This window comes from Schistocerca gregaria, chromosome 7 (genome assembly GCF_023897955.1).
Source record: "Schistocerca gregaria isolate iqSchGreg1 chromosome 7, iqSchGreg1.2, whole genome shotgun sequence".
In the NCBI taxonomy this organism is placed as follows: Eukaryota; Metazoa; Arthropoda; class Insecta; order Orthoptera; family Acrididae; genus Schistocerca; species Schistocerca gregaria.
In genome coordinates, this window is record NC_064926.1 from 440,929,094 (window position 1) to 441,073,272 (window position 144,179).

The window sequence follows — 144,179 nt, forward strand, 5'->3', positions numbered from 1 at the left end:
CATCATGGTGTGGGGAGCGATCTCCTACACTGGCCGTACACCTCTGGTGATCGTCGAGGGGATACTGAATAGTGTACGGTACATCCAAACCGTCATCGAACCCATCGTTCTACCATTCCTAGACCGGCAAGGAAACTTGCTGTTCCAACAGGACAATGCACGTCCGCATGTATCCCGTGCCACCCTACGTACTCTAGTAGGTGTAAGTCAACTACCCTGGCCAGCAAGATCTGTCCGGATCTGTCCCCCATTGAGCATGTTTGGGACTGGATGAAGCGTCGTCTCACGCGGTCTGCACATCCAGCACGAACGCTGGTCCAACTGAGGCGCCAGGTGGAAATGGCATGGCAAGCCGTTCCACAGGACTACATCCAGCATCTCTACGATCGTCTCCATGGGAGAATTGCAGCCTGAATTGCTGCGAAAGGTGGATATACACTGTACTAGTGCCGACATTGTGCATGTTCTGTTGCCTGTGTCTATGTGCCTGTGGTTCTGTCAGTGTCAATAAAGTTTCCCCTTCCTGGGACAATGAATTCACGGTGTTCTTATTTCAATTTCCAGGAGTGTAGAAATCTAGCAGACGGATAGAAAAGTCGGAGACAGCAGAAATCCAGACAGCCGCGTCGTAAGAGCTGGTCAGACCATCACGACTGGCAGCTTTACAATAAATGATGATGATCAGATCTACTTTTATTCCTAGATCTCACATTCCAGTGACTGTAACTCAACAACGACTATTCCAGTTGAAATGTGTGAATCATGAAAATTGTAGAGCATCAGATTTTGCTTGTAAAATGATCCCGAATTTTAAAATTCGCCCACCTCTCCAAAAATATCCTGCTAAGACTTTTTTGTTAAATCAAATTACTTTTGAACCCCAAATAATCCACATTCGTCCAAATATTCAAATTTAAGTGCATTTTATTTATTTACTTACCTACCTACGAAGTGATCTCTATGTTTTAATTTTAATTAACTACCATGCTACTCTAAAATAATAATTAACAGGTATAAAAATGAAAATAATATAAAATTTATGATCATTTTTACAAACATTCCTTAAGCAATTGTTGCTCTGCCTTCACATTTATTAACAGTTTATTATTTGGTGTTTTCGGCATTTCCGGAAAGATGGCCCCTGGGAAGAAGCGTAGTTGTCTATTTCTCCGTCTTCTCCTTGCACTGGGAACTACATCGAATTCTTCTCGACGATGTCAATTTCATCGTCGATCTGCGTCGTGTCAAAGAAGACATAGAGAACTGTTAACTTTGGAGCTCGTCAGCAATCGTGAATAATTCAATAATTATAAAGAATCCGCCTCGATTGCAAACAGAGACCGGATGTTGACCTAGGTTTCGGTGTGGATAACCATGCCTTCTTCGGAACACTCTAAAACTACAAACTTCCTAAAGAGGCATGGTCCAACATTGGGCGCTCTGTATTAATGTTGGACCGTGCCTCTTTAGGAAGTTTGTAGTTTTAGAGTGTTCCGAAGAAGGCGTGGTTATCCACACCGAAACCTAGATCAACATCCGGTCTCTGTTTGCAATCGAGGCGGATTATGAAATGAAGGCTCCCTGCAATCGCTGCATATGGTCGATCACTTTATGGACGCTTTCTAGGTCCCCACTTTTACTCTTTTGAAGTGGAACTTTTGTAACCTGACAACACTGGTGTGAGTATGACCTCAAATGACCAAGTGATTTTATTTGTAGTTAAAGTGCCGTTCTCTCTTTTACTTATTTTAGAAATTGTAACTGCTTAATTCCATTTCCGACGTTTTTTATTTTGTTTTGTGGTCCCCTCCCGTTCTTTTGTAACACAACATTTTCATTCTCGTTCCGAAACCGGTCGTGTATGCAATAAAAAGATTTTTGAATCAGCAACTGCTATGCGGTTTCTTCAGTTTGCAAAATGGCAAGGGAGTGTATTTGCCATACGTGTCATCTGCTAATTAAGTGGCTTTATTTTTTCTCGCTTTAAGCTTCTCGCAGTACTGAGAACACAACGCCATGTTACAGGACCAGATCAGTTAATCATCGAGGCCGTTGCCCTTGCAAGTACTGAAGACGCTGCTGACACTTTTCAGTAGCCACAGTTTAATGCAGTCCCTCCAGAGATATCGCTCCGACGTGCTTGCCCTAGGGTAAGGCTATCTTATCGTTGAGCAACGCAAACAACCCCACGACGGCGTGGACCGTGGTTTATGGAGAGAAAATAACGGTGTGCTTTGTAAAACACGTTAATGTAGTAATTATGAGTAGAACTAATTCCATAAATCAGTTTAGGCGAATTTGTCGATGGTTCCTTCGAAAATGAGACAATCGATTTCCTTTGTCATCCTTATTCGTGTTCCGTAGAATGACATCTTCGTTGGTGGGGTGTCAAACTCCCATTACCCTTTCTGTCTTAAGTAGTGGACTGTTACAATCCCTTTTCTATTCACAGGCACAGCGAACTGAAGATCTGTTCGAGGTGGGAGCAAAGTCATGTTTATTATCGAGAAACACGGAGGTGGGTAGTAGCTGCGTACAATCCAATAGTCTTCGAATGTATACTTTATGTGCTGCACAGCACATTTACACTGATCTGCATTTCAGAGTAAACTCCTCGCACACTTTGACAGCACTTATTCTCGTTGTGATGTGTATGAATCCACGTTTCATTTGAATGAACCACTGATCGTTTTAATTTTGACGTTTCATTTTTATTATTTACTCTGCAAAATTTTGAAACCAAATCCTACAAATAAAACTTCTTCGCGTTTCCTTTCTATCATCGAAGTTCATGTCTGTCCAGCCAAGGCCGTGAAGTTTTCTTTGTGTCGTTCATAGTTACGGAGAAACTATTGCTGAGTACCAAAGACCCGTGGTCCAGCGGTAGCGTCTGTGACTACAAATCGAAACGTCTTGAGTCTTGCGCCTGCATCCAGACAGAGCTTAAATTTTGGATAAAAATCATCGACAATGGCGGCCGAAGGTGTCATCATCGTCCTGCCAGCGGCCTCGTCAAAGAGGGCGGACGGAGTTTCAGGACACGCTCTTGCCCTTAGCGTAGGGAACTACCCCTAACATGTCGATGAATGAGCAATAATGAGGGTGCAGAAGGCAATGTAAACTACTGCATTTACCCTCGCAACATCAAAGATGGCGGGGGGGGGGGGGGGGGATATTTTACGCCCACCTTTTGAAAATATCGTCCTTTATATTTAAAGTGAAGTACTTTAATATTAAAAAATATTTATTGTTTTTAATGATTTAGTATACTAGATTCCATAAGTGTTTTAAATTCTTCAGTAAAAATTTAAGAGTTAGTAGTGATTGTTGATTGTGTCTTTTCACAACAATTATATTCGGATTTCAGGTTCAGGAGCCTTCTAACACACACACTCAGCCACAAACACCCTGCCACACACACACACATACACACCCCCACACACCCCCACGCACCCAGTCACATACACACACACACACACACACACACACACACACACACACACTGTAAAGGAACTGAAAATATTGTGATTTAATCGCAGAGGTGCTGAAAAATTGTTCCAGTGACACACCAGAGAAATATCTGGTAAACTTTTTATCTTTGAGAGACATAGGAACAATTTCGCCCTTCGTTTTTTATTTCTTGTATGAACGACTACTTTTTGTTCTGATGGGCTGGTGGGATGTCGTACTGTCTAATTACTAGTGTGTGTGTGTGTGTGTGTGTGGTAAATGAATGAGTTAAAAGACGCAAGATGTGTTTTATATTATTTTCATCGCACAACAAGCCTTATTCCCATGCCTATGGAGTATTTATGTTAAGCAGAGAAGGCGAGTTTTAGATGGAACCGAAGATCTTCAAAACGGCGCTGCTCAACAATAGAGGTACGTGATTGTGCTCTCTACTTTCCTTTCGTGGCCGCTAAAATTACTTCCGATTCGTTTTGCCGAGACATTCAGAACCTGCAATCTTCTTTTTCTTATAAAAATACTAGTCCGATGCAAAAGAAATACTCTTAGATTTAAATAATTGCCATTCTTTTACCCAGGCCACGGGGAATGATAGAACGTACGTGCCTCTACTCTGAATGTACGTTCGCAATCTCCGAGTGTGTTACGACGAAATTATTTCACAATGAAAATTTCTCATCAGACCGCAACCACTCGCACGCGAATGTACGTACCCTCTGAATGTATCTAGTCAGTCACGCGCGTTGTTCAAAAGCTTTACTTTTAATATTCAGTGGATTACATTTCCGAAATTAATTTTTGTTTATGCTGCAAATCGTACTTCACGCGAAGTATTTATTACGTAAGTTTCAGGCTCAATTTAATAAAAAAAAAAAGATTCCGAATAATAGAAATAAAGAATAACAATCAAACAAATCAAACCTAAATAAACAGAAAGAGGGAACGTTACAACACACACACACACACACACACACACACACACACACGTTTATAAATAATGTTTTGAATAAAAGTCTACGACAGCTAACGAAATTTGTATTTTTAAAATTTTTGTTGTTGTGGTAATAAAGTACCCTCGCCTTGGTGTACACATTACGGAAAATTTGTTGGTACTGCTAAGATTGCGCTGAAAGATATTTTCAGAATCTAGGCCCGACTTATATATCAGTTCTTTTTTTAAAAGCACGTTTCTAATGAAATTCCCCCCCCCCCCATGAACCATGGACCTTGCAGTTGGGGGGGGGGGGGGGGGGAGGCTTGCGTGCCTCAGCGATACAGGTAGCCGTACCGTAGGTGCAACCACAACGGAGGGGTGTCTGTTGAGAGGCCAGACAAACGATTGGTTCCTGAAGAGGGGCAGCAGCCTTTTCAGTAGTTGTAAGGGCAACAGTCTGGGTGATTGACTGATCTGGCCTTGTAACAATAACCAAAACGGCCTGGCTGTGCTGGTACTGCGAACGACTGAAAGCAAGGGGAAACTACGGCCGTAATTTTTCACGAAGGCATGCAGCTTTACTGTATGATTAAATGATGATGGCGTCCTCTTGGGTGAAATATTCCGGAGGTAAAATAGTCCCCCATTCAAATCTCCGGGCGGGGACTACTCAAGAGGATGTCGTTATCAGGAGAAAGAAAACTGGCGTTCTACGGATCGGAGCATGGAATGTCAGTTCCCTTAATCGGGCAGGTAGGTTAGAAAATTTAAAAAGGGAAATGGATAGGTTAAAGTTAGATATAGTGGGAATTAGTGAAGTTATGTGGCAGGAGGAACAAGACTTCTGGTAGGTGACTACAGGGTTATAAACACAACATTACATAGGGGTAATGCAGGAGTAGGTTTAATAATGAATAGGAAAATAGGAATGCGGGTAAGCTACTGCAAACAGCATAGTGAACGCATTATTGTGGCCAAGATAGATAAGAGAACCACTTGTATGAACATCAAGAGTTCAGATGGGAACCCAGTTCTAAGCAAAGAAGGGAGGGCAGAAAGGTGAAAGGAGTATATAGAGGGTCTATATAAGGGCGATGTACTCGAGGACAATATTATGGAAAAGGAAGAGGATGTAGATGTAGATGAAATGGGATATACAATACTGCGTGAAGAGTTTGACAGAGCACTGAAAGACCTGAGCCGAAATAAGGTCTCCGGAGTAGACAACATTCCATTGGAACTACTGACGGCCTTGGGAGAGCCAGTCCTGAGCAAGATTTATAAAACAGGCGAAATACCCTCAGACTTCAAGAAGAATATAATAATTCCAATCCCAAAGAAAGCAGGTGTTGACAGATGTGAAAATTACCGATCAGTTTAATAAGTCACAGCTGCAAAATAGTAACGCGAATTCTTTACAGACGAATGGAAAAACTAGTAGAAGCCCACCTCGGGGAAGATCAGTTTGGATTCCGTAGAAATATTGGAACACGTGAGGCAATACTGACCCTACGACTTATCTTAGAAGCTAGATTAAGGAAGGGCAAACCTACGTTTCTAGCATTTGTAGACTTAGAGAAAGCTTTTGATAATTTCAAATTATGAAGATGGCGGGGGTAAAATGCAGGGAGCGAAAGGCTATTTACAATTTGTACAGAAACCAGATGGCAGTTATAAGAGTCGACATGAAAGGGAAGCAGTGGTTGGGAAGCGAGTGAGACAGGATTGTAGCCTCCCCCCGATGTTATTCAATCTGTATATTGAGCAATCAGTAAAGGAAACAAAAGAAAAATTTGGAGTAGTTATTAAAATCCAGGGAGAAGAAATAAAAACTTTGAGGTTCGCCGATGACATTGTAATTCTGTCAGAGACAGCAAAGGACTTGGAAGAGCAGTTGAACGGAATGGATGGGGTCTTGAAAGGAGGATATAAGATGAACATCAACAAAAGCAAAATGATGATAATGGGATGTAGTCGAATTAAGTCGGGTGATGCTGAGGGAATTAGATTAGGAAATGAGACACTTAAAGTAGTGAAGGAGTTTTGCTATTTGGGGAGTAAAATAACTGATGATGGTCGAAGTAGAGAGGATATAAAATGTAGACTGGCAATGGCAAGGAAAGCGTTTCTGAAGAAGAGAAATTTGTTAACATCGAGTATAGATTTAAGTGTCAGGAAGTAATTTCTGAAAGTGTTTGTAGTGTTTGTATGGAGTGTAGCCATGTATGGAAGTGAAACATGGACGATAAATGGTTTGGACAAGAAGAGAATAGAAGCTTTCGAAATGTGGTGCTACAGAAGAATGCTGAAGATTAGATGGGTAGATCACATAACTAATGAGGAAGTATTGAATAGGATTAGGGAGAAGAGAAGTTTGTGGCACAACTTGACCAGAAGAAGGACATGTTCCGAGGCATCAAGGGATCACCAATTTAGTACTGGAGGGCAGCGTGGAGGGTAAAAATCGTAGAGGGAGACCAAGAGATGAATACACTAAACAGATTCAGAAGGATGTAGGTTGCAGTAGATACTGGGAGATGAAGAAGCTTGCACAGGATAGAGTAGCATGGAGAGCTGCATCAAACCAGTCTCAGGACTGAAGAGCACAACAACAACAACAATGAAATTTAACAACGATTAACAATATATTTTTAAAATTTCTTTGTAGTGGGTGGAAAAGTACCCACTCTCTCCTCCCATTCCCATGGTAATACACGATATGAAAAATGCATTGATGATGCTATTGTTAAAAACATGTGAGGCCTGTGTCCTGCAAATGGAAAGCTTCATGTCGGGCAACATAGAACCAGCCTACCCTGATCTTTAATAGGATATGTAATACGGGCACCTTCCTTCATCAGGCGGACACTTGATTCTCACTCTGCTCTGCATCGTGCCCCTTTTGCCTTAATTTGTACACCATCGACTTACTTACCTCCATCATCAGTAGAGTCATTCTTCTCTCCTTCACGTCGTTAATGAACTTAATGCCCTCAACAGAGAGCCGTTGCGGTATTTTCCGTTGCTCCTTTCCATGCACGCACTGCGAGATAACAACGCGCAGCGCCTCGAACTGGAACGAGGCTGTACCTAGTCAGGTGACCACGTGAGCTCCCGCTAAGGCCGGGTCAACAATTCGCCTTGTCGAGTGATTCGTTCTACAGCTGTTGTCTCCCCAAGCGATCAAACAACTTGCCGAACTTTACTCTCTCACATTTTTGAGAGAAAGTTTGGCCGTCGGAAAATTTGACAAGGTAGCGGACGTTGTTAGTATTGATCTTCCGCCGCATACGTTTGGTGAAAATGAGGTTTCCGACAAATTATCTCAAGGATAAATACAAAAGAGCACTGGGAATTACGAAAAGGTCGCGTCTTTTCCAATCTTGTACTGTATTACATAGGAAGATGTTAAGAAGACAATCAAATGTTCAAGCCACTAGATAGAAGCGGGACAGCAATAAAGTGAAAAGAAAAAAACGAAGCTTTCTGGTTCCTTCACGGACGATGTAGGCTATATGTCCCCACGTTGTGGTATTTTAATGAACCGTCATTAGAGATCCGAGTAGAAGAGAATACATTTTCGCGTACTTGTCTCTTCTTTTTCATTGTAAGGGTGAAGTAGCACTAAAGTTATTTAACGTTTCACTGCACATTCGGAGAAAGCTGATGTAATAATCAGGTTCCGAGTGTAACGTTGCCTTTAACAGGTTTTCATGTGTATATTTCTTTCTCGTTTTAAACCATTCTCTCGACCAGCCTCTTGTTCTCTTCTTCTTCTTCTTCTTCTTCTTTAAACACAGTTAATGTCACAAATGTATTGTCTGCACTTATAGCCATTCCCACTGGTGTCAAAACACAACATACTGGAACAATGTATGCTTCTAACGCAAGGTGACAAACTTATCGGACAGTGCGTGGTCTTGTTTGACGAATCCGTGGATAGATAACAACGAATTGACAAACAAGTTTGCTCCTGTACAGGAGCCTGAAGTGTTGTGATACGGCCGGTACTGCGCTAACAGATTTTTCGACACAGGAGCTTCATGAAATTTCATCATATTTCTTTGACAAAGGGCCGGCCACGGTGGCCGAGCGGTTCTTGGCGCTTCAGTCCGGAACCACGAGACTGCTATGGTCGCAGGTTCGAATCCTGCCTCGGGCATGGATGTGTGTGATGTCTTTAGGTTAGTTAGGTTTAAGTAGTTCTAATTTCTAGGGGACTGGTGACCTCAGATGTTAAGTCCCACAGTGCTCAGAGCCATTTGAACCATTGTTTTGACAAAGATATCTGACGTGGCACAAAAAGGGATATTACACTGTCATCAAATATTTCCTTCAGAGTGTCTTGCATGTATTAACAGAAGAACCGCATGTTATCATCTGAGGAATTGCTATTCTTAATACTGTTAGTTCCATGGTTCTCAGTCACTAAACGAGGCGATGAGCTTTCCAAAACGAAGTCGAACTGTAATTAGACTAATATCCTTTTGGCCTTGTCCTTGCTTCTATGTCACGCGTGTACTTACCAAGTTTCTCTTTCTCGGGTGCAACATTTAATCCTCTAGAATGTCCGCCTGCGATGCTTTTTACTTTTTCTTTGCATCTTAAGCTAGCACATGTTCCATTACATTTAGCACAAATTTCAATTCCTATTCACTTTCAGCTACCACTGCTGCATCAATCAATCGTATTGTGCTAATTTTTTGTCCGTGACAAACAACAGTTCTTTAATTCCGTTTTCAATGAACAAATAAAATCAGTGGTACAATGAACACGCCTTACTTCTTTCCTTGTTTTGACTTCTTGTACAAACCTGTCAGTGCAGGCTCTTCTAATCCGCTTTGAATAAGGAGAGTGGATTTCCATCTCCGTACGTAAAAAAGTAAAAACATCTGTATGCCCTGTCACTGTTCATTTGTACTTGTTATACGTATCTGTTCGTTATGTTGACATGGTTCTTATAATCTGAGAAATACCATTTTGACTTTCTGGGTGATTTGAAAAGGGTTCTGACCGAAACTAGTCATCAAACGAATAAAGCGAAATTTGCGACTTTGGATGTTTTTCCGTTGTATTAGAACTTTTTATTTAATCCTAGATTATTAAACGCCTTTCCGTGTTTATAGGGCCACAATAAGCGCCGATCCTTTGCATTTTGAACACACGATAGTTTCTCAGTGTGTTTATACAGGCCGGCCGCTTGTAGTAAACAGATCATCGCTTTCTTCGATCAAATCTGAGGCGACACGCTAGATTTGAGCAAATAAATTTGATGAAACGCAACACGTAACAAGGAGGTTTCGTAAGACACTTCATCAAATATATCTGACAAAACAATTTTGTTAGTTGCAGGTTGCGTATCTAACAACTTCCAGGGGCAACAAAAACTTGATTTTCAATACTTCGCGTAACTACTGACCGAATTTAAAATGCTGTCATAATCTACTCATTTAGACGTAGAATTTTATGTTCAACAAAACAATAAACTAAGTTTTCTACTTAGGAACTGTGTATTTGTCTTGAGACAGCATAATTGATAGCTCGTAAATACGGGGACTTTTTCACTCAATATTGGAGAATGAGATCACTTAGCGACCTCCAACTCATTTTACACCTAATTTCAAACCATTATGAAACTCTTTCTCGTTGACACTCTCCCAAAAAGATGAAAGGAAAAACATTGATCGCTTACTACATTTTCGCTATTGATACCGTAAAACTTCAGCATTAGAGATGATGACATTTTAATTTATTACTTCTTTACTACTGACACTACTCCCAACACAGTTTGCAGACTCTATCTATATATATCACTGAATGTACCTGCAAAATTATATCATTTCATGAGTCATAGTTCAACAGCGGACCCTCCCGCTGGAGGTTCGTGTCCTCCCTCGAGCAGGGGTGTGTGTGTTGTTCTTAGCATAAGTTAGTTAAAATTAATTTAAGTCTAGGGACCGATGACGCAGCAGTTTGGTCCCTTAGGAGTTCACACAAATTTTGACGTTTTCAGCAGATATATATCTTAATAAACATTGAAATGCGTGAAGAACTTGCTCTTCCTTACAATGGAATGCCAATTATGCAGACTAAATTCATTCAGCGTTCCATTACCAGCGATATTAGCAGCACCCAACAAAGTGTAAGCATAATTTCAAACCTTTTCCAAACTGTTTCTCACTTATGTACTTAATGTCAAATATTTGACACACTATCTAATTTGTAATGTCATCAGACTTTTGAAGCTGTTTTAGACATCGAATTCGATCTTTTCAAGCAATGATCGTCAAAGTTTTTCCCTTAAGCACCACTACTGTCATTGCAGGGAGGAGAGGAGGGAGGGGGGTTGGGGTGGTAAAGCGTCGCTCAAAGAGAAATTCAATTTTCATCAAACCCAAACCATGGTTATTAAGAGAAGTTTTTCACTTGCATATTTTTAATCTACACAACGTAAGGTGTGACACCAAATATTTTTAAGCGAAAAAGAAAATTATTTATTGTTACTACATGCATTTTTTATGAAGGCATACATACTGGCCACTTCTTCATACCTAAGCGGGTACTGTGGCTACTGCCATCGCAGCAAGGATCCCGTGTTTGTTTTTCTAGGCATCTTCACGTCCTAATATATGAGGAAATACCGAAAAGTTGCCGCATACCGTTTTCAATTGTACTTTTGTGTGAGGCCACATACAACTGAACAGAGATAGTTTTAAATAATGAAACACTGTTAATCCAAAATTGTCAGAAAGACATAGATGACAGATGTTAGTTTTATGTATAAAAGGATTTAGAAGCCACTTTCAACAGTTCTACTATGCGTGTTTCTTGGAAGTAACTAACTCCTATTGAGGTGAACACCTTGGCCACTTTTCCCGGCGAGTGGAGTGGTCACTTTTCCTGATTGGACACCGTGTCACCATTAGTGAACCACAGATGAAATTATCAAACAGAAATAAATAAAAAAGAACATAGATTTGTAGATCAAAAACGTTATTTCAACATGATAGTGTAAAAAATTATTACTCTCCATTCAACTGACTGACTTTTCTTAAATCAGCCGACTCAAAAACAAACAAAGGTTTTCACTAAAAATTAACAGAGAAAGCTTCTTCTGTCAACGTCACTGAGCAATGACCATTAATTGGTAAACTACATACATTATTATGATACATTAATTAATAACAGTAACTGCAATATGAGACACCATCAAAAATGTTTGCTAAATGTATTGAACGTCATTTTTCTTTTTCTCATTGCATTGTATTACAACAATAGTAATTTGAGTTCATACTACTTGCTATAAACAAGTATCTCGTTTGAAGACGACCGTCTCTGTTACGCGCACTCACGGATTCATGTTATTTCCTTCTGATATTTATACCATAATAGCTGATCGGCGGTAGTTGCGCACGTTCGTCATTCGTTAACAATAAAACATTCCTCCTCTCACTTCTATTAACCCTGCAATAGCTCAAAATGGGTCTGTTCTCTATGTGACTTAACATCTGAGGTCATCAGTCCCCTAGAACTTAGAACTATTTAAACCTAACTAACCTAAGCACATCACTCACATCCATGCCCGAGGGAGCATTCGAACCTGCGACCGTAGCGGTCGCGCAGTTCCGGACTGAAGCGCCTAGAATCGCTCGGCCGGCTCTGCAGTAGCCGCGCTAGATACCCACTGCCGCCGACGTTGCGGGAAATTCTTTTAGCTCGTGTCCAAATTCATCTACTTCAGTTAAAATTCAGCACATCTTTAAATATCACTATATCTCTATTTTTGTTTGTTAGTGAACAACAAGCGTAGGTTCTCAAGAACCTCTTAACTTTAGTTGGCTTTTTTAGGTTTTGCTGTAAGTTGCTAGAAGCGTATTATGTATTATAATACACGGGTGAGAAACGCAGGCCGCACGAATACTTGACTCTGCTTTAAATAATCTAGGGTTTGCTGGTTATAAGCTAACAGCAGTGCTGAGTCGCTAACAACAAAAAGTGGTGCGCACTGTTAGAGTAGACGGAACCGCCTAAAATACAAACAGCTAGTTACAGGTTTGTTCTACACGCGTTAGCTGTGCTCACGAGAAAATGCGGTCCACTGCGCTACGCCAGAAACACAGAAGCATTATCTCAAGCAAGTGCTGTTGTGAAGGCATCAGCGGGTATTTCATTAGCAGAGAGGTTCCGAGGTCAATGACTGAAGGCGCAGCGACCGAGAAAAGAGAACAGCTAAACATCAGGGGCGGTGTGGTGTGAAGGCAAACAAGAGCGCGGGAACCGGTCTGAAGTGTGCCAGCGTACAAAAACAGCAATGGAAGACTGGACGAGGCGGAGAGAGCGACGTGCAAGTGAGACAGAGGTATGTAAACGAAATGCTCAAACAGAACAGAGCGCGAAAGGAGCAGAATGATGAAGAGGAAAACGAAGCGCTGTTTTATGTATATGAACTACGTAGAAACGAAAATAAGGCCGCTGTAGAAAAGCAGAAGAAATATAACACTGAAGCATCAGGAAGCTCTTTCTCGGGAGAACTTGCCTTCGAGCTTCTGAGTGCCGAACCCAGGAACTGCTACACTGAAGTAAGAAATTCGCACAGCATGTAGGAATAGATGGCTCTGCGTTATCGACTAGACAACGTCTAGTAGACGATCTGAAAAAGGTGAGGTGCTGGAGGTTTAGAAAAATGGCGAGTCCTCTTGGGCCGCGGAGGAAAAGTGAAAACCAAAACTCATGATGGAAAGCATAAGATAGACGGTGAACGTAATGCCATAGAGAAAATAAAGTAAGTTAACTGACATTTAATGGAATATTTGATTTTAGTTTTTTGTAGGTGATATTCCCCTGTAATAATCAAATTCCGTGGGTAGTTTTACAGTGTTTTAGAATTTCTACGTCAGATCTGAGTTCTGATGTCATGTGATTTATATTAAGAGTATCCCTCTTGTCAACACGTGTTAGTGGTCGTTAAATCTATTGTTATATTTATCCAATATGCACTATACAATAATGTTGAAACTTAGCTACGCATTTTAGCAGTCATGTTTTCATCATCTGTATGTATGTGTTTAAATCGTCAATGGGATATACTGTTGTTGTTGTGGTCGTCAGTCCAGAGAGTGGTTTGATGCAGCTCTACATGTTACTCTATCCTGTGCAAGCTTCTTCATCTGCCAGTACCTACTGCAACCTACATCCTTCTGATCTGTTTAGGGTATTCATCTCTTGGTCTCCCTCTACGATTTTTGCCCTCCACGTTGCTTACTAGAACAAGCAAAGTAACAGTCATCAAATAAAGTCATTTGGACATAAAATACTCGTTTTTCTTTCAAATTTTCACCACAGTTGCTCGTTCACCTGACGTCCTTATTTCAGCAGTCTCCAACCGCTTCGCTTGTTGTCATACTCACAGATTTTTAATACAATGCTTTATCCACTGAACATTTAATTGCTTATTAACATTGTATGATCTCTGCTTTAATTCTTGATTTATACTCAGCAAATTCCGAATTCAACAGTGACATTAGAAGTGCTAAATAGCAGGTTTTGATGTATTTTCTGCGTAGGCTCGGCTGATGTCAATTTCTTTACCGCTAAGCCGTCAGTTCTGTTGCTATCTTGCTCACATATGGTGAAATTTCTACGTCTAACAGTACACGTTTCTTATGTGATTGTGTTTGTTGCTAATTTTCGGTCTAGCAACCTTTTAATTCAGAATTCGGAAATACAGAAATACAAGACACTTAGGAATGAAATAAATGGGAAGTGCAGGGAAGCTAAGGCGAAATGAAGAAATTGAAAAAGGAATGAAGCAGTGATTGTCGGAAAGACTGCCTCAGCATATAGAAAAGCCAAAACAACCTTCGGTGACCAGAATGAAACTTTCTCTCTGCAGCGAAGTGTGCGCTGATACAGAACTTCCTGGCTGATTAAAACTGTATGCTGGACTGAGACTCAGCTCCTCACCTATGCCTTTCAGAGGCAAGTGCTCCCGAGTTCGAGTCCCGGTATAGCACACGGTTTTAATAATTTACTAGAAAGTTTCAAACCTCGGTGAAACTGAAAGCAAGGGTGGTAACACAGAGAGTGAAATAGGAATTCCACTGTTAAATGCAGACGAGAGAGCGGATACGTGGAAAGAATACACTGAAGGCCTTTATGAGAAGATTTGTCTGATGTGAATAAAATCAAGAAGAAACAAGAGTATAGCAGAGATAGGTGGTCCAGTGCTAGAATTTAAAAGTGCTTTGAAATACTTAAGATCAAATAATACAGAAGTGATAGATAACATTCCATCAGAATTTCTCAAATTTCTGGGGTAAGTGGCAACAAAACCACCATTCACGTTCGAGTGTAGAATGTATGACTCTGGCGATATACCATCTGACTTTTGGAAAAATATCATCCACACAATTCTGAAGAATGCAAGAGCTGACAAGTGCGAGAATCCTCGAAGAATCAGTTTCACAGCTCATGCATCCAAGTTGCTGACAAGAATAATATAGAGAAGAATGGAAACGAAAACGAAGATTTGCTAGGTGACAATCAGTTTAGCTTTAGGAAAGGTAAAGGCACCAGACAGGCAATTATGAGGTTGCGGTTGATAAGTAAAACTAAAGAAAAATCAAGACACGTTCATAGGATCTGTCGATCTGTTTCGAAATTCTGTGGAAAATAGGGGTAAGCTGTAGGGAGAGACAGGTAATATACATGTACGAGAACTAAGAGGAAATAATAAGAGTGGAAGACAAAGAACGAAGTACTCGGATTAAAAAGGGTGTAAGAGAGAAATGTCGCCTTTCGCCCTACTGTTCAATCTATACATCTAAGAAGCAATGACGGAAGTAAAAGAAAGGTTGAAGAGTTGAATTAAAATTCAAGGCGAAAGGATGTCAGGGACAAAATTCACTGATGACATTGCTGTTCTCAATGAAAGTGAAGAAAAATTACAGGATCTGCTGAATGGAATGAACGGTCTAGTGAGTAAAGAAGATGGATTGAGAGTAAATCGAAGAAAGACGCAAGTAATTAGAAATAACAGAAATGAGAAATGCAAGACAATTAACATCAGGATTGATGGTCATGATGTAGTGAAGTTAAGGAATTCTGCTTCCTAGGCAGCAAAACAACCCATGGCAGACGGAGCAAGGTGAACATCGAAAGCAGGCTAGCGCTGACAAAACGGGCATTCCTGGTCAAAAGCAAGCTAGAATTGGAAAATAGGGCGTTTCTGGTTAAGAGCAGCCTCATAGTATCAAACATTGGCCTTAACTTGACGAAGAAATTTTTAAAAATATACGTTTGCAGCACAGAATTAAATGGCAGTAAAACATGCACTGTGGGAAAACCAGAACAGAAGAGAATCGAAGCATTTGAGATGTGGTGCTACAAAAGAATGTTGAAAATTACGTGGATTGATAAAGTAAGGAATGAAGAGGTACTGCGCAGAATCGAAGAGGAAAGGAATATAATCGTATGGAAAGCACTACTTGTTAGCAGTAGAGGGAGCTGTAGAGGGTGAAAACTATAGAGGATTGGACTGTATCTAGCAAATAATTGAGGAAGTAGGTTGCAAGTGCTACTCTGAGATGAAGAGGTTGACACAGGAGAGGAATTCGCGGCGGCCGCATCAAACCAGTCAGCAGACTGACGGTCTGAGTCTAAGTGAGTCTCCATTGTTATTATTTCCACTCACATAACATGGAGCGTAAAGTTATTGGCGCTGTTAGATGGTTGCGCAGCCGGCCGCGGTGGTCTCGCGGTTCTAGGTGCGCAATCCGGAACCGTGCGACTGCTACGGTTGCAGGTTCGAATCCTGCCTCGGGCATGGATGTGTGTGATGTCCTTAGGTTAGTTAGGTTTAAGTAGTTCTAAGTTCTAGGGGACTAAAGACCACAACAGTTGAGTCCCATAGTGCTCAGAGCCATTTGAACCATTTTTAGATGGTTGCGCACTTCCCGAGTGTTGGTACTGCTGTATATCTAGTCAATTGAAAACTCATGTTGGTTCTTTTCCCAGAGTATGATGATGGTAAGACGTTAAGTAGTGAGACTAAAACACCAAATTTTCTTTTACTGGTTAATATTTAATGATACGATTAGTACCACTGGTCTAGGACAAAGCGAGCTGCAATAGTTCGCAGCATAACGATTAGACCTCAAAATCCTTATAGCACCATCTACAGCTTGCCTTTTGTTACTCTGTGCCATGTAATCAAAATCTTTAACTGTCAGAGGCAGTTAGTTACGCAAATTAGTTACCAATTATTTAGCAAGCACTTCACATGAAACTCAAGGGCGTCCCTAGGAATACTGCCTCGTTTCTTAATTAGCAATACACAAGTTATTGTTCCCATCACATAAATTTTAGAATTGTCTGTGAAAGAATAATCGCTTAACATCCTACAGAGTATTTGGTGAACTAAAGTAATATACACTCCTGGAAATGGAAAAAAGAACACATTGACACCGGTGTGTCAGACCCACCATACTTGCTCCGGACAAGCAATGATCACACGCACGGCACAGCGGACACACCAGGAACCGCGGTGTTGGCCGTCGAATGGCACTAGCTGCACAGCATTTGTGCACCGCTGCCGTCAGTGTCAGCCAGTTTGCTGTGGCATACGGAGCTCCATCGCAGTCTTTGACACTGGTAGCATGCCACGACAGCGTGGACGTGAACTGTATGTGCAGTTGACGGACATTGAGCGAGGGCGTATAGTGGGCATGCGGGAGGCCGGGTGGACGTACCGCCGAATTGCTCAACACGTGGGGCGTGAGGTCTCCACAGTACATCGATGTTGTCGCCAGTGGTCGGCGGAAGGTGCACGTGCCCGTCGACCTGGGACCGGACCGCAGCGACGCACGGATGCACGCCAAGACCGTAGGATCCTACGCAGTACCGTAGGGGAAAGCACCGCCACTTCCCAGCAAATTAGGGAAACTGTTGCTCCTGGGGTATCGGCGAGGACCATTCGCAACCGTCTCCATGAAGCTGGGCTACGGTCCCGCACACCTTTAGGCCGTCTTCCGCTCACGCCCCAACATCGTGCAGCCCGCCTCCAGTGGTGTCGCGACAGGCGTGAATGGAGGGACGAATGGAGACGTGTCGTCTTCAGCGATGAGAGTCGCTTCTGCCTTGGTGCCAATGATGGTCGTATGCGTGTTTGGCGCCGTGCAGGTAAGCGCCACAATCAGGACTGCATACGACCGAGGCACACAGGGCCAACACCCGGCATCATGGTGTGGGGAGCGATCTCCTACACTGGCCGTACACCTCTGGTGATCGTCGAGGGGATACTGAATAGTGCACGGTACATCCAAACCGTCATCGAACCCATCGTTCTACCATTCCTAGACCGGCAAGGAAACTTGCTGTTCCAACAGGACAATGCACGTCCGCATGTATCCCGTGCCACCCAACGTGCTCTAGAAGGTGTAAGTCAACTACACTGGCCAGCAAGATCTGTCCGGATCTGTCCCCCATTGAGCATGTTTGGGACTGGATGAAGCGTCGTCTCACGCGGTCTGCACGTCCAGCACGAACGCTGGTCCAACTGAGGCGCCAGGTGGAAATGGCATGGCAAGCCGTTCCACAGGACTACATCCAGCATCTCTACGATCGTCTCCATGGGAGAATAGCAGCCTGCATTGCTGCGAAAGGTGGATATACACTGTACTAGTGCCGACATTGTGCATGCTCTGTTGCCTGTGTCTATGTGCCTGTGGTTCTGTCAGTGTGATCATGTGATGTATCTGACCCCAGGAATGTGTCAATAAAGTTTCCCCTTCCTGGGACAATGAATTCACGGTGTTCTTATTGAAATTTCCAGGAGTGTAGATTTACTTGCGAGAAAGTTGTCTAAAAGGCATGTAATTAATATTTAACACTGGTTAAAACTAGAATGCTAAAACCGTTGTAAAATAAACAAAACTTCGATTGTCTAGGATAAATAGAATGTAAAACATTAGACCCGTTTAAGCAGGGTTGGCTATAAAAGTGAAACTACCCTTATAAAGCAAAAAAAGCCACTAGGGGCTTGCCTTCTATGTTTTCTATTTTAATATTTTGTGACTGAAGCTTTAGAGCTTGGTATTTGTTTTATACGTGACATGCCAGTTTAAATGTTTTATTTCTGATGAAGGCACTCTTAGTAGTGGCCGAAACCTAGGTCAAAAAGACTTCATTTTTGCGACCGAGGTCTGTTATTGCTTTAATTTTATTTTGAAATGTATAACGTTTATATTTTGATTCTGTACTATACAGTAGGTTTAGTACGACCTCTCTTCCGATAGCTATACAAATGGTCGCTTGCCAAGAGCTATCAAAAACACTTGACCCCTTATCTCCGTGATCAACAGAACCCGATATATTATGATCCCCTGAAAAATAGTACTTCCGCGCGCGGTTTTTTGGAACAGGAAATCAGAAAATTCTCATTGAGCGCATTTTTTATTTTCTTTGTAAATCTATGATCTTATGTACACTGTGTGATCAAAAGTCTCCGGACACCCACAAAAGCATAAGTTTCCCATGTAAGTGCATTCTGCTGTCGCCTACAGCCAGGTACTCCATATCGGCGACCTCAGCAGTCATTAAACATCGTGAGAGAGCAGAATGGGGTGCTCCGCGGAACTCACGGACTTCGCGAATGTGATCAAGTGATTGGGTGTCACTTTCGTCATACGTCTGAACACGAGATTTCCATACTACTAAACATCCTTAGGTCCACTGTTCCCGATGCGATAGTGAAGTGGAAACGTGAAGCGACACGTACAGCTCAAAAGAGTACAGGTTGACCTCGTCTGCTGACTGACAGACACCGCCGACAGTTGATGAGGGTCCAGACCATCAGACAGGAATTCCAAACGGCATCAGGATCCTCTGAAAGTACTATGACAATTAGATGGGAGGTGATGGTCGAGCGGCTGCTCATAAGCCACACATCACGCCGGTAGATGCCAAACAATGCCTCGCTTGGTGTAAGGAGCGTCAACACAGGACGATTTAACAGTGGAATAAGTTGTGTGGAGTGACGAATCACGGTAAGCAATGTGGAGATACGATGGCAGGGTGTGGGTATGGCGAATGCCTGGTGAATGTCATCTGCCAGCGTGTGTAGTGCCAACAGTAATATGCGGAGGCGATGGTGTTATGGTGTGGTCGTGTTTCTCGTGGAAGAGGCTTGACCCCTTGTTGTTTTGCGTGGCACTATCACAACACACGCCTACATTGATGTTTTAAGCACCTTCTTGCTTCCCACTGTTGGAGAGCAATCCGGGGTTAGCGATTGCATCTTTCAACACGATAGAGCACCTATTCATAACGCACGGCGTGTGGTGGAGTGGTTACAGGACAATAACATCCCTGTAATGGACTGACCTGCACAGAGTTCTGACCTGAATCCCATAGAACACCTTTGGGATGTTTTGGGACGCCGACTTAGCGCCAGGCCTCACCGACCGACATCGATACCTCTCCTCAGTGCAGCACTCTGTGAAGAATGGGCTGCCATTCCCCAAGAAACCTTCCAACACCTGACTGGACGTATGCCTGCGTGATTGGAAGCTATCATCAAGGCTAAGGGTGGACCAACACTATATTGAATTCCAGCATTACCGATGGAGGGCGCCACGAACTTGTAAGTCATTTTGAGCCAGGTGTCCAGATACTTTTCATCACATAGCGTATACACATATAATATTCCAGTACACGTTTTTAGCGAACCTTTGTATATATATTAGTTCTTTCTTGACTCAGGTTTCAGGCTGACGTCAAAGGAATGGAAATGAAAATTGTTTTGGACCGATTCAGGCTTTAGAGTCGATGCATCAGTATATGTGTCTGTGAAAGAAATTATATCAAGTCATTCCATGAACAAAATGTGTAATCTTGTTTACAGCAATATGATTTAAAGCTAGTACTCTGACCTCAGTCATTACGTGATTTAATCAGATGTAAAATCAAAATAGCAATAGATCAAAAATAAGACGATTTGAAAGAACAGGGAGTCGTAGACTCTTATTTTTGAATGTGTGTCCCCAGCAGTTCATGACATGTGCATAATAAAAACCAAGAGCTAAAAGACGACTTTGTGGTTTACAGTTTAACTACAATGTACAGGTCGACCGTATGAAGAGTTTGTGATGAATAAAATGGAGCATGTACCTTGTGTGTATAATATTAATAACCATGTCACCTAAGACAGTATAAAGATGGTACTGGAGAACGTAATTTTACAAGAACCTCTTAACATTATGGAGAATATCAAAATTCTACTGTAAGTCATCTTTGTGAACAATTCATGTAGCCTACATAATTTCTGGTATTCTGTTTTGTAAGGTTCTAGTGTTAGAAAGTTCTCTTCCTATATCTTCGACCCTCATTGCAGGCAATGCAGGATATGCGTGCATGGGAAGAAAAGGAAAAAAAAGTGTCTGTCATATTGAAAACATTAGTCCTTAACGAAAGTCCTGTTTCGATAATATGTAAAAGCAAAATTTTAAAGCTGCATAATTAATAACATTTTGTGAATCACATTCTCAATCCTGATGGGTTTTCTCCGATTTGGAACGTGTGAAACGTGATTTTAAGGAAGATGTATCAATTACTGTATAAAATCTCGTCGCTTTTGAGATCTTTAAAATGCACTTGTCGGATGCTCGATATCGTAGCAAGAAAGACGCCGTGGCCTGTTCGAAAACAAACATGGCATTCGGTTGGAATGCCTTAAGATAAGTGAAGGTGGGGATTTTAACCGTTGCCTTCTGGAAATCGAGCCCAAACCATAAATGGATCACTTCCGCTCTATGTCATGTAGCTGTGTGCGCTCACCTAGGTAACAACAAAACCGATAGAGACTACTTCCATCGTTCAGTAGTGATCGTGTTGCTCCCATGTTGAGTTACTGTAATTATCTGTATACCGACAAGTGCTTATGCTGTAACCTACCGTCAGTCCCACTGTGATTACGGCATCAGCTGCCAGGGTGCGGTAGTATACAGTGCACTAGCCAACAGAATTCTGGTAATGGTGAAAAGATAATTCATCCCAGTAATCCAGATAACGTCCTGAGAAAATGTTAAAAAATTTAAAAATCTGCCCTCATAATTTTTTACTGTAGAATGTATCCAGATTAAATTTCTTACTTATCGCTAACATATGTTTCTAATTTGCTTGTCACCAAATATATTCATCTCACTGTTATAGGCATCTTCAATGGCATAAAACAGATATTGTATTATTGCTGTCATTATCTGCTCTTCACTTCACACAGATAAACCGCTCTTCACATGAAAGAAGCGTAAAGATGTGTTTATAATGATATTATATTATACACTCGGAGTTAATCAAATCAATTCCATGATAATAGAAAAATGCTACTAATTATGACTATGTACATGAAGAATCTGAATTGACGAACCAGGATACACGAGAGCGTTAATGCGCTGCTTCCTGGACTCGGAAGTCCCATAGTGCTCGGAGCCATTTGAACCTGGACTCCGGTAGGCGCGCTGCCCCAGATCGAATCCGCCCGGCGGATTAGCGACGAGGGCCGGTATGCTGGCCTGCCTGGATGTGGTTTTTAGGTGGTTTTCCACATCCTGCTAGGTGAGTCCTGAGCTGGTCCCCTTCCGTCTCAGTCACACAACTCACAGACATGTGCAAACATTCTCAATATTTCATGGGTTACACTAGATGCATACAGCTACACACTGCTTATGTCCATGGGGTTCAGAGTGGTGGTAGGAATGGCACCCTGCCACCCTCTGCCAGTAACACTGCCAAATCCGCTCTAACACTGCTGACCCCGCATTGAAGCGGGACAGGGACGGAAAGAAAGAAAAATACATGAAGGATCTGAGTTCTGATATTGTTGTAGCAATTTTTATATGTACACCACTGAAGACGGCTAAAATCATAGTTGAAGCAGCTGTAACAAAAAAATCTTTATCATATACATGTAGAACAATTACATTGACAAGGAAAAAAGTTATTTGGGAATCTCTCTCTTTCTCCCCCTTCTCTCTTTCTCTCTGTCCCCATCTGTTTTATTTGGTTTTCAGTTAAAAGTGGGGAAGGTCGCAATATTCAGGTACAGAATAATAAACAATAACTAGACCACCAAGACAACATACAGATACTATTTTATGAGAAGTTATAAAAATTGAAATTGGTCATTTATGTCTACCTGGCTTGTGTATTGCCAGCACACAGTGAAAAGTGAACATTATGTAGACATGTACAGTACATCGTTGTTTCAAAACGTTGTTTTATACTAACGAAAACATTATGATAGTTTTTATTATGTGTGTTCACAATAATACTCAGCACGGTCAGCCCACAATCACAAGGATCAGAGAAAGACAACAAGTGTCCCCATCAGTCTTAACTCGCAGTGTCCCTGCTGTAGAGTATGTTCTGAGGCACAGGTCTTCCCTGCTTTAATGGCACTGAAAAGGGAAACCTTTTGTAGGTGCAGGTACCAGGCGTCAGCGAGCTTCCTGGCTGGACAGGAAGTCCCTGATGAGCCTGTTGACTTCCTCTGGGTTTTCCTGCTGCACGAAGTGTCCCGCCTCCTTGACGATGGCGGTGGGGACTCCTATCTGGTCCCTGGCGTGAGACAGGAAGTCGAAGGAGAGCGCGAACTCCTTCTCGCCGAACAGGAAGAGTCCGGGGGGCAGCGGCTTGCCTCTCGGCGGTGACGGCTGGTGCCACGGCGCCTCCATAAGGGCCCGGTAGTAGTTGACGGGCGGCGTCAGCGCTCCTGAAAGTCACAGACAGTAACTGCACAGTACTGCACACAGGCGACGGCACGAGGATGGCCTGTGTGTTCGAAGATTAACTGGCGGAATCAAAAGCGATCCATGCGTTCAGTGAATCCGTTAAGTAGTGGAAGATCTCATTAAAGTTCCTGATTCAAAGGTCGTACTAATGCAAAAATGGCTGATATCCATGTGCTGGGGGACAGAGAGGGGAGAGGGATTTGAGAAGCCAAAAAAAGACACTCAGCACTGAGTAAGCGACTAATCTTAGGAGACAGACTGTAGAAAGGCAAACCTACTTTGTACGAAGTTCGCCCAGAAAGTAATGCACCACACTTTTTTCTTTAACAGTTCGTTATTGAACATAGTGAGAATTACACACACGAAAGAATGCTGTTTTATTTACACACCCTAATTTTAAATGTAATCTTCATGCCGGCCGCTGAGGCCGAGCGGTTCTAGGCACTTCAGTCCGGAACTGCGCTGCTGCTACGGTCGCAGGTTCGAATCCTGCCTCGGGCATGGATGTGTATAATTTCCTTAGGTTAGTTAGGTTTAAGTAGTTCTCAGTCTATGGTACTGATAACCTCAGATGTTAACTTCCACAATGCTTGAACCATTTTTGTGATATCCTTCCTTCAGCTCAAAACGAGGGCGTGTATGCCCTGTCGGTGCCAATCTTCGTTCTGGTGGCAGAGCCAGCGTTTCACTGTGTAAATCACCTCCTCATCGTCCTCAGAATGTCTTCCAGGGGTGGTATCCATTAATGGCCCAAGCAGTGGAAGTCCGAAGGGGCTAGGTGAGAGCTGTAGGGTGGACGAGGTAATAGTGTCCAACCCTGTTTCGCTACGTCTTCAGCAGTCCTCAGACTTGTGTAGGGACGAGCGTTATCGTGTTGCAGCAAAACATCTCCCGGGTTTCCAGAATGAGATTTTCACTCTGCAGCGGAGTGTGCGCTGATATGGAACTTCCTGGCAGATTAAAACTGTGTGCCGGACCGAGACTCGAACTCGGGACCTTTACCTTTCGCGGGCAAGTTCTCTACCAACTGAGCTACCCAAGCACGACTCACGCCCCGTCTTCACAGCTTTACTTCTGCTAGTACCTCGTCTCCTACCTTCCAAACTTTACAGAAGCTCTCCTGCGACACCTGCAGAACTAGCACTCCTGAAAGAAAGGATATTGCGGGGACATGGCTTAGCCACTTCTGGAAACATCCCCTAGGCTGTGGCTAAGCCATGTCTCCGCAATATCCTGTCGTTCAGGAGTGCTAATTCTGCAGGTTTCGCAGGAGAGCTTCTGTAAAGTTTGGAAGGTAGGAAACGGTACTGGCAGAAGTAAAGCTGTGAAGACGGGACGTGAGTCGTGCTTGGGTAGCTCAGTTGGTAGAGAACTTGCCCGCAAAAGTTAAAGGCCCCGAGTTCGAGTCTCGGTCCGGCACACAGTTTTAATCTGCCAGGAAGTTTCATCTCCAGGGTTACTGTGGCGCCGAAGTCGCCAGAATAGCGTATTGAGTTTTGTTAATGTGTTGGCATATGCTTCTGAATTAATGATGTCGCCTTTTGCCATCACATCAATGAGAATCACACCTTCACAGCCCCAGAACAAGGCGATCATGACGTTACCTGTGGAAGCAATTGCTTTGAATTGTTTCTTCTGTGGGGTCGACTGTTGTTTTGTTTCGGGCTCAAAACGGCAAACCCGCGTTTATCACCTGTCATAATCCCGGACAAGAAGGCCTTGCTCTCAGGTTCAAAACGTTGCAACAAATCAAGACAAATGTTTTCTCTGTGCGATTTGTGATCCAGCGTTAGGCACCGCAGGACCCATCTTGCACACAGTTTTGAATATCCAAGAGTGCGGATAATTGTATCCACATTTCCTTTGCTGACTGACAGATGCAGCGTCGTAATGCGTCTGTCCCCGTGAATGACATCAGCTCGCTGCAATATGGCAGCTGTGGTCTCCCCGAACGCTGCAAATCGTGGCACGCTGAACCGCCTTCTGATGAAGCACCCACTGTAGGAGCATGGTCATAATGCACTCAAAACTACACAGAACACCGTTATGACCACGTCGGAGACTTGCAACGCATCGAGGGCATTTCGCAGGTGCCCAGCGAGTGACTGTACTTCTGTCGACAGCAGATGGTCCATAGACTTTGCACAAGCGTTTGTGAACATTTCCCAAAGTTTATTTCTCTGGAGTGAGAAATTCAATGACGGCACGTTGCTTGTAACACACATCACCTACAGACGCCATTTTGGAATTGTCCTGAAGCTACGCTATCTGTCGGAAGCGACAGAAACTTGGCACACTCACTCAGGAGACTTCAGATAATACATACGTAGCGTTTCGCATTCGTAGCATTGTTTTCGGCTGGAAAAAAAATGCGGTGCATGTCTTTGAGGGCAACCTTCGTAGTACATTTAGATAGCTTTTGACAACGTTGACTGGAATACACTCTTTGAAATTATGAAGGTAGCATAGATAAAATACAAAGAGCGAAAAGTTATCTAAAACTCTTACAGACATTTATTTACAGGGTGATTCAAAAAGAATACCACAACTTTAGGAATTTAAAACTCTGCAACGACAAAAGGCAGAGCTAAGCACTATCTGTCGGCGAATTAAGGGAGCTATAAAGTTTCATTTAGTTGTACATTTGTTCGCTTGAGGCGCTGTTGACTAGGCGTCAGCGTCAGTTGATGCTAAGATGGCGACCGCTCAACAGAAAGCTTTTTGTGTTATTGAGTACGGCGCAAGAGAATCGACGACAGTTGTTCAGCGTGCATTTCGAACGAAGTATGGTGTTAAACCTCCTGATAGGTGGTGTATTAAACGTTGGTATAAACAGTTTACAGAGAATGGGTGTTTGTGCAATGGCCAAAGAACTGGACGGCCGAGAACGAGTGAAGAAAATGTATCACGCATCCAGCAAACATTTGTTCGCAGCCCAGGAAAATCGACTCGCAGAGCTAGCAGAGAGCTGCAAATTCCACAATCAACTATATGGAAAGTCCTACGAAAAAGGTTAGTTATGAAACCTTATCGTCTGAAATTGGTTCAAGCACTGTCTGCAGCTGATAAGATTAAAAGAATCGATTTCTGTGATTTTATCCTTGCTCAAATGGAAACAGATGAATCTTTCGTTTCAAAGATTGTGTTTAGTGATGAAGCAACTTTCCACACTAATGGGAAAGTCAATTTCACAATGTCTGTATATGGGGCACTGAGAATCCGCGGGAAACAACTCAGTATGAACGTGACTCGCCTAAGGTGAACGTTTTCTGTGCTATTTCAGCCAATAAAGTTTTTGGTCCCTTTTTCTTCGAAGGTGCTACTGTAACTGGACTACAGTATCTGGAGATATTAGAGAATTGGCTGTTCCCTCAGCTCGATCAAGAAGCACAACAATTCATATTTCAGCAGGATGGAGCGCCACCACATTGGCACTTATCTGTCCGTAACTACCTGAACGTCAATTACCCGAGGCGATGGATCGGCCGCCAGGCTGCCCGTGACAGAGCACTTCATCACTGGCCTCCAAGAAGCCCTGATCTTACCCCCTGCGATTTTTTCTTATGGGGGTATGTTAAGGATATGGTGTTTCGGCCATCTCTCCCAGCCACCATTGATGATTTCAAACGAGAAATAACAGCAGCTATCCAAACTGTTACGCCTGATATGCTACAGAGAGTGTGGAACAAGTTGGAGTATCGGGTTGATATTGCTCGAGTGTCTGGAAGGGGCCATATTGAACATCTCTGAACTTGTTTTTGAGTGAAAAAAAACCTTTTTAAATACTCTTTGTAATGATGTATAACAGAAGGTTATATTATGTTTCTTTCATTAAATACACATTTTTAAAGTTGTGGTATTTCTCAAGTCAAGATCTGCTGCCTGTTATTATATGACTGGTCGTAAATTGTACAGACACCAGGTTCCTATTACAGGGTTGAGTTCACAGTGGCAACGAAAAGGTCGTCAGACGCCATGAGCAGAAGTTGTCCGATAACATCGGCCGACAGCTTGGGCACAGTGTGCCCGATCTCCTCCGTCAGTTTTTGGCGGCATCAAGTAGGTTAAGTTAGGACAGAATCTGTTCTATGTATGAAGTAGGTTAGGTTTTAACCGCCAAGGATGGGAGGGGTACCAGGACGTCTCTGCGCTTAGGGAAGACTACTGCAATGCTGTTTGCTATTAAAAAGACGCTGTATACATTTGAATGAGCCATATCTGTCTCGAAATGAACATGGCGAGTGCTGTACACAGTCCTCGGTTCCTGGAATTAGCAGACAAGATTTACGAATGCACGAGAGGAAGGGAGAAAAGTTGTATAACACGCTCGATATAATTCGTGGTGACCTTGAAAAACAAGATTACAAACAGCATGGTTCAAATGGCTCTAAGCACTATGGGACTTAACATCTGAGGTCATCAGTCCCCTAGACTTAGAACTACTTAAACCTAACTAACCTAAGGAAATCACAAATGGTTCAAACGGCTCTGAGCACTAAGGGCACTTCTAAAGTCATCAGTCCCCTAGAACTTATAACTACTTAAACCTAACTAATCTAATGACATCACACACATCCATACCTGAGGCAGGATTCGAACCTGCTCCCGTAGCGGTCACGCGGTTCCAGACTGCAGCGCCTGGAACCGCTCGGCCAAGGAAATCAGACACATCCATGCCCGAGGCAGGGTTAGAACCAGTGATCGCAGCAGCAGCGCGGTTCCGGACTGAGGCGCCTAGAACCACTCGGCCACAGCTGCCGGATATCTTACAAGCACTTCATGTAACAGAATCACTACCCTACTGGTGCAGAAGTCCAGTAAGTAGTAATCATAGTTTGTAAACAATGCCCACGTACCATAACCCAAGAAGATTCACTACAGTAACTTTAAGCATAAGATATTCTAGCATTCTCATTTTAGCAAAATTATTTTTTGAGGCTATAATTTACGCCTAAAATTTCCGATAAAGGTTTTGCTTACTTTCGGCTTCCAATAAACCTACAATTTCAGTCCACAGATTCCGAACTGTATCGACGTGCTGATATTTTTGATTCTCAGGATGTCACAAACTCTCCTGTGACTAAGCTTCTCAGTTTTTCACAGAGCATATTTCGTATCGTGTCGGCCAATATGACCTAAGGAAACAAACTGGTGTGAATTTCACCGAATGTCGTCCGAAGTCTGCCCGTTCGGGTGATGAGATCGCCTAAATTGTGACCGCACACATACTGATTTGATATCACGTCTTCGCCCCTTATCGGTCGTCAGCAGAGTCCATAGATATCGGTGCCACTGTGACCATTGCTTAAGAGGCGAAGGACAAAAAACGGAACAGTAATCGAGATAGGAGGAAGATAAGATCGTAGCTACTCCCCAATTAAGCAAGCAGTAAAGGAAATCAAGGAGAAATTTGGAAAGGGAATTACATATTATGGAGAAGAACTACAAACTTTGAAATTTTCTCGAAGGCTCTGTAATTCTTTCAAAGACGGCGGGGCATTGGAAGAGCAGCTGGAAGGAATCGATAGCGTCTTGAAGAGATGAACATCAACAACGGCAACACTAGGATAACGGATTGTAGTTGAAGCAAATCACGTGATGATGAGGGAATTAGATTAGGAAATTAAACATGAAAAATAGTTGATGAGTTCTGCTATTTAGGCAGCAAAATAAATGACAGCGAAAAAATAGAAAGCGTGTAAAACGCAGACTGGCAATCGCAAGAAAAGCATTTCTCAAAAAGATAGCTACAGTCGCAGCTTCGAATCCTGCCTCGGGCATGGATGTGTGTGATGTCCTTAGGTTAGTTAGGTTTAAGTAGTTCTAAGTTCTAATAATTCTAAGTTCTAATAATTCCAATCCCAAAGAAAGCAGGTGTTGAGAGATGTGAAAATTACCGAACTATCAGTTTAATAAGTCATAGTTGCAAAATACTAACGAGAATTCTTTACAGACGAATGGAAAAACTAGTAGAAGTTGACCTCGGGCAAGATCAGTTTGGATTCCGTAGAAATATTGGAACACGTGAGGCAATACTAACCCTACGACTTACCTTCGAAGAAAGATTACGGAAAGGAAAACCTACGTTTCTAGCATTTGTAGGCTTAGAGAAAGCGTTTGACAATGTTGACTGGAATACTCTCTTTCAAATTCTGAAGGTAGCAGGGGTAAAACACAGGGAGCGAAAGGCTATTTACAATTTGTACAGAAACCAGATGGCAGTTATAAGAGTCGAGAGGCATAAAAGGGAAGTAGTGGTTGGGAAGGGAGTGAGACAGGGTTGTAGCGTCTCCCCAATGTTATTCAATCTGTATATTGAGCAAGCAGTAAAATAAACAAAAGAAAAATTCGGTGTAGGTATTAAAATCCATGGAGAAGAAATAAAAATGTTAAGGTTCGCCGATGACATTGTAATTCTGTCAGAGACAGCAAAGGACTTGGAAGAGCAGTTGAACGGAATGGACAGTGTCGTGAAAGGAGGATTTAAGATGAACATCAACAAAAGCAAATCGAGGATAATGGAATGTAATCGAATTAAGTTGGGTGATGCTGAGGGAATTAGATTACGAAATGAGAAACTTAAAGTAGCAAAGGAGTTTTGCTATTTGGGGAGCAAAATAACTGATGATGGTCGAAGTAGAGTGGATATAAAATGTTGACTGGCAATGACAAAGAAAGCGTTTCTGAAGAAGAGAAATTTGTTAACATCGAGTATAGATTTAAGTGTCAAGAAGTCGTTTCTGGAAGTATTTGTATGGAGTGTAGCCATGTATGGAAGTAAAACGTGGACAATAAATAGTTTAGACAAGAAGAGAATAGAAGCTTTCGAAATGTGGTGCTACAGAAGAATGCTGAAGGTTAGATGGGTAGGTCACATAACTAATGAGGAGGTATTGAATAGAATTGGGGAGAATAGGAGTTTGTGGCACAACTTGACAAGAAGAAGGGATCGCTTAGTAGCACATGTTCTGAGGCATCAGGGGATGACCAGTGTAGTATTCGAGGGCAGCGTGGAGCGTAAAAGTCGTAGAGTGAGACCATGAGATGAAAACACTATGCAGATTCAGTAGGATGTGGGTTGCAGTAGGTATTGGGAGATGAAGAAGCTTGCACAGGATAGAGTAGCATGGAGAGCTGCATCAAACCAGTCTCAGGACTGAAGACCACAACAACACCAAGTTCTAGGGGACTGAAGACCTCAGATGTTAAATCCCATAGTGCTCAGAGCCATTATAACCATTTTTTCCAAAAAGATAAATTTGTTGACACTGAATATAAATTTAAATACAAGAATATCTTTTCTGTAGGTGCTTGTATAGAGTCTAGCCTCGTACAGAAGTGAAACTAGGACGATAAGCAGTGCAGAAGAGAAGAGAGTAGAAATTTACCAAATGTGGTGCTACAGGAGAGTGCTGACGGTTAGATAGGTAGATCGAATATGACCGACAAGGGGGTACTGACTCAGAATGAATAAAAAAATAAATTTATGGCACTAACAACTCCATCCAAACAAACTCGGATGGCACAACGGTACCGACTGCAGTCCCATTCTCAGTCAGTAGGCTCCGTTGGATGTAGATATGGAGTGGCACATAGTCAGTACATGGCTCTTCCGCCCGTTGTCAGTTTTCGTGACCGGAGCCGCTACTTCTCAGTCAAGTAGATCCTCAATTGGCCTTGCAAGGGCTGAGTGCTTCCCGCTCGCCAACAGCGGTAGGCAGACCCAGACGGTCACCAGACCAAGTTCTAGCCTAGCCCGACAGCGCTTAGCTTCTGTAATCTGACAGCAACGGGCGTTACTGCTGCGGCAAGGCCGTTGAAAATTTATGGCGCTCCTTGAATGAAAGCAGAGATTGGTTGGTAGGATACGTCTTGATGTACCAAGGAATAATCAATCTGGTAATGATAGAAACGCGAGAGATAAAAACTGTAGACAGACATAAAGGCCTGAGTACAGAAAGGAGGCCCACATGGATGTAGGTTGTGACGGTTATGCAAAGAAGAAGACCCTCGTACAGAATAGACTCAAGGGGAGAGCTGCATCAATCCACTCTCCGAACTGAAGAAAACAACATAATGATGCACAATAGAAACGAAACGATACCTGTAGTGATATCCATATCGAATATGTGGAAGATATAGGGCCCTTTTCTAGTCAACAGTTTGTCGTAGGTCACAATGGAACATACATCAACATTTTCGTCTACATCTACACTCGGCAAACCACTGTGAAGTGCATGGAAGGGGATACTTCCTATTGCATAGGTTTGATATTCGTCCAGTTCATGCATGGAGCGCACGAAGGATGAATGCTTAAAGGCCAGTGTGCGCTCTGTAATTAGTAATAGCGTGACCTTCGTAGTCCCTAGTAGAAGAGTATAGTACATTATGAGATTCCTCACTGAACACTGGTTCTTGAAGGTTTCTAAGTAGGCTTAATCTGGGATCTACCGATTTACGTTTTCAAGCATTTCCGCCATGTCCTTCCGTAATTCAAACAACCTTTGATCATTTTTGATGCCATTCTGTATGTACGTTCAATATCTCCTGTTAGCTGTATCTGACACAGGTTCCATAAAATTGATCAATATTCAAAGACGGGTATCACAGACGTGTTGTATGCAACCTTTTTCGCAGATTGATTGCGTTTTTCCGTTTTTCTACTACTGAACTGAAGTCTCCAACCTGCTTTACTTACGACTGGTTCTTTGGCATTATTCCATTTAATAGTCCTACAACTCGTTATATCTGGTTGTTTCTACTGGTTTACTGATTCAAACAGTGACTCTCTGATGTTATATTCAAAGGATACTATTTTTTTTTGTAATTTTGTGGGGTGCAAAATAATACATTTGTTGAACAATTAAATCCAGTTGCCAGTCTTTGCACCAATTTGAAGTATTATCAGGATCTGACTATGTGTGTAATTTTTCAGGCTGTACTTCATTATCGATAACTACATAAGCTTCAAACCGTATGAGGTTACTACTTTAATTAACATACAATTTAAATAGCACTCGTTTTATCACACTTCGATAGTGCACGCCTGAAGTCATTTCTCCATCTGTTTATGAGTCTCCATCTCTTGATGAGTCTCCATAACATGCTGGCCCTCTCTACCAACAAATCTTCAAATAAGAAACAGGGCGTTCCAATCTTTAAGTAGGGCATTAAGGCGAAACTGCATCCCTATCTCACTGCCTAGCAAACCTCGAGTTCCTTGATGTACTCGGTTAATTCGAACATACGCCATTTCAGTATCGAATAAATCCAATAAATGATGCGCAAAACGAATATATATTTTAAATTAGAAAGCACCGTTAATGATTCCAAACTACCTATATATTTCATACGGATTTAATTAACGTTACTAGCGTTTTTTCGATGTTCGTTTGTTTGTAATTTGCAAATGGATGCATGTGATAACATAATGAAATGCTTGCATTCATCTATCAGGTTTTTGTTTTATTCAATCTCCTTCCCAGATTTTACTGACAAGGCGGGGCCACGCAGTTTGCATCACAGATTTACTTCCAACTTTGCACACCTTTAGTAGTCCATTAAAACAACATAATGTGCGCCGGCCGCGGTGGTCTCGCGGTTCTAGGCGCGCAGTCCGGAACCGCGAGACCGCTACGGTCGCAGGTTCGAATCCTGCCTCGGGCATGGATGTGTGTGATGTCTTTAGGTTAGTTAGGTTTAAGTAGTTCTAAGTTCTAGGGGACTGATGACCACAGCAGTTGAGTCCCATAGTGCTCAGAGCCATTTGAACCAACATAACGTGCAAATAGTAAGGTGCACTACTCAGGCAATTCCGAGAAAATCGCAAGAGAGGTTTTACGCGTATGTTGTGTAATGAATGTATCTGTGCCTAGGTGCCCAATGTCAGAGTTCATTGTGGGCTAGTGGTTAGCGGTCGAGCAACGTTAAGACAACCGTGTATTAGGGGACGGTTCGATTCCCGCTATACATTTGTTGATCACTGGTCTTATTATTTAGTTTATGTGACTTTTGTGAGGTTATATAATTAAAGAAAACCAAATGTATTTCCATCAAGTTTTAGTGAATTTCATGTTATTTTACTACTATTTTTAATTAAATTTAATTATTAGAACAAACATACACTACTGGCCATTAAAATTGCTACACCACGAAGATGTGCTACAGACGCGAAATTTAACCGATAGGAAGAAGATGCTGTGATATGCAAATGATTAGCTTTTCAGAGCATTCACACAAGGTTGGCGCCGGTGGCGACATCTACAACGTGCTGACATGAGGATAGTTTTCAACCGATTTCTCATACTCAAACAGCAGTTGACCGGCGTTGCCTGGTGAAACGTTGTTGTGATGCCTCGTGTAACGAGGAGAAATGCGTACCATCACTTTTCCGACTTTGATAAAGGTCGGATTGTAGCCTATCGTGATTGCGGTTTATCGTATAGCGATATTTCTGCTCTCGTTGGTCCATATCCAATGAATGTTGGCAGAATATGGAATCGGTGGGTTCAGGATGGTAATACGGAACGCCGTGCTGGATCCCAATGGCCTCGTATCACTATCAGTCGAGATGACAGGCATCTTATCCGCATGGCTGCAACGGATCGTGAAGTCACGTTTCGATCCCTGAGTCAACAGATGGGGACGTTTGCAAGAGGACAACCATCTGCACGAACAGTTCGACGACGTTTGCAGCAGCAGGGACTATCAGCTCGGAGAACATGGCTGCGGTTACTCTTGACGCTGCATCACAGACAGGAGCGCCTGCGATGGTGTACTCAACGATGAACCTGGCTGATCGAATGGCAAAAGTCATTTTTTCGGATGAATCCAGTTTCTGTTTACAGCATCAGTGTTTGGCGACATCGCGGTGAACGCACATTGGAAGCGTGTATTCGTAATCGCCATACTGGCGTATCACCAGGCGTGATGGCATGGGGTGCCATTGGTTACACATCTCGGTCACCACTTGTTCACATTGACGGCACTTTGAACAGTGGACGTTACATTTGAGATGTGTTACGACCCGTGGCTCTACCCATCATTCGATTCCTGCGAAACTCTACATTTCAGCAGGATAATGCACGATCGCATGTTGCAGGTCCTGTACGGGCTTCTCTGGATACAGGAAATGTTCGACTGGTGCCCTGGCCAGCACATTCTCCAGATCTCTCACCAATTGAAAACGTCTGGTCAATGGTGGCTCGTCACAATACGCCAGTCACTACTCTTAATGAACTGTGGTATTGTGTTGAAGCTGCATGGCCAGCTGTACCTGTACCAGCTATCCAAGCTCTGTTTGACTCAATGCCCATGCGTGTCAAGGGCGTTATTACGGCCAGAGGTGGTTGTTCTGGGTACTGATTTCTCAGGATCTATGCACCCAAATTTCGTGAAAATGTAAACACATGTCAGCTCTAGTATAACATATTTGTCTAATGAATACGCGTTTATCATCTGCATTTCAGCTTGGTGTAGCAATTTTAATGGCCAGTAGTGTATTTATAACTATCGAGAACTAAATGAAGAAACGCACAGGGTTTTCCTGGAAGTGTATGCTTGTCGTGATTTGCGAATTCCCTTATACATGTCACCTGGTAAGATACCCGGAACTACTTTGCACCTCGACTCTGCGAGCTGCGGACACGGAGGCAGGCATCATTTGGCAGCCAACCTGCGTAGCGCTGAGATGCTGCTAGTTTGGCAAGAACGAATGGCCTAGTTGCAAATTTTTTGATTGTCAATGACTTTACACTTGTACCACATAAATGAAGGTTTGAGCGAGAATCGAACCGTCGCCTCATACACGTTCGTCTTAAGAGGCTCTAACGTTATCCACCTGCCCTGCATGAATTCTAACGTCTGGCACCTACGCACAGATACATCCGTTACATAATAGAAGCGTAAAACTTCTCTTGCGATTTTCTCGGAATTGCCAGAGTAGTGCACCTTACTACTTCCACGTTATGTTGTTTTAATGGCCTACTAATGGTGTACAATGTTTTAAGTCAGTTGTGATCCCAACGTTGTGGCTTTCCCTTGAGAGACAATTCTGTTGCTGGGCCATTGCTGTACGGTCCTGATGATCATAGATTGACTTCTTGCACACCCCAAGAAACCCGAAAACCCAAATAAGAATGTCATGATAATTTAAAGTAGAGAACAGTGTTATCCTGACCGGTACGACAACTTTGACAATAATAGAACACATTAAAGTTTTGATGAAAACCAATTTCAATGATTACTGAGTATGTCATGATATAAAGGTAGAAATAAAGAAAGGTTATTTTTAATTAGCTATCAAACATTTCAGTAATAACTGAAAATCAGTACCACGAAAGTTAAGTCCAAAGTAATATGTCGGTCAGAGATAACATTTATTGTGAAAGAGAGTTGTCAATGCGGCGAAAAGGAAATTAAATGCGTCTACAATGGTCGATCATGGAAATGTTAGTAGCTTGCTAACTTTCTTGCTATCAAGTCGAGAGAGAGCACCGTTTATTACACTACTACAAACGGAACGCTACGAGATTGTTTCTGTTTATTAAAAAAAAGTAATATTGTGTGATAGAGATGCGCGGACTTTGTTCTCAGTTATTCTGACTTGAGAACTTGAACTTAAGTGATCTTCTGATAGTGTACGGTGAGTTAATGAACTTTAATTATTGGAGATATTATTATTAGACTCAACCTTCATCAAAGTGAGCAGTTACAACGAAGAATGGTCATATTATCGAAGACTTCAATACTTGATTAGCCTGGAGTAGGAAACATTAATACGAACACACGAAGATAATACAAATACGGCGATTGTAAGAGTTGTCGTAATTGTCACGATCACCGTATTGAAAAGAATCGTAATTGATCTGATCCATCGGTGTGCGTGTGGTGTGATGATTATAAACTAATTGCTATGAAGGAACAATAAAATTGTTCGTCAGTAATGGAAATCTCACGTTTTGGCTCCATCAGTAATTGAACTGTATGATAGTTGATGGTCAAAATTAATTAACTGTACACATTTTAATTGCAAGAATGACTTGATGAACTTTGAGTACTGAAAGGAGTGTTTTGCCGAAATAATATCACGATGCACGAAAGCAAGATAGCATTATAGATTATCTCCGGATTTGCGTCGTGCCGTAGTGAACAATTCTGCCTAGCAACGTAACAACAACTACTGATACTGCACCGCGAATGGATTTTCCCTCGCTTCAGTGGTGAGAAACGACGCCGGTGATGAACGATTAACTCAATACTGCAATAACTAACTAACCGGGCATCGCAAATCATCATAAAACCATAACAGACAATTAAAATGAGCAGTTCGCATCGCTGAGAAGACTGTGCGGACTCGCAAACGGACTTTCATACATTACGCGAGGAACAATTTTCTTTAGAGATTTTCGGGTGCTGTTCCACGTTATCCGACGGGAACAACCGTCGCTGCGAGTCGCGCCACCATTCCACCGACCGAGCTGTAGCAGCAGCGGCTCAACATCAACAGCGACAACAAAAGGGGAGAGGGGACGTCACTGCTCCAATGAGCATTAAGGGGGAAAACGTAACAAGCACTAGAAACAAAACTGTCTGTTACACACGGTGTGGAAATAATTCTGAGTGGGCTCTTTTTCGACATGAGTGTTTTCCACGTATAAAGAACTGGCCATAGCAGTGACCTTCAGTTAAACTACGAGAAATTAGCCCGTCCAAAACCATGCTCTGAATCCAGCCCTGTATCTTTAGGAAGAGCCTCAACGATGTTCCTCGCCAGTATTAGATTACTTCGACCTTTTCGTCTCTGAGTGGCTGTTGCACCCTATGTCCATAATTATTTGTAGGACGTGCTACAGATGTTACTCTCTACAGCTACAATCCGTTTGTAGAAAAGCTGCAAATACGGCTGAAGGTAGCACCAAATACAACTGTGTCGAAACTAAGTGGATAGTCATCAAAGAAAGAACACACTTTGATAGCGCCGGTAGCGAAACAAAAATTGCTAGGGCCGTGTAGTGGTTAGTCGATTCACAGGGTGTTTCAGATGAAGTGTTATTGTCTGTAAAATGCAATGTAGGAAGTGAAAGCAATATTTATTTAAATATGTAAAAGTTAGAAATGTTACTTTTTCTGCAGAGTTATGAACAAGGTTATTTAATTACTTTCCAGAGAGATACAGCACGAGTTATAATATTTTTTAAGCAGAACATATTTTTTTCAATCATGTAACTGTTGTGTTCAAGCCAACTACGTAAAAATCAGTTTTAGTTTGAGAGCTAGAAACATTTAAACGTCGCAACAAAGATGTTTGTCGCTTCGGGACAACTTCACAACTCGCCCGTAGGTTAAATTGTGCATACACGAAAATGGGCAGTGGTTTGAACACCAAACTTAAATGAACAAACCGCCACAATATCCACCTGATCAGCGCCAGTTAGAGCGTGTTGCATCTGCCCCTGTAACTTTCAACGTTTCTAGCCGCGTAACTAAAAAAGATAAACTTTTGAAATAAATTGAGTTGTACATATTTGTTTTAAATAAATGGGCTATGTGATAGAAAAAACAATTTATATAAAAAATTATAGCTCGTTGCTGTAACTCTCAGGAAAATAACCAAGTAAAAATGTTCTAACTTCAGCAGAAATTTTCTTAAGTTTACCTATCTATAAATACACTCATTTCCCCCATTATTTTGTTAGTCAGAGAGAAAAAACCCTTACCAGAAACTCCCTGTATATTGGGTGCCGTTTACGTAAAGCAGATCATCATTCTGCAACAATTCCAAAAAACCTTGGAAATTTCAACAGAGACCTCAGCTAAGAAATAAATAAAAGTTAAATCCAACTTGTTCACTTATTACTACAATCCGATTACTTTTAAAGTGCTTGGTCATGAACCAGTGTACTGAAGTGACGTTTATAATCAACTAAAACTAATAATTACGTAACGTAAAAAACAATTGCCTTCAGCCAACAAAATTCCAAGTAATTTTAGAAGCAAAGTGACAAAAATGTCAAGTTACCTGGCTTTCCAAAAGTATATTTATATGCTTCAATTTCTTCTTTTTTTATTGGAACCTTGGCATACATGCGAAAAATCGTATCAAAGATGCCGAAGTCATCCAGGCGTAGAGCGAGTTCAGGAAGAAACGGCAGTTGATAGAAAAACACATACCTGTAACGAAATAAGTCGTTGCTATAGTAAAATCTTTTAATGTCGTTTAATGATTTTTCTGATGTTTTACATAAAATTAAACCATTAAGACTGACACCTACCAAGATTTTAAGAACTGATCCTTGTCCGAAAATACCATATTCGACCAAGCATCTGGGAAAGGAGCGTCGAGGATGATGTAGTTGTTCAGCATGTGGTAGTATTTAAACACAAAAGCCCAGCCAACCACGCCTCCCCAGTCGTGTGCGACGAGGGTGAACTTTTCGCGCCCTGAAACAAAGCCACAATTACATCAGTACTGGCCGAAGTACCTTTGCCTCCGAACGCGGTACATCCCACTGTGAGCTTCACGCTGCACGCGACTAGCTAGCAGAAAACTAACTGGCATCTTACCTTGCTGACGCACAGTTTCTGCTGAAACCGACCATTCGCATGACGCAGAAACCGCGTGAGGTGTCCCAGGCCTTAGCAATCTCAACACGCATTGCAGGCGAGTGGGCGTCAACTCAAAAAAATTCAGATTTCCCCGAGTCGACTAAGGCGAAAGTCGGAATGTTTCTCTTGATGGTGAGGGCATGACTGATATCCTGTTTTTCTGTCACCAATGTTCTGACTGGTTTGAATCGGCTCCCCAACAGTTCCTCTTGCGTCACTGGTCAATCCGAGATAGAGCTCGTTTTATAACAACCCAGTCGTCTATGAGATATTGCTCCATTATCTCCCTTGTTTCTTGCCTGGACCCAGGAATCTCTCTCTGGATGTGAAACTACGACTATTTCGTGACTTACATAAAGTTGAAACTAAATTTTGAAATATTTTCCATTTATCTATTCAACCTGATCAGATTAGGACCTTCGGAACTTCTCTTACACTGAAGCAGGGTTGTTCACATAGAGTACTTACACACCACGGCTACTAAAGAAATGACAGTAATGTTGATGAATAGCAGTAAAACGAAATTAACAGAACAAAAGTGACTGCAGTACTAGCAGAACAAACCACATTCGTCACGCCTGTCTTTAGCTCAAGAAAGGAGGGAATTGTGCTGCTCCCAATAACGTTCGTTATTTACTCGATGGTATTAAATGGCTGACTGATAGCAAAGCTAAATTTAAAAGCAATTCCTTCTAGACAATTCCTATTCCACTGAAGAATTTTTATACAGAACTTGTTTCCAGAGCCTTTCTTGACTCTGTAGCAGGGAGTGCGTTGCCTTGGACGCTAGAATTATGTGCCGGATTGGGACTCGATCCCAGAACTTTTCTTTTCGCGGGCAAATTCCCTACCTGCTGAGGTACTACTCACGAAGTTTACAAAGTAGAGGGTCTGGCGGAAGTAAGGCTATGGAGGCGGGTTGTGCCTGGATAGCTCATCCCCAGTAACTCCGCACCCTCCCCCCCCCCCCCCCCCCCCCTCCTCTGAAAAATGTGTTACGGACGGAATTAATACTAAGGGGTAATAAATTAAAACCTCACGCCTAATAATAGACGAACAGCGAAAATCTAAGCGTTAATCCTTCTTTTCCTTTCGTCATTTTGCTGAGGCATATACTTTGTGGTTTACACTAGCACTACGTATACAAAGCGCAAACAGGTTCAAATGGCTCTGAGCACTATGCGACTTAACTTCTGAGGTCATCAGTCGCCTAGCACTTAGAACTAATTAAACCTGACTTACCTAAGGACATCACACACATCCATGCCCGAGGTAGGATTCGAACCTGCGACCGTAGCGGTCGCTCGGCTCCAGACTGCAGCGCCTAGAGCCTCACGGCCACTCCGGCCGGCCGCGATAACAGGTTGCTTGTCGTAATATACACTTGATTACAAAGCTCTGAACGTGAATGACAAAATTCGATCTTGCCGCCAGAATGAAATTGCCTGTACTTGTATTATTTATCAAAATACATATGATTTCGAGTACAAAATACTCTTGGTACTACTGTCATAGCTTAATGGTTCTGTAGCAGTAAAAAAATATTCGCTCATTATGGGTACTGCTGATAAAGTACGTATATGATTTTTCTACAACATTACAAAACAAACAAGGTGCTACTGCGGATCCAGCTTACAGCTTAAAGTGCACTTGACGATTTGAATAGTTCGTTTCTAACATTTTCTCCTGATAATGCTGCGTCTACGCTGACTGTATTATTTGCCAAAAAATTTGGCTAATTCTGAGATTAAAGTCATCTGTACATATAACGACCCTCCACACTAGAGAAAAAAATTATTTTGCAGTACAAAACATAGGTTGTCTTCTGCTGATAATGCTATGTCTGAATCGTTCATATCATTTGTCAACAAACTAGTGTTAGCTTGGCTAAAAAACAGATATTAAAGCCATCGATACATTACAACAGGCGCAGCAAGTCGCTCCATGCATCGCTATGTTACAGGAAAAGTTTCACAAACTACTCAACATTTCACATTCAAGTGCTTGGTATGGGGTTTACAGATGTCTCTCGACCATTCCACTCCTGAACAGCATGTGGGGAGGAAATGAACAAGTTAATCTCTGTGTGAGATCTGATTTCTCTTATTCTATTAAGATTGCCATTTCTCCCAATGCATGAGGGAGTAAAATATTTCTATACACAGCCGTAAGTCTGATGGTAAGCTGTAATCACGCATGCACACTAAGACCAAAGAACACATAATAATAACTGAATCTGATCTTTTGTTATTCCACCATCTCGACACAAATTAGGCAAGTCATTGGCACGAATCACTTAGAACTGAAGTGATATTTTACAGTTAATACTGTTTGCACTAGCATTTAAGAGAATGGATCACTTCTATTTTTAAACACATTGCGTTATATTTATTTAAGTTCAGGGTCAACTGAAAGTCCTTCATCGTCTGGTATAATCTTCCAGTGTTATTTACTGCAGACAATAACAACGCTATAACAACCCTTTGACACAAAATTGGGGCTACGTCTACCGATTTCATCCACTTTTATTTCGCTATTATGTATAGGGAGCTCAAGCATGAATTAGACATGTACACTTGCAGTTTTAAACAAGACAAAGCTCGTCTTAATTCGACTAAAACTGACATCGTCATTATAGAACCCCCCACACTAGGATAAAAAAAAGTGTATATCTTGCAGTACAAAACTTTGTCGTCTTCTGCTAACAATGCTACGTTGAATTTGTCTGCATTTTTTGTCAAACCGAAAGGCAAGTGTAAAAATGTAATTTAGATGTACTGCACATGAAATATGTCGAAATCCGTATGTTATTAACAAAATTACACGTGGAAATTGTTAAAACCAATTCATCAAGATATCCTACTGTATTTCTGTTTTGCTTGCCTTAGATACGTGCTTCAATAAGACAAATTACAACTGTTTACAGCTGAAGAGAAAATGGTAGACAAAGTGACTAGTTTTAGTGTATAGTTCAGCCAGAGTAAAAATGAGTGTATTAAAGAGCAAAATCCTTCTCCGCTATCCCTGATTGCTCCTAAAGTAGCTCTGCACTGTGCTGTCACCTTACAGGAAAATGTACTAATTAGTACTGGTCCGTGGATGTGACACTAATTGTAAGCAATGTATAATTATTACTATACAGTCGACAATTGACGTGAGGATGTAGTCTTAATGGGACTAATTAAATCTGTGCTACATGTCTAAGCCTAGTGGAACTGTTTTAATTGGCAACTCTGCAGCTCAGTATTGCTTACTGACGTGATGTTATGTAGTACATAATTGTTTAATATTAGGGGTGCTGAAGAAAGATGAATTTTAAGAGAATTACGCTTGACTGTAATCAAAGCCATAACCTCGCTGTTTGCAAGCAGTGCGAGACGACGATGCCATCAATAACAAGAGCGTTAAATGTTCGTCATTTCGTTGTGATACCGTATGTGCTGGCTGTCAGAATGCTGCACAATGAAGCGTCTCCACCATCTAGACGATGTGCAGCTGTAGCGCCTAGCGCTGGAGGCTGCAGCACAGTGCGAGGGAAGGCGCAGCGTTCGCAGCGGCAGGCGTTATGCATGCTGCAGCATCTATCACCCTTCCTACTACTCTTGGCAGTGTAGAACGTAATTCCATTCATTCCAGAAGTCACATTATGCGCACTCTTCAGTTACGTGAGACAGCATTTCCAACGTCTGCTGCTTTTGGTACGTAAATGGATGTGATCATTCTTGCACATGGAGAAAAATGTACACTATTATCCTTCTTGTATGTGGCACTGTTATGATCCACTGGGAGTGTGGAGAGAAGGCCAGAAGTCATTCCTTGTACTCCCTAGGCATCTAGGCAGAAGTTTGGCTGGCGTCACGGTGTAGAGTCAGGTCTGGTAGCATATGGCACACTGTTACTGCAAAAGTCTGGGGAAAACTGTCACAGCAGACATATTTGCATGGGGGCAGGCTGGCAGACATATGAGGATATTATCGCGGCAGCTGTCTGAGGGAGAATGTCGTGGATAAGGAGGCTGGCGGCAGACCGCAGTTGGGTTCTAACCTCGTAAGACATGGACACAGCATCTGCAATCTACAGCAGTTGGTGCGATCTCACAAGATCATTGTAATAACGTAATTGTAATAACTCTTTCCATGTCTTGTGCGACCTGAAGCATATTTATAACTTGCTGACGATTAAGTGCTGCTACATACATGCCCTTAAAAGTGTTATTTGTTAGATGGCATTAAAATGTTCTTAAATGCTTGAATTATTATACCAAGCAACATGCTACTGCTCAAAACACGTCAAAGAAGCTATCTCACAATTTTAAGCTCGGATATTTCGAAAAATTTGCCGGTATTTTTACACTGAACTATCTCCACTGAAACATTATACAGTGATGTGTTGGTGGATCTATACACAAATCATGGAGCGAGGCATCTTTGATTGTGAAGTCATAAAGTTCGCCATCTTGGGTTTCATCTTGCTGATCCTCTGAACCTCTACCATCCTTGGATTTATATCTTCGGGCAATCTGGCAACCATGCAGCCAAGCCTCGTATCCACAACCAACAGGATCTTTTTTTTCTTTTTAGCAATCACACTTCTTACTAATCTGAGGAGGACCAACACGAATTCTTCTCGTGTACCAACCGCTATCTCTCAGCGTAGCGCCGTGCGGAGTGGATGTGTGATTTGAGGCGCCATGTGACGGATTGTGCGGCCCCTCCCGACGGAGGTTCGAGTCCTCCCTGGGGCATGGGTGTCTGTGTCGTTCTTAGCATAAGTCAGTTTAAGTTAGTTTAAATTGTGTGCAAGTCTAGGGCCTGATGACCTCAGCAGCTTGGTCTCTTAGGAATCCACACATTTGAACATTCAGCGTAGCACTTGCAACCTAAGTCCTCAATTATTTGATGGATGCACTCCAATTTCTGTCTTCCTCTACGGTTTTATGGTTCAAATGGCTCTGAGCACTATGGGACTTAACATCTGATATCATCAGTCCCCTAGAACTTAGAACTACTTAAACCTAACTAACCTAAGGACATCACACACATCCATTTCCGAGGCAGGATTCGAACCTGCGACCATAGCGGTCGCTCGATTCCAGACTGAAGCTTCTAGAACCGCACGGTCACACCGGCCGGCTACAGTTTTATGCTCTACAACTCTTTATAGTACAATGGAAATTATTCCCTGTTGTCTTAACAGATGTCTTATCATCTGTCCCTTCTTCTTGTCAGTGTTTTCCAAAACACTACTTTCCTCCCCGATTCTGTGGAGAATATCCTTATTCCTTATCCTTTTAGTCTACCTAATTTTCAACATTCGTCTGTAGCACCATATCTCAAATGCTTTGATCCTCTGGTTTTCCTGCAGTCCATGTTTTACTACTATACAATACTGTGTTCCAAACGTACATTCCCGGAAATTTCTTCCTCAAATTAAGGTCTATGTTTGATACTAGTAGACCTCTCTTGCCCAGGAATGCTCTTTTGCCAGTGCTAATCTGCTTTTTAAGTCCTCCTTTCTGCGTCCATCATCCGTTATTTTATTGCCTAGACGGCAGAATTGGTTAACTTTGTCTAATTCAAGATCACCAATACTGATGTCAAATTTTGCACTGTTAAGATCTCTGCTATTTCTAATTACTTTCGTCTTTCTTCGATTTACTCCCAATCCATATTCTGTACACATTAGAATGTTCGTTCCAGTTTACAAGCCCTGTAATCGTTCATTACTTTCAGTGAGGATAGCAATGTCATCAGTGAATCTATGCATTGATATCATCTTGAACTTTAATCCCACTCTTGAATCTTTCTTTTCTTCCCATATTTCTTTCATCGATGTATGAGTGTACAATGAAAGCGAAAGAATACCCCTGTCTTACACCTTTTTTAATTCGAGTACTTCGTTTTTGGTCTTCCACTATTACTTTTCCCTTTTGGTTCTTGTATGTACTGTATATTATTCGCCTTTCCCTATAGCTTACCCCCACTTCTCTCAGAATTTCGACAACCTTGCATATTTTTACATTTTCGAACGAGTTTTCCACGTCGACAATTCTTAAGAACATGCCTGATTTTTCCTTAGTGTTCTTCGATTATCAACCACAACATCAGAACTGTGTCTCTGGTGCCTTTGCCTTGCTAAAGCCAAACTAATCGTCATCTAACAGATTCTCAGTTTTCTGATCGATTCTCTTGTATATTATTCTTGTCAGGAACTTGGATGCATGGGATATTAAGCTGATTGTGGGATAATACTCGCACTTTTCGGCTCTTGCTATCTTCGGAATTGTGTGGATGATGTTTTTCCGGAAATCTCATAGTACATAGCCACTTTCATACATGTTACACACCAGTGTGAATGGTCATTTTATTGACACTTCACTCAATGATTTAAGAAATTCCGATGGAATATTATCTATCCTTCGTGCCTAATGTGATATTAAGTCGATCAAACCTCTTTTAAATACTGCCCCTAATACTGTATCCCGTGTTTGTCCCGATCGGCTCATGATTCTTCTTCTATCGCTTCTTCGTACAAGGCCGCCCCCTCCCCCTCCCTCCCCCCTACATACGTAGAGGCCTTCAGTATGCCCTTTCCACCCATCCGCTCTCTCCTTTGCATTTAACAGTGGAATTACCATTGCACTGTTAATGTTACCACCATTGGTTATAATTTCACCAAAGTTCCTTTCAACAATTATTTGTTTTTCAATGTCTTCACGTTTTTCATGCGGCCATTTAATCTTAGGTTTCCTGCACTTCCTATTTACTTAATTCCTAAGGAACTTGTAATCTGTATTCCTGAATTTTTCTGTAGTTGTGCTTCTTTCTTTCGTCAATCACCTAGAGCACTTCTTATGATACCAATGGTTTCTTTGCAGATAACTCCCTTGTACATATATTTTTCTTTCCAGCTTTTGTGACTGTCTTTTTGTAGATGTCAGTTCAAGTGAACAGCCTACTTAATTTTTCATTACTGCGGTGTGTAGAGCATCAGAGAAATTCATGTGTATCGCTTTATTTCTTAGTACCTCCGTATCCCACTTCTTCGCGCATTAATTCTTTCTGAATGATCTTTTAAACAACGTCTACACTTTATCATTACTAAATTGTAATATGAGTCTATATCTGCAACCACGTAACCTTAAAATACAAAATCTGAATTCGGAATCACTGCATGATCATAACGTAATCTAACTGGATGAAACCTAACGGGTACCCCGTCCCGTATCTCCCGGGCGTTTCCAAGTATATCTCCTCCTCTTGTGATTCTTGAGCAGAGTATTCGCTGTTACTACTTGAAATTTGTCGTAGAACTCAATAAGTCTTTATTCCCTCTCATTTCTGCCACCAAGCCCACATTCTCCCGTGGCCCTTTGTTCTTCTCCTTCCCCTACAACCGCATTCCAATTCCCCATGACTATTAGATTTTCATCTCCCATTACGTACTGCATTACTCGTCAGTATATCCCTATACTTTTTCTATCTCTTCTTCTTCTGCTTGCGACATTGGCATGTATACGTGTATACCTGAACTATCGTTGTCGGTGTTGGTTTTCTGTCGATTCTGATGAGAAATGCCTAATGGTATGCTGTGTATCCTTAATTTTGTCCTGTTGATTAATGTGATAAACATTTCTGTAGATCCTTCAGATGTATTGTTGTATCAATGTCATAATGAAATACGTTGAGATTTTTACTCTGACGCGGAATGTGCGCTGATATGAAACTTCCTGGAGATTAAAACAGTGTGCCGGACCGAGAATCGAATTCGGGACCTTTGCCTTTCGCGGGCAAGTGGTCTAGAGCACACAGTTTTAATCTGCTAGGAAGTTTCATGAAATACGTTGTTTGAAGCATTGTTTAGTGCTATCCTGGTAAGGCAAAGAATGAAAGACTTTTCTTACAACTAAAGACACAAGACGACACAAAAGTAACAGAGGCAATTTGAGACGGCACAGCTTTGGAATAGAAAGCACTCCCGTAGCTTACCAAGAGCTTGCACGAGGTTCCTTATATCCTCGACAAGCAGGTCGATCTTATAGTTCTGTTTACCCTCTGGCTTGTCGGAGTCTCCAAACCCTCTCATATCCATTGCAACTGTCCTGTTAAAGAAGAATACGGGGAGATTAGTCAAGAAGAAAACAACCAAAATCTAAGTTGTAGAGTAAAATTACAAAACAAAATTGCTTTGACTATTAGTTAAGTATTTCACAACGGAAAGAAAATTATATTTCTTGAGATTGTCATATCTATATCTATTTACAACTAAATATACACACCCAAGGTCACAGTACAGTGCATGGTGGTGAATAAATAGTACTGATATTATCGACTTTCTTTTCTATCCGCATACTCTGTGTGTCCTCACGTGTTTCATATTATTCTCATGATTGCTACGCCAGGTATACGACAGTGGCAGCACAATTGTCGAACAGTCTTCTTCAAATACAGGTTCACAAAATTTAGCCAGCAGGTCTTCCGGAGGACTGCGTCGCCTTCCTTTGAAGCATTTCCTCTTCGCTAATACTGATTTTACGTTATCGTCCCATTTTGTATAACTTACCAGTATCACGTCTAAATACTTAGACCATGTGAAGTGCTCGAGACGTTCACTACTAATCTTGTAATCAGATCTGATGGTAACTGCCACTGATAACTGTCGAAATTTTGTCCGACTTTGTCTCCAGTTCCTTGCAATCGTCCAACGACTGCTTTGCTGTATATAACACCTTCGCCATCGAACATTTAATAGTGCCGCTGATCCTCTCTGACAAATCGTTGGTGTAATTTAAAAATTTAGAGGTCCTATTCCGTTTCCTTGAGGCGCACCCAATGCTACTTTCGTTTCTGAGGAACATTCGCTGTCCAGTATAACGTACTGGGTTTCATTACGTAAATGTTCCTAGATCAAATGACACATTTAAGAAGATATTCTATATGAGCGTATATTGGTTGGTAACGTATAGGTGTGATAAAGTGTTGAAGGCCTTCCGGAAATGTAAGAAGCCGGAATCCATCTGTTCACCTACGTCCCTCATTTGGAAGGTGTTGTTTACCAATTAAAGAAACACTGTTACGCAAGATTGGTTTTATCTGAACCCTTGCTGATTGCTTGAGGGATGCTGGTTTACCTTCCACGATTCTATAACAGACTGAAGTCTGTGATGCTGTGTAATTCTCTGCTCCGATTTTTCACCCTTTTTGTAAACGGGGTGTGACTTGTCCTCTTTTCCAGTCACAAAGAGCCGCAGAAAATTCTGAGTGATCTGGGAAGAGAGCTGTTTCTGCGGAGTATTCAACGTAAAATTTTACTGGAATTCCGTCGGGGCTTTGTGCGTTGTTCGCTTTAAGTGATGTGAATGACTTTTCAATACGATTCAAATTCAGTGGAATATCTGATGCAATACGTATTAATGAGGAAATCGATAATAATGTTTGCATTTATTACTGTCTAACTAGTCGAAACGAAGGTATTTTAGCAAGAGTTATTTAGAGGTAACTTTGTGTCACGTTTAGAGTGTCTGGCGATAAGCACATTGGCTGTTTGGGATATTTCTGTTCTGTATCATAGATAAAGACACGTGCAGCTGATCTTAAGATAATCGTGAAGTATCTCCCAACTATAGTAAGGTAAGATGTACTACTATCACACACTTTTCTACACTTTTATTCTATTGAGAATAAATATTAGGGTTATTTTTAAAGGAAACTTTTACAGTAACAAGAAAATTCAATTCCTACCCGTGCCTATACAACCTTCTTTGATCTTGAACTGATAATACTGATAAACTTTTATGAAATTCAAAAAGTTTTTCATAAACGTCTCAGGAACGACTCTGCAAAAAAAAAAAAAAAAATCACCTATGGTGTCATAGTGATATTTTCACCTTACCAGTAGTCTCTCGAGAATTCCTTGATCTGATGTCTCCATGAGTACCAAAACTCTGGGTAGCCGTGTACGAATAACATCAGCGGGTGCGATTTATCTCCTTTCTCAACGTAATGTATTTTCAAGTCCTGCAAAAGAAGATATATATCAGCGTAAGAGAGCATCACGGAATAAAGTAGAATTATTAGGAGTTTTACATGTCTCGATCTGGGACGCAAGACAAAGGTATTCATAGCGGATTGTGTATTAAGTTTAGGTGGGAAACGTTTATACCAACTTGTAAGAAAGAATAGTATGCTCAATATTTGTAGCATATATGTGACACCGTCGATCACGTAATATTCATGAAGGGCGTCATTGAATCGCTATTGTTGTTGTGGATCCAGGATGATGTATTTGTGTTAAATCATTTGAAGACAATGGAACCCTATTTCTAAGTACCAGTATTCTTGAGATACCGTAAACCGGGTATACTTCGATAGATTTTCAGATTCAACTGTGATTATCGTGACTGTTTTTTTAACTTCTGTGATAGTTATGTTAGTGAACATTGGGGCTTGTGTGAAAGGATTACATACTAATTAATACAATATATTTTCTAAAATTCAGAGAAAGTAATAAAAAAATATGGGTGGTCAAAGTTACCATAGATTTTGGGACACATTGACTGGCCTATACTTTCACTACAAGTGTCAACTACTATTCCATTTGTGATTAATATTTCAAAAGCGTAATGAAACTTCGACCACCCAGAAACGAATATAGTGGTCTAAAACTTTGTTAAGTGCTCTATCGAGCCTCATAAAAGCTTTCAGCACAATTGTCCACTACGATTCCATTTGCTGTGAATATTTCAAAAACACAACGAAACTTTGAGGACCCAGAAATAAATACATTGATTTAAAATTGTCTTAAGTTCTCTGTTAAGCCGCATAAAAGAAAAAAAACCTAGTACAGTACATAAATCAAAGAGTATGATCCATTATCAGAATTATAATTATAATGAAAGATACTAGTATGGAGTACCACAGACATAGCTCCAATTTTAGTTGAGCATAATACCTTCAGTTTCTTCCATCTTAAACCTAAATCCTCGTTGCAAAACATACGGTGCAATTAGAACTAAGGTTAACCATACTGTACTTACTGAGTAAACATCTGGTTGTTGTGGGGCAAACAAACTTCATCCCTTGTTTATGGAGATATTTGACATTATATGTTGTATTTGAATCACAACAGCTTGCAGTTTGAGAAATATATGACTGACATTTGTTTTGCTTAGTTAACTCTTACAAATGAGGGTTCGTCTATACACCGATGGTTAATGTTTGTATTCCTTAATTCCACACTCATTAGCATCAACACTGTTTCATAAGCTGAGTATCTGTAATCCTGGGTAACAATGGCCAGTGGTCAAAGTAAGGTCAAAGTAAGCCCAAAACAGAAAAATCACGCACATCACCACATAAATCGTAATACAGTGGCAGATATATACATACGAACAAATAACTAATCAGTGGTCTATTTTTAAAATTAATCTAGTAACATACGTGATACAGTTGAAAACACCGAAGGATTTGCAGTTAAATAATATCGGTGCATTTTGCACACCCAGGTTTTAATAGCCTTTTTCGTGTGCAATTTAAAGTCTTAACAGGTTCGCCAACTTTCGTGCAAGAAAATCGGCACTACAGGGAGCCGTCTAGAGTATATTGATGGAACTTTATCACCAAATTAAACTCCCAACAGAGAGCCACCAGAGAGCTGTATAACCTGTGGTGTATGAGTGGTCAAAGTGACCACTATGGACAAAGTACACCCTGTTTACGGTACTCTACTTTAGAAATGAAAATACTTGAAATCTGTTTTCGCAAGACAGAGAGGATCAGGTTATGGTTGTGGAAAGGGACCAAAATCAGTTACTGTTAGTTGCACAAAACACACAAACTTTATTTTCCTAAAAACACTTAATCACACATGCCCTTAAAAGGATTCAAAACAATATGGCTGAAAGCCCGAACACAAGTTATTAAAATTGCTTTAAGGAAACATGCGGCTGAAGGCCTTTTCTAAAAAGAATTACGTAAATACTCGACTGAAGGCCGCAAACTGGACACAGAGCAAAAATTTCTTAAAAAATTAGTTTAAACAAAGAATCTTTACAATTTTAATTTAAAGCGGCTGAAGGCGTTATCTTAAAAAAATGTTTTCACGTAAAAGCTCGGCTGAAGACCATATACTGAACGTTGAACAACTCAGGGCTTAAGGACTGGATAACAAAGATTTCAAATGGAACCTAATTTCCTTTTTAAAATAAGTTTTAAACAAATCAATCTTGAAAGCTTAGTTTAAGTAGGCTGAAGGCCTTATTTTAAAATTAAACCAACTAAATTAATAGGCAGGTAACGGCCTTGCAGCAGTGGATACACCGGTTCCCGTCAGATCATCGAAGTTAAGCGTTGTCGGGCGTGGTCGGCACTTGGATGGGTGACCATCCGGGACGCCACGTGCTGTTGCCATTTTTCGGGGAGCACTCAGACTCGTGATGCCAACTGAGGAGCTACTCGATCGAATAGTAGCGGCTCCGGTCAAAGAAAACCATCATAACGACCGGGAGAGCGGTGTGCTGATCACACGCCCCTCCTATCTGCATCGTCAATTGAGGATGACACGGCGGTCGGATGGTCCCGATGGGCCACTTGTGGCCTAAAGACGGAGTGCTTAAATTAATAGGCAGCTGAAGGCCTCGCACAGTACTTGAGACAAAAAAATCACAACCTACAAACAACAGAACAGTGGTACTCAGAAGTGTTCCAAGGGTCGGTCTGAGGAGGTAGCTCTGACATAGGTGAGACAGGTAGCCAAGAATAAGAATAAGTAATCAGATGACAACCCGATCCAGGGACGGCTGGAGGACCGACCAACAACCTAATCAATTCCCTTACGCCGACCAACGGTACGAAAACAAAAAATATCAGTCGAGGACGAAGATAACGGCAACACTACGTCTTCAAAATTGGCGTCTAGAAACAGCCAAGACACAATAAAAATCAAAAATATGAACAACACTAAAGGCTGTCGAACTACACGCGGTAAAGGACTGCATCAACACGGCGAGGAAAAACACACTGCGGAACACTACGCTAATGTCCTCGCCGTGGAGACTTCCTCGCTGCTCTGTCCCAACCGACCGACTGTCCACTTCAGTACGCAGACGGCATTAACATAACTGTTCAGTCGAAATTACACAAGCTAGACACCGTTCCACGAAAAAACTTCCACAAGAACTCGAACAATCGTAAAAGCAATCACTGCGTAACAACAAGGACGAATGGCAAGTCGACACACAAAGAGCAGCCGAAGCGGTCGGCGACTAAATATACATCTTCCGATGAGACGACCGATCGAACGACCAACCAACGGTCGTTCCCGCTCAAGTCTCCTTCCGTCGGACAGTGCATGTGTGTCGCCAACGGTCGGCGAGCACCGGCTGTCCGCACCGCACTGGCGCTCCGTCCCGACTCACCTCCCGACACACGACGAGCCGGTAATACTAGCGGTCCCTTCAAAGATAATACGACAGTGCTCTTATCGATAGGCGCTGCTGCTGCCACTCAAGGGCAGGCAAGCCAGCAAATTAGTGACGCCAATAAATCGAATAAGAAACGAGGCGACAGTTCCGTAAAGACAAGCTGTCAAGCAAGAAACGGCATGAACACGAGCCGCGCACGACTCAATAATTGCATCTACTGTTCTTATTCTAGGAGTCCTCACAGGACTTTTGCTACGTGTACTGCAGCCTACCTAGTACAGGCGTTCTTCACTTGGAAAAGGCATGACAAAGTTTCTTACTGATATTTTGAGGTTTACTTCTGCCCTTCTCCATTCTTCGTTTGTCGCATTTATGAAAAAGAGTATATTTTCAATTATGCTTTTTTTCTGAATGTGCTGTTCTGGCTTAATAAATTTGCTTTGCTCAGAACGACGGTATGTGGCCTTGGTGGTCTAGTAGGCAGAGCACTAGACTCCAGTCCTGGAGGTTCCCAGTTCGAACTCGGGTCGGGGGCGGGCATTTTCTCTCGTTCCGCTCCCTGCAGTGCGGCCTCGGGTCCATTGAGCCTGCAAACAAAATGAATTTGGGGGATGTTTTCCTGGGGAAAACAGAGCCGGGAAAGGCACCCGCCACTACTCCGCCTCCTAGTGCCACGGCGAGTATAAGGGCTGCAGTCTGGCTGATACTCTGCTATCGCACTTGCGCCACACACCTTGCCTTTACCTTTCGGGCGACGGCACTACAGGGTGTTTCTCAAACATATGTTAAAGATGAGAGGGTCGTGACAGGCAACTATCACATAGCAACCAACGTCCGCAATCCTTAACATGCGGCGTTAGGCATCATTTAACAGCGTCGCACGCTGCCGGGAAGATAGGTAAACAAGCTGCCATCCCAGTTGACATGGTATCAAGTCTGAAGGCCACCTTCTTCAATTTCATTGTCACATAAAGTTATATAGTGAGGTGGGGTTGATGTTTCGTAATATTTATTTGCAAACAAGAAAACTGCTCGAAATTACGCCTTCCTGCTTCAACACACGCCGTGCATTGCCACCTGAGTGATTGTTGCACACTTTCAAACATCTGTGACAAAGTGGGGATTGCATCAGAGGCTACCATAATTCCCGCTGTCAGCTCTTCATCCGTCTCGAGAGGTGTTTTATAAACAAAAGACTTCAGGTGATCCCAGGCGAAAAATCAAGGGGCGTCAAGACGGGGGAACGTGCAGCCTATGTCACCATATCACCGCGCCCTATCCAGTTATCACCAAAGACTAATCCCAATGTTTTCGCATCGCATGTGTGAAGAGCTCAGATGCATCATCATCTTGGTACCATATGCACTGTCACACATTGAGTGGAATATGTTCCAATAACCGTAGCAGTGTTTGGGTTCAAATAAAAATGGTTCAAATGGCTCTGAGAAAAAAAAAAAGTGGTTCAAATGGCTCTGAGTACTATGGGATTTAACTGTTGTGGTCATCAGTCCCATAGAACTTAGAACCACTGAAACCTAACTAACCTAAGGACATCACACACATCCATTCCCGAGGCAGGATTCGAACCTGCGACCGTAGCGGTCGCGCGGTTCCGAACTGAGCGCCTAGAACCTTGAGACCACGGCGGCCGGCAGCTCTGAGCACTATGGGACTTAACATCTATGGTCATCAGTCCCCTAGAACTTAGAACTACTTAAACCTAACTAACCTAAGGACATCACACAACACCCAGTCATCACGAGGCAGAGAAAATCCCTGACTCCGACGGGAATCGAACCCGGGAACCCGGGCGTCGGAAGCGAGAACGCTATCGCACGACCACGAGCTGCGGACTGTTTGGGTTCAATCGTCCGCTGAGTATCTACGGACTAGTCAGATTACCGCCTATCAAACCAAACCCTGACGTTGACTGCGAAGCGCTCTTGGCGACAACGAACGAAGGCGAGGTGTGGATTTTCCCGTGCTCGCGATTGTTGACTGTGGCTTTTGAACACACCTACCCTTGTAAAGGATGCGTCATCCGTTAAAAGTGCAAAGTGTAGGAATTCTAGTGGAATGGCATACTTGTACAAAAACCGCTGGCAGGAGTCAATGCGGCGTGGAAAAACTTCTGAGTTTAGGATGGATTTTTCTGAAGTTGATAAGCGTGCATATCATCTTCATTTGAATGGTTCACAGCCATTGCTACGTCAACACTCCGCGAGCTTGTTGAGGGCGCGTTTTGCAGCAGCGCCAACTCGTCCTCTTCAAACTCTGGCGTACGTACTGCGCGTGGACGACCCTGTCCGTCCGCCTTTCATAATCATATCACGAAAAGAATGCATCGGTTTTCGACGTAGGCTTTAAATGCACATACGCCATTACGATATCCTGTCAGTGGTCAACTCGCGCCTGTCTCTCTTATGGATCTGTGGATGGCAGTAAACTTGCATGGATCTGGAACTCGAAGATTCGAAAACCTCTGAACGTACAACCGTTGAGCAGTGAGAGCATTTCCTTCCGCCGCTCCGTAAGCACAGTAAATGTCTGACCTTTCCTCCCAAGAAAAGTGCTCCATTTCCCGGCCGCTCCGCAAAGTAACAAACAAGTGTCTCTGCGTTTGTTGATACACTGACGCAGGGCGTACCAGACTCTGCAGTGTGCACAGTTGCCGCCCTCTATCCGACATCGTATCAAATAGGTATTTGCACTGCCTAACGCAACATGTTCGAGACCCAACAAATGCCGGAAGAATCTCCGTGGTGTTCTCCCGCCCGCACTACCTGCTACCATTTAAAGTCGATTGGCAGTACGGCCTAATTCCCGCCGGGGCCACGACGCTGTTAAATGACGCCTAGGGCCGAACGCTAAGGGATGCGAATATCGGTTTTATATTCATGTTAGGAACATTTTAAAGATTTAACAAAGCTGCATCTTATGCCGTCTGCAAGAAGCGATATCAGATTTTGTGATGCTGTAACCAAGAGCAACTGTTTCAGCGGTACTAGTGCTCTTAGCAGTGGTATTGTAAGCGTGAAGACCAATGTCTGCACAGTGGTTATTGTAATGCTGCGATTAGTATTTGAGTGACCTGAAAAGTGGTGAGATGAAATAACTCAATCACTTCCGTTTTCGGATCACAACTTCTCCTTCAGTTGCCCTTAAAAACGGAGCTCCTCTAACGTGCTTGGTGTACTCTCCTCACAGTGGTAAATGTCTGCCAAAAAGCTTGTACGGATAAATTACTCACTCCCACGAGACGTATGGATGACAACGTGTATCCTTCGTAAGTCTTCAGTTCAGTGAGTAAGCGAGTTCAACCGAGTCTATAGGCACGCCATATCCAATTGTAGCCATCATTGATCATTAGATCCAGTAGGTGTAGAAACTGCGGGAACGTTGAATGCTAAACTTCGCCTCATGTTTCAAATAATCCCATTTTCCATGGTTACGGCAGGAAAATTTTGCGAAAACGAAAAAATGGTTCAGATGTCTCTAAGCACTATTGGACTTAACATCAGAGGTCATCAGACTTAGAACTACTTAAACTTAACTAAGGACATCACACAAATCCATGCCCGAGGCAGGATTCGAACCTGCGACTATATCAGCCGCGTGGGTCCGGAATGAAGCACCTAGAACCGCTCGTCCACAGCGGCCGGCTGCGAAAACGATGAAGCGAAAAATAAAGCCAAACTGGCAGTTTTGAACGAAATAACGAGAAATTGTCGATTTTTGTGATATACGAAGAAATCAGCATTTCTTACGATGTATCACCGAATTTGTCAATTCCTTTGTAGAAACAGTTACAAATCTGAGGACGCTACTTTACGAATATTCATAAATAATAGTTATTGACGGATGAATAAACACCGAAGTTGTAAAGAAAACAACACCGACTTTGGCAAAAGGAAACACAAAATTTGGCAAAAAACACCGAATTAAAAAAAAGGCAATACCGAATTCGGCAAAAAACAATAACAACATGGAATTAAAAAGCAACACCGCATTTGAATCTGGCAAAAAACAACATTCAATCTAGGACAAGCAACACCAAATTTGTCAAAAACAACACATAATTTTGAAAAAATAAACGAATTTGTCAAAAAACAGTAACTCAGAATTCGGCCAAAAATTGCAAATCAGTATTTGACAAAAAACAGTAACTGTGCACTTGGCAAACATAAAGAACTCCGAATTTGGCAATAGGAATAACTGCGGATTTTGGTAAAAAGTTAGTATCTTCGATTTTGGCAAAAATTGTAACTCCGAATCTGGCAAAAAGAGCAAATTCAGAAATTGTAGTAAATTCAAGTTCGGTAAAAACAGTAACTCCGAATTCGGCAAAAACCGTAATTCCAAATGCGTCAGAAACAGTAGCACCAAATTTGGTAAAGATATTATCACCAAATTTTGTAAAGATACCTGTATTAGCACAGATTTTGGCAAAATTAAAATGCGCACAACTTTGCTTCCGCCGTTTGCCGTTAGGTGGCGAGAACGGTAAGTAACGGTCGAAAGATGGCAGACGTCAGGCAATTAGCTTGGACCTCGGTCAACATAACCTCATTCAAGCATTAGTCGATCTGTGTGTGTATCATAAAGTTGTTCTTGATTGAAAATGTCAGTTTACCAGCCTAATTCTCGTCATTTGTGGGAGGTGTAATTGTTTTGTTTCAATATGAAGAAACAGCGGCTGAGTCTGATCGAATGCTCTTATGTACGTATGGTAAGGACGCTGTTAGTGAAAGAACGTGTCGTGAGTGGTTTCAACGCTTCAAGAACGGTGATTTTAACGTCGTTGACCGGTATAGTGGTGGAAGAGAGAATGTTTTCGCAGATACAGAATTGGAGACATTGCTGAGTGAAGACTCGCGTCAAAATCAAGAAGAACTGTCACGATTAATGGGAGTGACACAGCAAGCCTTTTATAAACGCCTCAAGGCTATGAGCATGATTCAGAACGAAGGAACTTGGGTCCCATGTGAGCTGAAACCAAGAGACGTTGAACGGCGTTTGTGTGTTTGTGAACTGTTGCTTCAGAGGCAAAAAGAGAAGGGATTTTTGCATTGCATTGTGACCGGGGACGAAAAATGGGTTCATTACGATAACCGTAAACGCAAAAAATCATGGTGCTATCCCGACCATGCTTCCACGTCGACGGTCAAACCGAAGATTCACGGCTCCAAGATCATGCTCTGCATTTGGTGGGACCAGCTAGGCGTCGTGTACTATGAGGTGTTAAAACCAACTGAAACAATCTCAGGTGCTCGTTATCGAACGCAATTAATGCATTTGAGCAGAGCATTAAAAGACAAACAGCCGCGATACAGCGGGAGACACGATAAAGTGATTTTACAGCACGACAACGCTCGACCCCACGTTGCAAAAGAGGTCAAAACGTACTTGGGAACGTTCAAATGGGAAGTCCACCCTCACCCCCCCCGTATTCTCCAGACATTGCTCACTCTGACCATCACCTGTTTGGATCAATGGCTGACCAACAGTTCCGATCTCATGAAGAAGTCACAAATTGGATCGATTCGCGGATCACTTCAAAAGATGAACAATTTTTTCGACGCGGGATTCGTACACTGCCCAAAAGATGGAAAATACACTACTGGCCATTAAAATTGCTACACCAAGAGGAAATGCAGATGATAAACGGGTATTAACTGGACAAATATATTATACTAGAACTGACATGTGATAACATTTTCACGCAATTTGGGTGCATAGATCCTGAGAAATCAGTACCCAGAACAACCACCTCTGGCCGTAATAACGGCCTTGATAAGCCTGGCCATTGAGTCAAACAGAGCTTGGATGGCGTGTAAAGGTACAGCTGCCCATGCAGCTTCAACACGATACCACAGTTCATCAAGAGTAGTGACTGGCGTATTGTGACGAGCCAGTTGCTCGGCCACCATTGACCAGACGTTTTCAGTTGGTGAGATGTCTGGAGAATGTGTTGACCAGGGCAGCAGTCGAACATTTTCTGTATCCAGAAAGGCCCGTACAGAACCTGCAACATGCGGTCGTGCATTATCCTGCTGAAATGTAGTGTTTCGCAGAGATCGAATGAAGAATAGAGCCACGGGTCCTAACACATCTGAAATGTAACGTCCAGTGTTCAAAGTGCCGTCAGTGCGAACAAGAGGTGACCGAGATGTGTAACCAATGGCATTCCATACTGTCACGCCGGCTGATACGCCAGTATGGCGATGACGAATACACGCTTCCATTGTGTGTTCAACACGATGTCGCCAAAGACGAGTGCGACCATCATAACGCTATTAATAGAACTTGGATTCATCCGAACAAAAATGACCTTTTGCCATTCGTGCACCCAGGTTCGTCGTTGAGTACACCATCGCAGACGCTCCTGCCTGTGATGCAGTGTCAAGGGTAGCCGCAGCCATGGTCTCCGAGCTGATAATCCATGCTGCTGCAAACGTCGTCAAACTGTCCGTACAGATGGTTGTTTTCTTGCAAACGGCCCCATCTGTTGACTCATGGATCAAAATGTGGCTGCGCGATCCGTTACAGCCATGCGGATAAGATGCCTGTCATCTCGACTGCTAATTGATACGAGGCCGTTGGGATCCAGCACGGCGTTCCGTATTACCCTCCGGAACCCACCGATTCCATATTCTGCTAAGTCACTGGATCTCGACCAACGCGAGCAGCAATGTCGCGATACGATAAACCGCAATCGCGATGGGCTACAATCCGACCTTTATCAAAGTCGGAAACGTGATGGTACGCATTTCTCCTCCTTACAAGAGGCATCACAACAACGTTTTACCAGGCAACGCCGGTCAATTGATGTTTGTGTATGAGAAATCGGTTGGAAACTTTCCTCATGTCAGCACGTTGTAGATGTCGCCACCGGCGCCAACCTTGTGTGAATGCTCTGAAAAGCTAATCATTTGCATATCACAGCATCTTCTTCCTATCGGTTAAATTTCGCGTCTGTAGCACATCTTCGTGGTGTAGCAATTTTAATGGCCAGTAGTGTACTTTGAATAATACATGTGTAACCAATTTGTTTCAATGAAGCCTCAAATGTTGGGGAAAAAACGGCGGAAGCAAAGTTGTGTACCTTGCATTAAAACCTAGTCTGTCATTAAGCGTAATACCCCGACCGGTGATAAATTAATATTGAATTTTGCAAGACGAAACATCAATTTAGCAAAAAATATCACCGAATCCGGAAAAAATATCACCTAAATTGGCCATAAAATAAAACTATTGTTTCTCGTCTCTTGTCTATGGTCTAGGATGAGGTGATATTGTACGCCAGTCGAGGTGCAATGCGGTGCTTGGGTGTCCGTCGAGCAAGGCACGTAGGCCCCTTCCCATGCAGCCCTGGAACCACGGCGTTGGGCTTCTTGGGAGACGAGTGTGCCCAAAGCGTTCTCACGTGAAGAGGTAAAATTAAGGGCATCACTTAGTCACCGACAATGTCTAAATAACTATTCTGGTTCGTATTCACGCTACCCTGAATGAATGTGCCCATGCTACTAGAAAAGTACATCACAGTACTACCTGCGGCTTGAACTACACTCCTGGAAATTGAAATAAGAACACCGTGAATTCATTGTCCCAGGAAGGGGAAACTTTATTGACACATTCCTGGGGTCAGATACATCACATGATCACACTTAAAGAACCACAGGCACATAGACACAGGCAACACAGCATGCACAATGTCGGCACTACTACAGTGTATATCCACCTTTCGCAGCAATGCAGGCTGCTATTCTCCCATGGAGACGATCGTAGAGATGCTGGATGTAGTCCTGTGGAACGGCTTGCCATGCTATTTCCACCTGGCGCCTCAGTTGGACCAGCGATCGTGCTGGACGTGCACACCGCGTGAGACGACGCTTCATCCAGTCCCAAACATGCTCAATGGGGGACAGATCCGGAGATCTTGCTGGCGAGGGTAGTTGACTTATACCTTCTAGAGCACGTTGGGTGGCACGGGATACATGCGGACGTGCATTGTCCTGTTGGAACAGCAAGTTCCCTTGCCGGTCTAGGAATGGTAGAACGATGGGTTCGATGACGGTTTGGATGTACCGTGCGCTATTCAGTGTCCCCTCGACGATCATCAGAGGTGTACGGCCAGTGTAGGAGATCGCTCCCCACACCATGATGCCGGGGTTGGCCCTGTGTGCCTCGGTTGTATGCAGTCCTGATTGTGGCGCCCACCTGCACGGCGCCAAACACGCAAACGACCTTCATTGGCACCAAGACAGAAGCGACTCTCATCGCTGAAGACGACACGTCTCCATTCGTCCCTCCATTCACGCCTGTCGCGACACCACTGGAGGCGGGCTGCACGATGTTGGGGCGTGAGCGGAAGACGGCCTAACGGTGTGCGGGACCGTAGCCCAGCTTCATGAATGCGGTTGCGAATGGTCCTCGGGGATACCTCAGGAGCAACAGTGTCCCTAATTTGCTGGGAAGTGGCGGTGCGGTCCCCTACGGCACTGCGTAGTATCCTACGGTCTTTGCGTGCATCCGTGCGTCGCTGCGGTTCGGTCCCAGGTCGACGGGCACGTGCACCTTCCGCCCACCACTGGCGACAACATCGATGTACTGTGGAGACCTTACGCCCCACGTGTTGAGCAATTCGGCGGTACGTCCACCCGGCCTCCCGCATGCCCACTATACGCCCTCGCTTAAAGTCCGTCAACTGCACATACGGTTCACGTCCACGCTGTCGCGGCGTGCTACCAGTGTTAAAGACTGCGATGGAGCTCCGTATGCCACGGCAAACTGGCTGACACTGACGGCGACGGTGCACAAATGCTGCGCAGCTAGCGCCATTCGACGGCCAACACCGCGGTTCCTGATGTGTCCGCTGTGCCTTGCGTGTGATCATTGCTTGTACAGCCCTCTCGCAGTGTCCGGAGCAAGTATGGTGGATCTGACACACCGGTGTCAATGTGTTCTTTTTTCCATTTCCAGGAGTGTATATACGCTCTGCATTCTGCATACTGCCCTCTCTCTGATCCGCCGGTCCACTCGACGCCTTATATTACTGGCGCCACGTCGAACTTCATGAAATGACTCCTCTCAGCTTCCGTCCAGCTTATGTGTTTTACGGCCCTTTGAAGACGTGCAGCTTTATGTACCGCCGTCAGAAACATCCAGCTGCAAGGTACTCGATTCTAAAAATCCACTGCGTGCAGTTCTGTTCTCAAAGTTCACCTGTAAACTGCATGAGGCAGACGTGCAATCAATGACAGCAGCAGTTATTGTCGGGTTTGAAATCGATTGTTATTGATAAGGCGTGGCATTCGCTTACAGTCTCTGCCGGCAACGATTTTTTTGCAACGGCTTTTTCTGTTACCCCTTGTTGGGTGACACGCTATTCCTTGTATGCGCGTTGGAGAATCAGCTTTGATAAACCCACAAATCGTGCAACTTTATACATGTGTACGTCAATACACGGTAGATCGTATCAATCACTATGTCACGCTCTCATGTCACTCCATTTAATGCCCTGATTCAATTCAGACGACTGTCACAAACACATCAATTTACTGCCATGACTTGTGAGCGGTGGAGAACCTCATGTCCGCCTTGCAGCAGTTCTACACTAACTACAGCGTTCTAAAGTGACCCGTTTCTTCTTTAAACCTATGACTACCATCGGGACATATGGGTCCCACGATACTTATCAGAGAACAAGAGGGATTTCCTGCATGTTATTCCTATCTATCTGTGTGACCCCGTAAAGGGAAGCCTGCTAACGGTATGCAGAATTCTTATAATTACAGATTACGCCTATAGGCTGTGCAGTCCTCAAGTTTCAGTTACCCATCGACTCCTTATTGTAGATAGGCAAGCCAATTACTGTCAATGCACTTTAAGCTCTCACTGACCTTTGCCATATTACAAATGGAGCACATGTAATGCAATATGAATTACAGATTCGGACAGATGCTCTCTCCACTGACGTATGTCTGTTCTCTTTATGTCCAGTAGTTTTAACGCAGTCTATCAACTGAAACTCTGGAGCTACTTACGAATAACCCTGGATGTCCTACCCCTCCCAGTTTTGGAAAAAAATATTCGTTTGGTATTGTTACTTCAGGCTACGACACTGATTAAGATAACCGTACATAACACCTTTGAACAAAAAATTGGTGGTCAAAGGGGTAAAGGGGATGACGTCAGAAACGTTGCAATTCCTGTTTTGGACACCTGAAAAATGGGGACCTGGCGTAATCCTATCTCGTTCTTCTTAGCATCGCTCCTTCTACTTGCGTTGCCCTTCGAAACGGAGCTCTCGTTGCAGTTAACCTGGCAACATTTCCTTCTCACAGTGCCAAATGGCTGTCAAAAATGTACTCTAAATCGGTCTCTTCTATGATGGTACTTGTAACTGTGTAATACAACATTAGTACTTGAAACAAAATTCCAATAAATACAGTGTAGAGATGCAGGGCATTTTTTGAACAAGAAATTTAAATTTAACACCAAGTTTTAATCAATTCCGTTTGATTTCAGTGTTTGCGTTCTAAAGGGACGATGGGACGTAAGGAATAAAGTGTTACAGTCTCCAAAATTAATGTGGTCTTACTGTGAAAATATGGAGCTGCAGGGCTGTCGTGTGTGCAATGTGTACCATTGAAATTTTTTAAAATCTTTTCTTACCCTGCAAAACGTTGAAGTTCATTACGATATTTAAGAGCTTCTGTTAACTAAAAAAAGAGCGGGATGCTTGTTGCTTCATCCTGTTTCTGGTTTCAACAAAGTCGTTTCGCTAGGCTAGCCAATAAAAGTTTACAAGCACAAATGTGTGATTGTTGCAATTCTTTCACTTTGTCTTTTCGAATAACAAACCTGTTATTCCTGACCGCTTACTCGGCACAGCACAAGACCAGTTTGCAGGCTGTGTTTGTGTAACTGACACCCTACTCTTGTGGACACCATGACGCATTGTTAAGAAATAGTGAGTGGATTTCATTTCTACAGATAACTATCGAATACAGTTCGCTCAATAAGACGAACTTTCTTGCCGCCGCAGAGCTTTGTGCTAAAATTGGTGTATCAACGCAACAACCGGTGTATACTTTCTTTCATTCCCATAAATGCTATGTTTTTTCTTTGTTTCTCGTTTTATAGCTCAGCAGCGGTCTAAGACGCGATGTCACGGATTGCGCGGCCCCTCCCGCCGGAGTCCTCCCTCGGGCATGGGTGTGAGTGTGGATGTGGGTGTAGGTGTGGGCGTGGGTGTGAGTGTAGGTGTGGGTGTGAGTGTTGTTCTTAGCATAAGTTAGTTTAAGTAGTGTGTAAGTCTTGGGACCGATGACCTCAGCACTTTAGTCCCTTAGGAATTCACACACATTTTTATAGCTCAGCACAAAATCTAAGAGTATTGCTGCATTAATATACGGATAATGGTGGTTTAGTTATTCCTAAGGCTTTCCTTTTTTGTGGTTTTCATTAAGAAAAAGTGTAGGAATTTATGGATGCTTGGTCCCTTGGGGGCTTTACGTAATTTCTCGATGAAATTTCCTCTGTTATAATAACTGGTTGGGCTCCCGACAGCAATTTTCCTTTTCCGCATATTTAAAGACTGTGAACGTCAACAGTGCTTTTGTTGTAGGGTATTACTAATGTACTTCCCGGAATTGAAACAGAAGCAAGTAAATTTGAATGTCCCTCTATTTTTATGACAAGACTCTGTCTTCGAAACAATGGTTGGAGAAAACCCATATCCGTTTCTTCACTTTCATTTGTCAGTAGTAATGTATGTCTATAGCACAGATCAATAATAATTACTATCAGTAAAACTAATGTCTGCAATAATGCTAAACCATGATAAACCCTCTCCTTAACTGGTAATGTCTTGTATTTAAAATTTACGGCATTGTCCATTCAAGCTTCTTAAATGACTACCATTCCAATTGTATACATATTTTATGGCAAACAGTTGTGAGACATAGTAAGTAAACTTTCACACTGTTCATATGTGGTCTTTAGTAGCTGAAAAATTACCTTCATCTGTTCCTCAAATTACATTTTTTTTTCATTTTAGTTGATGTACAGATGGTCAGCTGATACTTATACAAACTGTACTCGAAACGAGCTACGTTGGGAGAGTATTTCTACAGCCGCATAATTCCTGATATCTTTATCAGTTGACACAGATAAATGTGAGATAGCGGCTCATACTTTGATATCAACTAGAGGACGTCGTCGAGCTCGAGAATTCATACATACTTAGTCACAAATGTGTGAAGTCCACCAGCGCATAGGCTCACCTCTACTCACCCAATATTCACACATGATGTCTCTATTGAATCAAGAATACACCTGACTTATAGCTGGTGTTTTGCCTACGTAAATACAGATAAAAGAAAATTTAAAATATCTGATGTATCGCCCTTGTTATTAATCAGTTCTTGTTATCAGAGACCGAAAATATAATATCACTGTGGACTCTCGAGGTACTGACTTCGAAAGAAATTTTTCCGGGTATTAACGACGTGGTCTTTGAGTATGATGTTGGTTTTGTCATTCTAAATGAAAGAAAACCGGTTGACAACTTTCTTTCTACAGACTGACTTTTTTCATTCTCTCGTTTTCATAGAAAAGGTGCAACAGTTCTTAAAACAATTGTCACACTCATTCTAGTCACTCCGAGATGCGACGAACCTATCTACGGAAGGGATATGAATGGATCAGAAAATGGACAATGTGACCTATGAAAGCATACGTCTTGTGCGGTGCTTGTTTGCACTGCTACCAGCTGGTATTTGTTCTGAGTAGTTGTGTGACAACTGGCAAGTATTGTAACTCGAATATTTGAATGAATATCACAGCGAATTTTTCCATTCCTAATAACAACAGACGTGTAGTGGGCTAGGTTACGAAATAACATTTCCGAGAACACGAATTTTAGTCCCTTGACAGCGGATGGCAACTGCAGAGCCCGGGAATGAAATGAGGCAAAATGATGACTACTAGAAAGTTTGCACTATGTATTTTCGGCTTACTGTTCTCTGGCATCTAGTAAGACACTTTTCGTAATTTGAAGTGAACAGTGAATGTGCAGTGCAAGTTTTCGAATTTATCCTATGCTGAGAGCGAAAAGACCGTCTGTCATCAGGAAATATGAAAGAATACGACAAGCCCTGTGAATAACTTTCAAAGAATATCACATTCAGAAGCAAGTTTCTTTAACCATCAAACAATCGAATGATCAAAAACAGCAATGTATTTCAAATGTTTACAATAAAACAGTGCACTTTCTCAATAAAACATAACGCTTATGGCAAAATTCTTTCCTAAATGTTAGATCACATTTTGGGCGAAAGAAAGAAAAACAGTGATTCTTATAGGTACTTCTCTGGAAAATGGACACCAAAAGAGGATATTAAAGCAAGTTGTTTCAGTAGACTGATACTTAGATTTTGGGTACTGCTCTGTCGGAGTTGTCGCCCAGGCAGAAAGAAGAAAAGCATTGGAAATAAAGCTATTGTGTCTGTGGCTCAAGGCTTCTATCGCCCAATTTCACTTCTGAGAGTTTCTTGCCAATATCGCAGATTATTTATTCAAGCGGCTCCATATCTGACCGCGCGGGACTGTGAGTACTCTCTTCCAGAAATATCTGGAGGAATCAGCGGCACCAGAGCCCCGAAGCTCTGCACGAGAAGTAAAGGGACGCTGACTGCTGTACGAAGTAACTATCGGTTGCTGCCGGAACAGTGTGTGACTTCAACGTTCTTCAACCTTTATACAAGTGTTGTCAACAACCGTATCTATTGCGATTATTTTCTATTTACTTGCGTCCATAGTTGTGCAATATTTTAGAAAAGACAGAATTTACCGCCAGCACCTACATCTGTACTCTTCAAACCGCCGTAAAGTGTTATTACAGTTTCTTCCCCTTACATTCGGAAGAATGATCCTTTAAATAACTCTGTCCTCACGATCTCTATCTGAGCCATATATCGGGTTTGTTGTATATTCCTAGAGTCATCAATTATAGGCGGTTCTTGAAACTTTGTAGGTAGGTTTTTTCGGGATAGTTTAAGTCTGAGTCAAGAGTCTGCCTGTTCAGTTTTTTCAGGATATCTGTGACTCTCTCCCGCGGGTCAAACACACCTGTGACTGTTCACTGTATACGTTCGCTATCCACTATTAGTCCTATTTGGTACGGGTCGCATACAGTTGAGCAATATTCTAGAATGTATTGCACGAATGATTTGTAGGCAGTCTCTTTCCTAGACAGATTGCATTTCCCCAGTATTCCACCAATAAACGGAAGTCTACCATCTGTTGTACCTGCACTGTTATTTCAGCCTATTATGCCATTATCACGTGACAACTTACTAGGAAGTGCGTCAATGTCAATGCATATGGTTCCTTTCAAGAGGACGCTGAACTTGTGTCAGACACACTTATACACTGCATGTTTGTAAAGAAAGGCTTCTTCTTCGTTTATATATCGTAAGTAAAAGGATATGTGGGGTGAGATATTACAGAAAGTGATGCTAATGTTAAATTCAGTATAGCATATAGTACAATTATGTCGACACTTGAGATTAGCTTTATAAAATGTTATCCAGAACGTCTATTAAAATAGGCAAGCAATGGATAAAGAAAACAATTGAAATTTCATGTAAGAGGGAGAGGGAAATTTAAATAAAGGCCAGAATAAGCCAAGGTCCAACGTTACTTGCTTTCAGCAAAAAATAATGTAATGTTTTAAGGAAATTAATTCAAATGTCCAAAATACGCATGTCCTGACGAAAAATGAATAACTGCTTCATGTGTGGATCCACAGTCCGACGCAGTTTCTAAATGATGAATTCATTAAAAAAAATCCGTAGGCTGTCAAATTCTGTTATGCAAGATGATCTATTTTGCACCGTTTATATAATATAGGACATTACTGGACGGTTTCCGCCTGTGGCCATTTTCAAATATATTTGTGTGGGAGCGTCGGCGATGTTTACGTCATATTTTAAACCTGTCTAGTGCTACATGCGAACTATCACTTGTTCCCTTCCCCGCACGTACGTGGAAACTCTATATATATGGTCTTGCACGTCGACTGCTTACAAGCACTCACTTTATAACGAACAAATAAACAAAATACTCTTAAGAAGCGACTGCCAAGTTGTTGTCAGATGCATATGTTGTGTATCACAGAGTGATTTACCGTTGAAATTCAGAGAGCGTACATGTCTGGATGGGTCAGTTAATCTTCTCCACACATATCTCGCCAAAAGACCTTGAAATTAAAATTGGAGCGACTCAGTTTCTCTCGGTGGCTTACTGACACTCGTTCTTCGCATGCAGCATTCGGGACTGGGACAGAAAATGGTGGAAGTGACAGTGATATGCAAAGTACTCTCCGCCATACATCATAAGGTGGCTTGCGGAGGATAAATGTGGATGGTAGAGACACTCGTCCTAACAACGAGCATTGGTTCCCTTAGAGGAGACACCCACACGACATTGTCTTTTACCAAACCCTATCGATTCCTTCAGGGAACATGCAGTATTCGTTCTGAGCATGCTGGACAAGGAAGGCGTGGTGGGAGAACATCGGTTTTTGGGGATGCTGTGATAGAGTGATGCACCTTCAACCAGTGTGTGTTGTGCGGTATGCGCTAAGGGCACACGCAGCATATCCGTTTGTTATATATTTCAGCAATAAATTCTATACGCGTACCTCTTTAGGTTTGAGCACTAGGGCAACCCAATTTTGCGTCAAGCATGGAGTCACTGTCGCGATTTCTGAAGTGAAATTCTGCCAATGGCGTCTTTTGGGTAAGTGTGTTATTCACAGACGATAGTTATTTTAACAGAACTCAGTCACTGGAGAGGGCTGAGAGGACTCACTGAGATTGCTGTTAGATCTCTTCAGTAATGATTTTCGCTGACCATTTGGGTGGGAAAAGTTGATATTCATTTTACAGGACATGTACTCTGACAGCACGGTTAAATTAAGTGATCATCAGTTTCCAAATGGGACACTTATGAAACTTCCGGGTCCCACTAGGGGAACCACAGATATCATCGGACGCCTAAGGTTTTTAGAATTTATTATATTTTTTTGAAAACTGTATTGCAAACTTCTAAAAATAAACAATACTATAAAAATGTTGCGTAATAAACTTACAAAACTCAAGGTCATATGTATATACATTCATTAATTTTGTATATTTTTCTAATTTTTGCATTCTGGTCGTTTAAATTTGTGGAGTGTTATATCGAACACGAAACTGCAATGTATAAAAAGCTTTCGTTTCAAACTGTTTTAATTGGATCGTAATTGGTTGTGTAGTTGAACTTGTTCGTCAGCTCACCTAGTTTGTCAGAGAAGCTGTCAACTTGTTCCTTGCTGAAACCTGCTCCTCACTGCAGACTCTTGGGTTCGGCTGTCTCCAGCCTTAAGTCTTCATATTTTTTCATAAAGTCATAATAAGACTTTTACCTACTTTCATTTTTGTTTTATTGAACCAATGTTTTATTTTCAGTTGCTCAGTACATTAGGTTTCAAAACCCGTAAGTTACTCAAAGGTACAAACAGGATATCTAATTTTTAACGTGGTCATATGCTTGTTCATCACTGAATTTGGTCGGAAAAAACTTATTTCCTAAAACATATATGATGACAATTTCTTTATTTTCCAGTAAATCTTTAAAGTCTATTACAGCTGTTGCTTCGATACGAATATTTCTCACTCGCTTCCTTGATTCTCATTTCAAAAAGTCTGACTTTTTTTAGGGAATCCTTCATATTTATTTCACTCCATTTATGATTTATGTCCTGTCTTCTCCAACTTCACCTAAAGATAAAAAAGTAAAAAAGGTGCTACCTTTTTTGTCCGGTACAACCCAAAATTGTTTTGTTGGATATAATTTGAACGAACTGCTGTGCTAGTGTAACATACTCTTTGTTATCAGTTCGGTTAGACGTTGTCACAGCCTGCTGTATGGAGAATAATATCAGTTAATCGAAATTTGTTTATTTACCAGTGTCAGTAGCTTCAACACCATAATAACAACAAAGGATAGATAAAATTTGCAACTGGTAACATTCTTGAAACTATAAACTATTTATTAACAAACATGTAATATGTAGTATTATAGACTTAACACTTTAGACCAAAAGGTGGCAATGTGTAGCGCATTTAGGGGTTGCCTTCATTAGCTCCTCAACAATGCAGGTGTTTGAGTATAGTTCGCATTTCATCAAGAGGGTCGTAGTCTGTTCTCATACACCAGTGCTGCCCGACAGCACCGTTTGGTCTTATAAACCGCATCTATTCGTGTTGCTTCTGGCTCTTGCAACTCCGGAACATACTCTGGTCAAGGTCTCCATATGTTCCACTCCTCTGTGTGTCCTAGGGGAAGTTATTCCCTTCTAGTCTCGGAGGTGGGTTTTCTCTTGCCTCGTTTCTACTCTTGTTTGTTGCGGGAAATTCCACATCGTTTTAAATTTGCGGCGGGCTGGTTGGCATCCAGAAAGGTGGTGTGCGATGTGCATTCCATTTCGCTTCAGATGTGAAGGGGAGCCATACAGCCTGGGTAGTGTAGCTTATCAGTTGATGTTGATCTCAAACAGCCTGTCGTGATACGGCATGTGGTATGTCCACTTGTTTGGCATGGCTAAAGTTACACCACTGAGGACATGCATACTCCGTAGCCGAGTAGCACAAAACTTGGAGTTCTTACTGTCTTGGGTTGCGCTTGCTATTTTGTACACATTGTTGCCTTTATAGATGCTAATGTGATACCGAAGTATTTTGGGGTTGCTGTATCGCTACGTGTAGTGTCTGTTCTTCAGGTAAAAAGCACAGGTGTGAGTATTCGAGGCATTATGTTTGTGTTGGTTTTCGTTGTAGTAGGCAACCAGGTGGTTCATGAGCTTCTGATTTTCGATGATATCAGAGTTAAGTGCTTGAGCTGTGAATCACAGTCTTCTGCGTATATAAAACTTAAAATGCCTTGTGAGAGTGGCTGGTCATGGATGTAGATATTGAAAAAGAACGGAGACAGCACGCTACCCTGCGAGAGGCGCCTCTTTTGTGTTCTCCACCGACTTCACTGCCCTTGAAAATCGATAAAGAATGTTCTGTTTTGGAGGAGATCTCCAATCATTTGAGTCATGCAATAATCTTAGTGCGTACGCTTTTAAGAATAGCGGTCCTACGTTGACTGTGTCGTAAAAACTTAATAAGTCTGTAAAAACAATTCCGGTGACATTTCTTTCCGCGAATCCATCCTCGACGTGTTGCGTTAATTGCAGTACATACAGTCAAATGAGACTCCATACTTCTGACTGAGTACCACTCTTTCGAAAATTTTAGTAAAGAAATGTTAATTACATGTGAACAAAATAAAAACACTCGAAAGTTAACTTTGTGCACAGTAAAACTCACAAGTAACTGACACATTGTTGTCTCTTCGAAGCAAAATGGTGTGCGTGGTCCTCTTCCTCCATAGTTCACAGTACAGTGGTGTTACAGGTGCTGTCACTAGTGGTAGATTTTTGATACACTTCTTACCCGAAACCATCTGCTGTTCAGTACTACCTGACTTTTCCCTAACAGTTGCCGTGTGAAGGAAGAACATGACATTTTAGTGCTAATGCAGCACAACTTTGAGGAACATTGGATAGGTGTGGCAGTGTCTGCTGCATGACCACCGCGATCGCCTGTTTTTGTTTCTTTGATGATTGCTTTGGGAGCATTTCGAGAGTGTAGCGTGCATTTCTCCAATTCTCACTAGAGCTGAGTTGATTGTCCCAATCAGTTGTGCATTTCATGACGTCAAACAGGATCCTTGCGTGCTCGACACAGTTTGACACTCGTTATTTTCGAAAGTATTCAGTATGTCTTATTTGTGCACTATTCAGTCAGTTCTTGGTAGAAAAATTCCATATTTAAGGCTGGATAACAAGCAAACTGGTTTTGTTCCACTGATTTTTGTTTATTTCTAACTAGTTTTCAGAAGCAAAGATACAATTCGCTTTCACAGAATGATGTGCACTGAATTTGTTTCTTAACTCTGTAAATTTCACTTTATACACAACGGTCAACATTAAGCACAGTGCATCGTGTATTTTCATCGTGTACTGTATCCGCCCCGATAGCTGCGTGGTCAGGGTGACGGATTGCCGCCCTACGGGACCAGGTTCGAGTCCCGCCTGGATCGGGGATTTTCTCCTCTCAGGGGCTGTGTGTTATGCTGTCTTCATCATTTCATCCCCATACGGTGCGCAGGTCGCCCAGTGTGGCGTACAATGTAATAAGACCTGCACCAAGGGGGCCGGACCTGCCCCGCAAGGGGCCTCCCGGCCAATGAGGCCAAACGCTCATTTCATTTCATCGTATACTGTGGTTAATACTGTCCTTTGCGTAAACTGTAATTGACAATGTAAAACAAGTTTGCCGCATAACTTAAATGACTGGTGCCCAATTGGACAGTTCTCAACCAATGTCACGATCTCACGAACTAGAACACATCACCGAATAACCTGTAATGTTGTGTAGTTTTTTTATCTATTGCGCTTAATATTGTCATTGCGTAAAGTGCAATTTACAACGTTAAAAACAAGTTTGGTGTACATCATTCTGTAGAAGTGGATTGTATTTTTGCTTATAATGTTTGGTTATGGGTACCTAAGAACTAGAGCCCTTTGCGGAGGATAGTTAGATGTTTCCTGAGGATGGTCCAGAAAGCCGAAAACCAGTTAGAAATAAACAAAAATTAGTAAACAAAAAGTAGTTCACTTGTTACTCAACCTTAAGCATCCAATATGTAACAAGACTTAGAACAGACATTTTAACACCTATTGTAAATTTTTTGGAGCATCGCTTTAAAACGTAGTTTTCTATATAAATGTTGCTACCCAGTGTAAGGGTTGTCTCATATACGCAATGCATAAGGGACGAAAAGAGGACGTAGTCACTGAAAAAAGAAAAACTGATTCTCTGTGCTAGACCTGAAGTCCCAAAAGCCTGAGATGCTGAATTCTCAAATTGTATTGATTGGCGACTCCATGGCGTGTTGTGTGCACCAGGACAAAATAGTGGATAGAAATGGAATGAAAATCAGCATTGGCCGTATTTTGTTGTTTTATTGTCAGCAACATCGATTTTCGGTCACTTAGTGACCATCCTCAGTGCTGTAATATACAGTTAAAATTGGTAGGCACTGGTATCGAGCTATAACCACAAGCTTAGAGCGATCACATAAACATAAGTGATCGCACATAAACATAAGTGATCGCACATAAACATAAGTTCATGTGATCGCTCTAAACTTGTGGTTATAGCTCGATACCAATGCCTACCAATTTTAATTGTATATTACAGCACTGAGGATGGTCACTAAGTGACCGAAAATCGATTTTGCTGACAATAAAACAACAAAATACGGCCAATACTGATTTTCCTACCAATTCTAAGAATTATCAAATGTTCCAGATTCGGAAATGGATTACTCTTGACATTAGCCAATAATTTTAAAAAAGTGGAAATAATAAACATGATTATTTACGCCCTCAAACGACGAAAATTGTTTAAACACGGATGAAGTATTGCACAACCTTCATGTACATGTATAACAGTCTAATATCAAGAGCAGATTTTAAAAGACAGTGAGGGTAGGAAAGTAAACCACAGGGGTTTTTAAAAAAAGGTGTCACATGTTCCTACAAAAAGTAATCAAAACTAGAAGTAAAGTTCCTACAGTGATAATCCGAAAATCAGTAAGCAAACTGCTGAGATATGAGCCAATCTTTCCTCTCATTGCCACCTGTCTGCTACGAAGACGTATACACAATGTTACGAATTCTTGCATGTGCGTTCCTCGAATCCTGACGGATTCTTCCGAATTTCTTCGCAGTGGGTCACACACTTTTTCAAATTCACCTGGCTCAAATTCGGGTTGCGCTACATACGTTGGTCACACGCTACTGTAACGCTTCATATTGTCGCTGGGTTGGGCGCACACCAATGTCTTTAAATGCTCCCATAGCGAGAAATCAACGGATTCGTGTCCTGTGAACGACGAGGCCATTCTACCGGACCTCCTCGATCAATCCGTTGCCCAGGAAACGTTGCGGTGAGGTAGTGTTGCAAGATCCGTAGGAAAAAAAGAGTGGTATCCTGTGGTGCATAAGCCACAGTCCTTGCCTTCCTGCAAGAGAAACGTTCTCCAGAAGCGCTGGCAATTCATCGCGCAGTAATCGGCGATACACAGCACCCGTTAATCTGTTTGGTAAAGTACATGGTCCTGTGAGTCTATCGCCGGTAATTCCTGTCCATACATTGATACTGAAGTGATCCTTACGACTCACCTAAATGCCTGCTCCAAGATTTGCACCTGCCCTTATGTACGTATTGTGGTAACTGACTATGCCATCTACTGTGACGGCCTACACTACCGAATACTACACATTACTCGTCATATGTAAAATAGCCCACATCTCAACAGGTACAATTTTAGGAACTTTTCTCCTAGTTTTGACTAAATATTACCTCCTCTAGGAATATGTGGCACTTCTTTTTAACATGCATGTGTTCTACTGCAGAGCATGGAAGACAGGATGACTTGCCTGTAAAACTTACGGACACGATTGAGGTTAATGCAGTTCCTGTGGCATCCATTCTGTGCATACCGTGACATATGACAGAAAGCTGCCTCTTAAGTCTTACTTCAACCGCATTTCCTCGAAGGGCCGCTAGCGATAACGTAGGAAGTGAATCTATTAACAGCGGACTTTGGACTGCTTATCGTTACGGGTAACTCACTGCTCACCAAAGTGCTCTTCAGACCTAGTTCAGAAGCCCAGTTCTGTAAGCTTTTCTTTATGATGAAACCTGCTTGAATAACACCTTTGGACTCCGGGTTAGCAGGTACAGCAAATCCTGCCAAGAATTACAAAACTTTTTCACTCTGCAGCGGAGTGTGCGCTGATACGAAACTTCCTGGCAGAATAAAACTGTGTGTCGGACCAGGACTCGAAACCGGGAGCTTTACTTTTCGCGAACAGTTACTCTACCAATATGAACAAAGAAACTGTATTTCTCAAACAGTTTACTGTCATGAAAAAGAGACAAGAAATTTAAATCTATATAAGTACTTATAACACTGTTTACCATATGATGCTGTATGTACAAATGTAAGATGACTTAGAAAGAACTGATAATGAAAAAGATTTTTTCATAGTTTTATAAGCAAAGTAGGCCAGCATCCAATGTAATAGAGTACTTTCAATTATGAAGCAATAAAACAGTAAACGTTAGAAATAAAGAACTTCATTTGTGTTAAATGAATATCACAGAAGTCATGTTTCGGTTCTAAATGTGTTTTATTTCTCTAAAAACGTTCTACTGTTGTCTTAATAAAATCGGTGCGCGAAGCATACGCCATCTACGATCGTTATAACTTAGCAAAAGCTCTTTCCGAAAAACTTAGAAAATTGTGGCTCTGTTTGTTTATTTGCTATTTTCTTTTAGTCTGTTATCTAGATACAAGAACAGACAAAATGATGTACATGAATGGCATGAGTATAGCATATAGTATTTGAACGTAACTTCAAATGTGTTAGTGTACCTAAGCGTTATGTTGTTACGTTTAAGGGAAAAATCTACACAAAATACCTACATAAAAACAGAAAAAAATCCGTAAGCGGGTCTAAGGCTTCCATGCAGTCATTTGCTGACCAGTCTGGTGTTGGAATAGATGATAGCTAAAGGAAAGACGAAGTTTTAAATTTCGCGTTTACGAAATCGTTAACGCAAGAGAATCGTACAAACACACCGTCGTTTGACCGTCGCACGGATTCCCATGTGGAGGTTACAGTAAAAAGCATCACTGGCATAAAGAAACAACTCAAAGAGTTGAAAGCAAATACGTCGTCTGGTCCTGGTGGACTCCCGATTCGGTTTTGCAAATAGTGCACTACTGTACTATCACCCTACTTGGCTGTCATTATTACGAATCTCTCGCCCAGCACGAAGTTCTGGAAAAAGTGCAGGTGACTCCTGTACGCAAGAAAGGTAAAAAACACGTAGTAGCAAAATTGCAGACAAATATCCGTAACATCGATTTGCTGCACAATTCTTGAATGTAGTCGCAGTTGGAATGTAATGAATTTCCTTGAGGCGAAAAGTTTCTGGCTACGAATCAGCGCGTTTTAGAAAGCATCGCTCGTGCGAAACTCAATCTGCACATGATATCCTGCGGACCATGGATGAAGGGCAGCAGTCAAATTTGTAGTAGAGGGAAGCGTATGGATGGACGGGGGCGGGGGAGGGGAGTGGGTAGCTGAAGTTGTAGAGGGAAACAAGGCTTGAATACAGTAAGCAAGTTCAAATGAGTGTAGGTTGCAGAGATGAAGAAGGAAGGGAGATTGCGATTTACTCCCGTCGAAAACAAGGTCATTAGAAACGAGGCACAAGCTTGGATTGTTTTTTTAGAGAGCAGGAAATTAGCTGAGTGCTTTCAAAGGCATACCAGAATTTCCCTGAAAGTGATTTGGGGAATTCACGGAAATCCTAAATCTGGACTACCAGATGTGGATTTGAACTGTCGTCCTCCCGAATGTCGAGATGAATAGGCTTACACAGGGTACATTAAGAGTGGAGAGCTGCATCAAACCGGTCTTCGGACGGAAGACAACATTCCACAGATGGAGCATGAATTAAATCACAGCCAGTGTATTTGGTTTTACGCTACAGTCTTATGCAACGGTGGTTATGTTCTCTGGTAAAATTTTGAGAAACCTTGCGACAGCATTGTATTGCACGGCTCTTTATTCAATTGACTCTCTTCAGATTAAACTTAGATCTATACTCAGCACTTCTTTGACGAAAAGAATTATAAGCAACCCATTATATGCACTTGTTGAAATCTCTCTATAAGGATTTGAACACTGTAAGTGTTCTCCATTTCAAAACATATACGTTACGGATGAGCTACTATCATACCTATAGCTTGGTCAGAAACAGACTGAAAAGATTCTAAGGGTGCTGCTGGGTAGATAGTGCTAAGAAATCATTGTTAAGAAAACTATTCTATACGTTGCGCCACTTCCGAGTTAATTTGCCCAGACGTTAGCCGATCAGGACGTTACACGTGCAAATTCAAGCAGCTCGCCATTGTCGGTGACGCTAAAGGTGTTGCTCGTTTGGTTTTCTAAAACCGAACAGCAGAGCGATACAAAAATTAGGCATGGGACTATAGTAAGGCTCGAATCGAAGCCAAAGACTGAGCAGTCTCGTACTATGAGAACAACTGACCCTTGGTACCTGTATCCCGGCGGTCCGCTTAACTTTGCAAGCGCATCGGCCTGATTGGCTATCTTTACTACTAATTAATTCGGAAATGGTACAATGTATCTAATTTATTTCTTAACAACTGTCTCTCAGCACAACTTACCCTACAGCAACCTTACGAGCTTTTCAGATTGTGTTTATACAGGGTGCCCTAGGAGGAACGGTCTGTACTCACGGGTATGACAGGAAAGATCATTCGAAGCAAAAAATGTTTAGAAAACATTGGCTCTAAAATGCATACCTTAAGAGCTATGAACACTTCTCTATATTCGCTACTGTGAAACACGTCTCTTCTACAGAATAAGTGCTAGGAGCTCTTAACGTATGCATTTTTGAAACCGTGTTTAGTACACTTTTTTTCTCCGTATGAGCATTCTTGTTATATAGCTGAATATTGGCCATTCCTCTTGGGACATATGATGTTTAAGTTACTGCCATCATCATAAGAAATCTGTACTCACAATTAAACATTATAGTCATTCTTAAATTCTATAGCTATGCGTACCAAGTGTAACAGTCTGCAAACTTTTGTGATGCTTAATTTGCCTTGGCCTCAACTGGCATAAGCAGAATGCTGCGTCAGCAACCCTGAACTAGCCTTCTGTCCATGAAAAGCGAAGATGCAATACCTTCTTTCAGTTTGTTGTTGTTGTAAAAACGGTTTATTATGATGTAGTAGTATATCGTTACCCTTCGCTCAGTCAAGAAGCGTGGGACTTCATTTACAGCAGTATATTCCAAAAACTTAATTTTTATCAAACAACACAGAACTTGGCTTATATGAAACATTTAATCATCTACTACCGTTGCATTTCGTTCTTGCAGTTGACAGCATTATGCTATGGAGGCATAATTTATTTCCGCCACACTGCAGACGCCTACACTACAGAACATCCTTCCTCTACTTCTCATATTCCGTCTAAAGTTGTTCAGAAGAGTCACCAGCCGCGGTGGCCGTGCGGTTCTAGGTGCTTCAGTCCGGAACCGCGCGACTGCTACGGTCGCAGGTTCGAATCCTGCCTCGGGCATGCATGTGTGTGATGTCCTTAGGTTAGTTAGGTTTAAGAAGTTTTAGGGGACTGATGACCTCGGATGTTAAGTCCCATAGTGCCCAGAGACATATGAACCATTTGTTCAGAACAGCCGAGTATATTTTATCTATTTTTACTGACTCTCTTCTCTTTTCCTTTACAGTTGGTTCTGTTGATTCCTATCTCTGCCATGAGTAGTGATTTGTCAGAGGTATTACACAATATTGCATAACTTGAAAGTATCAGAAGTTTTCGTTGTGGTAAACAGTGTACATATCTGTTATTTGGTCAGCAAGAAGGAAGACTGTTTCGATGCACCGATTTAAATCTGGAATCTCTCTGCACTTCCTCTTAGAATGAATGGGTGTGGGAATGGTAAAGGCGATCAGCCCATCTGTGTGAAAACATCAAATTTGTCAGTCCTCTTGTTGCTTTCTGAAAGGAAAGGAACATGTGCTGGCATCTGGCTCCGTTCTCTCTTTTTCTTTAACTCCACAAAATTCCAAATGAACACGAAGACAGCGCCACATTACATAATGTCTTTTCGTCGCCATATGATAGGAATCAGCACTTATCACTTCATAACATTTCGTCGAGATAACAGCATATCACATGTATATCTTGTCCATGACAGTAATGTGGAATTCCTATATCGTCTCCAATGATCATAACTGATAGAGATAGTGCATTATTTAAGAAACTGGACTTTTATTGACAGTAGTAACAGAACTCAATGTATATTTGGTTTTCCACAGCTTCGTGAGAAGATTTCAAGCTAATGTTGTGATAGTTCATAAAGAAAAGCTGCAGCCAGTTTTTTCATTCATCCTGGTCGAACTGAGTTTGTGCTTCGTATACAGTGACTTCTCTGTCTAGCGACTGCCAAATGCTAACTCGAAGGCTTATCATGCTTTCATGAGGCGTATAAGTTGATTTTACTTCGTGTAGCGCTAGAACAGTTCACAGTGGCTCCGATTTTTGGAGAATACAGAGGATATCCTTAACATGCCATCATCATTTAGGTATTCTGTGCATTGCCAATGACACTGTACTCGCTATCTCAGATGATTTCTTCAGTAAGCAGCAAACTCACTCGAGACGAGAATGCCTTCATGAGCAGTTGTCTTGGCCATTGAGGAAAAATCTGAGTTGTGTGGTCATGATCCGTGAAAGTCTTTTGTTCGTGATGTTTTCATCCAGATCTGCATTGGGCATCATCGTAGGTGCTCCCTATTTGGCTGAGTGTGGTCAGTTGGCAACACAGCAGAAACATGAGTACCTCTGAAGATGTCGAACACAGCTCTGAACAAGACGTCAGGAGCAAAAGAGTTTCATAGACCACGACCATACTGTCCAGAAGTTTCATTAGCAGTAGTGGTCAACCGCTGGTCTCTTAATTAGGAGTGTTGCGGTTACGTTTTCTATTATTGCTTGGTTCACTTGACGCAAATTCAACTTTGTCCATTTATGCTTGTTTGTCTTTTTTGACATCATCAGCAAAATGCTGTTGTGTAGCCTTTCTCCTTTTCTCTTTTTCTATATTTGGAGTTAGTGTCAAATGTTCAGCAGCCACTAGATTGACTGGACGTTAAGTTATTACTCTCGTCCCTTCTCCTTTGTCTGACCATTGCACTCCATTTTTCATATTCTGTATTTTGATTGTCTCCAATTCATGGATGCGACCACATATCAAGATAATGCTTTGAGCTTCCGCGCATCCGAGTTTATCGTCAAGTGATAATTGATTGGCATGAGAATTTTTATCAAATAGTTCAAATGATTGTAAAGAGGAAGAAAGCTGCAATTTGGCGTACCTTGAGTTGAGCATAGCGATGCTCCCCGAGGGCGGGGTCGCTGAGTACAGCAGGCGGCGTCGGCCGCTTGGCCACCCTCCAGAAGAAGTTGGTGGGGTTCTTCAGCCAGCGCCAGACATTGCGCGCCAGGAAGAGCGCGCCGTACACACAGGCGGTGAGCAAGATGGCTACCCTGGTCAGCAACGTGACGAAGTCCATCGCGGCGACTGAGGAAGTCGGCGCAACGGGCCCTAGTGCCGGCTGTTATTGCCGCCCGGCGCAGTGGCAGCTGACTCACGCGGCGCGTCGGGCTGCGCTCGGCCAAGGTCGCGCGCCTCAGCCAATGGCGAGCCGGCGGCCCGTGACGTAACAGCGCGCCGCGGTGCAAAGGTAACGTCTGGTGGGCGAGCGGACGTGTTCGCCTCTGCCGCACACAGGAGATTAGTGACGGTGCACATTTTGTGGCTGGTTGTGCTGACGAAACTTTTATTATGTGGTGAAATGTCTTCAACGGGAGAAGCGGAATGTCGCAATCTGTCCTCTTTCAGAGACGCACTTCCACTCGCAAACTTTGCAAGCCGTCGTGCTCTACATTGCGGCGAGCACAGAGGGACTCGTGGTTTCAGTACTGGGGAGGACTACGAATCTGTTATCAGTGTGGTCAAATTATCAAGTGCCGCCGAGGTCTACCGACTTACTTGTCTTGTCCACTTACGTCTCAAAATACGTGTGTTTGGCAGTCGTATCTTACGTACACGTAACGAAAGCCTTGAAGATGCACCTCAAATGGCTCTGAGCACTATGGAACTTAACATCTATGGTCATCAGTCCCCTAGAACTTAGAACTACTTAAACCTAACTTACCTAAGGACATCACACAAGATGCACCTCAGTAAGCTGGAAAGACTAGATCAGTGGTTCCCAATCTGGGGGTAACTACCCCTTGAGGGGTAAAATGAAATTTTCTGAGGGTTAAAAACTAAACTATTCTGTTTCAATTACGGAACTAAATTATTTTCAAAAGATCATTACTATTATCACTATTTTTAAGACTAATACTTCTTATTAATAAGTTATCAATAATTACTTCTTCTCAATTAGTAGCATTAATGCGATGGAGCTCACAGGGTCCTCACACAGCACACTCACTACACACACACGTTTTACCCCGTACATCACTCGAGATGTTCAAAATGTTCAAATGTTTGTGAAATCTTATGGGACTTAACTGCTAAGGTTATCAATCCCTAAGCTTACACACTACTTAACCTAAATTATCCTAAGGACAAACACACACACCCATGCCCGAGGGAGGACTCGAACCTCCGCCGGGACTAGCCTTACAGTCCATGACTGTAGTCCCCTAGACCGCTCGACTAATCCCGCGCAGCCATCACTCGAGATAAAAGTGATACAAATACATAAAAAATGCTAAATATCACAAGAAAATGTCTTCTCCAAGTTGTAGACAGTGCGTACAGTAATCCAGAAAATGCTACATCGCTCTCTTCGAAACAGATAAATCAATTAATTGACAGCACGACACAGCAGTAACTGCACAAGCAGTAACTACATAAATGCTGTACACAGTATTATTATTTTGTTATTACTATTACTATTACAAAGAATTAACAGCCTGAAGTCTTCCAATTTTTGTCAGTTCAGAGGTAAGGAGTGCAGGAGTGAAGTGATTTACGAAAGTTAAGTATAGTTCTCACATTTTAATCTGGTTGCGTCAGTGGAGAAGAGTAATGGAGGTGACGTATGTGGTGTAAGATGTATCTACCATCGCTGTTGATAGTTAACTTTCTTACCTGAAGAGGAGCACTTGCGATGCACCACTAACTCCTTCATCAGTCATTCCAAAACACACGTACACATACAATAAATACCATTCATCTTTCATCATTTTAAAAATAAACGTATTCCAAGAAAAGTCTTTCGTTCTACTGTTTAGTTAGATGCTAAGGATGGTGATAATGTGGGGTAGTTGGGGGGGGGGGGGGGCAATAGATTCTGGAGGGGGTAAGCAGGGTTACTAGTTAACGTCTAGTTGCACTCAGGGGTAATTTTGTAAGAAAGGTTGGGAACCACCGGACAAAACGCAGCTGTTAGAAAGTGAAATGTACTATGTAAAAAAGAAAATGATGTCCCGATTGAAATCTTTTCGCCGTGAACGACAAAGATAAACAAAGAAAACTGGTAGCGCAGTTTTCCTAAAAGAGATGTTATTTTCGAAAATTTTATAGCCTACACAATTCAATAACAATTTGAAATCTGCAGCTTTCGTTAGGGAAATAAGTACAGTAATAGCCCATGTTCAAATTGAACTTTCAGGTTAGTAATTTTGTCCCACCTACTGCTCTCTACTGTTTAAAAGAGAGGTCGCCCACCAGCATCGTTATCTGGTCGCTTCCTGACCACAGCATACGCCTGATCTGAAAGCTGAATTCGAATATGGGATATTACATAATTTTCTTCTTAATGAGAGATACAGATTTCGAATTGTTATTGAATTTTATTAGCACTAAAGTTTCGAAAATTTTAAGAAAGTTAGCATTCGCTCCAAGTTTTGTTTCTCTTTGTCGTTCACGATGAAAAGATGCGAATAAAGACACCATTTCTTTTTCACATGCTCCGTACCACTTTCTAATAGCTGAGTTATTTCCCTCTAAGAGTCTACTCTTTCAGTTTGTTCTTATACTCAAAGTGTTTGGCTGACAGGTTTTGCTTCTTAAGTCAACAGCCAACTAATGCACTTCAAACTCTAAATTCCTGAGTTTCTAATGATGCTCCTGTAAAATTAAATAGCGAAACCAGTCAATAAAACATGCTAAGTGCAACTTGTGGCTGTCCTGAAACGCTTACATACACACCGTTTGTAGAGACATAACAAATCGCTATTGAACTAACGAACATTTGACCTAGCGTCCGCACGGAGAGGGATCCCTACGTCGAGGAACACCCAACACTGTTGTTACCGCAGACCGAACCGCAATCAAGGCTAGCCGCTTCGTTGACTCCGATTTGCTGTCCGTACGCACTGAGAAAATCTCGACCAACGAAACTGGTGGCTGTCGTTCGTTGGCGTTCGTTGGCCTTATGTACATGCGCCCATATCAAGCGAAGGCCTTTATCATGCGAGGAATTTGTAACAACTGAAAGTAACGACACATGTTTTGTAGCCTTATTTCACTTAGTTGTTCGTGAAATTCTCGCTAGGTGGTGGCACATATTTTACCGTAGTCTACTTCACTCTAGAGAGACATTGACAAAGTAAGAAAGCTAAGAAAGGACAGAATTACAAATGCTAGAAACAAAAACAAAAAAGACAAACAAATATATCTTTATCACGACCAAAGTAATAAAATTAAACTTTATTTGATGATACACCAAAGCATAATAACAGATGAAGAGACAGGGTTTCGAGATTGACGGTTGCAGCAGAACGTGAAACTCACGTGGATGTTGGAGTGACTATTCCACGCTCCGTTAACTGAGGTTTCTGGAAGCCCTTAATAGTTGTACTCCGTGTAAGCCACGCTTCCAAACCCCTGCTACAAGCAGCTGAGCAGCGCTTCAACACGCAACATTAGGACTTTCTATTATGTTTGAAAAACATCAGTTGATACCAACAGTTCTAAAACCTCTATCATTGTGTAAATCAGCGTGCAAAATATTCGAAATGCTTCCCGACAATTTAAATTCTGCAATACGTGACAGCAACAACATATCAACATTAGCCACTCCATCTCACATTGCGTCGGCCGTAAAAAGAGGTCATTTCTGTGTGTGTGTGTGTAGGAGGGGGGGGGGGGGGGGGGAGGGGGCGCACTTTTATGACAGGAGAAATAAAGGATGTGGAGAGAAGAATCGTGAGGGAGGAGGTGGGTGGAGAGGAAGAAGAAGAAAAAAGTTTGGTGGGGACTAAAATAGAGAGAGGGAGGAGATGTATAAAACATAATCATGGGGAGACTCGGACTGCACGGTGTTGAGCAACGGTCCCATACGATCTGGTACAGAGACGCTCATTTCTTGTCTCCGGATATTATACGAGTGCACTTTCGTTGTTCCAAGTAAGCCAACGCAACAAAATCGTAGACAGAGTATTTTTTAGTTACTGATCTGCAATGTATCACTGGATGTGGAATCCCGTTATTATCGCAGACAATGAGAAATTGTGCAGTCTGTTGTTCCAGCTTTTATTTGTGTCATAAAAAATAATTATTAAGTTTTGTATCTTTTACTTCATTGCAAAGTCGTGTTGTTCCTACTGATCGAATAAACACGCTAGACAGCGGTGAAGACTGAGGAGATGGCGCCAGATGGAAGTGGAGGGGAGGTGGAGGTGTGGCGCAAATTCGAAGTTCGCCCCGAGCGCCAGTTACCCTTATTACGTTACGCCAGAGACTCCATGTCATCGCTTCAAGGGAAGTTCACACTTGTCAGTAATTTAGTAAAGTGACCAGTAGTTTGGTACATTAACTCGTGTGGGCAACGTTATTAGGTCAAGTAGTTTAGTAAAATGGTTTACTGAGACCGTTCCAGTAATCTGGAAAATATCCCATGGGTTCTACATCTACATCTGCATGTCTATTCTGGAAGCCACTGTATGGTGCAAGGCGGAGGGTACATCGTTCCAATATTATCGCTTTATTTTTTTCTATTTCATCGTGAATTCAGTAAGTGAATGATGACTTTCTATATGCCTTTATACACATCTTAATCTCTCTTATGCTCATGATCGCTACCACTGCCCTAATGATAAATACAGGCCTTAGCGCAGAAGTGTCGGGAACACAATCAGCTGTTTGAGAGAGTCGGTGGATTGTGCATAGGAGTGTGTTTCTACGAATCTTCATCTTCTTTTCTATTGATGTAATGTACAGAAGCTGTTGTGTCCTTGGCTGTAAATCTAATTATTACGTAGAAAATACGTGCCAATTTTTCCTTTTCCATCTGATGAAGGAAAGAGGAAGATGTGGATAAATAATCCCGAGAGAAACTCTGGTAGTTACAAATAACACAGAATTTGCATCTTACATTTTCCTGTAGCTCAAATTATTCGGGAAATCAGAGCACCTCGAACTGATTATAAGTAGTTATTTTTTTATTATTTATGTTTTATGGCCGTCATTGGACCGCTTCTCAGTTATACGAAAGTTTGTACAGGATGTCGTTATTCAGTAACACAACACAGTTCAATAATAATTCAATAAGACAATTCATTGGTTGGTTGGTTGTTTTGGGGAAGGAGACCAGACAGCGAGGTCATCGGTCTCATTGGATTAGGGAAGGACGGGGAAGGAAGTCGACCGTGCCCTTTGAAAGGAACCATCCCGGCATTTGCCTGGAGCGATTTAGGGATATCACGGAAAACCTAAATCAGGATGGCCGGACGCTGGATTGAACCGTCGTCCTCCCGAATGTGAGTCCAGTGTCTAACAAATGCGCCACCTCGCTCGGTGACATTTCATTAGTGAAGTGATTATACAGGGATTTTTTTAAACTTATTATTGTATGAAAGGTGTTTTGCTCTTCTGTCTACCCAATACTTCTTCATTCCTCCAGATATTTTCTTTCTTTCTTTGTCGGAGATCTACCTGTAGCCCTTTATTGATATTCGTTTATAGCCTGATTTATGTGACTTGCAGTATCGTGGTTTTCTCTGTTTTGTTTTTATAAGTCATCTACTGTAACTTGGAGTTTTGTCATATCTTCCTTACTTTCTGTGATCCATTTAATGTTGCTCTTGCTATTTCACAATTTTTCCATAATTCCCTTTCTAATTGTGTTTACTCGTGTTCGCATCAGAATTTCAAAAAGTGAGATACGTTTCTTCCTGATCGTGCTCATTGGTGATGACGGCGATATACAGTTATCTTGTCTTAGTCCTGCTTTTATAAGGAATGGTTCAGACACTTCTCCTCTAAACTTCACTTTCGATTTGGTGTTGGCTAGAGTGAGTGCTACTAATTTAATTCGTTGTGAATGGAGCCCCTGATTTCTTAAAATTTTTAGTACCGAAGGTCATGGAGGCAGTCACATGCTTTCTGAAAATCTACAAATGTTACTGAGAGAGGGTTGTTTACATCAAAATAAGTTTTAAACTAATGATCTGCTCAGCACAGCTTCTCCATCGTCTGAAACCTCCCTTGGGATTATCAATATCTTACAAAATAGTTTAATGGCAATAACAAACAGGGGTATTGGCGTGTTCTTTTCTGCGTACTAAATTATTAGTAGTCCCATGTAAAATGGATTTGCAGAGTGATCCCGTTCCATGCTTATTTCCAAATTTACTTAAGTATTTATCTTCTTTGGTGACGTCAGGAAGGGCATCCAGCCACCAGCTATCACTAACATTGCCAAAAACCGTATAGCGATGCCGACTCGGCGAGGAAACGATAGAAGATAAGGAAGAAGAAGAATCAATGGTGTAGTACACTGACGAGCACTTTTCGGAAACCTAGGAAGATTATCTGCTCAAACGGACGAAGCAAACCAGTTATTTGACACGAGAAGTTCTTTTTTTCTGAATCTGTGCCCTACAGAAGCTTGTTTTCTTACAGTAAGTTTGTAAAGTGTGAACTTAGAATAAGGGCTAAGTTTCTACACGAGGCGAAAATCAGCCCAACTCGCCTACCACCTACCAGGGATGTAGTCTGGACTTTATGTTCTACAGCCTGTGCATGGAGCAAGCAGTAAAGTGAACCAAGGAGAAACTTTGTAGTGGTATTACGGTTATAAGATAAGGAAAAAGAGAACTTTTAGGTCTGCCAGAAATGACAAAGGACTCTGTAGTGAAGTTGAATGAAACAGGTAGTGTGTTGAAAAGAAGTTATAAGATAGTAGTCGGGTAGTGGGGTCACCATCCCAATTTTGACATCAAATTGATATGAAAATATATTAAATTGATCAATTAATCATCCACCGCCTCCGACCCTGGATGACTTCATGTGTTTTTCGCAGCCTGTTTCAAATGGTTCAAATGGCTCTAAGCACTATGGGACTTAATATCTAAAGTCATCAGTCCCCTAGACTTAGAACTACTGTAACCTAACTAATCTGAAGACATCACACACATCCATCCATGCCCGAGGAAGGATTCGAACCTGTGACCGTAGCAGCAGCGCGGTTCCCGAATGAAGCTCCTAGAGTCGCTCAGACACAGCGGCTGGCAGTTTCTCAGCCTGCACGAGTTCACCAGGTCCCTCTCCCTCCCCACCTTCCTCCTTCTCCAACCTACATATCGGCTGGAATTTCGAATTTTGGCAGGAAATTCGAATTTTGATGCGAATTTATAGGTCCCAGGGCTGTTCTGACGTCTCACCCCACCTGCCACACAAAAACTGGAGAGAAATTAAAATTTTTCTTTATCGTTTCCAGGACTCGAACCCTGGTTCTCCTTGACGGAAAGCCCAATTGAACCACCCAAAACGCAATTATACCATCAGAGGCGCTTGACATTGGCAATAGCCAATAGGAACGCAGCATTTGATCGTAACGGGGATATGACGCGGATCCGGCAACTCTGCAGCCTCAGTTGCAGTCAGTCACTCAGAATGAAGCGACAGCCGAAATCGTTCAGCGCCGTCCAGCCACAACAGCAACAGAATAGGAAGAAGCAGCAGAAGAGTAAGTACCCCTGCTTAATGTCGGTGTTTAATGAAGTGTGAGGGGCTTTCTACTTCTATCATCGCTTGTAACGGTTTTTCTTTTTTGCTGATCAACGGACGCGACCGCCTCCAGCTTGTCGGTGTCTGTGGCAGCGACATGTCCCACCCCATCGGGACCCGCAGCAAAGGCTAACGCGCCATCCTAGAATATTCCAGTGACACTGCATGGACAAAGTGAGGATGTAGTGGATGAGAAGATACCAATGAAGCCCTGTGCACCACTATTATCTCTTCAGTGTATAATTTAACAGCTACTGGTTCGAAAGTTTACATATTGGCATAGAAGCAACCACAGACAGCGAGTGGCGTATCGTAATAGAGATCGAGTATGCAGCTGAAAGTGTTAAAGTGCAGTTTACGGAGGTGAATGGGATAAACTGTGTAGTGCAAAAGCGTATATCAAACAGCAGTTGACCGCCGAATATCACCCGAGCCGTCCTCCTCCGGACAGTTACTGAGCTGTTGTAACTCTATCCATTACAACCGTGTACAATGACTCTGCACTCCATGTGAAATCAGTTGACACATCCATTTATCTATAGCACGCCACCCTTCAAAACTGTTTCGATCTATACATGGTGCTAACCATTGTGTTGGGAAAGACTGAACAGATGGCGACCTTGTGTTAAAGCTGTGTATAGAGACATTGCAGAGTATGAACAGCGTGCATGTAGATGACTTCGAACAGCAGATCAGTATGGTGCCGGCGATAACTAATGCACTGCCAATAAGTTTGAGACAAATACATGCTGAATTCTGCGCTTACAAGAAGGCTTTATTTTCTATATTTTGTACTGGCGTTAAGAGAAAGAAAGAACCAGTTGATGTAATGCATCCTGTGTATGATCAGTGCATTAAAAAAATATAAAACCATGTATGTGTTTTTTATTTCTTACCTCTTATTATATTGCAAGTGCTAAAGCTATTGCCCCAGTAATTTCACTGGAAACATGCTAGAGCAGGAAATTATGTCTTTTAACTAAATTCTCCGTAAAAGCCCATTGCACGCCAGTATCTGAAAAGGTCGATATCATGGAAGGGCATAGTGGTCTTTATTTTATATAAAAACCCATTGCACGCCAGTACCTGACGTAGTAGGTATCATGGCAGGCTGGGTGAAGCATGAAGACTTTGTTGTAAGCGACTGGAGCTGTGATGGCGTGCAAGAAGACTGGAAGAAGATGAATGGCGTACATAGTGCAATAATTGTAAGCCCATCCAACTGCAGAAAGACAAATGTTTTCATGTCGCGGCTAACACATTTGTATGGAGTCCGCTTTGAGCTTGTATGTGTATTTTCAAAACTTTCAGCCCAAATATCAACTATCACACGAGATACTGCACGTTGTAGATGGTGTGACATACACGACATTCAGTGAGAGCAGTGATATCCCTCCACAGGAAAAAGTAAAGCCAAACACATTGTTCATATTTGACGATGTTGCTGTGGAAAGCCGACCGCTGTGGCCGAGCGGTTCTAGGTGCTTCAGTCCGGAACCGCGCTGCTGCTACGGTCGCAGGTTCGAATCCTGCCTCGAGGGTGGATGTGTGATGTCCTTAGGTTAGTTAGGTTTAAGTAGTTCTAAGTCTCGGGGACTGATGACCTCAGATGTTAAGTCCCATAGTGCTTAAAGCCATTTGAACCATTTTTTGCTGTGGAAAACCAAGATAAAATTAGGCGATATTTCTGTTTAGGTCACCAAATGGCTGTTGATGTATTTCATCTGAGTCAGACATATTCCAGAATCCCAAAACAGCTAGTGATAGTGCAAACCTAAATGTAATTATAACATTCAAACACGACAATCTAAGATTCATACACATTTACCAGGATCATGAAGCAACCGACAGGTCATTCAGTGATTCTGTAGATAAAACAAGAAAACTGAACGATGGCAGGTATAGACGGAACTTCCAGAAGTTCCTATGTATATAGTCATGTAAAGAGATGACTGCACCAGTATACGGATCACCATAGACAATTTAGCATGCATACCGAGAGCCCAGTTTGATAGGATGGGTGTGCATAGACAAAACATTCGCTTATATCTGGAGTCGAAAATTCAAACTCTCGACTATAATGTTGGAGGCGTACGCAAGGAACTAGAGACGTACTGTCAACCCCTTTTTGAGACTGAACAGTACACTGAACTATCTGGTTAATGCAATCGAAGAGAAAGTAAACGGCTTAACTGAAGGGGAATAGCTGCTATTGAGAACGGGAAGTTGTACGTTGGGTTAATGCAACTGGAAAGAATATAGGCAACTTAACTGAAGGGAAAATAGCTGTTATCGAGAAGAGGGAGCACCATAAGAAGAAGAAGAAGAGCGGATATATAAAACCTCACGCTGCACAGAAGTCCGATTAGTATACACCGAGATGTCGACTAAGCATAAAGTCATCGAGGCATGGAAGGCCGTTCGCGAGAAGTTACGGTTGCTGAGGTTCAGACACTTGAAAAGGTGGCAGACACTGCGAGAAACCTTTAAACCAGCTACTGAATCTTTCTATGAAATCTCAACGAGATTTCGCAACGACCACGATGACGTTATTGCCAATTTCTTCAACCATCACAGCGACATTAGGGTAGACAAAACATTCGGTGTCAGTGGTGGCCACACAGCCTATAACTCTGAAAAATCAATACATATCGGCGATAAACTGTTTCAAAGAACATCCGATCTACTGAACCTTATTTTCCTAAGACTCACAGAAACTGTAAATTATTCGCCTTAAGATCTGGAAATGTATCGTGAAATATTGCTTTTAACTGACCTGCATTATAATGCACAAAGTCGAAGCAATGTGAAATACGAATCCATTATAAAACCTATTTTAGATGGTGAAAAAATAGCAGTGGTGATGGCATTCAGCATAAAAAGTTGTAAGTAGGCTATTTAGGTTTTCTTATTGGTAACGCCACATAGCGCTCTGTATGAAAAATCACTGGCTGTGCTGTGCGCAGTCTGTGGATAGTTTGCATTGTTGTCTGCCATTGTAGTGTCGGGTAGCGGCAGCTGGATGCTAACAGCGCGTAGCGTTGCGCAGTTGGAGGTGAGCCGCCAGCAGTGGTGGACGTGGGGAGAGAGATGGCGGAGTTTTGAAATTTGTAAGAATTGGTGTCATGAACTGATACATATATTATGACTAAAGGTAAATACATTGTTTGTACTCTATTAAAATCTTTCATTCGCTAACTATGCCTATCAGTAGTTAGTGCCTTCAGTAGTTTGAATCTTTTATTTAGCTGGCAGTAGTGGTGCTCGCTGTATTGCAGTAGTTCGAGTAACGAAGATTTTTTGTGAGGTAAGTGATCTGTGAAAGGTATAGGTTAATGTTAGTCAGGGCCATTCTTTTGTAGGGATTATTGAAAGTCAGATTGCGTTGCGCTAAAAACTATTGTGTGTCAGTTTAAGCACAGTCGTGAATAAGTTGTTCTAAGGGGACGTTTCAAAGTGAGCAATCGACTCCCGCAGTATATATATAACGACGACCCCAATGAGCTAATAGACCCGCTACGACTGCTCATTGCATCAGCTGCCGCTGGTAATACAGCTCATTCGAATGAAGTTGTTTCAATAATTGCTGAGCTTAGAAGAGAGGGGCATCATCGAAGAAGTAAGGAGACTGTGCTTCGAGAAGTGCACAAATCAGCACGCAAAACATACCCTCGAAGATATGTTATGATTAAAGGTTTGGACAATCTGAGGGAGTATTCACGTGTGAATAGTGGATTCAAATATGTTTTAATAGTCACTGATACTTATTATAAATATGCCTGGGCTTTACCCGTAAGAGCTAAAACTCCGCGCGGGGTAGCCACGCGGTCCAAGGCGTCTTGCCACGGTCCGCGCGGCTCTTCCGTCGGAGGTTCGAATCCCCCCTCGACAATGGGTATGTGTTGTCCGTAGCGTAAGTTAGTTTAAGTTAGATTAAGTAGTGCGTAAGCTTAGGGGCCGATGACCTCAGCAGTTTGGTCCCATAAGACCTTACCACAAATTACCAAAGAAAGCGAAAACTGGGAACAAAGTTGCGCATGGGTTTGATGGAAGTTCACCTCCCTGAAGACGAGTATCGTGGAACGTCTGAATAGAACACTGAAAACCCATATGTCGATGAAATTCAATCTTCGTGGCTGACACAAATGGCTCGATTTCCTCCAGCAAATAATTACACAGAGTAATAGAACCAAACATCGCACAGTAAAAATGAGACCAATCGATGTTCGTTATAATAGACTTCTACATACAGTATACAAACGTATTAAAATGAGTCCGCATCTCATGGTCGTGAGGTAGCGTTCTCGCTTCCCACGCCCGGGTTCGATTCCTGGCGCGGTCAGGGATATTCTCTGCCTCGTGATGACTCAGTGCTGTGTGCTGTACTTAGTTAGGTTTAAGTAATTCTAAGTTCTATGGCACTGATGACCATAGATGTTAAGTCCCATAGTGCTCAGAGCCATTTGAACCATTTTTCGTATTAAAATGTTAGACCCGCGCAAACAGTTATTAAATGTAGGTGATTTAGTACGTATTTCAAAACAAATGACAGCATTTGAGAAGTAATACATGCCAAACTAGTCAACCGAGATATTCACAGTTTCCAAACTGCTGCGAACGAATCCTAGAACCTACCTCTTAAAGGATTGTAGTGGTACTGAAATTGTACGTTGCTTTTACACACAAGAGTTACAGAAGAGCCAGGAACTGGATGTGTAAGTATCTCGTAGAGAGGGTCATACAGTGCCGAGGGAACAGAGCGTTGATTAAATGGCTTGGTTTTCCCGCACCACAAAACAGCTGGACCAACGCTGACGGTTTGTTGTGTAACAGGGAGTGCAGACCACAAGCACCTCAGTAGCATAACATGCGTGATAGGAGACGCATTAGAGGAGCACGCGATAGTCTCAACAAACTACCAGTCGAATTACACATTCATGGATATAACTACTGTGGATATAATCGGCTGGCACTCGACTCTAAGGGGATAAGTCCACTCGACGAAGCATGTATGGAACACGGCTTCGCTTACGCTGCAAATAAAGATCGTCAGACTGGCGATCAATTTGTGCTGATTAACTGCTATGGCAATACGTACGAAAAACGATATTGGTATCGGTCAACGCATTTGTGCATTCGCAGTTGGTAAAGTTATGTTGGGCGTGGTTGTAAAGAAGCTCAGCCTAGTTATGAGCCCTGCACTTGGAGCGCCAAGGAAGAAGATGAAAACTAAAGGGTGCATGAAAATCTGTATCCTGTGTCCTGACGGCGTTGTATGCAGCTAAAAGCGTCCTGAAGCAGAAAGCAGTGAGAAAGAAAGATAGATAAACCACCCAGGGTTCTACAAATACCCAAGACGTCGGCTGGAATTATTCATTTCCTCATTCCCGCCTTAGCCGGTCTCTCAGCGGTGGGTTCTCTGGCTGGGGGTGCTGTGGTTATTGCCAGGACCGTCAAGAATGCACAAAGCTCCCAGGAGGAACTGCAGGAGGCACGAAGACATAGCCACATGGTGGAGGCAGCAGCCATGGCAAAAGCACTACACTTGAAACCACACAAGAAATGACTAGGTCACTTCATTGAAAAAGGAAGAAGAAAAGCCCCCTAGCAGTCGTACCAATTAGGGCACTTACAAATAGAGGTCTATTTAGCTTTGGTACGAAGAAATTCAACATTCCGAGATGTGTTTATGCGGAATACGCTACCGAAGGCTATGTAGAAATTAGGAGAATGCGGAATTGTGAATCTGGATGTAGCAGGAGGACCTGTTAAAATATACATATGTTAAAAAAATACAAATATTGTCTACTATTCGGCAACCTGTAACACTCAGAGGAATTACAACGATACTTCACAGGCAGAGGACATGTGTTCTGTTATTTTCGACGCTACCAAGACTTGAATACATTCCTGTGTGGTCATCAGTACATTATGTTCCTCCAGACGTTTACGAATGATATGTAAGTTCGGGTAGTAAGCAGCCATTCACCAGTCGATGTTTAGATGCTATGTCGAAGACTCTGACATTAAAAGAACGGTCGTTTGTACTACGTACGAATTACTTCCCACCACTTGATTTAAGCGTTGAAGATTGGAGCATCGCGCTGATTGGACTGTAAACATACAGCACCACTCCAAATATCACAGAGGCTAACAGCAAACTGCAAAAATGGTTCAAATGGCTCTGAGCACTATGGGACTTATCGTCTGAGGTCATCAGTACCCTAGAACCTAGAACTACTTAAACCTAACTAAGTGAAGGACATCACACACAACCATGCCCGAGGCAGGATTCGAACCTGCGATGGTAGCGGTCGCTCGGTTCCAGACTGAAGGGCGTAGAACCGCTCTGCCACAACGGCCGGCCAACAAACTGCATCTGGAAGTTAATGGTAAAAACCAAATTGTAGATTTTGAACCTGGTGCACACGATACTGACGATTTAAACAAAGTTTTAAAATTGCCTGGAAATGGGTTTGAGCTCTGTGGAAACATCAGTAGACCTAAACCTGAAATAGGGATGGTGAATGCATCAACTGAGTTTAAGCAGAAAAATAGAATATGCCCAATACTGTGTTTCACAAAGGGACAGGTTTTGAAGATGGATCCCAATAAATTTTACAAATCTGGTCAGACAGTGCATATTCTCCCTGTCAGTACAATCCGTGTTGAGTGTAACATTGCAACGAACTCATACCTCAACGATAGATTGGTTCATTCAATTCTGCCTATCAGTTGGAAAAGGGTAAAAGATTGTTGAGGCTCCTACCACCGCTGTATACCTTCCAGTGACAGTTCAGACATTGGACTATCTGGAACTACGTATTGTGGATCAGAATAACCAATGTGTTGATTTTCGTGGTGAGCTTATCATTGTGCCACTACATCTACGACAAGATGGGCGTAAGGTATAAAACCAGTGCACACAGCGCACAGCACAGAACTTCGCAGCGGAACCGCAAGGTGGCAACATGCGCGAACTATGAGTTCCTTAAATCGGTAGGCTTGAAACCTCGCAATGACGTCGTCGCTCCATATATATCTCAGCCAGTTGAAAATGTTGAGCGAATCATATGCCAGTAATACTACTCCCATAAACATTACACTTCAACGGCATTTAACAAGAACCATGAAATTAGGATTGTAATCCAGCACCAAGACGCTTTAACTCTTCCGTTCTAGAGTTTGATGTATTTGGATGGATCCTTTAATAAAAAGTAATGCTTTGGCATTCCTGTTTCAGGAAATAAGTTACGAACTTAAGGGGATAGAGACAGATAGTACACGTCATGTTGGCATAGCATATATCTCATCATCACCCTCGAATTTGAATGAATTAGAAAATGCGGGATGGTTTACAGACGAGCCTGTGGGCAGAGCAGCAGAAGAGTACCGCCAATTTACTGCTTGCATACCTCTAAAAATGCTTACGGGATACGTTGAGGACATGCTAACAGGAGCTTTTTCTGGTATCGAGTGCGACGAATAGCAACTCATAGATTCAAGAAGTTCAAGAACGAATCAGATCATCATCAATAAAATCAAATTGAAAATCAAATTGCACATCACTGTGGCAGACAAGGAGCAATTGAAGCTTTTAAAAGTTCTGAATACCGGTACATGTCTGCCATTAACTTTCCGCTCACGGGAGATTTTTGAGTAAGCAGTGCTACTGGCAACCAGCGGATAAACATGGGTTATTAAAACCTCAGTGCAGCTGGAAACACACAAGATTCATCACATTTGCATTCCAGAGTAACAGAAGCGGGAATTTAGCAAATGATTCCACCGTATTTGACAACTGTAATTTAACTAATGCTAGAGTCTACTTGAATTCCGAATTGTGTATCTGTATGACAATTTACTGCTACAGTGGGATCAGAATGTATACAGTCTAGCAATTGTCATATATGCAAGGTTCCGTGCCTCTTACTATGAAGGTGTTTAAGAGGAAGGATGCCTACTCAAGGATCCCTACTCCACTGAAGTTCAAGGAGCTGGCATCAATCATCGTGATAGACCGTTCTACGCAGAATGAGATAATTAAATCAGCACCAACAGATGGAAGAATTGAATTTGAATTCTTATAAAATTTCGCACAACACACTGCAGCGTTTGCTCTCGTTGTACATGACCATGTGATTAATGGTGTTGTGCAGAGTGCTGTGTAAATGACCAAGTGCTGTGACATGCACAGAGCTTTTCAGAATGACAACCAGCGGTGTGAACGTCGTTGCCGACCGACATTCAAGGTTTCTGTGATGATGAGTGTAGACAATTCATGTTAAAAGATGTTGCACTCACAGCATACGCAGATGATGCTGGTACAATAGAGACATTCTCAGCAAGAATTGCGTCACCGAGTCCTTACAAGGATGTGAACTGTGCTAAAACACGGAGGAGTGCAAGGTGGTTAACACGTTTCTTTCATGGATTCTACTGGGACGATCCTGGTATACCTTATAAAGAAATGATGAGGTCACTTTGAATATTCGATCATTCTGAGACCATCATCTACGTCAAAGGCGAGGAGAAGTTTGCATCTATTCAAGACCTGGAATTCTACGGGTGTCCTTCTGCCATAAGCTCAAGATGAAGAAGATATGTGAAAATAGTGTTGTGTCTGCTTATGGAAAAGTAAAATTGCTTTTAAGTTGGGTTAATAAAATTGTATGAATTTTTTACCTCACATTCTGCGTTTTTCTTTCTTTCTACTTACGTAGCTCCTGATTAGATAGTATGTACCTTTGCCCATATGTCTGTGGCTTTCTTGAAGCACAGGAGATATAATTTCAGCCATGTTTGCTATATGTCTTTGGAAGCGGACACGATTACGCACCACATGTTCCCAAAAACCTATACGTGCAGCATGATAGATGAAATCCCATGCAATCATTACATACATTTTCTTTTCTTCCATCTTAAACATCACCTCCCTCATGTTTTAAACTAATATCTTGTGCATCTTTATATACTTTTGTAAGGGTATGATTTTGTGAAACAACAACAAAGACGTATGGTAACGAATAATAATTTTTTATTCAAACATAAATACTCACTGTAGTAATATAGTTTTACATCCACAAATCTTGTTCTTTTTACAACACACGAAGTAATACGGCTTTTAAATTCACAGTTCTTGTTACTGTTTGAAATTTTTTTATTTATAGTTCTTGGATTAAAAAAATAATAGTACTAATTGAAAACTTTCTTGTACTTTACATTGCAGTACTGTTTACAGCTCTTACATTAGTACTAGTGGAATTCCACCCAAATAGAAGACTTAATTTATTCTTTTAACTGGGTGGCTCCAAACATTTTACACATGAAGCAGCTGAAATAATTTAATAATACAATGAAGTGGATGGTTCGTCCCAAACAGATGCACTAAAATTAACTGAGTGGAACTCACATTTAAAACTATTATGACATGGATAGCTAAAGGTAGGTGAAACTTAAAAATTAGTCTATTTACACATGCACTCGTACAATCACGCACAAACGCATTAAGTACAAAAGCGAGAAATAAGGCATACAATTTCTTACCTTCATTTACGATTTTTTTTAACTTTTTTGATGATTCTGGTTCAATTTTTTTAAGCTTTTGTATAAATACAACGACCATGATTAATTTCTAAAATATTTTTTGTAATTTTTTCAGCACACACTGCTTGTATCTTCGTGCCTAGATACTACGCTATTTATTTAGAAAAAAAACCAGAATATATTTACACACAGGCACACATATTAACACAGACTTCCACACTTTTACCTACTCACAAGCAGACACATATTAGCAGTTGTACATGCAGGCACACCATACATCACACATACAATATTTAAGCTATGATAAAAGAGCCATACTACACACATAAAAAAAGTTATACATCACCCCGGTTCCCAGAGCTCCTGAAGATAGACGTTGACTGTGGATATTGTATCACTGACACAGTCCCTTTGACTGTTCAGAGGTGTTACTAAACCCGCCCAAAGAGGTAAACAACCATGCATGAGCAGCGTCTACTAGACGCAGGTGGTCCGACAGCTGATCACTTCCAGTAACTCCACAGGGAGGTGTTGTCTGTAGTTCAACCATGCGTAGACGGTCAATAGCAGGGTTCGATCGCGTCCGCATCGTTGCTTCGTGCCAGGAAGGGCTCTCAACAAGGGGAGTGTCCAGGGTCTCGGAGTGAACCAAAGCGATGTTGTTCGGACATGGAGGAGATACAGAGAGACAGAAACTGTCGATGACATGCCTCGCTCAGGCCGCCCGAGGGTTACTACTGCAGTGGATGACCGCTACCTACGGATTATGGCTCGGAGAAACCTTAACAGTAACGCCACCATGTTGAGTAAGCTTTTCGTGCTGCCGCAGAGCATCATGTTACGACTTAAACTGTGCGCAATAGGCTGCATGATGCGCAACTCCCGTCGTCCATGGTGAGGTCCATCTTTGCAAGCATGACACCATACAGCGCGGTACAGAGGGGCCCAACAACGTGCCGAATGGACCGCTCAGGATTGGTATCACGTACTCTTCACTGATGAGTGTCGCATATGCCTTCAGCCAGACAATCGTCGGAGACGTTGTAACACCAGTATCGATTAGAAATGGGATTATACTATGTAACTATGTGTCTGTGATTATGAAGTGTATGTTCTTTGTTAAATAAGGTCATTGATTTGTGAGACGAAATTTGAAGTTTGCAATGTATGTATGGTAAGAACTTAATGATGTTTAAAATAATGAAATTTTATAATATGTATATATGTTCATAAAGGAAAATTTCTATATTGGAACCTGTTTAGTGAACTTGTATTGTGAAATGTAAAAGCTGTAGGGAAGCCCCCCCGCAACGGAAATGGCTTGGCGCAAGGTAAAAGGTGGTTTTGGCGGTCTAACTGGGCGGCTCCTTCGAGGGTTCAAAATGGCTCTGAGCACTACGGGACTTAACTACTGAGGTCATCAGTCACCTAGAACTTAGAAGTACTTAAACCTAACTAGCCCGTGGTCTAGTGGTAGCGTCTTTGATTCATAATCAAAAACGTATTCGATCCCCGCCACTGCATAAATTTTGATAAATAATCAGCATTGGCGGCCGAAGACTTCCGGCATAAGAATCCAGCCTCATTCTGCCAACGGCCTTGTCAAAGAGGGCGGAGGAGTGGATAGAGGTTCAGGGCACTCTCTTGTCCTAGGGGTGGAAAATTGCCCCTAAAGGCGGAAGAATCAGCAATGATCAACGACATGAGGATGCAGAAGGGAATGGAAACCACTGCATTAAAGACACGTAACGTGTATCCACAGGACATGTGGCCTGTAGTTGCAGAAGTGTCATGATAATCTCTCCATTTGCAAAAGATTCCGGAATAGTCCCCCATTCGGATCTTAGGGAGGGGACTGCCAAGGGGGAGGTTACCATGAGAAAAAGATTGAATAATCAACGAAAGGATAATGTTCTACGAATCGGGGCGTGGAATGTCAGAAGCTTGAACGTGGTAGGGAAACTAGGAAATCTGAAAAGGGAAATCCAAAGGCTCAATCTAGATATAGTAGGGGTCAGTGAAGTGAAGTGGAAGGAAGACAAGGATTTCTGGTCAGATGAGTATCGGATAATATCAACAGCAGCAGAAAATGGTGTAACAGGTGTAGGATTCGTTATGAATAGGATGGTAGGGCAGAGGGTCTGTTACTGTGAACAGTTCAGTGACCGGGTTGTTCTAATCAGAATCGACAGCAGACCAACACCGATAGTTCAGGTATACATGCCGACGTCGCAAGCTGAAGATGAACAGATAGAGAAAGTGTATGAGGATATTGAAAGGGTAATGCAGTATGTAAAGGGGGACGAAAATCTAATAGTCATGGGCGACTGGAATGCAGTTGTAGGGGAAGGAGTAGAAGAAAAGGTTACAGGAGAGAATGGGCTTGGGACAAGTAATGAAAGAGGAGAAAGACTAATTGAGTTCTGTAACAAGTTTCAACAAGTTATAGCGAATACCCTGTTCAAGAATCACAAGAGGATGAGGTATACTTGGAAAAGGCCGGGAGATACGGGAAGATTTCAATTAGATTACATCATGGTCAGACAGAGATTTCGAAATCAGATACTGGATTGTAAGGCGTACCCAGGAGCAGATATAGACTCAGATCACAATATAGTAGTGATGAAGAGTAGGATGAAGTTCAAGACATTAGTCAGGAAGAATCAATACGCAAAGAAGTGGGATACGGAAGTTCTAAGGAATGACGAGATACGTTTGAAGTTCTCTAACGCTATAGATACAGCAATAAGGAATAGCGCAGTAGGCAGCACAGTTGAAGAGGAATGGACATCTCTAAAAAGGGCCATCACAGAAGTTGGGAAGGAAAACATAGGTACAAAGAAGGTAGCTGCGAAGAAACCGTGGGTAACAGAAGAAATACTTCAGTTGATTGATGAAAGGAGGAAGTACAAACACGTTACGGGAAAATCAGGAATACAGAAATACAAGTCGCTGAGGAATGAAATAAATAGGAAGTGCAGGAAAAATGTGAAGACATCGAAAAAGATATGATTGTCGGAAGCACAGACTCAGCATACAGGAAAGTCAAAACAGCCTTTGGTGACATTAAAAGCAACGGTGGTAACATTCTACTGTTAAATGCAGAGGAGAGAGCAGACAGGTGGAAAGAATACATTGAAAGCCTCTATGAGGGTGAAGATTTGTCTGATGTGATAGAAGAAGAAACAGGAGTCGATTTAGAAGAGATAGGGGATCCAGTATTAGAATCGGAATTTAAAAGAGCTTTGGAAGACTTACGGTCAAATAAGGCGGAAGGGATAGATAACATTCCATCAGAATTTCTAAAATCAAGGGTGTAGTGGCAATAAAACGACTATTCACGTTGGTGTGTAGAATATATGAGTCTGGCGGCATACCATTTGACTTTCGGAAAAGCATCATCCACACAATTCCGAAGACGGCAAGAGCTGACAAGTGCGAGAATTATCGCACAATCAGCTTAACAGCTCATGCATCGAAGCTGCTTACAGGAATAATATACAGAAGAATGGAAAAGAAAATTGAGAATGCGCTAGGTAACGATCAGTTTGGCTTTAGGAAAAGTAAAGGCACGAGAGAGGCAATTCTGACGTTACGGCTAATAATGGAAGCAAGGCTGAAGAAAAATCAAGACACGGTCATAGGATTTGTCGATCTGGAAAAAGTGTTCGACAATATAAAATGGTGCAATCTGTTCAAGATTCTGAAAAAACTAGGGGTAAGCTATAGGGAGAGACGGGTCATATACAATATGTACGACAGCCAAGAGAGAATAATAAGAGTGGACGATCAAGAAGGAAGTGCTCCTATTAAGAAGGGTGTAAGACAAGGCTGTAGCCTTTCGCCCCTACTCTTCAATCTGTACATCGATGAAGTAATAATGGAAATAAAAGAAAGGTTCAGGAGTGGAATTAAAATACAAGGTGAAAGGATATCAATGATACGATTCGCTGATGACATTGCTATTCTGAGTGAAAGTGAAGAAGAATTAAATGATCTGCTGAACGGAATGAGCAGTCTAATGAGTACACAGTATGGTTTGAGAGTAAATCGGAGAAAGACGAAGGTAATGAGAAGTAGTAGAAATGAGAACAGCGAGAAACTTAACATCAGGATTGATGGTCACGAAGTCAATGAAGTTAAGGAATTCTGCTACCTAGGCAGTAAAATAACCAATGACGGACGGAGCAAGGAGGACATCAAAAGCAGACTCGCTATGGCAAAAAAGGCATTTCTGGCCAAGAGAAGTCTACTAAAATCAAATACTGGCCTTAATTTGAGGAAGAAATTTCTGAGGATGTACGTCTGGAGTACAACATGGTAGTGAAACATGGACTGTGGGAAAACCGGAACAGAAGAGAATCGAAGCATTTGAGATGTGGTGCTATAGACGAATGTTGAAAATTAGGTGGACTGATAAGGTAAGGAATGAGGAGGTTCTACGCAGAATCGGAGAGGAAAGGAATATGTGGAAAACACTGATAAGGAGAAGGGACAGGATGATACGACATCTGCTAAGACATGAGGGAATGACTTCCGTGGTACTAGAGGGAGCTGTAGAGAGCAAAAAATGTAGAGGAAGTGCTACTCTGAGATGAAGAGGTTAGCACAGGGGAGGAATTCGTGGCGGGCCGCATCAAACCTGTCAGTAGACCGATGACCCCAAAAAAAAGCCTAAGGACATCACACACATCCATGCCCGAGGCAGGATTCGAGCCTACGACCAGAGTGGTTGCGCTGTTCCAGGCTGTAGCACCTTGGAGGAAACGGCACGCAGTTAGTGTCTAGCCGTTGTACAGTATACATCGAGGGTGCCAAGGGCGGCATTTGGAAGCCATTTTGCATGCAATTTTGTCTCAGATGTAGATTTGGCTATTGCATGGTGCTCTTGGCAATAAGGAATGGCTCTAATAAGATGCAAATCCATTGCCAAGAAGAAATTATAAAGAACATTTAACGTCAAGAGCCGCGAGTACAAGTTAGCCGCCACGTCGCTTGCCACCACTACTTCGTCACTGATCCACCAGCTTTAGGTTCACAGATATGTATTATAACATGGACCAGATCATTTGTGTGAGTGATTTTCAATAATAATCCAAGTGCTGTAAACCTGTGTTTGAACACTAACGTTATCCTAATCATGAACGGATGCAGGATCCCATCCTAAGTGTGCAGAAAACCGAGTATCCTGTTTGTAACAAGCTAGTGATTTGTTTCTGTGTATTAAATGTGCAAAACTTCAGTACTAGTGTGTGTAAATGCCATTGTCTAAAATACCTGCTTCACAGGCACATAAACTTATTTGAAACGTAATTTAGCCTTGGTTGCTATCATGAACTATAATTTTTTTTACGTTAATCGATCTTAGTGTTGAGTAAATTGCTTTAAAGGATGAAAACATTACTAATTCCAAGTGGGTCTAAGCATTAATTTTGGTAGAATTGAACTTTGCTTCTGAAATAAGCGCAGAGTTGCCTATTGAGACAGTTTATGGGTGCCTACCATAGACTTTTCATATTAGAAAGATGTTGTTGTTGTTGTAGTCTTCAGTCCCGAGACTGGTTTGATGCAGCTCTCCATGTTACTCTATCCTGTACAAGCTTCTTCATTTCCCAGTAACTATTGCAACCTACATCCTTCTGAATCTGTTTAGTGTATTCATCTCTTGGTCTCCCTCTACGATTTTTACCCTCCACGCTGCCCTCCAATACTAAATTGGTGATCCCTCGATGCCTCAGAACATGTCCTACCAACCGATCCCTTCTTCTAGTCAAGTTGTGCCACAAGCTCCTCTTCTCCCCAATTCTACTCAATACTCCTTCATTAGTTATGTGATCTACCCATATAATCTTCAGCATTCTTCTGTAGCATCACATTTCAAAAGCTTCTATTCTCTTCTTGTCCAAACTATTTATCGTCCATGTTTCACTTCCATACATGGCTACACTCCATACAAATACTTTCAGAAACGACTTCCTGACACTTAAATCTATACTCGATGTTAACAAATTTCCCTTCATCAGAAACGCTTTCCTTGGCATTGCCAGTCTACATTTTATGTCCTCTCTATTTCGACCATCATTAGTTACTTTGCTCCCCAAATAGCAAAACTTCTTTACTATTTTAAGTGTCTCATTTCCTAATCTAATTCCCTCAGCATCACCCGACTTAATTCGGCTACATTCCATTATCCTCGTTTTGCTTTTGTTGATGTTCATCTTATATCCTCCTTTCAAGACACTGTCCATTCCGTTCAACTGCTCTTGCAAGTCCTTTGCTGTCTCTGACAGAATTACAATGTCATCGGCGAACCTTAACATTTTTATTTCTTCTCCATGGATTTTAATACCTACACCGAATTTTTCTTTTGTTTCTTTCACTGCTTGCTCAATATACAGATTGAATAACATCGGGGAGAGGCTACAACCCTGTCTCGCTCCCTTCCCAACAACTGCTTCCCTTTCGTGTCCCTCGACATTTATAACTGCCATTTGATTTCTGTACAAATTGTAAATAGCTTTTCGCTCCCTGTATTTTACCCCTACCACCTTCAGAATTTGAAAGAGAGTATTCCAGTCAACATTGTCAAAAGCTTTCTCCAAGTCTACAAATGCTAGGAACGTAGCTTTGCCTTTCCTTAATCTAGCTTCTAAGATAAGTCGTGGGGTCAGTATTGCCTCACGTGTTCCAATATTTCTACGGAATCCAAACTGATCTTCCCCGAGGTCAGCTTCTACTAGTTTCTCCATTCGTCTGTAAAGAATTCGCGTTAGTATTTTGCAGCCGTGACTTATTAAACTGATAGTTCGGTAATTTTCACATCTGTCAACACCTGCTTTCTTTGGGATATTGGGAATATGGTCACTAGTAAAGGAATCTGATGCATTTCTATAAATGGGAGTATAAAAAGTGTACAATAGTATTATTTAAATTTATTTGTGGTATTTATATGTCAGTTAAGTCAGAAATCTTTTCATGCTCAACTTTAGTTCAGCGTTTTCTTCAGTAACGTTACAGTACCGAATCATGTAATGATAGTGATTGTAATTGCTATTGTATGAGTGGGGCACTATCTTCCTTTCTATGATTACTAGTTGATGCATTAATGGTAACTATGGCTACCCAAAACTTAGATGGCACTGTATTCGTGTGTATCCAATGTGCTATTCAAAGGTAATCTTAATGAAAGTCACTTCAGCAACTCATATTCAATTTCCTTACACATAATGTTTCAAATTAATATGCCTAATTAGGCTGGCGACCGTTTATTGTTTCATTTCTATGAACTTTTCTACTCTCATTAATCCCAAAGTAAAGCCTATTTAGTTTTATATTAATTGCAATATATACAAAATTACTCTCTCATACCCTTTATCCATTAGACAAATACGTGGTCAAACCTCAGAATTCTCACAGAGGGTAACACTAGTTCTGTGTCACGACAGGAAAGTTATTGACGTATAGTGAAGTATGACTAGTGTTATAACATGTTTGGAGGCAGCCTAGTCAGGGTGAACGCCTTAGACACACTGTTCAGTGAGTGCAACAAGGTGGAGGTTCCCTGCTCTTTTGGGGTGGCATTATGTGGGGCCGACGTAAGTCACTGGTGGTCATGGAAGACTCTGTAATGACTGTATGATAAGTGAGAGCCAGCCTCCGACCGGCATTCGTCTTCGTGGACCACAAATCGCACCCCCCCCCCCCCCCCCCCATCGTGCACATCTTATGAATGACTTCCTTCAGGATAACGGTATCACTTGACTAGAGTGGTCAGCATGTTCTCCAGACATGAACCCTATCGGACTTTCCTGGGATAGATTGTAAAGGTCTGTTTTTAGACGAGATGACCCACCAACCACTCTGAGGGATCTACGACAAATCGCCGTTGAGGAGTGGGGCAATCTGGACCAACACTGCCTTGATGAAAATGTGGACAGTATGCCATGACGAATACAGGTATACATTAGTGCAAGAGGATGTGATTCTGGGTATTATAGTCACTGGTGTGTACAGCAATCAGGGCCACCACCTCTAAGGTCTCGCTGTAAGGCGGTACAACATGCAATGTGTGGTTTTCCTGAGCAATAAAAAGAGAGGATATGATGTTTATGTTGATCCCTATTCCAATTTTCTCTACAGGTTCCGGAACGTTTTGAGCCGAGATGATGCACAACTTTCTTTGATGTGTGTGTTAGGTATAAGCTCTCATTCAGCAAGTCACTCACTCACTGACTATCATTCACACCGTCGGAGTCCTCGAGCCCCTCTCGTGCTTCAAGTAAATAGAGTGACTACAGGAGGGTTTCGATCCCAATATCACACGTGGCTCTTTTATCGTCGTGAGGTGACAATGCTCTCAATCGAATATTAGTTTGCTGTACCAAACACGGACTTTCCGGTGGAGCACCGCAGATGCCACCGTACGGGCACTGCAAGTAGTCTTCGACTCTGAGGACGCGTGATGTCACACATCGCAAAGCCTTAGCCCACCTCTGTGTGGCTCTATGTGTTGTATGATATGCTTACATTTTGGATCTTAGATACACAAACTCCACAATCGGAAATCCATCCACACCGAGCGAGATGACGCAGTGGTTAGACACTGGACTCGCATTCGGGAGGACGACGGTTCAATCCCGCGTCCGGCCATCCAGATTTAGGTTTTCGGTGATTTCCCTAAATCGCTCCAGGCAAATGCCGGGATGGCTCCTTTGAAAGGGCGCGGCCGACTTCCTTCCCCATCCTTCCCTAATCCGATGAGACCGATGACCTCGCTGTCTGGTCTACTTCCCCAAACAACCAACCAACCAAATCCATCCACCTCATCTTTCATTGAGCCGATAACCTCTTTTCTGAGGAAAAAATACTGTAAGGATTATTGGCTGCAATCCCGATGTGTCGAATTCATTACCGTGACAACTAATTACTTCATATCGATAGCAGTTCTTCAGCCGATGGATGAAGCTATCTGCGTCCATATAAAGTAATTTTGGCGCCGTGTTTTAGCAAACTCATTGTGGAAGTGGTACATGTGGAGTTTGGGGATGTCCAGTATACACATATCCAAATAGATTAGTTTCTTAAACTCTACTGAAACCTTCGACATCTCCACAGCAACAAAGTTCTCACTGAAAATAGTGACCCGCTTGAAATGTGGTGGCAATGCACCACAGCGCCCACTCCATTCGGCCCTAATCGAAATATCGTGTTCATTTATCAAATTATACATGATTTTACCGAAAATGGAATTATTCCTCAATCTGTACAATTATTTTTCTACATCACTAGTCGCACCCGCCCTCTATTCGGTGTTATTTCAATATACACTCATGGAAATGGAAAAAAGAACACATTGACATCGGTGTGTCACACCCACCATACTTGCTCCGGACACTGCGAGAGGGCTGTACAAGCAATGATCACACGCACGGCACAGCGGACACACCAAGAACCGCGGTGTTGGCCGTCGAATGGCGCTAGCTGTGCAGCATTTGTGCACCGCCGCCGTCAGTGTCAGCCAGTTTGCCGTACCATACGGAGCTCCATCGCAGTCTTTAACACTGGTAGCATGCCGCGACAGCGTGGACGTGAACCGTATGTCCAGTTGACGGACTTTGAGCGAGGGCGTATAGTGGGCATGCGGGAGGCCGGGTGGACGTACCGCCGAATTGCTCAACACGTGGGGCGTGAGGTCTCCACAGTACATCGATGTTGTCGCCAGTGGTGGGCGGAAGGTGCACGTGCCCGTCGACCTGGGACCGGACCGCAGCGACGCACCGATGCACGCCAAGACCGTAGGATCCTACGCAGTGCCGTAGGGGACCGCACTGCCACTTCCCAGCAAATTAGGGACACTGTTGCTCCTGGGGTATCGGCGAGGACCATTCGCAACCGTCTCCATGAAGCTGGGCTACGGTCCCGCACACCGTTAGGCCGTCTTCCGCTCACGCCCCAACATCGTGCAGCCCGCCTCCAGTGGAGTCGCGACAGGCGTGAATGGAGGGAGGAATGGAGACGTGTCGTCTTCAGCGATGAGAGTCGCTTCTGCCTTGGTGCCAATGATGGTCGTATGCGTGTTTGGCGCCGTGCAGGTGAACGCCACAATCAGGACTGCATACGACCGAGGCACACAGGGCCAACACCCGGCATCATGGTGTGGGGAGCGATCTCCTACACTGGCCGTACACCTCTGGTGATCGTCGAGGGGACACTGAATAGTGCACGGTACATCCAAACCGTCATCGAACCCATCGTTCTACCATTCCTAGACCGGCAAGGGAACTTGCTGTTCCAACAGGACAATGCACGTCCGCATGTATCCCGTGCCACCCAACGTGCTCTAGAAGGTGTAAGTCAACTACCCTGGCCAGCAAGACCTCCGGATCTTTCCCCCATTGAGCATGTTTGGGACTGGATGAAGCGTCGTCTCACGCGGTCTGCACGTCCAGCACGAACGCTGGTCCAACTGAGGCGCCAGGTGAAAATGGCATGGCAAGCCGTTCCACAGGACTACATCCAGCATCTCTACGATCGTCTCCATGGGAGAATAGCAGCCTGCATTGCTGCGAAAGGTGGATATACACTGTACTAGTGCCGACATTCTTCATGCTCTGTTGCCTGTGTCTATGTGCCTGTGGTTCTGTCAGTGTGATCATGTGATGTATCTGACCCCAGGAATGTGTCAATAAAGTTTCCCCTTCCTGGGACAATGAATTCTCGGTGTTCGTATTTCAATTTCCAGGAGTGTACTTCTTCAACCAGAGGGACTGATTGAAGGAGATAGCCTGGGTGATTGAACATAGCTCCATCCCTAAGCTGAGACGCTGCTGGAATAATGAATTAGATACATCTGCTTCTGTCCAATAGTGGTCATCAGTTTAGGGACAGTGCTTCCTTGTGGAACTTGTTGCACTGGACATAATGGCAAATCGCTTCTCATTTCATGCAAACTAACAGGGTATATGGGGTCCTCTTCCCCCACATACCCTTCACCAGTATCAGCCACCAGCCACCTAATCCCTCTAATTCGTATTTGGGCACACATGGAAACCCACCAATCAGCAGTGGCTGCGTCATGGTGTGCCCATATAACTTATTCACATCCAAATGTAGAATATAACTAGAATCGAGGGATGCATTGAACGCTGCACCCATGCATGGATTATTTGCCTTGGAGTGTCTGTGGACACACTGGAAAAGTCTTCCGCCGATCCCACGCTCAAAGAAAAGAAGCAAATCGGCATTAGTCAGAGGTTTGATGCTAAGCTTCGTTTTCTTGAGCATTGCGTCCTAGGACAATCCAAGTATTGTGTAATAAAAGGCGGGGTTCAGAGAGTACATGGCCATGCATACACTGCAGAAATTTTCAAAAACATCTGCAAACAAGCACACGTCGCCATCCATGTATAGTCTTGCGTATGCACCCAAATTTGGAATGTTGAATTTTCACTAGACACTCATGGCATGCTCATAATCTGCACTAGTTGTGGCCTTGCCTGTGAGAGTACTGGTAAATACAGATATGTCGAGTAGCCTGGTGTCATCGAGTTTCGACATACCATCCAGATACTCATAAAAGAAAACTCCTTTCCTGACCATAAGCTGAAACTTTTCCTTGTCGAGATATGCAGATCGAGTGATATGGATATCCTCCTGAGGTAGAGTTTCAGCGAGTTTATGGAGTGGCGCCTGCATAAAACGTAAAGTGTGAATGAAGTGGAGCATAATTTTTGGTGTCATTCGTTTGGAGAAAGAAATATAGTTACCAACACTCTCAGGCAGGACACTGACCTTATTTTTCTCCCATGTGAAATTAATTAATTGCTCAACTAGAAAGTGAGCACACCCACTTAAGTTATGGAAGAAAATGGGTATGTGTCGTGGTAATTGATATTTCAAATAGCATGCATTTCGAGCTGCACCGCAAAACTTCCCTGTAAGACGACAATAATCTCTACACAGAGTTTCGGCTTCTCTATCTGATTGCAGCCCACAAATATGATAGTTAATCGCATCATTGTATAATTTTTTAAACTCCTCCAATTCGGTCATGGGGATGTTGGTGCTTTAAAGCCTATCAACATCCCATGAGAGTTTTTTTGCTTGAAGGTGAGATGTGAGGTTAAGGGGTTTCCTTCACAGCAGGTGATAGGGGCAAGGAGACATTCAAAGTCTTTATACGGATATCGTACCTGGTGGTGAGCATTCTTGAATTTCAAGGACTTGTTTTCTTCTGTATGTATAACAACACTTACCAGTTTCTTGGATTCAGTCTGTTCGATATCTTTTAAATACTTTTCTTCTGAAAAGTTATTTAGACACCTGTAGCAAATGTGTTTCTTATCTTTATGTTTCGACGATTAGCTGCAAAGGAAGTGAGACATGTCTTTCATCCATACGTTATGATGATTACACATGAAGATCACACTCACCTGCATATCTCAAAAAATGGAGTGGTCAAACTACAGTATGCTTGTCCTGCTCATCTGGCTTGCTTTTCTGCTTATTCTTCGGGTCATAAACGTGAACCGATATTCTGGGATTTTGTGTCTCAAACTTTAGTATGTCCTGAAACTTTACTCGATACCATCAAAATTATTACGTCCAAGGATTTTATTCTTTCGCACAATGTATATTGTTGAGCACTCAGGATGGTATCTGTAATTGTAATTTTTCTCACAAGCCAGAATTGACCGTGCGAAACAAGCATTATCCTTTTCATTTTGAACATTAATGCGAGCCTGCTTCTTCTTAATATCCTCAGGGAGTTTGATATAACTGGACTCTTCATTTAAAGGATCATAGGCATGAATATAGATGTAGAGGTGTGGTATTTGGCTGAGTGCTTTAGCTGATCCTCTTATTTCCACCTCGGAAAGCTGGGTCACTATAGCACCCAATGAAACTACTCAGCGATTGATGTATCCGTGATATAACGCCATCATCACCCCAGATGTAAAGGTTTTCTCCTCCGCAGCACCCTGCTATTTGAGTGGGTGAGTCAACTTGCAGCAGAGCATTGCATTCCATTTAATGGCATTATATCTCGGATCGTCTAAGGCTTCCAGGAGCTCAGGCTCTAGCACCCATAGACTGGGCTACGATACACCCTAGCCAGATTCTCAATTCTAGTAACGAGATACACCCTTCAAAGCATGGGATAGAGCACTACCGCTATCTACAAGTTCAAAAAATGGTTCAAATGGCTTTGAGCACTATGGGACTTAACATCTATGGTCATCAGTCCCCTAGAACTTAGAACTACTTAAACCTAACTAACCTAAGGACATCACACAACACCTAGTCATCACGAGGCAGAGAAAATCCCTGACCCCGCCGGTAATCGAACCGGGGAACCTGGGCGCGGGAAGCGAGAACGCTACTGCACGACCAAGAGCTCGGACAACAGGTTCATTATCAGTAATACTACAGCAAGGAGATGACTGCATCCACCCAGTGGATGTGGGCACTGGGGAGGAGGCGCCTTCAAGGAAGGGGGGGGGGGGTATGATCCAAGGCACACATACCTTCCGTTGCTGGTGGGGGCGAGCAGCTGGAGCATGAGTTGGAGGAGGTGATGGCTGTGACCTGTGGGAGCATCCAGGTTGCAGCAAGGGTGCTCGTTGATGGTGATGTATGTTTGAGCCTGCACCATGGTCACCCTGGGGGCTTGGGAGATTGTTGCTCAGACTGAACCACCCACAGATGCCAGTTGGTATGCGCTGCTGGTGGGAGGGGGCTGTCACTGCAGCAGCCACTGTTACCTCTGGTGCTCCAACGAGCGGTGCCTTGCGGTTCAGTGTACGCTGCTCGAGTGTGTGTTTGACACCTACCCCCACAACCACTGCTCTAGGTGGACATGCTACAACAAGCTCTTGTCGTGGCGGTGTTGGTGTCAACTCTGTAACAAACGAATAATGAAAAAAAAGCGCCAACCTCAAGACTTTTTAAATATACGAGTATGTTATAAACAAACAACGATAATGAAGTATGTCAGCATTCCAGAATAACAATTATATGCTTTAATGATGACTATCACATTATAATCACTTTTTACCCTCTGGGTTGCAGGATTGAGCAGTTCAGTCCATCTTTCTGGTACCTCTACATCTACATCCATACTCCGCAAGCCACCTGACGGTGTGTGGCGGAGGGAACCCTGAGTACCTCTATCGGTTCTCCCTTCTATTCCAATCTAGTATTGTTCGTGGAAAGAAGGATTGTCGGTATGCTTCTGTGTGGGCTCTGATCTCTCTGATTTTATCCTCATGGTCTCTTCGCGAGATATACGTAGGAGGGAGCAATATACTGCTTGACTCTTCGGTGAAGGTATGTTCTCGGAACTTTAACAAAGGCCCGTACCGAGCTACTGAGCGTCTCTCCTGCAGTGTCTTCCACTGGAGTTTATCTATCATCTCTGTAACGCTTTCGCGATTACTAAATGATCCTGTAACGAAGCGCGATGCTCTCCGTTGGATCTTCTCTATCTCTTCTATCAACCCTATCTGGTACGGATCCCACACTGTTGAGCAGTATTCAAGGAGTGGGCGAACAAGCGTACTGTAACCTACTTCCTTTGTTTTCGGATTGCATTCCCTTAGGATTCTTCCAATGAATCTCAGTCTGGCATCTGCTTTACCGGCGATCAACTTTATATGATCATTCCATTTTAAATCACTCCGAATGCGTACTCCCAGATAATTTATGGAATTAACTGCTTCCAGTTGCTGACCTGCTATTTTGTAGCTAAATGATAAGGGATCTATCTTTCTATGTATTCGCAGCACATTACACTTGTCTACATTGAGATTCAATTGCCATTCCCTACACCATGCGTCAATTCGCTGCAGATACTCCTGCATTTCAGTACAATTTTTCATTGTTGCAACCTCTCGATACACCACAGCATCATCTGCAAAAAGCCTCAGTGAACTTCCGATGTCATCCACCAGGTCATTTATGTATATTGTGAATAGCAACGGTCCTATGACACTCCCCTGCGGCACATCTGAAATCACTCTTACTTCGGAAGACTTCTCTCCATTGAGAATGACATGCTGCGTTCTGTTATCTAGGAACTCCTCAATCCAATCACACAATTGGTCTGATAGTCCGTATGCTCTTACTTTGTACATTAAACGACTGTGGGGAACTGTGTCAAACGCCTTGCGGAAGTCAAGAAACACGGCATCTACCTGTGAACCCGTGTCTATGGCCCTCTGAGTCTCGTGGACGAATAGTGCGAGCTGGGTTTCACACGACCGTCTCTTTCGAAACCCATGCTGATTCCTACAGAGTAGATTTCCAGGCTCCAGAAAAGTCATTATACTCGAACATAATACGTGTTCCAAAATTCTACAACTGATCGACGTTAGAGATATAGGTCTATAGTTCTGCACATCTGTTCGACGTCCCTTCTTGAAAACGGGGATGACCTGTGCCCTTTTCCAATCCTTTGGAACGCTTCGCTCTTCTAGAGACCTACGGTACACCGCTGCAAGAAGGGGGGCAAGTTCCTTCGCGTACTCTGTGTAAAATCGAACTGGTATCCCATCAGGTCCAGCGGCCTTTCCTCTTTTGAGCGATTTTAATTGTTTCTCTATCCCTCTGTCGTCTATTTCGATATCTACCATTTTGTCATCTGTGCGACAATCTAGAGGAACTACAGTGCAGTCTTCCTCTGTGAAACAGCTTTGGAAGAAGACATTTAGTATTTCGGCCTTTAGTCGGTCATCCTCTGTTTCAGTACCATTTTGGTCACAGAGTGTCTGGACATTTTGTTTTGATCCACCTACCGCTTTGACATAGGACCAAAATTTCTTAGGATTTTCTGCCAAGTCAGTACATAGAACTTTACTTTTGAATTCACTGAACGCCTCTCGCATAGCCCTCCTCACACTACATTTCACTTCGCGTAATTTTTATTTGTCTGCAAGGCTTTGGCTATGTTTATGTTTGCTGTGAAGTACCCTTTGCTTCCGCAGCAGTTTTCCAACTCGGTTGTTGTACCACGGTGGCTCTTTTCCATCTCTTACGATCTTGCTTGGCACATACTCCCACCCAGTCAAATATATCCATTTCCTGTTCCAGGAGGGAGAGATAGCACCGCCTTTCAGCAGCCACCATCTCACATTCCCACTCAAGCATCTCACGCTCTACGGAATTCTTGTTGTTGTGGAGCCATCGATACATCTCACAGAAGTTGTCTATAATAAGATATTGATTATTAGAATCAAGAACAAAAAAATTGTACTGAATTTCACATGCAGTGAGATATTGATTATAAATAGCTACAAAAAATTAAATAAATAAGTAAAAAGTTCATACCAGATGGAATTGATGACTCCTGGTCATCATTCTCGATACAAATGCCTACTAGATCTCATTCTTCTCTTGACATATAGCAATATCTACAACAATGAATAATGTATATCTCACGTGACTGTAGGTGATGAAAAAAAGTCTAATGGCAAAATATTACAACTGCACTTACTTTCCTGATGCATTTCAGACTCCAGCAGCAGCTCAATGTCCATCGACTCCTGCTCTAATGCTGCAACAGCGAGATTAAAAGTTTTATATACACTTGTTATGATCTGAATTCATCAAGAACTGTTTTGGGAACATGTGTACTATCACACAGAATTGGGAGACCTACTTACATGATGGTAGCACAAGCTCTTCCACTTGATGAGGACTTTCAGCTTCCAGCAACAGTACACATAGTATAAGCGCTTGTAACGATCTGAACACTTTAAGAGATGTTTTATGAACATATAAACTATCACATGCAGAATTTTGAGATGTACTTACATGATGGCAGTGAGAGATTGCAGGGCACTCTCACTTTTGATATACTGTCATGCTGCTTAATGTTCATAGGGAAGGTGATCTTTATTACTTGGTTGCTAAATTTGACACGATCTGACTTCAATCATATGATGAAATGGTTTTCAGCAGCCAGTGCTCTTGCTTGTGTCTTCTAGTGAAGGCATATTGGTAGGCTTTACCTACATTCAAAGGAAGAGGGTGCCAAGTTAATTGACTGCAGTAAAAGTGCACAGGCGACTGAGGGCCAAGGGGAGCTTTTATTCTCTGGTATCTTGTGAAAACGTTTTTTGACAGCCAAGCCCTTCGGTCTCATTGTGGGCAAGCACGTCCAGGTAGGTTGATCAGTGCCGAGGAGTCGCTGCAGCTATGAGAGGCGCATTATAAGATCTGATGGCCGGCAATAAAGCACAGGATGGACCCTTCTTAGGTAGAAAGCGGATGAACAGATGTGCGTTTCTGCGAATTTCCGTGGCACAGGGCAGTGCCATCCAGGTGTCCAGATAAAGCTACAAACCATATTTGCGAAGGCAGAAGATTTTTAGCGAGTTTATGGCCCTTCTTTGGGAAGTTCGAAATGCACGGGACAGGAGATACAATAATCTTTCTGTGGAGGACTGTGGTTTAATCCAAGTCATGCTTTTACCAAAGACAAGGTGTAAACACGTGGGAAAGACGGTGCGAAGCTGAATCATTTTTCCTTTTCTCTCAGTTAATTTTTAAAGTCGCTGGTTGGTCAAATTTGTGTATGCGGAGCAAGGGGGCGGTCTCCTAGCTTCGAATACCGAGCTCCAGCTCCTGATTGGCTTGTGCTGAAATGGGTATAGTTCAAGCATGCAAATGTGGTATGCTACAGAGCTGTGGAGGAAAGCTGTAGAGACAGAGAAGATCTCACTCGGACTTGCGTCCTTTGCTAATGTGCCACCTAGAGCCTGTGACAGTCACCATCTAAACCATCACAGGTACTGCTTCTTGCATCACGCACCCAACGAGTTTTGCATGGATGTACTTATTTGTTTTGAGTTTGTCCGTCTAAAAGTTTGACACATTCTGTCACACATAGTCAGGTCACGAGTTAAGGTGCTTTGGCAGACCAGAAAATAGGACCACCTGCACACTGAAATCGACGGGGGTTCCAGAGGCTTGTAGGGAAGTATCTGTGTTCTGAATCAGCTGAATACAAGACGGTGTACTAGTAGATTTCTGGATTTCTGTGTGTGCACCATTACTGTCAGATTGCCGCTGTCTGTGACTGCAGTTGGCGAGTGTCGTGCTGTGCCGCCCTCACCTGCAGAAGGGTAAAGAAGTCGCTGCTACGGCCTAGGGTTCCAATATATGCTTCTCAGCACCTTGTTCTTTGGAACCATATTTTTCTTTATGGAATAGTAGAGTATAGATGCTTGATAGTAGCGTAGTTTTTTGGGCTGTACCACGGGTTCATATTAATGAAGTCAGATAAGGCGATTAGTTCTGATTAATGTGGTGTGTTGGTCCCCAGTTGATCACTTTGTTAACCATGGACCGCGTATTATTGAAAGCGTTTGTCAAATAAAAATGTTTTTAAGGCGTTTCTTTACCCATCTTTTGTCATGTGATGTTAAGAATGAATATATCTACCGTTATTTAGACCACAACTTCACCCAGTGCTCTGATTAACTTTTCCTTTTCTGTTTTATTAATGTCTTGATTGCAATTGAGAGTCGGAAGCTTGCAATTAGTGGTCCACTGCCAGTATCTAGGCCCTTGGCACTTGTGTGATGCTGTCATTTGGCGTTATTGCCAAACAGGTCCACATTATATTGAAATAAAAAAGAAAAATATTGTTCAGTAGTATGTCGTAGATATTTGTTTGTCTGATTGTGTTGTTTAAGTACTCATTTGTTGGTTCATTTACAATGCATTTGTGCCAGTGTCTTTCGTTTCACTTGTCGATCATTTTCCCGTTGTTGCTAATGGCGTTGTCGTATAATTTTTGTGGTGTTTACTAATGTATTTTTTTGTATTTGTTTGTTTGTTGATTGGATCTCGTGTACTATTGTCGTAGTTCAAATTGCTCCGAGCACTATGGGACTTAACATCTACCGTCATCAGTCCCCTAGAACTTAGAACTACTTAAACCTAACTAATCTAAGGACATCACACAACACCCAGTCATAACGAGGCAGAGAAAATCCCTGACCCTGCCGGGAATCGAAACCGGGAACGCGGGCGCGGGAAGCGAGAACGCTACCGCACCACCACGAGATGCGGGCTATTGTCGTAGTCGCGGACTGCATACTGCTTTTCAAATGTTTTTGACTTCATTGTATTTTACTGGTATATCTTGTGAATTAGATAATACGGTTGTCCACTTGTTCCACGGATAATTAAAGTTTGTTGTTGGTAGTAAATTTGGATGATAACGATAAATAGGGCATGGAAACATGTAGACTGGCAGCGGGAAAATAAACTGTACGTCATGGAGGAAGAGCGCAATGAAACGGCGGAGGCACGGTTTGAACGTAGGGAGGAGTCAATATTGAACGGTGTTAGCAATAACGATGTCGCGCAGCAAGGAAATCAGGCAGACGAAAACGATATGGTTCATGTTGAGGGGATGGACAGTGTCAGATCGCGTGTGATAGAAGATGTGAGCGTACCGCAACATTTCGAAGCAGAGGTGACTATTAGAAATACGGACAGAGAAGACAGGGAGGTATCAGAACGCAATGATGCGGAAGCAACACCGCAGAAATCAAGTATGAGTTCGATCGATCACAATACTGAGGAAAAGAAAAGGACTCTAATATGTTGGCGTTTTTAATGGGAATGGAGAAGAAAATGGATGGACTAAAGGGAATGAAGGCTGGAATAAAAGAAATGGAGGGGAAAATAAATAGACTAAAAGGAATGGAGGAGAAAATTGATGAGATAGTACGAGATAATAACGAGACAAAGACGAACGTCAAAAATATCGGTGCTCAGGTAGGTCAGATGCGAGAGGGATACAAGGCGTTGGTGAATAAACTCCAGGGAAACCTACGTAAAATAAACGCCAAAGCAATCAATACTTCAAAGATTGCACAAGATGCTAATAAGACGCCAGAGGGTGCTGGGGCAGTATGAAAGGTGGCTACACTGAGTCACAGTGCCAGAGATTGCGCCAAAGAGTATTATTCAGCCACCGCCACTGGCAGTGCTTGTTCAGAAATTGCGGTGGGCAGTTGTAGTGCTGAGGTAAATGATCAGAGTGTATTTTTCGTCAATATATATGAGGTAATACAAAAAATTTTTGTATTTCAAATTTCCTAAATAACAATGCCTCTACATCTACATCTACATCTACATGACTATTCTGCAATTAACATTTAAGTGCTTGGCAGAGGGTTCATCGAACCACAATCATACTATCTCTCTACTATTCCACTCCCGAACAGAGAGCGGGAAAAACGAACACCTAAACCTTTCTGTTCGAGCTCTGATTTCTCTTATTTTATTTTGATGATCATTCCTACCTATGTAGGTTGGGCTCAACAAAATATTTTCGCATTTGGAAGAGAAAGTTGGTGACTGAAATTTCGGAAAAAGGTCTCGCCGCGACGAAAAACGTCTATGCTGTAATGACTTCCATCCCAACTCGTGTATCATATCTGCCACACTCTCTCCCCTATAACGTGATAATACAAAACGAGCTGCCCTTTTTTGCACCCTTCCGATGTCCTCCCGATGTCCTCCGTCAATCCCACCTGGTAAGGATCCCACAGAGCGCAGCAATATTCTAACAGAGGACGAACGAGTGTAGTGTAAGCTGTCTCTTTAGTGGACTTGTTGCATCTTCTAAGTGTCCTGCCAATGAAACGCAATCTTTGGCTCGCCTTCCCGACAATATTATCTATGTGGTCCTTCCAACTGAAGTTGGTCACAGGTTCAGTCAACAAAGCACCTGGCTTGTGTTCGTGTATTAGAGTGTAATTCTGGTTTCTATGTGCAATCATAGTATTTCTGTTGTATTTTTTAATTACTTCATTGTAAATGGCGTTTAAATCATCTTGTCGTATTGAGGAAGAGCCGTGCCAGATGTGTACGTTGAATCACACTTCCACACACAGAACAGTTGCACTTATGCTTTCTTGTTTCGTAGCTTTTATAGTTGCTGGGGACTTCATTAATTAATTGTGTTAACGGAAATTTCCTTTCATTCTTTGTTGTTATTCAATGCAGTCAGATTGCGTACTAATATTATTCAGGGCCAACTGGTTACGAGACTGCGTAACCGGACAAACAGCGACAAAAATTAAAATTATTTGCATTCTATTTAATTAAGCCCCCATGCACGTGGCGACCGCTGGAATTCTTTTGATAGTAAAAATAGTAAACAGTAGTATTGTTGTGGTAATTTGTAGTTTAGTAATTGTAGTCTATATTGCATGTGTAGATTTGGTAATGAACATTTGTAGTTGTCTTGTCTTTCTTCTAATGGTATTTTTGCAGAATTTAATTTCTGATGTCTTGTATACGGTTTTGACAATTTGGTGCAATTATGAATATGTCAATTGTTCGTTAATTGTGTTTGTCGGGAAGCATTTCGTGTGAATGGTATTGTTGGTGATAAAGTGTCATATTGTGTGTAATTTTCGTATAGTGACGAGTTTTGTATGTTTTGTAAATGATTACGCGATCGATGAAAAAGGCAAAAATGATGGATAGGGAGAATGAAGAAAATGTTAACATGGCGAACTCGCCAACACAGGAGAACAGTATGATGAATAATGAAGCAGAAAACAATTTAATAAATCGGGAAAATAGTCCGGAACCAGTTCAAAATTCTTCACAATCAAACATTTTGCAGAATACGAGATTAACGACAGAAGATTCTGGAACAGTATTGAACACAGATAACTTTACAGCTATGACGAAAGAAGTTGATTTTGCCCGAAATGTTTGGGGTGAAAAAAGTTTCAAACCAGTTAATGTGGAGCAGTTGATGAGCGCAATATTAAATTTGGGATCTGAATTAAAAACAGTGGGATCACAAATAGGAATAATTAAAACTGATATGGGAACAATCGAAACACGGTTAGAGTCACAAATAGGAACAATTAAAAGCGAGATGGAAACAACGGAAACACGGTTAGACTCACGAATAGGGGCATGTTTTAAAAACATGATAGATGAATTAAAGAAAGAAATTAGAGAAGAAGTACGACCGATTTTTATGCTCACAATAACAGATTAATTTCAATAGAAATCAGACAAAAGGAACAGGATAGAGAACAGGAAGAAAGAAATCGCATGATAGTACAAAAATTTTCAGAGTTAAATTTACAACGTGCACACGATAAGGAAGAAATATTTGAAAGACTCGAGGAATCTGTACCAAATGAAAGAATAAATAACCTAACACAACAATGTGAACAGTTAACTACTAAATGTGTCAATACTGAAACCCGAGTCGCGACACTTACGGAAGACGTAAATAAATAGAAAGAAGAAATATGTGACTTATCGGAAAGAGTTGAGGAGATTTCAGATAAACTGACAAGTCTTAGTTTAAATGGGGACAGAGATTAAGATGATACACCTCCGTTGCCATTTGCAGAAACCGAAGAGTACCAGAACATTAATAAACATGTTGAAAATCAGGGAAAATTTAATGAACGCCTTAAAAGAGAATTTGAGGCGTTACGAAAGCAAGTCAAACAAATTGAAAGAGAAATCGTAGGAAAGGACAGTAGAGGAAATTTAGAATCACGGATAGCAGAGGACTTTGAAGAAAATAATTTATTTCATTTACGAGAAGCAACAGGAGAGCTCCAGGCGCGCGAACTTGACAATAATCGACATTGGGACGGGGACAGACGCGGTAGGTCTTTGTCGCCACGAGGCGAAAACTTTGACTATAATCACTTTTTAACTGTTCGGAAATTTAAGATCTTTCGCAATTCTGAGAATGACATACATCCATGTTCATGGTTAGAGCTGTTTATGTACGCACTTCCACCAAATTGGCCACTAAGTCACAAACTGGAATTTATGTGTGAATATTTACAAAACGAACCGGCGACGCGGATGCGCGCACTTATTAGAGATTGTAATAATTTAAATGATTTTTATCATGCATTTCTATCCTCATATTGGTCCGAAAACATGCAAGACAGAGTCAAACATAGTCTTATTATGCAGCGTAATTTTAAACAGTCTGAGTTCCGCACGCCGGCAGAATACTTTGAAGACATGATTCGAAACACTTAATTCCTTTTCAACCCTTATAGCTCGTCTGAGTTAATTCGGATTTGCTTAACTAAGCTGTCACAATCCATAAGACAAATTGCTTTAGCCGGAAGATGTAAAGACGACATTGAGACCTTTAAGGCTTTGCTACAAGAACTTGAGTATGACAACGACGACGAGACTTCTTGTAATTTTTTCAGTAACGGTAATCACAATAGATTTTCAGAGAGAAGGGATAATGATCGGCATGGACGTTATATGGGTAATATTGAGAATGACAGACGAAACAGACAGGACAATAGATACCAGGCTTATGACAATAACAGACGTTCTAACAGAAATTACACAGACAATTATAATAACGGAAATTCCTACCGGAATGATCAATCATACGGAAACAGTAATCGGTATCATCAAGACAGTAATTATTTATACAATAATAGAAATTATTACTACAGAAATAACCAGGGTAGTAGATATAACAATAATTTCAGAAGTGACAGTCGAAATTACACAAGAAGCAGTCATGCAGATAGACAGGAAAATAGAAATTTTAATAACAGACACAACCAAGAATTTACATCTAACAGACAGGAGGGACCTAATTGGCATCCTCCGAGTGACAGAAATTCAGAGAGACAAATGCAAATCGTAGAAATTGATCCGCGAAATGACGCGAATAATCACAAACTTGAAGCAAACAATCGACTATGACTTGTAGCTTCGGCTTCTGGCAGCAATATAGACGGTTCAGAAAGCAATAACACTACGACTTTACACTACGTACGCGTGAATGACATGAGAGACATTTTGCTAGACGAAAACGAAAATAATGTAGACGCATATTTACATCGTGTTATTGAAGTATGTGTGGGTAAGAATAAGTTCACTGTAGTTTTAGATTCTGGGAGCCCATTGAATGTTATTAGTGAATCAGTTTTTCGTATATGTGTAAGAACTATTGCTTGTCCTGTGTTACCTGTTTCTAAAACTACAATTCGAGGAGCTATTCCTGGAAAAAGTGTGGAAGTCAAACAACAGACCAACTTAAATTTCATTGTCAAGGATATGAATTTTCTGCTAATTTTATTATTGTTCCATTACTCAGTACACAAATTATATTAGGTATGGAGTTTATTAACACACACAAGGCAATTTTAAACTTTAAGGAAGGAAGTGTGAACTTGACTGTTGCCGGAATGCCGAGATGTTTGAAAATTTTCGAGTGTTTAACGAAATCTGAATCAGACGCAAAATGTTTAATGTTTCTTACTTCTGATGTTTTCTCTGAGCATTATGACGACAATGTGTTCATTCATGACAACGACAATAGATACAGAGACGCGTTGGACGATGTAATTAATAGCGAAGAATTAATTAATGAAAAGGTTAAGAAAGCTGAAGTGCCAGATGACGCTGCAAGAGAAGAACTGCACCAAATTTTGACGTCATATGCTACAGTATTTAGTCATCACACAGGAACTATACAAGGCTTACAATATTTATTTCAAGTAAAAGAACACACACCATTTCGAGCAAAAACGTACGCTATTCCTTTGGCTTATAGAGACAAGGTTAAGAGTGAACTTGAATGCATGTTAGATAAAGGCATTATTGAGCCAGCAGTCAGTCCCTATACCAACCCACTATACGTCGTTCTTAAAAAGGGTGGGTCAATTCGTTTGGTTCTGGATTCCAGACAGACAAATAATATCATCATTCCTGAAACTGACCGTCCACAAAATTTAGATGAACGTCTTCAACATTTCCATGGAATTAAAGTTTTATCCACGATTGATATGCGCGCAAGTTTTTGGCAAATAGAACTCCACCTTGATTGTAGAAAATACACTGCCTTTTTAGCCTTTGGTAACTGTTACCAATTTCGGAAATTTTCGTTTAGACTTACTGCTTCAGCAGCATTAATTCATGGTTTAAACGAAATTTTAGCTGTTTATCTTCGTGACAATATTACTTCATATGTTGACGATATTCTTATTGCTAAACGTTCTTGGAGTGAGCATAACAAAATTTTGGATTCATTATTACTTGTTTTTGCAAGAGTTGACATTACAGTGAACTTGGAAAAATCTGAATTTGGTCGTTCTCAGGTGAAATTTCTTGGTCATATTATTTCTACAGAAGGTATTCTTCCTGATCCGGAGAAACTAGACGCTATTCGTAATTATGCTGTTCCTACTACAAAACGTGATGTTCGTAGTTACCCTGGTGTCTGTAATTTTCTTAGACGCTTTGTTAGATTGGACAATTTGGCCACACTTCGTTTATGTGAACTATCTGGAAAGAATTGTAATTGGTGGTGGGATGAGGAAGCTCAATCAGAATTTGAACAACTTCGTGATGCTTTAGTTGCTGCTCCACTTCTTTCACATCCGGATTTATCTGAAGGTTTTTGTTTGGCGACGGACTCATCATACAAAGGCCTAGGTGCACACGTATTTCAAGAGATAGAAGAAAACGGCGTTGTAGTACAGAAAACTATTGCATTTGGAAGTCGTGTTCTCTCTAAATCAGAAAAGAATTATTCGATTACGGAACTTGAAGCCTTGTCTGTTGTATGGGACATACTAAGGTTTACACCGATCATCGAGCTCTAGAATTCCTTATGTCAGGAAAATTAACACATGGAAGATTGTCACGATGGGCGCTGTACCTACAGGAATTTGATTTTAGTATTTTTTACATACAGGGTTCTTCAAATATTATTGCTGATGCTTTATCACGTGCACCTATGGGTTTGAAACAAAGTGCTGAGGAGGAATGCAAAGAAAATAATTATTGTTTGATGTAAATTCAAGGTGCTGCATTTGAAAATTTTATTTCCTCTTCGCTCCAGGACATCGCTAAGGAGCAAAACAAGGATCCAATCTGGAAGAACATTAAGGAGAAGTGGAGAAGAAAGGAAGGCGTAGCGATTACACAGTATTATTTAGTTCGCAATGATATTCTTTTTAAACGAAAATCGGTCGACAACTCCGTTTGGTTAGTTTGCATTCCTGATGAGTGGCTTAATAAATTTATTTGGTATACACATTTCAGTTATGCACACTTTGGTCCCAGAAAATGCTTTCATAAATTACGAGAAAATTGCTACTTCAGTAATATGGAAAAACGTATTCGATCTGTTCTTGCCAAATGCAAATTATGTCAAAAGGCTAAGCCGCCAACTATTTCTCACAGTGCACCGTTGTTTCCTATTATTTCAGCGAAATTAAAGGAGATGGCTGCAGTCGATTTGTTCGGTCCAGTGGTTCGTTCTACTAATGGTTTTGCGTACATTTTGGTAGCAGTGGAATTGACATCAAAATATGTGTGTTTTACACCTTTACGCAAAGCAACAGCTCGTTCAGTATCTAATGCTTTCATCAAACATTTTCTTAAAGAAGTGGGACATGTTGATAAGGTTATATCAGGTAATGGATCACAGTTCGCTCCAAAATTAGGCTTCGTACTCTACAGCGTCGTAAGATTAAACCAATTTTCATTTCACTGTTTCACCCTCAATCTAACGCTTCAGAGAGATGGATGAAGGAAATCAACAAATTGTGTCGTCTTTATTGTCATCAGAACCACAGAACGTGGGATCAGTATCCTCATATTTTTCAAAACGTAAATAATGAACTCCCTAATGATTCAACTTCTTTACCGCCTATATTGATATTAGAAAATAAGGCACCGACAAACCGCATTTCTGAAATAGCTCCTTTTCCTCCTTCACGGAAACTGCGGCATTCTGAAGTTGTCAATCTGGCTCTACAAAATATTACATCTGCGGCTGCTAGAAGAGTGAAGTCAGCTAAACGTCCTGGTCGTTTATAAACCTTGCCAGTTGGTCAAAAGGTGTTAATTAAGCCTCATCGTTTGTCTCACAAAGGAAAAGGCTTGTGTCGCAAATTTTTTCTGCTTTATAACGGTCCATATAGAATTCGCAAAATTATTCATGATAACACTGTCGAAGTAGAAACTCTTAAATCTCGACGCTCTAAGGGAATACATCATATATGGAACGTTAAAATTTTTGTGGAATGACATACTTTTGAGAAACTAACGTATACGTAAACACAGGGAGAGTACAAGGATACCGCGCCGTGTTCCTGCGGCGGCACATACTCAAAGCAACAGTCAAGTCTGCGCGCCGCACAAGGCAGTCGTTGACCACAAACAATTACTTCCTACGTCACGCGTACCTACAGCTGATCGAACGCTCAGTGCGAATGCACTGACAGCCGTAAACAAATACACAGTCTAATTTTTCTGATTAAATTCAGTATAAAGCTATAGTGACTTGAAAAATTATGTAATTAACGTTCAGTATTTTTCGGAATACAGTTGTATAAAATATTTAAGAACTTCAGGTAAATTCTGTGTGTGTCCGACGTTAAGAGGACTTGCTATCGAGAAAATTTCAGGAAGGATGTAATTTCGAAGAAGAAAGTAATAAACTGAAAAGATAACTATTAATTGAGTTTATTTTTCAGGTAACATATTTCCACTTAGGTACGTACTTTAGACGTAATTTGCTGCTCCCGATTACGTGATTTATACTTTGTGTTAACTGATTTTGACAATGACTGATTAATGAACAGGGTTATTACTTGTGTATATTATGCATCGCTTGGCTGCTATGCTTTTCACTAACGTCACATTTTCGTTTTATTATGTGCCTGCTATGCTTATGTATTTAAATTATAATTGTCACCTGATTAGTTGTGCTGATATGGTTATGTATGTAAGCTATACTTTGTGATTTATCTGTTTGCGCCTTCATGTTTACTTATTAAGATTACATATGAACATTTATTTGCTTATGCTGATATGAGGCTAATGACCTGTTTATATGTAAGATATATATTTGCTGCTTTGCGTATGGATTGCATATTTACACATTTCTGTTTTGATGTCATAACTACTCTTTAATTTGGTATATAGAAATGCTCATATACTGTGTACGAACATGGAGTTTAGGTTACACTATGGTATTAGTTGTAGATTGTTCGCTTGACAGAGCCTCGTTGTAGGGATTGCGCTGCATCCACTTGTTGACATTCTGTTCTCTACTGGTATATTTACTCGGTATTGCATGTTTTGCTTGCGCTCAGTGCTTTATATTTTAAGATAAGAAAATGAACTGCTATAATTCTACGAACGACATTGGTACAAGAAACTTCATTGAAGTCACATGAGCTGGAGGTTTTATGGAAGCTGTATAAATTTATGCTAATAGGAAGGAAGCTAACGATATGACATACCAACACTAGGTTTAGACCATTGACAGTTATTACACTGCATTAGCCGTGAGTAATTGAAACAGCAAGTGACACTTGACAAAAGAAATACTCCATTTGCATATCATGGCACACTGACAGTTGTTCAGAAAAAGTTGACTTGGCAAACATTGGTCTTGACATGATGACTATGTTGTTCGTGCTTGCACCTGTTCAACATTGATGGGTGCCACTTGGTAATGTTTAATTTCTGCTGATGAACTCTGATGAACTGTCTAATTAGTGATAGTGAATATTATGGACTGTTACTAAGACCTGTTCAACATTACTGGGTGCCACTGTTGGAACTGCTTCTACTGAAATGATTCTTGTTGCTGTCTGCACTTGTCAACATTGCTGGGTGCCACTGATGGACTGCTTCTACTGATATAATGTCAGTTGTTGGTGCCTGCACCTGCTCAACATTGCCGGGTGCCATTGATGGAACTGCTGCTACTGAGATAATGTCACTTGATGTTGTCTGCGTCTGCTCGCCATTTCTGAGTGCCACTGTTGGAGCTATTTAAATACTGCTGATGAAATGTTATGAGACTGTTATTTGCACCTGTTGACCATTGATGGGTGATACTGTTGAAACTATCAACTACTCTGAGGAGTGCTACTTGTTTATTGAACTATTTAAAAAGGATTTTATATGAATATTTATATAAACTGATGTTTTGTGTGGTTACTGTTTATGAAATGTTATGAGACTCTTACCTGCACCTATTCGTCATTGCTGACGCTATTGATTGAATTGATTATCCACATTGTTTAACAAAGGATACTTGTGTAAACTATTAAGTAAAATCACATATATGCAAGCATTTGTATTCCTTACTGTATTTTATATAATAGGTTATTGAAGGGTCAGTGCAAAGCCAAAATTTATTTAGTTATGTGATAGTTACTTATTAATATTACGTTTTATTTTTGTCTGTATTTTTTTTGGACGAATTTGGTGGTATTTTCACCACGTGTGCTGGCAAAAATACCATCAAATTCTAGCTCGTGGAGGAGGGGCATATGAAAGGTGGCTACACTGAGTCACAGTGCCAGAGATTGCGCCAAAGAGTGTTATTCAGCCACCGCCACTGGCAGTGCTTGTTCAGAAGTTGCGGTGGGCAGTTGTAGTGCTGAGGTAGGCGTAGTTGCAGTACTAGTTGTGAGCATGTCGTGTGCAGTTGTCCTGATGGGCTAGCAGGCGATGCTGTTCGATTGGGGATGTTGTAATGATCAGAGTGTATTTTTCGTCAATATATATGAGGTAATACAAAAAATTTTTGTATTTCAAATTTCCTAAATAACAATGCCTCTTGGTCACAGGTTCAGTCAACAAAGCACCTGGCTTGTGTTCGTGTATTAGAGTGTAATTCTGGTTTCAATCATAGTATTTCTGTTTTTTTTAATTACTTCATTGTAAATGGTGTTTAAATCATCTTGTCGTATTGAGGAAGAACCGTGCCAGATGTGTACATTGAATCACACTTCCACACACAGAACAGTTGCACTTATGTTTTCTTGTTTCGTAGCTTTTATAGTTGCTAGGGACTTAATTAATTAATTGTGTTAACGGAAATTTCCTTTCATTCTTTGTTGTTATTCAATGCAGTCAGATTGCGTACTAATATTGTTCAGGGTCAACTGGTTACGAGACTGCGTAACCGGACAAACAGCGACAAAAATTAAAATTATTTGAATTTTATTTAACTAAGCCCCCATGCAAGTAGCAAATTCGGCAAGGAGAGTGGCAGCTGAAGCATTGAAAACGAGTAAACGCAAAGAACTGCAAGGACGAGAGGCAGTGATCAATTTGAAGCGCGGAGAACGGAACAGCGCATCGACACAAAAATAGATGAAGCCACGGATCTTCATGCGACAGCGGCCATGGAGAAATTAGAGTCTGAATTGCGCAAATTAGGGACTGATGCGGACGTGACAACTACAACTCCAGTGAGCGAGACTGAAGAGGTCCGGACTCTTCTTTCGTTCCAATCTGAACAGGAAGCTATCAACACGCAAATGGAGATGAAATTGAAGGAGGTGCTCAGGAAACAGTTTCAAATACGGCCAAGCGCGAACGTAATAGGACCGGGAACAACTTCGTACGGAAAGGATAACAGCATACCGTTAGCAGCTAGCAGAGAACATGGTGGGATGAACGTTACATTTTCTAGAAGCCGTGGAGGCAGCACAAATGAGGGGACGTCGAACAAGGACATCCAAAGGACTGATATTTTCTGTAGGACGTAAGTTGTCGACGAAACGTCGTTTAAACTCTTCTTATAAGTCCAAACATTCGAAATTTTCCGGGATGAGTGTGATTTTACCCACCCACGCAGTTGGATATCGCAATTTGACCTCTCTTTACCTCCAAATTGGCCTTTAAAATACAAATTAGACTTTATTGGTGGACACTTGCAAGGGTCACATGCGAAGAAAGTGCTCGGAATATCAGCGACGTGTAGGAGTTACCAGGATTTCAAGGACTGTTTCTTAAATTACTACTGGTCCAAACAGACGCAAGAGCGCATGAAGTACGAGATGACTGCTGGCAAAGATGTCGAGAGTTCCGGCTACAAACGCCCTGTCTAGTTCCTTGATGCAATGATTGGCAAGAACCAGGATCCATGCTCTACGGTTTCTAATGTGGAGCTTAGTGCGTTCCGTAACACCCTTTACGAATTAGAGTACGCATTCTGAGCAGAGAATATCGGGAAACACAAAAGAAACTCTGAGGGATACGTCGCAGGCCCTATGTCGAGTTCACAACATAAAATTATAATAATAGGAACGGAAATTACGAAATTGAACGCCTTACGGAAACCATTCACGGTCGGGAAGATGAACAACGAAGAGACTGGAAAGGGAACCACAGTAGTTATGTGCTAAGCAACAGAGGCTGAAATGGAAGGAGGAATTAAGGCTACAGACCACAAAACAACAGATGGCGAAACCATGGATCCGGTTTCATTGACAATGGAAGATGTGAGCGAATGAACAACGGAGGAAACGGAAATGGAGGACAGGCTGTGGAAATTGAGGTTTGGGGATCGAACCAAGGACGAGGGGCACGAGGAAATAACAACCAACGTCAGTGACTAGTTGAAAATGCGGAAGAGGCACAAAACGCATCTGAAACTGAACTCGGACCAAGTCTCATCAACGGTATCAGGTACGACGATCTTGAAGAAACTTTACTGGAAGTTTCCTATTTTGAACAAGTCACACATAGTCGAATGGTCGGTGACAGCCGAACATAAGTACAGTAGCACAAGTTTTGTTTAGTCATAATAGTGTTAACGACAACAATTATTTATTTAGATTTTTTGTGATTCACTATGGTAATTAGCATAGGAACATCTCCCATTGCTGCTAGTCGTAAGAGTTAGGCAATGTTAGAATTTCAGTGTACAAATATTTCTTCGTAACATATATCAAGTTTATATAGGGTGTTTCAAAAATGACCGGTATATTTGAAACAGCAATAAAAACTAAACGAGCAGCGATAGAAATACACCGTTTGTTGCAATATGCTTGGGACAACAGTACATTTTCAGGCGGACAAACTTTCGAAATTACAGTAGTTACAATTTTCAACAACAGATGGCGCTGCAAGTGATGTGAAAGATATAGAAGACAACGCAGTCTGTGGGTACGCCATTCTGTACGTCGTCTTTCTGCTGTAAGCGCGTGCTGTTCACAACGTGCAAGTGTGCTGTGGACAACATGGTTTATTCCTTAAAACAGAGGATTCTTCTGGTGTTGGAATTCCACCGCCTAGAACACAGTGTTGTTGCAACAAGACGAAGTTTTCAACGGAGGTTTAATGTAACCAAAGGACCGAAAAGCGAGACAATAAAGGATCTGTTTGAAAAATTTCAACGGACTGGGAACGTGACGGATGAACGTGCTGGAAAGGTAGGGCGACTGCGTACGGCAACCACAGAGGGCAATGTGCAGCTAGTGCAGCAGCTGACCCAACAGCGGTCTCGAGTTTCCGTTCGCCGTGTTGCAGCTGTGGTCCAAATGACGCCAACGTCAATGTATCGTCTCATGCGCCAGAGTTTACACCTCTATCCATACAAAATTCAAACACGGCAACCCTCAGCGCCGCTACCATTGCTGCACGAGAGACATTCGCTAACGATATAGTGCACACGATTGATGACGGCGATATGCATGTGGGCAGCATTTGGTTTACTGACGAAGCTTATTTTTACCTGGACGGCTTCGTCAATAAACAGAACTGGCGCATATGGGGAACCGAAAAGCCCCACGTTGCAGTCCCATCGTCCCTGCATCCTCAAAAAGTACTGGTCTGGGCCGCCATTTCTTCCAAAGGAATCATTGGCCTATTTTTCAGATCCGAAACGATTACTGCATCACGCTATCTGGACATTCTTCGTGAATTTGTGGCGGTACAAACTGCCTTAGACGACACTGCGAACACCTTGTGGTTTATGCAAGATGGTGCCCGGCCACATCGCACGGCCGACGTCTTTAATTTTCTGAATGAATATTTCGATGATCGTGTGATTGCTTTGGGCTATCCGAAACATACAGGAGGCGGCGTGGATTGGCCTCCCTATTCGCCAGACATGAACCCCTGCGGCTTCTTTCTGTGGGGACACTTGAAAGACCAGGTGTACCGCCAGAATCCAGAAACAATTGAACAGCTGAAGCAGTACATCTCATCTGCATGTGAAGCCATTCCGCCAGACACGTTGTCAAAGGTTTCGGGTAATTTCATTCAGAGACTACGCCATATTATTGCTACGCATGGTGGATATGTGGAAAATATCGTACTATAGAGTTTCCCAGACCGCAGCGCCATCTGTTGTTGACAATTGTAACTACTGTAATTTCGAAAGTTTGTCTGCCTGAAAATGTACTGTTGTCCCAAGCATATAGCAACAAACGGTGTATTTCTATCGCCGCTCGTTTAGTTTGTGTTGCCGTTTCAGATATACCGGTCATTTTTGAAACACCCTGTAGATCTACAGATGGTCATCCCAGAGCTGACTAATTACAGTTGTTGAGAGTAGAAACGTGTACGATTGATACAAGTGAATATTATTGGTTAAAACACTTGTTTATGTTATTAGGCTTAAAATATAAATTTCCGATTTCACGACGAAAACTTCGTTGTTTATTTGTGTCCCATTTCGCGTAAATTAATATGTTCTCGTAGCAGTTTTGCAGTTTGCACGGAACGACAGAATCAGATGTCACAACAACGATAGAATTTTTGGGCTTCTAGTCTGAAACAAGTGCACGAGTATTGGGGACGGAATTCTTCTCGTAACATCTTGGAGTTCAGCTACAATCAAATTTGCTCTGTTTATTGTGTGTGTATTGTAGTAAACAGCCTTGTACTATCCGAAATACAACTCGTAGCACAGTGTGTGAGAGGGGCATCGGTGATATTAGTTTGCGAGCCCTATGGAGGTTTTTTGCATGATGGTCGTGTACTGTCCACGCGAGAGGTGTGTTGACATTCTCGTGTGTTTTCCCTGTGGTTTGTGAGCATTGCCCAGCACAGTGTCTCTTCGCTGTGGGCTAATTGTCATTGCCAGTGGCGCGATGCATTTGTGGTGTGTTTTTCGTCTAGGGATGTCGCCTTTGGTGCGATGTTTCTTGCGAATGGGATATTTTATTCGAGTGTGGCTACACAGATAACCTACCGCGTCTTATGTGACTGTTGTTCACTGTTGTTATTCGCTTGTGATTTTAGCGTGTGGTTTCTGCCCAATTGTGCTATGATATTCGTGTGGGCTTTCGTGAGTGTTTCGCAAGCACCTGAATGCGATCTTGGGCGATAGTTTGTACTATGTGGCATGAGCACGGAATGTGCGAGTGACTTTGGTATGTTTTTGCAGAGTGAGCGAGGCACGCCATCAGTTTGTGAGAAAGAGAAACACAGTAGAATTGTAGCTTTGCAGTGAAATATCGCTAATATCTTGTGCGTTTTTTTATGTTTGTTTCAGTGGCTGGAGTGGAAAATTTGTACACCAACCTGGGAAATTTTTGTGTTAGTTCCAGCAAACAAGAGAATTTAGCAGCAGTTGTTTTGCCCACATAACACAGAGAACAGACTGGTGACATTGGCAATCATCGAGATTCACGCGATACAACAGCGTTAGTATCACCATAACGACTACGTAATGGGGCAAATAATCTCTAATACCTTCAGTAGTTCACATATCTTTTATAGTAGTTGCGTTGCATGAAGTTTTAGACTTAGATGGTATGAAAGTGACTAAAATGAATGTGAAGTCTAAGCTGGCTTAGTACTTTGAGTTGCATGAAAGGTTGTCGGAAATTAACACTACACTATCTTACATTACAACATCATGATCTCACCACTACTTAAGCTTATAAAGATTTAGACACAGAATAAATATTTAGACACAGAAAAACGCAGATGCGGACGTGCCCCTGTGTGCCAGAAGCTGGCGGCAGCAAGCGCTTTCGCCTCCGCTTCTGGCTTCCGAGGTCCCGTGGGACCTACCGCTGAATGGAAGAGTGAGCATGGCCAATGGGGCGAAGCTGCCGAGCGCTGAATGGAGGTACTTATGTCTCTGGAGACACGGGACGACGAAGATGGCAATGGCAGGTGGTGATTCACCTCAAACCTGTTTCCATATGCTGCCCGGTTCATTCCATGAACGTCTTCGACAACGGCAACACATTGCTGACTTTAAGAACTTTCAGCATTGCAGTGCGTCAGCAATGGTAAGTATAGAAATAATTATGAAAAATCCGCCTCGATTGCTCAAACTACCTGGTGTTTACCTAGGTTTCAGCGTGGCTAACCACGCCTTCTTCAGAACAAATATAAAACAGCTTGCCTAAATAGGCATATTCAAAGGCTAAAACACCTACAGCAGCAAGACCCCATAAAATTTTTTTACACATACACGGTACATATGTACCAAGTCAATAATATTACTTATCTCAACCCTGTGTGTGCTGCTTCGCCTCAGCCAACGTACGATAGTCACAGGCTCTCCACCGAACTGAGGCACCGCAGGCTGCTCACATGCGCGGCCATCGAAATCACTGCGCTTGCCCGCGGCCAGGAAACGCTCTTCTTATATATGAGAGCGTGATTGCAAAATTAACACGGATTGGGACGTAACTAATTGCCAAAAGTTGTCGCACAAATAGCAAATTGAGCAAATGATAAAATCGATGATGCGGGAATTAAGACGTATTTAATAGGAATGCACAACAAACTTTGTGCACGGATGGTAATTCTTAACATTAAGTTGCATGACGTTGATGTTGGTCGATGCACGTGCACGATGTTGATTGTTCACGGATGGTAACGGCGCCCCCCCCCCCCCCCCTCTCCCCCCATTTTGATGCGTTTTCCCTCCTACTGTATGGAAGGTTTGGTTAGCCAAGAAGAACACCATTTGTATTTTCTTATTGCTGTGCGCTTTTAGGAGATATTTTATGTATCTTCGTTGGCTTCTATGTAATTGTAAGATCATGGAGCCAAGGTATGTTAGAAATCTTTAACGCCTGGTCGGCCGCTTAGAATTATGGTGATGTAGCGACTATAGTTGTTTCTGCTGCAGATATTATTGATGCGGTTTTATCGGTTAACAATAACGTCCTTAGCATAGCTACCTTTTTAGTTTAGTTGTAATTTCTACCTAATTCTAGGGCCTCCATTTTAGCTTGTGGCTGATTTATCATCCGTGCACAAAGTTTGTCGTGCGTTGCTATTTAAATATGTCTTAATTCCAGCATCATTACTTTTATCATTTGCTCAATTTGCTATTTGTGCGACAACTTTTGGCAATCAGTTAGGTCCCGTTCAGTGTTAACTTTGCAATCCCGCTCCCATGCATTAGAAGAGCGTTTCCTGGCCGCGCGCATGCGCAGTGATTTCGATAGCCGCTCATGTGAGCAGCCTGCGGTGCCTCAGTTCGGTGGAGAGCCCGTGACCATCGTACGTTGGATGGGGCGAGGCAGCACACACAGGGTTGAGATAAGTAACATTTACTTGGTACATATGTACCGTGTATTTATAAAAAAATTTGTGGGGTCTTGCCGCTTTAGGTGTTGATTTTAGCCTTTGACTACGCCTATTTAGGCAAGCTGTTTTATATCTGTTCTGAAGAAGGCGTGGTTACCCACGCTGAAACATAGGTAAACACCAGGTAGTTTGTGCAATCGAGGCGGATTTTCCATAGTTATTTACATTGCTGACTACCACGTCATCCAGGACAGTCATTAATCAAGACGCCAGTGATTGATGCCCATATACGAGGAAATCCTGCCACACCAAAGCTGCTGCATGTACTCTACATGCTGAGTAAAACTGGTAACCCATTTTGGCAAACTCATCCCGCATAACTGCCACAGCTGAACTATTAAATGACATGTGTAGTGCTGTGTCAATTTGTGTGACAACTGTAACTTTAAAAAAAGTATGGGATCCCTGAGGACCTTTAAGAAGGGAACTATAGGAAGTATTTGTTGTTTTCCATGAATTCGTTTTATATGTGTCTTATTGTTTTCATTTTTACATGATTACATGTATTTTATGTGTTTTCTTTCCAAGTTTTATTTTCTCTGAATGAACTCATATACGTTGGTTTTGTTGTGTTGACACTTACATCTTTGTACTAAACGAACAGACTCACACATGTTAAAGAAATAAGCTAAACAGATGACACATGCCACATGAACACTATGATTCTTTGGTATTGGGTGAGTGTGAAAACATTTGTGATCGATGTTCTGTTAAGGAATGACTGGAGCCATGTGTATAATTGAGCAGGGGTAGTTATTTTCTATGGGGTAGAGAATCCTCAAGACAACAATATTATATTCTGGTTAGGGAAATAACTTCCTCTGGCCCCAATTTCAGGATGAAAGAGTAGATAAATGTCTGCATGACCCTATAACCGTTTAGTAATTGTCATCAAAGCCTGGGTGTAAAAGAATATGACCCGATGGTACATTTTTATTTCTCATTTGAATTTTGTAGGCACGCAGCAGAGAGTGTATGTATGACCCCTGGTTGAATGTAGTAAAGACAGGTTATAACATTGTGCTGGGGTTTGTGGTGAACAAAGATTGATTCATGTTTTACTTCTCTGATAACGACCCAACTAAAGGGTCACAATTTATTCTGTTCCATGTCACACTAACCAAATTTAAAGTGTGACACTCGCCAAGAATAAATTTGAGAGGAACGCGCAGGTTGTGAGACACTGCAGGGAACTCTCACTTTTGACACCCTGTCATGTTACTTAATGTTCATAGGGAAGGTAATCTTTATTACCTGATTCCTATATTTCTTACGATCTGACTTCATTTATATGATGAAGTGGTTGGCAGTAGTTAATGCTCTTGCTTGTGTACTCTAGTGGTAGGATTTACCTGCAATCAAAGGAAGGAGGAGCCGAGTTAATTGACGGCAATAAAAGTGTGTGGCAGTTGAGGGCTGAGAAGAGCTGTTTCTTTGTGGAACCTTTTAAAAATGTTTGTCGGCAGCCAAGTCCCTGTCTCATTGTGCAGACACATTGTGTGGCGCCGGTTTGTCGGAGAGCACGTCCAGGTAGGCTGACTAGCGCCGAGGAGTTGCTGCAGCTATGAGAGGAGCATTGTAAGATCTGATGACCAGCAATAAAACAGAGGATGGCCCCTTGTTAGGTAGAAAGTGGGTGAAACAGATGTGAGTTTCTGCGAATTTCTGTGGGACAGGGCAGTGGCATCCAGGTGTCCAGACTCTGCCACAAAACATGTTTGTGAAGGCAATTGACTTTTAGTGGCTTTATGGCCGTTCTTTGGAAAGTTTGAAATGCACGCAACAGGAGATACGGCGATGTTTTTATGGAGGGCTGTGATTTAATCCAAGTCATGCTTTTAGCAAAGACACGGTGTAAACGCTTGGGAAAGAGGATGCGAACCTGAATCTTTTTTCCTTTTGTCCCAATAAATTTTTAAAGTCGCTGGTTGGTCAAATCTGTGTACGTAGAGTAATGGGGTGGTCTCCCAGCTTCGAATGCCTGGCTCCAGCTCCTGACTGGCTTGTGCTGAAGTGGGTGTAGTCTAAGCATGCAAATGTGATATGCTACCGAACTGTGGAGGAAAGCTGTACACAAAGAAAAGATCTCACTCTTGTACTGGTGCGTCGCTAGTAAAGAATGGCAGGTCTTTACCTTGATGGTGAGACTCATGTCCTTTGCTAGTGTGCCACCTAGAGCCTGTGCCAGTCACCATCTGAGCAATCAGGGGTACTGCTTCTTGCATCAAGCACACAACGAGTTATGCATGGGTGTACTTATTTCTTTTGAGTCAGCTGTCTAGTCTTTTGACATATTCCATCATGCATAGTCATGTCATGGAGGCCAATTGGTTTGGCAGACCAGCAAACGGGATCACCTGCACACCGGAATCGACCAGTGTTTCATAGGCTTGTAGGGAAATATCTGTGTTCTGAATCAGCTGAACACAAGACTGCGTATTTGCATATTTCCGGGTGTGCACCATGACTAACAGATTGCCAGTGTCTGTGACTGCAGTTGGTGAGTGTCGTGCTGTGCCGCCCTCACTTGCAGAAGGGCGACGTTTGGCTGCTATGGCGTAGGGCTCCAATATAAGCTCCTCAGCACCCTTTTCTTTGGAACCACATTTTTCTTTATGGAATAGTGAAGTACAGATGCTTGATAGTAGTGTAGTTAGTGTAGTTTTTGGGCCATACCACGGGTTCACATTTATGAAGACAGATAAAGCGATTAGTTCTGGTTAGTGTGGTGTGTTGATCCCCAGTTGATCATTTTGTTAATCACAGACCACATGTTTTTGAATGCGTTTGTCAAATAAAAAATGTTTGTGTGGCGTTTCTTTACCCATCTTTCATCATGTGATGTTGAGAATGAATAGATCTACTGCTGTTTAGACCACAAATTCTCCCAGTGTTCTGATTAACATTGCCTTTGCCATTTTATTAAAGTCTTGAATAAAATTGAAAGCGTCCAAAGCTTGCAGTAGCACAACTTTTTCCTCTTGCTGGAGACTTTCAGCTTCCAGCTGGCGTTCTAGTTCCATCAACATTTTGGGAATAAATGCTATAATAGAAGAAAAAATATATTATAACCACTTGTTATAAAATGTATCTCGAAAAATCTTAATACTTTGCTACGAAATTTTATAACTGTTGCAATTTGTACTCATAATTATTTTTATAAACACTTACATGGCAAATGACTCATATTTGACCGTTTCCCACCACTACTACCATTTACATATTGTTGGCTGACCGTTTCATGTTGCAGGAATCACACTGACACAACTAGGAGCTGTCATAGACTGATGATGATTGCGGTGAGGGTTGGGCTTTATATAGCTTGAGACTCCATCCTCTATTTTGTAGAGGACCAATAGGAGCTCAGAGTGACATACCAGCAAGTTATAACTTACGTTTTTTTTTTTTTTTTTTTTTTCAAGCAGGCTTGGTGCAGGTGTTGAGGAAAATGTCACATCTGTGGGGGGAGGAAAAAAAGATATGAGACAAACAGACTTTGTTTGCTTGCAAGTGGCTGGAATATTGGGTGCAGCTGCTAGCTTAAGAAAAACACTCTTTGTTCTGTAGGAAACAGATAGCTTGATATTTGTCACATCAGCCGCACCCTTCAAAATACATGTTGCTGTAAGTCAGGCATAGCTGTGGTGCGAGGATGCTAACCTTGCTTTTTTATTTGTGGTGCAGGCAGTTGCTGTGAGAGACAAAAAATACTGGAAACAATTAGAGGCCCCTTTCCGAAAACATACTTTATTTGTCAGAAAGTGGATGGAAAATTGTACACACCAGACATTTTTAGAAAAATAGCCTTTGTTTAGTCTGAGACAGATATTTACAAGGGGCAGTCTTCCTCCCTGCCATGGACACCTTGCACACAAAATAGCTCAATACGTCTGGGAGTGTATGACCGGAAATCACATGACCGGAAATGCAATCATCTTGGATCTTTAGAGTATAAAAGAAGGCATGACAGCAGCAACTGATCAGTTTTCCGCAGTAGTTGAAAGAGTCTATATGGATTCCTTCAAAGTGCTAAACATCCCTCAGCTATAAGGGAGGAAGACAAGCCCAACTGGTGGGAGAAAGAAAAAGATGATTCAGATGTGGATTTAAGTTATAAGTTAAAAATTAAATTGGACATTATAAAAGCTACACCTACTAAAAATAAGGCAAGAGTTGTTTTCTGTACGTAAGTGTATTTGCAAAGTTAATAAAGATTTGTTATCAGAAAATTAGCTTATCTTATTCGCTAACCGACAAGACTTCGTAAGATCTTTCCTATATACAATGATACATGTGCATGTATTTTGGTTGTGGAAAGTGGGTAGTTGGATGACCTTGAAAAGTAGTTGAAACTAGGTAGCTGAAAGTGTAGTGACCTCCTTTTCGTACCTATATGAGTGTTTGTGCACAACATTATCTAAGCTGTTTAATCGTTGTGAGTGTGTTTGCAGATTATGTTAGGCGTCCAGATTTTTTGTCCATAAATGAGCTCAGTCCATAACGACAGAACGATACAGTAGGAAATCCTCAGAAAACTAGATTATCAACAAAAAGCAATTGCAGTAATCTCATGTTCCGAAAACTAAGAAAACAATATCTACCAATATAAGAACAGGGGCATGCATAATAAGTTAAGGTGAAACACATTTTGAAGGCGAACTGAGCAGGTGGCTCAAATGGTTCAAATGGCTCTGAGTACTATGCGACTTAACTTCTGAGGTCATCAGTCGCCTAGAACTTATGACTAATTAAACCTAACTAACCTAAGGACATCACACACATCCATGCCCGAGGCAGGATTCGAACCTGCGACCGTAACGGTCGCTCGGCTCCAGACTGTAGCGCCTATGAGCAGGTGGATAATGGCATTGGAAAACCCCACTTAACCAAAAAAAGCCCCAGCTTCAGCACAGAAAAGGAAAAGGCCAGAACAATACATTATTCCTTTTAACGTAAATACGACCGGGACCGAGGGTAAGCGAAAGCATGGCTTTAACAGGGCTATTGGCGACCCAGCAAGGAAAATAAAAATTCACCTCTAATGAGATGGCAGTTGGCTGAAGCCATACTGGGTGATGCAAACGCGACATTGTGGGAAGATCTCCATGGTATAAAAGCATTTTGAGAACTAAAACTTTCTAGATCTCTCTCATCTTGTGACGGACTACATAAGTGTGTGGAAAATAGAGATAGCATTGAGAGCTTTGCATCTGCAAAGTGTGGACAGTATGCTTTACATATCTTGGCGACAGAGAGCAAAGAGTTAGTTAATTATTCCTGTCGGAATTTTTGTGTGCAATGAAGTTGTGCACATCGCTCCAACCCTTTGCGAGTGTGCAATCGTCATTATTTCGACTAGGGAAACATTAATGTTCTATGGAACGCAGGAAAATTGAGACTGAGTGAATTCAGCCAAGGCCAGAGTAGGGAATTAGCGTTTCAGATCCAGCACGGAGGCAACGCCGTTGCAGATCCCGATTGGTAAAGTACCATCGCACATTGGGCCACAGTAAATGTTGAGTCGAGATTTTGCTCACTCCAACCTGCATACGCTTTGACCATTGAATATCAACAGTTAGGATACTAAAGTACCCTAACATTGAGTATATGAGAGTTTTTCATGGTTTAAAAGGTAAAATTATTCTCCACCATCTTAGTTCACTGACCAGATACGACATCGTAGAAGTATATTTAATAGATGAAAATTTTTGATCATTCTTGCCTTTGATAACATTTTCATTTGTAGAGATAATGATTTAATAATCACAATTCAGTATGTCCAACAGTTAAATATTTTGGTATTGTGTGTTAAAAGTAATTGAACATGAGTGTTGTGTATCACTTAACCCCTTAAAGCGCAGTTAATAAATTATATGTAGAATGAAAAGGATAACAGCTGTTTCGTCTTTCTAGAATAGATCCCAAACTTTCACTTTTATTAATTCATGAATTCTTGTTACGTGACAGCAGCATTTCTAATTAATTTGTTACAATCCACACCTAATATTAGCTACCTTAAAGGGCCAGATTCATATTTATATAGAATGACTGTTTAACATTCTGGTCTTGAGAAAACACTTCAGATGTTTTATGCACGCTTATCTTACAAATGTCGATGCGTTCAAGGATGCAAAATTACAATATTCTGATGGACTGAGCGTTTGCTTTTGATAGGTACAAAACACATAATCCTCCCAAACAATAAGCTGACGCAAATTGGGGAAAAATGTAAATGTAAATGTAACGCAAGGGTGTAGGAAGTGTAGACAGATTTGTATTCATGTATTTCTTATTTGCTGGCTCAATACATCGTTGAATTGGGTTGTGTTGAGTTCTGTCTCAACTCCAATAACCAAAAGACTATAAAATACGAGGACACGGGTTGAATAGAGGACCGTGGATGATATTTTGGGGTGGAATCAAAGATTATGATCAGCTGTTAGCGCGTAGTCAGGTTCGAAAATTGCGAACAAGAACGCTTAGAAGAACGCTCAAAAATGGCAGAAAAATAATACATTAAGACTAAGAGAATTCATGGAAGATCTTGATAGGATCGAGTCGGAAATGCAACAGGTAGATCAGCGTGAACAACACAAGACAGAATACGTAGAAGTACTGAATGATACCGAAAATACAACACATGATGTTGAATATGGTCCAAAGAATGGAGATGAGAACGGGGTTGCTAATGAATCAGACGATTAGTCGGTAGATAGTGATCTAAAACATTGAACCAAACGTAATCATACTAAATCAGTCAGGCTTGCAATTGCATGAAAGAACGAGTCTTAGTTCTCCTACACTATGTTCGGAAGTGAAGGAAACAGTTCACGAAAATCGAGATAGGGAATGGTTACATAAGATGGCAGCTTTCGAAAACGGTGTAGATGAAAACGCCAACATGTTTGGAATGTTGCAGCGTTTATTACAAAAATCTCAGGAATCAGAAAGGCGTATAGAAGGACGCATAACACAAAGGTGAAAAGAGTTAGATGGGCGCATAACATTGGGGCTGAATGGACTGAAAGAAACTAACAAGGAAACACAAAAAACGCGTGATAATATTCAAGACCACTTAGATCAATTACGGAATGAAGTTAATTAAGCACAAATCACTCTTCAAACGCTCGTTGCATGCCATAAACAATTGAGAACAGACATTGACACTGTCCAAATAGACATGATTACGTTACGTGAACTTCCGCATTAAAAAGTTTAAACAACAGGTCGACGCTTTTGCCAACAAAGCGACGACGAAAGCGAAACATGTTATTGCTCAGACGACGTACCACAAAAGAACGACCAAAGCAGCATTAAAGAAATTCGATGCTCGTGTTTTAAAAATACAGGAAGAAAACGAACATCAATTTCAACGTCTGAAAAAAATGATTCAAATGGCTCTAACCTCTATGGGACTTAACATCGGAGGTCATCAGTCCCCTAGAACTTAGAACTTCTTAAACCTAACTAACCTGAGGACAGCAGACACATCCATGTCCAAGGCAGGATTCGTACGTGTGACTGTAGCGGTCGCGCGGTTCCAGACGGAAGCGCCTAGAACCGCTGGGCCACACTGTCCAGCTTCACCGGATGAGATCGGAGGTTTTACGTTCGATCGAAAGTCGGGAGTCGCAGACGACGACAGAATCCACTACTGTGAATACTGCAAAATCAACAGTTGTCGATAACAAGACAGAAAGGGTATGCAAAATTACTTGTGACGTAAGACGGAAAGGCACATGTAGATGTTAGTCTGAAACCGCAAATCGAGAACGGGAAATTAGTCCAAACCAGTGTGTGACAAAACATCACGGTAACCGTAGGGGACAGTGTGGATTGCGACCACTTGTTCAAGAAACAATAACAGGTCAATCGGGAATACAAGAGTGTGTTTTGCAGCAAGATTCGGTACATCAAGCACAAAGCGTGATACACGATGGTCAAACCATAGAGACGCGTTACGCAACTCCACAACCTGTAGGACGAATATCGACGGGTTACAGTACGGCGTCTAACGAGCCAGAATTGCTTACACGTTAAGATACAGAGCCGGCAGCAGGCGTGATGCACGTATATTGCGCAATGAGATCTGCTAGTGATTCAACGGCACAAATGACACGGAATGATCCAAGTTACACACGTTTGGGTAGATTTGATGCAATCCTAGGATAGAATTCCAGTCTTAAAATTCCAGAAGGTACATTACAGAGAGAAGCGAGAGGTTTTGATTATAACCACTTTCTTACAGTGCGGAAATACCAGCACTGTAAGGAACATGCAAATATTCTCCATCCCCTCACATTTATTGAACAGTTTAAAGTAGAACTACCGACACATTGGCCATTGAAGCATAAGTTAGATATTATTTGTGCACATATGGGGGCAAGTGTTACTGAAACTATACAGAAGATAGCGGAAACTTGCGATTCGTGTGATTCGGTCGGAGTTGCCTTTATAGCAAGATATTGGTCACATGAGACACAGATGAGAATAAAATATGGATTATTACAAAGTGTCTCATTCGAAAATTCACGTGAGAAAACAGCAGTCAAATTCTTTGAGAATATGACTAAAAGGAACCAATACTTAGATAACCCATATAGCGACGGAGAATTGATTCAAATATGCCAATGAAGAATCAACAAACCTTGATAGGACGTGGGGACGATAATATAGAAACTTTCAAAGGTGTTTTGAGAGAAGTAGAATTCATGTCGACACCCAAAGACGTCGCGATTCAGGACAGAATAATTTTGAAAGATCACGTAACAGTAACGAGAAAAATAATAATGGTACAATGGTGGGCCGGTATTGGGATTGAATTCTGGACGAAATGGGAATAAGTACAGAAATGAGTGTTGTGGAAACAGTAGACCACAGCGTAATGGATATGGTTTTAATAATGGTTGGAACAGGCGGAATATATATGGAAATAGGAATGGAAACTGGAGAATTCGGGATAACCGACAGACTGATTTTAATCAGCGATCGCCAGATCTATGGAGAGAACGCAGATGTGGAGGTGGTACGAAAACGCAGCCACAGGCAAATACTTCGGGTAATTACTGGAGAAACGAACCACAGACTGAGGTTGAATTACGACCACCAAATCCTGGAAACGGTGAGGATTGACTGACATTAGGTACTGCAGGAGTTCAAGCAGATAATACACTTTCTGCACAAACGAATGACAAGGCGACCGTAGCAATAAATAGGTTAAGGTGTGATGTACAAGAATCGGAATTGGAAACAACAACGACTGAAAGGTCATCAAAGGTATCCGTACACATACTACGAATAGGGAGGAAGTCACAATTGAAGTGTTGGGACGAGATAGAGTGGATTGACACTGACGATGAGGATGAACTCCGAGCATTACGAAGTAATCAACCAGTTGAGTATGATGAAGCATTAATGTATATGGTGCACATGTTTGGTTCTGCACAGACGAAAAATGATATTCAGCAGGATAATACAAATCCTACTGTAACCGGTAACGCTACGATTGAACAAGACGATAGGATTAAAGGACAAAATACGAATAACATAGGTCGTAGAAAAAAAGAGGGAAGTACGGATAAGTACATCTGATTAAAAGTTCGACACGCTACAAGGTCTACTAAAATCCTTCCACAAAACTTTGGAAGGAAAGCAGAAAGAGTCTGAGGTGTTGTGGATAAATCGGGAAGAACAAGTCGATAATGGAGAGAAAAACAACAGGGGAAATATTTCGTCTGGATCGGTAAAAGAACCAGATAATTATGTGAACAGTCTGATAAATCAGCTTCAAAGGTATACAGTTTTGGCACATATAAGGACATAGTACGGCAGTATTGCCGAGACTTTGTAATCATCACACTAGACACAGAAAACAGCGTCGTTATAAATGACGACACAGCTGAAAATTTGAATCTGCAACTCTCAGTGAAAGAAAACAAATATGATAACGAGTTGAATCAGGGTGTGAGTACAGACACAATTAATGTAGAATCTGACAAATCCCCAGAATCTAAGTGTGAAGTACTGTCACACTTCAAGAATACTTGCCAGGCTCTAAAATCAAAGTTAAACACGATCACGCGGATGTGTGACGAGGACACAAACTTAAAAGAAGTAGGAATGTGTGAAAATAAGGATTTAAAATCTAGATTGTTCACGGTAGAAGCTGAGCTAGAAGAAGCGAGACTAAAGTTGGACAACTTAAAAAAAAGGAAATACTTCGTCCTAACCTCTCGATGCAGACCATCAAATGTTGATGGAAAATGACGAAACTATGGATGCCCAAAAACAACCAGCTGTACCGGAACAAACACTCATACGTAGGTTAAATTACAAAGTAATTGAGGACATGTTAATGGAGGAAGTCGAAGGCGAGAATACTTCAGGGATAAGTCCGACACTTCGTGTAACAATCGAGGGTATTGTCGTTAAGGCAGTAGTAGATAGTGGGAGTGAATTCACGGCGATATCAGAGTAGTTATCCAATCTTTGCAATAGTGACAATAATTTATTAGTGTTAAAAAAACGAAAGGTTAAAGCATACGGGCCAATTATGGGACGTTCGTTGAACGTCAAAAGGCAGACAAGAGCTGCATTTGACTGCCAGGGTCATGTAATAGAAACGAGTTTTGTCATAGTACCAAAGATGTCAGTCGATATGTTTATTGGAGCTGACTTCCTAAATATGGATATGGGCTGAGGAAGTGTCACTTTAGGAGAAATCAACTTAAAATTCGAGGAAAACCTGAGACATGAAGAAATTTGTGGAAATATACAAAGTTGAAGTAGATGGAGATATTTCTTGTCAGGATAATCCACGATATCTAAGGACGAACGAATCAGGAAATAATACATTTGGGAATACTCGAAGACATTTACACAGAGGTCGAGAAAAAAATGCGAAGTCTAGAGGGTTAAAAGACCAGGAAAGGTTGGAATTAGATGGAATATTACGCAAGCATGCGATTGTATTCGAACCGAAACCTGGAGCAATTAAAGATTTACAATATAGATTCAAGGTTAAGGACCATAAGCCTTTTAGAGCAGCTCCATATAACATCGCATTGAGTTACCGACGTGCTGTATTCTTGGAGTTAAATAAGATGGAACAAGATGGTGTTATTAAACAGATACCGTCAACTTACAACAGCCCATTATGTGTTGTGGAAAAGAATGCTGGAACGATACGTTTTGTGTTAGATTCAAGA

General features: G+C 42.0%; 1 protein-coding gene and 1 pseudogene across 1 annotated transcript; one reads left to right on the top strand and one right to left on the bottom strand.

The window, feature by feature from the left end:
• Positions 1–22,260: 22,260 nt before the first annotated feature.
• Positions 22,261–79,671, bottom strand: LOC126281841 (epoxide hydrolase 4-like). The gene is made up of 6 exons (XM_049981092.1): positions 79,394–79,671; positions 48,685–48,809; positions 46,782–46,894; positions 38,460–38,628; positions 38,207–38,358; positions 22,261–23,168 (listed from the first exon to the last, which is right to left on the bottom strand). The coding sequence occupies exons 1-6, from the start codon at positions 79,589–79,591 to the stop codon at positions 22,894–22,896; spliced, it is 1,032 nt and encodes a 343-aa protein (XP_049837049.1). The 5' UTR covers positions 79,592–79,671; the 3' UTR covers positions 22,261–22,893.
• Positions 51,083–51,200, top strand: LOC126282661 (5S ribosomal RNA; annotated as a pseudogene).
• Positions 79,672–144,179: the final 64,508 nt, after the last annotated feature.

Bases quoted from the DNA above. Each gene is read 5' to 3' on its own strand.
- LOC126281841 (XM_049981092.1), bottom strand. From the start codon at position 79,591: ATGGACTTCGTCACGTTGCTGACCAGGGTAGCCATCTTGCTCACCGCC. The intron at 48,810-79,393 runs GTACGCCAAATT...CTTCTTTTGCAG, and splicing joins ATCGCTATGCTCAACTCAAG to GACTTGAAAATACATTACGT. The intron at 38,359-38,459 runs GTAGGTGTCAGT...ATTTCGTTACAG, and splicing joins GATCAGTTCTTAAAATCTTG to GTATGTGTTTTTCTATCAAC.